The sequence below is a fragment of the Equus caballus genome, chromosome 6 (genome assembly GCF_041296265.1).
Source record: "Equus caballus isolate H_3958 breed thoroughbred chromosome 6, TB-T2T, whole genome shotgun sequence".
Lineage (NCBI taxonomy): Eukaryota > Metazoa > Chordata > Mammalia > Perissodactyla > Equidae > Equus > Equus caballus.
In genome coordinates, this window is record NC_091689.1 from 96976109 (window position 1) to 97119791 (window position 143683).

Genomic DNA, 143683 nt, shown 5'->3' on the forward strand with positions numbered 1-143683 from the left:
GTTAGAATCAGAATGTTTTTATACAGTTCAATAAGAAATTATACAGGAAAAAAAAGGCAAAAATGCTGTGGAGGACACAGTTGGTTTTCTAACCAAACACTCATTCCTACTCTTTGTTCCCCACGACTCAGAGGCTTGAAATGCTAAGTTCTCCTTTTACCATGTTGCCTTGTAGTTAGGGTGGCCATGTGAGGTCTCACCAATGAGATGTAGTTGGAAGTCTGCTGAGCATCTCAGGGAGCTTTTGCTCTCTGGATAAAGGGATGGATGTGGCTGGACTGCCTGTTCCTGCCTTCCTCCTGCCTTGCATGTGGCTGTGGATGTCTAGAGTGGTGCTAATTGGTAAAGGGGAGGAGAAGAGAACCTGACCCAAAATTGCAGACTCGCTAAGACAGTGCCATCAGCTGCATGTCTCCAGCCTTCTTGTTCTAGATGAAAAGTAAACCCCCATTTGTTTGAGCCACTTTTAATTGCTGCTTCAGCTGAAAGCATGCCAGTGAGCATTTGAGGGTAAAGAGGGGCAAGAATGGAAGGCTTGATCTGTCTGATAGACTTTAAAACCCAGGAAGCAACAAGTGAATGTAACTGTTCAAAACAAAAATAGACTAGTGGCTCTGCTCACCCCAGCCATCCTTGCATTCCATAGAGCACCAGACCCCAGAGGGTGAGGTGGATGGAAGAGGGAGTGGTCTGATGGGCATGAGGACTCGCAGACGGAGTCCAAACCTGAAGCTGTTGCTGGCTTGGGGTGAATGAACCAGCTCCAACCAGGAGCAAACTTTCCAGCCGAGTGGGTGACAGCCTGCCTGGCCCTCTGCCATCCTCTTTGTGCTCCCTGACTTTGGTCATCCCCAAGTACCCAATCCACCCCTTCCCTCAGCCACAGTCTTACACCTTATTCAGCCACTACCTCATCCCTAGTACCTCTCCCAGTTCAAGTTGAGCTGGTGGATGAAGAAAGCACTGTCACCAATGCCTGCAAGGTCATGCCCAGGTCTTGGAACTGGGCATCAGTGTGAAGGTTCTGCAGATATTCATTAAGAGGACCTAGGAAAAACTCGCTCCAGTAATGCTCCAGGATCTCCATAAAACCACAGGAGGGTGGGGCTTCACTAGGGGCTTCCCAGTGCCCATACACACAGGGTTGTGGACGTTGGTGAGGACCTGTGTGCTGGAGGAAATGTCTGCTTATTATCATGGAATGACTGGCATGGAGAATTCCGCCAAGCACAGGAGCGTTCTTCGGAAATCAAAGACCATCCTGAAGACATCCAGTGTTTGCACTTAAAGAACATTCCTCATGGGGATGTCGAGCCTGTGACTCTCTTATACCTCCAGAAAGCTTGAATCCTGTTATGAAACTCAGGGATTTTTCCCAGGAAACTATGAGCCACAACTTCTGTCCACTCTTCCCCTGACACAGCCCCGTGTGGCTCTGGAGAAGTGTGGCCACTCATCGTGGATTCTTGCATGTCATCGTGTTTATCTCCATTCTAACCCAACCTTAGTCTCACCTTCTCTCCTGGTGTGAAGATGCACATCCAGGTGGGACAGTCTGAATTTCACTGCCTTAAGGGACTAGAGAAATCTGAAAGTCAAGATGAGCATCTGGAACCTTCTAGAAATGGTATTTACTCAGAATGACCATCACAGGGTTTATGAACTAGCGCTGGATCATGCCCCTGAGAAAAGTCCTCTAGAGCAGCGGGGTCAGGGTGTGGTCTGTGCACCAGCGCCAGGCCACCAACGGTTCCTTACCTGTTCAAACAAAGTCAGTGCAGAAACTGGGAGTAAGTGTTGGGGGACTTTTACAGCAGGGATATTGCTATGGCAACCAGGCGTTGGATTTGGTATTCGACACAAGTACTACTCTGCAGTGGGGGGGAAGTAAAAACCTGGTCTACAAAGAGTTGGAGAAGGGCCGTCACCAGCCCTGTGGGGAGAAAGTGAAGGAGTGGCCAGGGTGAACCACGAGGTGAGTGGATTGTGAGGAACTCTGTGGTTGCCTCAGCCTGGCCTCTTGGTTACTTCGTTCAGGACAGGGTCTTCTGTGAGCCGCTCTGAGTTCGCAGACCTCCCCAGCCCATGAGAGCCTTGGAGCTTAGTGGGGGGACGAAGTGCCTGGGGCAGTAAGATTGGGCGTCTCATGTACACCTCATTAATCCAGTGGTCTGCTCAACGTCTGATAGATACTTCAAACTAAACACACCCAAAACTGAGCTGATCTTCCCCCGGGCCCCAAACCCACTCCTCCCACAACATCATCTTATCGTTTTCTCAGATGGAAATCTTGGAGTCATTACTGACGTTTCTTTTTCTCGCCTATGTGTCCAGTCTGGCAGGCTGGTTGGCTCTACCTTCCAAACATATCCAGAATCCAAACTCGTCGTACCATTTCTCCTGCTATTGCAGAGGCCTCCTTAAGGGTCTCCCCACTTTACCCTTGCTCCCCAAAGTCTGTTCTCAGTGCAGCAGCCACAGTGGTCCCTTCACGTCACCCCTCTGCTCGGAACCCTGCAGTCGCACACCATTTTACTTGAAAAGCCAAACCTCGTGGCAGCCTCAGGGCCACGTAGCATGTGACCTCATCTCGTCTCACCCTTGGCCGCCGCCTCTGCCTCTGCCACTGGCCTTCATGCTGTCGCTCCCGAACATCCCGGTGTGCTCCCACCCCGGGGTGTCTGCTCAGCTCTGCCTGGAAAGCCCTTCCCCCATCGTCTGTGTGGCTCTCTCACTTCCTTCTCGTCTTTCCTCAAAAACCTCACCTTTTCAGGGAGGCCTGGCTGATCTCCCGCCACAGCTGCTCTCACCCTCTTTCCCAGCACTCTAGACTCTCCTCACCCTGCCCTGCTTTTTCTTGTTTGCACAGAACTTGTAACTTCTTGTTGGAACCATTTTAATGCACTCATCTATTGTTCACTGCCCCTGCCCCACTGGAAGGTAAGCGTCACAGGGGTCGGGGGGGGGCGCTGTTTGTTGGTAAATACGGAGCCAGGTGCTGAACAGATACTTGGCAGGTGAGTGAACGCATCTCCCTGCGGCCGTGAGTCCCCTTGGAGAGTCCCCCTGAGCCTCGCTGCTGCCTTAGGAAGGCGGGTGAGGGAGCAGGAGGGGTGAAGAGCGATCAGGAGGGAACGCGGGGCTGGATTACCCACTGAGAACTGCAGGAGCTCCTCATGCTCCGCTCCGGCGGCAGCCTCCCAGCCTCCCTGTCTGTCAGTCCTCCTGTCTGTCATCCTTCCATTCTGGATGGGCCAGAAACAGAGGTGACAGGTGAAGGGTCAGAGCTCACCCGCTCACAACTTCTGGGCTTCACACAGGCGCAGCAGGACGGCGCACGAGTGGCTGGATCTCCTTCTCCCCGTTAAAGTGTGCTTGTGCCGGGGCTGTGGGGTCTCCATCAGAGCAGGTGTGGGAGCACGGGTCCAGACCGTCCCTCGAATCTTCTCAACTGAAAGTTGGAAAGGAGGAAAAAAGAAGCAAAGAAAAGGTTTAGCAGGTGGAAAACAAAATAAGATGTCACAGTTACGTTCAAATATATCAGTACTCACACCGGCATCCATGTTAAGCATGGGTGTTTAAAGATGAGGGCTTTAGATAGACAAACAGAATCTAACTCGGTGCTTTTTGTAAGAAACTTTCCTAAAAAGAAGAAAAATCTAGACTAGTAATATCAGTATCAGACAGATTAGAATTTAAGGGAAAAAGTATTAACAGGCTCAAAGAGGGTTTCTTCCCTTAAAGGACAATCCACCAAGAACATAACCAATCATGAACAACATAAATAGCACTAAGAATTAAAAGGAAATCCGAGGTTTTTAACACACCTCCATCAGAAATTGCTGGAGCAAGCGCCGGAAGGTAGGAAACGTGCCTAGTGGGCTTCCTGAGGCCCTGCCCGCTCCAAGCAGGGGGCACACGCACTTTCCAAGGACTTGTGGGACGTTCACGGCAGTGAAGATGAGCAGAGATGATAGCATAAGTAGTTGGTAGGTTTAACTGAAGAAGTTTTTGCTTTCTGTACATTTCTTAAAACAATAAAAATTTATGTAAACCGTCTTTTCTTAAGATACTTAATGCCGGGAATGTACCATGATATTGAACGGTAAGATTTCAAGGTACAGGTATTGGACCAGGTGACCTTGAGAGGAGGCTTCGGAAGTCACTGCAGGTGAGGTTAGAGGTATGGGGACTGGACTCTGAGCCAGGACAAGGGGCCGGCCCGGGAGAGGGTGCAAGCACAGTCTGAGGAGGACAGCTCAGGAGGAGGGGACTGAAGCCATTTGCAAAACTTCTCCGGGGAGTTAAAAGAGTAAATAAATGGGATTAATAAAGAAATATGGATTCCTGCTAAGCATAGAGGGAGTGACCAGGAGGGACATTTCGGGCCACTTCTCTGGCCCCAATTTTTAGTTTCTAATACTATTCCTAATGCAGGCTATCTGGTTATCCCAGATCAGTTACTCTCTTTATTTAAATTAGTTCTGGAATTTTGTTTTAAAATCTCAATGCATAATTTTTGAAGTCACACTTTTTAGTAAAAATTTAAATATTTCTGTACGCTATTCTGAGAGCCTGCCTGCGTCTCTAATTTGGAGAACTTTCTCCCTCAGACCCAAGGTCGAAGGAATGTGGTTTGCTGCCCTCAGCCTATGAAAAGGACGCTTGTCTTAGACAGAGCCCTGATTCAGAGGAACAGAATCGGACTCTGGGCCAGCCTGGCCTGACCGCGCAGTCGTGACACGGAGCGGGGAAGCAGGGAGGCCTGGCCGAAGCTGTGGCTGCCGCAAATGTGTTTGAGGGAAGAAAAATTCAGGTTGAATTTCTTAAGAGCATTATTTTAAGTATAAGATTTGTGATTGCAATATAAACCTAAGTCACTTTGGGAGTGAATACAAGGAATTTCCCTGAATAATTCCGCTGAAAAATTTCTCTCACCTTGAGCCGCATTGACTTTTTTTTTCCCCCTAAATTGAACACTTTTTTTTTAAAGATCGGCACCTGAGCTAACAACTGTTGCCAATCTTCTTTTTTTTTCTGCTTTTTCTCCCCAAATCCCCCCAGTACATAGTTGTATATTTTAGTTGTGGATCCTTCTAGTTGTGACATGTGGGACACCACCTCAGCATGGCCTGATGAGCGGTGCCATGTCAGCGCCCAGGGTCCGAACCGGCGAAACCCTGGGCCGCCGAAGCGGAGCACGCAAACTTAACCACTCGGCCACGGGGCTGGCCCCTGCATTGATTCTTTATGGAGCTTTTGTCTTGTTCTAAATAAGATATAGACAGAGCAGAGAGCTGTGAAGCTGAACAGTCTGCTCTGACAAGTTCCTCTGTACAGGTTGCTCGTTGAGTGACTTCCCTGACGCCCCTGGTGGTCTGATAAGGAGGTTACAGAAGTACAACGCCCTACTGCCAAGTCCATGCCGACCAGCAGGAAGGTTGTCATTCCCTCTCTAGGAGCGAGTCACCTGAGAGCCCATGGGCACGGGGACCTAACTGTCTGCTTGGGTGGGAAAGGGCAACCTTCCCTCAAACAGAGCAATGAGACCACCCATGTCACATTGAGATGTTCGTGTGGATCCAGCAGCATCTCACCCATCTTCTCTCTGTGGAATCGTCTCTGCTGTGCTCATCTCAGCCCACCCCACCCCTACCCCCGGGCACTGGCTGAAGGATCAGACCCAGCTCAGAAAATCGCCAGCGCTTGAGGTCAGACGTCCTCCCTGATTGGGGGCTCTCTGTCCTCTGGAATGCAGCAGAACCCTCGTCCCCACTAAGAGACTCACCGCGGTCCAGGGGTTCGCCATCTGGTCCTTAGCCCTCATCGTGGACCCTTGCTTCTCACCAGGGAGCCCTGCGCTGAGCTTCTGGAAGTCACGTGGTTCCATCGAGGCATGGGCCTGTGCCCTCTGTCTCCTGACAATAAAGAACATACAGTATCTGCTTGATCGATTTTCTCCTGTGTCTTTTGTAATACCCGATAGACTCTCAGCTCCACCGGGCAGGGGCTTGTCTGTTCTGCCCAGCACTGGCACGGTGCCTGGCACGCCCCACGTGTTCAGCGGTTATCTGTTGAATGATTGAGTGATTAAACGTCCGGTTTAACTGGACACACGGACATACGACCGTAGTGAGGACTGTGTTACTTCACCTGGTCTTTTATTCCCTTTTCCACAAATGTTTATTCAGCACTGACGATGGCAGGCGCTCTGTTAGATGCTGGGAATACAAAATCCCTGGGGGAAGCGGTCTAACCAAGAGGACTTTCCCGACCGGGTAGACTCTCGGAAGCGGTCCTGTGTTCAGTTGGTGGCATGGGTCATGAGTCCTTTGCAGGCAGGCAGCACCCTGTACTAAACCCAGAGAAGCGGGAAGAAATGGGAGGCATTGCCCTCATCGCAGACCCTCGATCTGAAGGGCAGAGGACATGACCATATCCCAAACACTGAACTGTCCTGCGAGAACGCGTCTATGAACAAGGAAATATTAACACACCACCAACTGTGGCAAAGACCTCAGCTCCCTGAGTCACTGAGCAACCGCCACTCACAGCGTCTGTCGGTTCCCGTCCGCCTGCAGGGCCCTTCCCACCCTCTGCGTGGCTCACTGCCCGCACGCACGCAGAGCGCGGCAGTCTGCGTCTGTGTGTCCGGATGCCCTGTTAGTCTCTTTTAAGAGCCCAGTTCTTTTCCTTCCTTTCCTTCCATCCCAATTTGCAATTACATGTTTGTTTCTGGTCTTTCTCCTTCACTGCACTGCCAGCTCCGAAAAGGCGAGGACTTTGTGCATTTTGATCAGGTTCTCTTTCAGATGCCTTGTGCTGTGTCAATAAATATTTGTCAAATGTATGAATTAAGGATCACAGCCAAATCCTGCTTAAGATGTTTTGATACCTGGCTGAGAGGACTGCAGTGGTCATTCGAGAACCCCCGCGCGACTGGCCGCACAGTATTTCTCTCTCCATCCAGCTAAATGACTGTTTTCTCCTGTGCTGGACAAAGTTCTGCTCTAGATCCTGGTTTACTTTTTTTTTTTTTTTTACTTTATTTGTTTATTTTTAATTGTGATAAAGACTCTAGTTTACTTTTTTAAAATTGATATTTAAATTTTAAGTGATTTATTTCCACAATTTAAGTGATATTAGTTTTACTGAAATTTTAGAAATAAATGTTTTTAAACATCCACTGATTCAGAAAACCTATCACAAATCAAGTAAATTGATACTCTTAAATAAACGTCCATTGGTCTGTCTTGTATTTTGTTGGGGTTTTTTTGCTTGCTTTTGTTTTTCATTTTTATTGAGCTATAATTGGCAGATAACGTGTAGGTTTAAGGTGTACAACGTGTTGGTTTGACACACGTATTGCAATATGATCACCACAGCGTTAGCTAACGTCTCCATCGCCTCACGTACTTCTCGTTTCATTTTGTGGGGAGAACAGTTAAGATCTAGTCTCTCGGCAACGCTGAAGTCAATAATCCCGTGTTGTTAACTGTAGTCACGGTGCTCTGCGCTCACGCTCCAGAACTTATTCATCTTCTAACTGCCGGTTTTTACCCTTTGACCAACATTTCCCCGATTCTCCCACCCCCTCAGCCCTACCTTTAAAAATAGACAATGATTTACTTTTAAAAATTATAATTTTTGTTCCTATTTTTATGTGGCGTTTTTGGGTTTATGTCTTCAATGACTGAACAGCGATGAAGACACTTTTAAGTGAGGTGGTGAGAGAGGAAACAGCCTCACCAAGGTCTTTAAATGGGCGACAGCCTCTAAGCTTGAAAACAAAACCACAGTTAGATTGTGGCATTTTCTGGTCGTTAGAGGGAGCCACTGCGACCCTCGGCTTTCTAAATCGTAAACTTACAGAGAAACTTCCTTGTCTGTCATCTTAAAACCACAGCCTCTTGAAAGTATTTAAATTAAATTTTAGCTCAGAGTTTTCCCTTAAATAGGGAAGATCCTAACAGGTAGAGAGGAATGAAACACTAGTCAAGTGGTTTACATTTTGACATGCAGAAATGCTTCTTATCAGAATCTGAATTCATTTTCAGATGTTTCAGAGAGGTTTGAAGGGCCCTGCTGTGTTTATTAACAACACAATGACCAGTTAGAAAACTAGGGAGGGAACCGTCTACAAGGAAGGAAGAATGACGACCGTCTGCGGGTCGGAGCCCTAAGAGTCCGGTGACTAGGCAGGTTGCAACACGTGGATTTTCCTTTTAAAAAAACCATTCTGTGCTGATTTCTCATTTTGGCCCCGGCAATTACTTCTCAGCCTGTAATTGTGCGTGCTCTTTCATTTCCTCCTCTAATGATAGAGGAAGCTGCAGTTGCTAAATGTTTGCGCTGAAAATATCAGACAGGGCAACTACCCCAGGAAGGGGATGAGCACAGGCAGGGCTGGTGCCAGGAGGCTATCTAGCTCCTACACCCTTTGCCTTACTCCAGCTTGTTCCTTTTGTCTTCCTTTCCTATCTTATTTAGTTTTTTCTTAACCTTTTCTGCCGCCCTTTTCCTTCCATCACACCTCGAGCTTAGAGCTGAAGCACTGGAGGGCGCTTCTGCTCCACACAGGAATATTCACACGAACAGACGAGACCCAGTGGTCCCTGAAATGTGATGTGAAGAGAGTTCCTGTTTCTATAAATGTAACATATGTGTTTCTCTAACTGACTAAAACAGTTCTGAAATGAAAAGTTAAATGGAAATTGTTTAACATATACAATTGGCAGACGTTTCGTTTTCATTTTCTTAGAGACCTCTACCTCCGTATCTTTCCCCATTACCCTCTTCCATCGATCGTAGGTTGATCAGAGGTCGTAGGTTGACTGGGGATGGTGAGTCGGCTCATCCTCTCCTGGGCCCAGAGAATCCCCTTGCAGCAGTTGATCCTGAGGAAGTTAAGATGTGCACAAGGATTTTGGTCTAGGGACGTTGATCACAGCTATATTGGTTACAGCAACAAATTGGAAAGCACCTAAATGTTCCTGGTCTGCTCATCTGTGTGATTCCCCAGCCTTACTGGAAAGGCGTGGGGTTTTTACTGCATACTTGACCCCTGACCCTCAGTTGGTTGGAGGGGACCCTGGAAGTCCATGGACCTATCCAGTTAATGACTGCTAGTCCTCTCACTTCTGAGTCCAAGCAGCTTGGTTTCCCCTCGGCTTTCAACCTGCTGGAATTGAACGTCCAACCTCTTGGGATTGCAACCCCCTCTACCTCCCAGTTGCTTAGTTACAAGGACCGTGATCTTTTAAAAAAGAATTATCGTAGTCCCCAGAGCTTAGCATTATAGTTAATAGGTACTTAGCAAATTTTTACTGAATGAGCGATTGAACGAATGAGATGTTTGTGGTCTGCCTTAAACCTGATTAACTCTACTTCAAGCTATAGGCCTGTATCTCTTTGCAGAAAGAAATCCTTTACACAGTAACCCATGGGGAAGAACTGACTGCGATTCACAGCATTTAACTTGTTCACCTGACAGAATAGCAGCGATGGTTCAGCCATCGGTTCATTCAACAGATGTGCTGTGTACCTTCTGTGTACCAGGCACTGGAGGTAAAACCACAGAATTAGAAATTCAGAAACTGTATGGCTTGAGCTATGTAAACGACACAATTAAAGTCTCTTAAAGGACTGATTTGTACACCAGAATAGCAATTTCTCAATTCAGAAAAGTAGATGTGCCTGAAACACTCAGTTCCTCTCTGTGGGCATCCCCTCCGTTTATATCAAGGTACCCGTCAAACTGGATAGGCCAGCAGAAAGTTTCCCAGGGGCGCATAGTCAGAGGTGAGGAAATGGACTAATGTAGAAAGCTGTTCCTTTCAAGCCACGGAAAGGCCTGGAAAATTTTATGTGTTTCTCCAATGAATCAATTATTCCTGTGCCAGGCAGTCACGACCCAGTTCTTGCTATTTAATTCCCCTTTTTGTATACTCCTGTATGTGTGTTCTTCCAGACAGGCTCTGAAATAACTAAGTTACAATCTTCATTTTAAGGACGCATCCTGCTCGCTTAGATAAGTCTGGGGTACTCGCCTCATTTCAGCAGCCTTTTCTTGGTGTGGGTTCTTCCCGCAGAGGGCTGGTTCAGCCCAGTTAGGGCGAGACATACAATAAGGATGGATCCCCTCTTGGTGGGGAAGTACTACGATTCAGTAATGGCATTGGGACAATCAATCATTTGTTTTAATAAAAATAGAGTTAGATTCTCTACCTAACACCATTCACAGAAATAAATTCTGGAGGGATTACAGACCCACACATAAAAGACAGAACCCTAAATGTATCAGAAGAAATATAGGAGAATGTGTTTATGACTTTGGGAAACTAGAAGTCATTCTAAACCAGACTCTAAATGTGAAAGACATAAAGGAGGGGCCAGCCCTGTGGTGCAGCGGTTAAGTTTGCACACTCCACTTCGATGACCTGGGGTTTGCCAGTTTGGATCCTGGGTGCAGACCTACACACCGCTTGTCAAGCCCTGCTGTGGCAGGCATCCCACATATAAAGTAGAGGAAGATGGGCACGGATGTTAGCTCAGGGCCAATCTTCCTCAAAAAGAAAAAAAAAGACGTAAAGGAATATATCGTTGTTTGCCTCAAATTTATCCAGACTGATAAATTTGAAAGCGTGTCAAAGTTCTCTACTGTGAAAGACATCATAAGCAAAGTGACAAGACTGATAGGTTTGAATAACACGTCCAACATGCTTAAATGAAGTTAAAAGGCAAGGGACAGATTAGGAGATAACATTGGCCATACGTGTAACACAGAAGGGAATAGCATTTAGATCTATAAAGCACCCCTACAAAAAAGAAAAACTCAGGGCTGGCCCGGTGGCACAGTGGTTAAGTACGCATGTTCTGCTTTGGTGGCCTGGGGTTTGCCAGTTTGGATCCTGGGTGTGGACATGGCACCGCTTGGCAAGCCATGCTGTGGCAGGCATCCCACATATAAAGTAGACGAAGATGGGCATGGATATTAGCTCAGGGCCAGTCTTCCTCAGCAAAAAGAGGAGGATTGGCAGCAGATGTTAGCTCAGGGCTAATCTTCCTCAAAAAAAAAAAAAACCCAAAAATACTCAAATAAACCAATGGGACCATGGAAAAATAATAGCATAAGTTATTGATAGAAAAATAAATACAGTTAGCCAGTGAACACATGAATAGAAGCTGAAGCTCACCACTTATCGGGGAAAATTGGTTATGTTTAGAATATTAGGATAACAATTTTCAACCATTATATTTGCAAAAATTAAACACATTAATAAAGTATATTGACGTGGGTATGGGAAAACGTACACACACCTGCCAACGGGAATATAAAACTGATACAGCCATGTTTAAGGGCAGTTTGACAGTATTGCGTAAAATAAAATTACGCATATGCTATGAGCCAGCAATTCTACCCATTAGTGTCTACTTTTGAAAACCACTGGCGCTTGTGCACAAGGAAACACGTACAAGCATGTCATTGCAGAGTCCCTCACAGGGAAAGCCTGGAGACACTGAACCACGAAAGAAGAATGGCTCATACAGCGTGCACTCCAGCTACATATGCAGCGGCGTGAGGCCGTTAAGGGAGTGTGGTAGGGCCGTGCCGGCCGGGATGGCTCTCCACAGTGCCCACTTGGGGAAAAAGAAAGTTGGATATATTGCTATGATACCTTTTTAGGTAAAAAGAAAAGAAACCACACCACAGAATGAAATTGTGTGTTTCCTAAAGGACACAGGCCAATGTGTGTAAGTGAGGAAAGGAGAACTGAGAGGACGCTAACTGACTCGTAAGCCAGGTTGCCTCTGGGGTAACGAGGGACAGGGAGGTGGGTGGAGTCTGAAGGGGATTTGGCCTCGACTATAATGTTGCCTCTTTTTTAACAAGGAGAATTTATGTATTATTTACTTAAATTTTATTTTTAAAAATTAAGTCAGTTTTCTGGTTAACTGACATAGACAAATGTGTATACTCCCTTTAAACAGACAGAGATCCTCCATAAAAGATCAAATAAAATTTAAATACATATAAACTTACAAATTCAAAGACAGACACATGTACGTCTATAGCATAACTTGAAATCAAGAAAGACATATTTTCTCTTGTACCAGAAATAAAAAGGCGCCCCCCGAAATGTAAGCGTGAATACTACTGGGAGACCAACTCAGAGAGAGGAGCAGGGTGGAGGGAATCTAGAGGAGACTGAACATCTCTGTTTGTCCGTTCATTCATTCATTCATTCAGCTAGCTATTTCATTTTTAGAACCAGAACATTTATTGCATGACTGACCGTTGAAATCCTGAAGCTGAACTGTTAGGTACCACAGGCACCTATGAACATTTCTGTCTAAAGGACACTGGACACTGTCTCACTTCACTGTTTAAGTGATCAGATCCACTCAGATTGATGTTGGACAGTTAAGTAATGCCCTATTAAACTCCGGGTGGGCTCGGGAAGGCTCGTGGGCAGAGCCGCAGCGTTCCTTTTCACTTGCCTCTCGGAGCTGTGGCGAGGTAAACGTGCAGCCCGCTACTTACACAACAGTCCGCTGCGATGTTGTTTGTGGATCTCTTTCCCGCATGTTTTCAGAGCCGGCTGTGGTCACGGCCACGAGAGCTGGTGAGGCAGTGTCCTGTTTGCTCCAGCGGTGACAGTCAGCGTACTGCGCTGCCAGACTGTGCCAGGGAGGGGACCCCAGCTGGCCGCTGCGGCGCACGTGCTGCGGGCCAGTCATTTGTGCTTCTTTGGCTTAACTTTCTGCTGTTTATCTTGGGTTCTAGAGAAGAGTTTGACCCAAGAATGTCTGACATAATCACATAAGTGATAGTGTTGGCTCACAATAAAGAAACAAAGAATATCATGGCATTTTTTGAAAAGCGAGTGTCACAGGGACCTGAATTAGGGGACCAACCAATAGAAGTTGGCTGTCCCCTTCTAGATCTAGCCGCATTAGAAAAAATCTGAAGATCCCTATGCCTCTGAGGCAGCTCCTCATCGTGGAGAAGGCACCGTGTCTTTTTACCCTCTTTGAAGGTCAGCGTCAGAAACCCCTGGAGCCGGCTGCGGTGGTTGGCCAGTGCCAAACACCCGGAGACCAGCAACAGGTAATCCTAGCAGTCAGGCAGAGGCTGCTGACCTTGAGGGCGGGGATTCTCTGACCCACTCGAGGCATGCACGGAGCACGGCAACATGAGCCGCCTGCCTCGGGAGGAAGGCTTCGGTGCCACCAAGGACTGCCCTCCAGTCCTGCTGGGTGGTGCTACTTTTGTGGGATTTTCATATGAAGCCCGTGCTGACCTGCCCTTCAAAGACACCCATCTCTGCCTGAGCTGTCAGATTTGCCAATGCTGAGTTGTACCATAATTATTCACTCAATGAAAAATCATATCAGTCGGATTCTCAGTGGTAAGTAACAGAAACCAACCATTTTAGCTTGCTAGGGCTGCCTTAACGAAGCGCCATGAACCAGGTGGCTGAGAAGAATAGAAATTTATCGTCTCGCAGTCTGGAGGCCAGACGTCCGAAATCAAGGTGTCAGCAGGGTCGTGCTCTCTCTGAAGGTGCTGGGAAGGCTCCGTTCCAGGCGTCTCTCCCAGCTTCCGAGAGCTCCTTGGATTGTGGCAGCGTAACTCCGGGCGCTCTCCCTGTGGGTCTGTGTGTCCAAATTTCCCCTTTTTATAGGGACCCCAGTCCTAGTGGATTAGCGGCCCAGCCTACTCCAGTATGACTTCCTCTTAACTAATTATGTCTGCAACAACACAAATAAGGTCACATTCTGAGATAAGGGGGTTAGGACTTCAACACATGAATCTTTGGGGACCCAGTTCAACCCATAACACCAACCTTGTGTGATTTACGGGGGGAAGAAAAAGACTATTAACAGGATATTGCCTCACAGAGTCATTGGAAAGGCTGATGAACCAGATGGGAAAGTGGGCAGGTCCAGAGAAGGCTGGGCAGCAGCCAGAACCACAGCCCAAATCATGCCCCAAACCAGCCCGGTGCGGACGTCCTGGCCTCTGCAGGACCCTGGGCACCACCACTTATGCTGCCCCAGAATCTCGGAGCTGCCATGCTGCAGCTTCCAGATACCTTGAGCCGCCCGATCCAAGGATGGGCATTCCGAGATCTTGCCTTTGTATTCCTAGTCCCTAATTCTAAATCTACGTCAGCAGCCCACGTCCCAGCTGCAGGCGGGCTGGGAAAGCAAGCATCTGTAGTTTTGCTTTTAGTAGTGGGAGGAGGGGCTGCCTCACCAACACACACAGTGGAGAATTCGTCAAACACAGGAAGGAGGTTCAGAGGCCCAGGGTCCAGAGAGAACACAGATGTCCACTCCGAGTACGTTTATCCTCTCTGCTGTTGTTCAGGAGTGGAGCCGCTACAATCCCAATGTGCGGGCCATAAGTAATTCGTTATATTGCTGGGCCTAGGCCTGCATTAGGACATGGTGATGAGGGTTTTAATTTGCACTTACTGCAGTTTTTTAGAACACATCCCTAATATTAAATAATATATTATATATTAGGGTTGAAAAGGGCAACATAATTACAGATACAGTAAAGACTCCTATATCAGACGATCATAATATAAACGGTCATACCCCAAAAACGGAAAGCTGTGATGAAATGGATCGTTCTCAAGAAAAAAATATAAATTAACAAAATTGACTTTAGGAGAAACAAGAAATTGAAGCAACAATCATTAAAGAAATTGAAATTTCTTTAGTAGTCAAAAATCTCCAACATCAAAAGACATCTCCAGGCCTGGATTGTTTCCTAGACCAGTTTTATCAAGCTTTTAAAGAACAGGTAATTCCAGTTTTGTACAAACTGTTTCAGAGAATAGAAACAACTACTTGTAAGACCATTAAAACTGTGATCTCAGAACTAGACCAAAGTTTACAAGGAAATAACAGTATAGACCCGTCTCAAAAACCTAGACAAGAAATTCCCAATTAAAAATATCAGTGTAAAGAGTTTCTTATTGGGGTTCTACTGAAATCCAATGTGTTTTGTTGGATGTACCATGTCAGCCCCTTTTTCTCTGGGAATTGGTCTCCCTCAATGACACCTCAATCCAAATCCATCATTTCCCAGTTCTTTTAGTTATTAAAAGTTTCACTTCAGTTATTAACACTGACTCCTCCATTTCGAAACTTAAATTCACGTTTGCTTCAAAGCTTTCCTCCCTCAGCCACCACAGCAGACTGAAGTTGTGGCTCTGGGGACCTGACACTGAGGATGGGGATATGGGATGTGGGGCATGGATCTGCTTGTCACATCCCACTCCCTCTTTCCTGTTCTTGCTTGTGGTACGCAGAGTTCCAAAAATGACCCTCAATGACTGCCCCTGTACAACCCCGTCCCCTTGGTGTGTGCGTAGATCCTGTGACGATGGTGAGATATTATGCCTAGGCTTATGTTACATTACATGGCCAAAAGGGAGATTATCTGGGTTGGCCCACTTTAATCGCAGGAGCCTTTCAACGCAATTTCCTCTGGCCGGTCATAGAGGAGTGAGTCAGAGATCTGAACGATGGGGGAGTTGCAGGCGAAGGGGCCATGCAGCAAGGAATGCAGGCAGCCTCGAGGAGCTTCCGGCAGCCCCGCTGACAGCCAGCAAGGAAGAGGGGCCATAGTTCTACAATCGCCAGGAGCTAAATTTGGGCAACGATCTCGAGAAGCTAGAAAGCAGGCTCTTCCCTAGAGCGTCCAGATCAGAGTCCACGCTGTCCCTCGAGTTTGGCTTCATGAGACCCGGAGCAGAGGAATCCAGCTGGGTTTACTGGACTTCTGACACACACAACTGTGAGCTCTTTCATTTGTGTTGCTTTAAGCCACTACATTTGTGGTACTTTGTTACGCAGAATAGAAACCTACTGCATCCCTCCTTTGGTGTTGGGGTGGGAAGGAGGAAGGAGGGGAAAATGACCTTTCCTTACGTGACTGCCCTTGAAAGTTGGGTGCCCTTTCATCAGCTGGACGTAACCATGGTTCCTCTATATGAACAATCTCAGCTCGGTGATGGAGTCATTTCTGTGCCCTTTCTGTTGGCTGTCCTGGCTTCTCTGTTTAATACCAGTTGGACATCAGTTCCCTGCATGTGGCAGGTGTCCACAAGCTAGTTCTTCAAAGGGTCCTGGGGCATGGTCCTGGCAGGAAGTTGGATAGCAGATGCTGAATGCAGCTCAACTTCTTTTGCCCCAACTCAGCACATTACACCACTAGACATCCAGTAGTCTCTTGCTGCCAGAGTTCCATTACCGAGGCAGTGGCCATCTTCAAGGCTACCAGCAAAACTCCTTACATCCCTGCCATCTTCTTCAGGGACCACAGACCTGTGGGAAACGTCAGCAACTTTCCACACCAAAGTGGGGTAGAGCGCTACTCGACCTCACCGTGTCTCTTCTGCCAGTTGAGTAGCTCAGCGACTTTCAGACAAGCTGTGATCACAAATGTCAGATTTAGTCAGGAGGTATCGGGGGTTATAAACTCTTCATTCATCCAAAAGGTGACCTATGTTTTTTCTGATACTTCCTTAAAACTCACAATAACAAAAGTCATCAGACTGGTTCAGCCTGTATTGCCCCCATGGGAACCAGAGCCTCAGGTCAAGAACTTGGCCTTATTTCAACTTAACCTTGGAGAACTGAGTAACTGTTTTCCACAGGACAATATCCCCAGTGAAACCTCTGAAATATTTGGTAACCTCTAAGAACAGGACAAGATATCAATTATGTTCCATATCATCCTGTTACATTATTCTTGTTACAAATTCATCAGTCTTAAAAAAAAAAAAAGACTCTATAACTAAGTAGAGTTTATCAGAGTAAATACAGGATAGTTCAGTATTAGAAATCTATCACTGTAATCTTCCCATATTAACAGATTAAGGAGAAAAGCCACAAGATCATCCCCAGATGCATAAAGAAGCATTAGATAAAGTTGAACATTCATATTTTTTTTAAAAAACTAGGAATAGAATGAAACTTTTATAATGTAATAAAGGGCATCTACCTAAAATTACAGCAAACATTAAACTTTAAAAGCATTTCAAAAATTATTTTATTGAGGTCATAATAGTTTATAACATTGTGCAATTTCAGGCGTACGTTATTATATCTCAGTTTCTGTATAGACTTTATTGTGCTCACCACAATAGTCTAGTTTTTATCTGTCACCGTACATATGTGTCCCTTTACCCCTTTTGCCCTTCCCCCACCCCCTTCCCCTCTGGTAACCACTGATCTGTTGTCTTTATCCCTGTCTTTATCTTCCACATAAAACATAACACCATCAAGGTCCATCCATGTTGTTGCAAATGGAACGATTTTGTCTTTTTTATGGCTGAGTGCTATTCCATTGTATATATACCACATCTTCTTTATCTACTCATCAGTCTATGGGCACTTGGGTTGTTTCCACATCTTGGCTATTGTGAATAATGCTGCAACGAACATAGGGGTGCATAAATCTCTTTGTATTGTTGATTTCCTGTTTTCTGGATAAATACCCAGTAGTGGGATAGCTGGATCATATGGTATTTCTATTCTTGATTTTTTGAGAAATCTCTATACTGTTTTCCATAGTGGGTGCATCAGTTTGCATTCCCACCAGCAGTGTATGAGGGTTCCCTTTAAAAGCATTTTTAGGGGCTGGCCTGTGGCCGAATGTTTAAGTTTGTGCACTCCACTTCAGCTGCCCAGGGATTCACCGGTTCAGATTCTGGGCATGGACATGGCACTGCTCATCGACCCATGAGGCAGTGTCCCACATAGCATAACCAGAAGGACCTACGACTAGAATATACAACTATGTACTTTGGAGAGAAGTAGGAAAAAAAAAAAAAAGATTGGTAACAGATGTTAGCTCAGGTGCCAATCTTTTAAAACAAAAATTCTTGAAAAAAAATAAAAGCATTTTTATTAAAGTCAGGAATATGGCAAGCATGCCCACATAAAATAATACTTGTTCTAATGGTTATAAGACAAGAAAATGATATGATATTAGAAAGAAAGAGACAAACTGATGACTTTTACAGATGGTATTGTTATTCACATAGAAATTCAAGAGCATCTGCTGAAAAACTAATAAGTATTTATGAAGCAAAATGCAGCTGTATTTCTGGCTATACGATCACAAGATACAAAAATCAATAATTCTCCCTGGTGTCAGAAATAACTAAATAGAAATAAAATAGAAAAAAGATATAATTTACGATAGCAATAAAAATTATCAATTACCTCAGGAAACAAACTAGCCAAAGGGCCAAGCCCCGTGGCACAGCGGTTAAGTTCCCACATTCCACTTTGGCCACCTGGGGTTCGCCAGTTCGGATCCAGGGCGTGGACCTACACACTGCTTGTCAAGCCATGCTGTGGCAGGCATCCCACATATAAAGTAGAGGAAGATTTGCAAGGATGTTAGCTCAGGGCCAGTCTTCCTCAGCAAAAAGAGGAGGATTGGCGGCAGATGTTAGCTCAGGGCTAATCTTCCTCAAAAAACCCCCACAAACAACAACTAGCCAAAGATACAAGAGCCCTATGGAGAACATGATAAAACATTATTAAAGGATGTAATGGGAGACTGAAAACAGTGGAACCATATGTCATGTTCTTGTCTGGGAAGAATCCAGACTGAAAAGATGTCAAATTAATCTATTAACCCAATGCAATTTGAATCCAAATCCCAATAGGATTCTTTTTTATAACTTAGACCAACTGATTCTAAAAGTGACATTGAAGATGAGCCAAAACGATACTGAGAAAGATGAGGAGAGCTTTCTGTGTTAGATATTGAAGCTCATTACTAGCGGCATACCCTGTGGCCCAGTGGTTCCTCTTGTATGTATGTGGCCCACTGTACATACTGTCTGTGGATTCACACACTTATAACTGATGTATAAAAACAGGGGCTCAGTGCACATACATCAGACTGATCATTATGACTGCCTCCAGGAGGGAGGGAATGGGATTAAGAATGACAACAGGGGAATTTAAACTTTTTTTTAATGTTCTATTTTTTTAAACATATCTGGAGCAGAAATGACAATGTGAATTCTAGGCAGTGGTTACATTGGAGATGAATTGTTCTGTGAATGCTTCTGCATACTTTAAACTTGTCAAAATAAACAAAAAATTCGTTAATTCTCAAAATAGAAACAAAAAGCTTGTATTTACATTCACTGTTTGCTGGGATTTTGCTTTTTAAGTAACACTATTCATCTCCAGATGTTTGGAAAGATATATGGAATTTGAACTACTTTTGTAATTTTAGACGGCCTCATAAATATTGTGAAAATTTCAGCATTCTAAATACTGTTTCTGAGATAAATCTTGTTTATTTTTCACCACTCTTTAAAGATTAGTCAGCTGTCACTAGTAAATGCAAGTGTGAAGTGGCCCTTGGACCTGGATAAAAGTCTACTCTGGATGTGTTTGCAGGGTTTAGGTCCCAAGGAATACAAAGATGCTCAAGGGATCTCCATCCCTTGGAAAGGAGGGTGTTGAGAAAATTACTGCTAAAAATTAAGCAGAAGTTTGCCCCCAGGAAAGCCTCAAGAAAGCCCAAGGGCAGAGTGACACAGGAAAACAACAGCTGGTCTGCATTTTTTTCTTGATGATAAAGTCACAAACAACAGGAACTGTTTTTAGAGTGAGCAGGTCCAGTGTGTTTTTCTCATTCCTCATTTTTTTTGACTTTCTGCTGGATTCGGTGTTGTTACTTGAGTCCTCTGTTGTTGTTTTTTTTGCTGAGGAAGATTAGCCCTGAGCTAACACCTGTGCCAACCATCCTCTATTTTTTATGTGGGATGCGGACACAACATGGCTGAGGAATGGTGTAGGTCCACGCCCAGAACCGAACCCACAAACTCAGATGCTGAAGTGGAGCACGCGAACTTAGCTGCTAGGCCACGGGGCAGCCCAAGTCCTCTGGTTTTTGAGACACCATTATGTGGGCCTGTGTTGGTTGGCCTCTGGTCATTCCTCCTTCTTTGCTGTTTCCATCCCTGCTGCCTTATTCCAGACCAGTCCCTTCTCTCCTTCCAGGAAGTCATCAGCTCTCAAGTGGTGAGCCGGTCATCCCCTCAAAAGCCCTGTCTCCAGCCTGAGCTTCAGGTCGGCGTTTCCTACCACCAAACTCTTCCTTCTGTGTTGCCTCATTCAAAGCTCAGCAACCACCCAGCTTTTCACTTCCTCCAAACGTTTTCTCAGCAGTATCATCATTCTCTTTGGGCAGAAGTTCAGAGTCATCCTCCCAGGTTCTATGACAGCAGGATATGACTGTCTTGTTCACTACCTGGGGTCTCGGGCAGTGCTTGGTACACACAGTAAGTTTTCAGTCAAACTAGTTTCCTGAAAGACAGAGTACTCCCTCATCCACCTCTCCCCCAGCACTGCAAAGCCCCTGTGTCAAGCCCACGCCCGCCAGAAACTGCACTATATTTATCTGATAAAGATGGGTTTTTTTTTAAAGCCAAAACAAATCCCTGAAGATAATAATGTTAGCAATTAAATCACTTGAGTGACCACTATGTTTAAGGAAGATTCCTTCCTTTTTTTTTTTTTTAAGATTGGCCCTGACCAGAAGCAATCTTTTTTCTTTCTTCTTCTCCCGAAAGCCCCCCAGTACACAGTCGTATATTCTAGTTGTAGGTTCCTCTGACTGTACCGTGTGGGACGCAGCCTCAGCGTGGCCTCATGAGCCGTGCCACGTCCGCGCCCAGGATCTGAACCAGCGAAACCCTGGGCCGCCCAAGCGGAGCGCGGGAATTTAACCACCCGGCCACGGGGCGGCCTTAGGGAGCCTCCTTTCTAGTAGGCTAGGGAGTGGGAGAACGGGAAGATACAACTTTATAAAAAAGGACAAGAAACTGATCTCTTCCGAGCAAATAAGAACGTGTTCTTTGCAATGATTGTGCTGTTTGGGTTGAGTCAACTCAATTGTCACGTCCTCGTTCATTTTTGAGATCGCCACGCCTATGTGCCAAAAGGGGGAAGTAGGCGAGTGCCTAATACATAAATACATATTTTTAATGGCACTCAATGCCTATGTTATATACACAAACGAACCCAAACACTCTGAAAGCGTACAGCGAAAAGTGGCGGCTCTTCTTCCACCCCCACCCCCCCCCCGCCGCTTCTAACGGTAACCGCCAGAAGACTTCTGTTCCTCCATCTGGAACATCTGTAGGCATGCGTTGTACTATTTTTAATCATACTATTTAAAAAACAAGTCTTGAAATAGCTCATTTTGCGTACAACTCCGACGGCTGGCGGTGCGGGCTTCACAGATCGCACAGCTGTGAATTTTGCTTTCTTTTTCCGCGGCGGCTGAGACGCGCGCTCGCCCGCAGTTCCCACCGCGGTCGGGAGGCGCAGGAACAAGAAGGGCAAACACAGCGCAGCCAGCGAGGAAGGCCCGGCCCCCGGGCGGAGGAGGGGCGGTGCGCGGAGGGGGGATGCGGGGGGCGGTGCGCGGAGGGGGGATGCGGGGGGCGGTGCGCGGACGGGGAGATACGGGTGGCGGTGCGTGGAGGGGGGCTGCGAGGGGCGGTGCGCGGAGGGGGGATGCGGGGGGCGGTGCGCGGAGGGGCGGTGCGCGGAGGGGGCATGCGAGGGGAGATGCGCGGACGGGGGATGCGGAGGGGCGGGATGCGAGGGGCGGTGCGTGGACGGGGGATGCGGAGGGGCGGTGCGCGGCCGGGGGATGAGGGCGGGCCCGGGACCCCTCCCCGAAACCTCCCCGGCCCGGCCCGGCCCGGCCCGCCCCGCGCCCCCATTGGCCGAGGCGGCTTCCGGCGCGCTCCCGGGCGGGGCGGGGCGGGCGCGCGCAGGGCGGAGGCGGCGCACCGGGCGGAGGGCGGGCGCGCGGCCGGCGGAGCGGAGGTGGGGGGCGCGCGCCGCCGAGCCCGGGGCCGCCGAGCGCCCGTGAGCGGGCCGCGTGCGCCGCGGGACCTCCTCCGGGACGAGCGAGCGGCCGGCGGGCCGGGGCGATGGCGGCCGAGGCCCCGCGCGCCGGGGGCCCGCGCGCGCCGTGAGGACGCCCGGCCCGGTGAGGACGCGCGGCCCGTTGGGCCCGCGCCTTTGTGCGGCGCGTGGCGGGGCGCGGGCACGTGGGAGGGTCCGTCCGCAGGAGGCGGTGCCGTCGCGGGGGCGGGGCCTCGGGCCCGGCTGGGGGCTCCGGGCCGGGGGCGCGGGGCGGGGTCCGGGGCGCGGGCGTCCCGCGGGCCCCCGGCGTGACAGGTGCCTGTGGGTGCCCGCGTGGGCGCGCGGGCGGGGCGGGTCCGCGCGGTTGACTCAGCGCTTCCCCGGGCCGGTCAAGTTCGGACACGTTCCGCGGGCGCGGCCGGAGCTAAGCCCCGGCTTGTCTCCAGCGGGGCCATTTAAACGGCGCCCGCCCAGCTGGCCGCGCTGGCCGCCCGAGATAGGTCCCCGCGCTCCGGGGTAGAGCCCTGACCCCGTACCGGCCAGGTAAGGACCCGCCTGCAGGTGGCTTTGGGTGTCATCGAGGCTGTGTCTCCTCGCTGTGTGGTTTGGTCTTTTGACAGATGCTTGATCATTTCGAGTTTTTATCGTGTGGTTTTTTTCCTGCTCTTAGGCAGATGTGCAATACCAACATGTCTGTGTCCACTGATGGTGCAGTAAGCACCGCGCAGATCCCAGCTGCGGAGCAGGAGACCCTGGTTGGTATTTCTGTCTCAAGCGTAACGTTTACGGATAATTTATTTGATGAGCCGATCAACTAAATTCCATAGACCCCAACTCTAGCATGACTCTCAGTGACGTTGTATGTACTAAATTCTCCCACTCTGTGTGGAGTAAAAGTTGACTGTGACAATCAGTGTTTACTTTCTTAGAGCTTTCCCGCACTGGATTTGAAAGTAAGTTCATTACATTCTTACGGTGGATGCTGAAGTTGTGTTTATTATATGACTAATTTGTGTTTCTGTTTTGATCTGTCAGTATTTAACTTTTTAAATAGTTTCTAAAAGTCGCAAAAGTAATTCATGCTTGGAAATATTTTAGACGTTACAGAAATGTGTAAAGTAAAAGCTGAAAATTCCAGGCTTCTTTTTCCACCATGTTTCCTTTTAGATCTCGCTGTGTACATGCCACATATATGCGCGTGTGACCTTTAGTCTGTGTCATCTGTCCTGCTAAAATAGGATTAAAGTAGAGGTGATCAGCAAATAGCATCTATGTCAATATAAAATCAGAATTCTTTTTGATGGCTTCATAGTACTTCATAGCCTTGGTCTACCATTTTTTAAGTTTATGCCTTTACTGATAAATTTTTTTAATTGCCTTTAGTTTTTGAGTCTTACAAATACTGCTCTTTTGTGCATGCATTCTAACACAAGTGTTAAGTGAGCATTTCTGTAAGAAATATTTTATACAAGTGAAACTCCTGGGTCCTAAACTATACACATATTTGATTGCTGCTGCTAACTTGCTCACCAAGAGATTGTACTAACATTGAATCTTCTGTTTTTTAAATTGCCATTTTTTTGGTAAAAGGTACTCTGTCGTTGTTAAAATTTGTATTTCCCTAATCTCTGGTGAGGTTGAGCATCTTGTTTGTTAAATCATTTGTTCTGGGGTTTGCCTGGTCTTTTCTGTCCACTTTTCTGTTGGTTTTAGTGTATTTTTCTGAATAATTTGTAGTAATCTCTGCATTTCTAGCGTATTTAACTTTTATCATTTACACATATTGGGTTTAACTTTCATCATGTTGTCTTTTTCCTGTTGAGAATGTTCTTTTGAAGTCAAATTTGTTGGCTTTTGAATTTTGTAGCATGAAGATCGTGCTTTGGAAGAACTCTCCCATCACAAGATTATGCACACATGTTACTATATTCTCTTCTAGTTTAAAAAATTTTTACATCTAGATCTTTGTTCATCTGCAGTTTCTCTTTTTGTTCTTGAGTGTAAGATTAAGAATGATGCTCTTTTATAGCAGTTTCCTTACTAATGCATGTCTTTTAAGTGTTAATAAAAAACTAATGGCTTTCATTGCTGATTTTTACTTTGTTTCATGTGGTTTGAAGTTAATATAGCATATATAAAATTTTAGGAGAAAAAAGTATCTTTTCTGAGAGAGTTCATTCTTTAGTTTGAAAGTAAAGCGCGTATGTAAGCACATGAAAAATGTGTGATTGGAACAATTAATGATTCCGTACTACACTTATTGTGTATTTTAAATTTGCAGTTATTAAATATTGTTGTGTTGATTAGTTGGAAATAGGTCATTTTTCTTAAATCTAATTTTGAGAGTTAGATCCCAAACTGGGATGCTGTCGGATTTCAGAGTTAGACAAAGGACAGGAGTACCTCGAGAGGCCCAGAGGCACCGTCCTGACGGGCGGCGGGCTGTGAAGATCCTTGAGTGTGAAGAGTCCGATAGAGCAGCAGATAGGAGGAGAGGAGCACATCGTGTCCCTCCCGCTTCCTGGTTATTTCTTAATCCCACTTGCAAAGCCTCTAGATCAGGGTCAGGCACACCACAGCCTGTGGGCCGAATTTGGCCTGCTGCCTGTTTTTGTAAATAAAGTTTTATTCAAATACAGCCAAGCCCATTGGTTTCCATATTACCTATGCCTCTGAGTCAGACCATCTGGCAGGGAAAGCTTAAAATATTTACTCTCTGGCACTTCACAGGAAAAATTGACCCCCTGATCTACTTGGCTGGCTCCTTGAATAGAGGTCATGTTGTACTTGTCATTGTTTTGCAATATCTGGCACTGTCTGGTGCATGGTAGGAGCTCCATAAATGTCAAGTAGATACTTGAAATGCAGACCAACTAAGGCAGCAGTATATCGTAGGAAGAAAATGCTGACCTGTCGCTGACAGATGTGAGTTACACTCTCAGATCTGCTTTTCATTATCCTCGTCAGCTTGGGTTAGTTATTTAAGTTCCCCATCTTCAGGAACCTAATCCGTAGAAAGAAAAGATTGGTAAAAGAACCCACCCTAAAGGTTTATTCTTTTCCCTTGGATTTTGTAACTTAGCTTACAGTAAGTTCATTGGAGTATTCCTCTTATGGCTGACTTTGTAGGGTAGTCAGCAGATGATAGAAATAGCTGGAGGAAGAAGCATTTTCACTGTGTTGGTGTGGGTACTGTTTTTGATTACAGCTGATGATACTTGAGGGTTCTTTGCAGAATAATCAGATCCCAGCATTTTTTCCAAGGCCCCCCGACAGTCGTTGGCATTTGGTTTATATAGTCTGTTACATTTAGGGGAAACATGAGGACTTATTTTGTGAGGTCTGACCTTTGAGCTTGTTAAACATAGTGCCTGCTGCCTTTTTTGGAATTGTTTATGGACGTTTTTGTTAGGGGCCTTGTAGTTCTGGAATAATTTTGGAAGTATAATAGCAACTTCTTGTTCTTTGCAGGTTAGACCAAAGCCATTGCTTCTGAAGTTGTTGAAGTCTGTCGGTGCACAAAAGGACACTTATACTATGAAAGAGGTGAGCTGACCCAAGAGTGAACGAGATAACCGATGTCTTACTAGTTATAATTAGCCCTGGGGAGAAACTGGCCACACAGGATCGTCAGTAAGCAGCTGTATTAAGTATTGTGGTCATTTGGACTATAATTTGAAGCTAAAAATTCTAATGATACTTGAATTGCGTTTCTCAGCTAGGGACTGAGAGGCAGCGGGAAGCTTTGCAGGGTTGTTAGCCATTTTGTGCTGTGGACCCACTTGGCAGACTGGTAATTCCTTCTCAGAACCATGTTTTTAAACTCATGAACTAAAATATATAGAATTACATAGGAAGCAAATTATATTAAAATAGTTATCAAAATAGTAAATGAGATTGGGATATGTGCTTTTTTATTAACACATTAAATGATGAGATTTAGCAGTTGATCTAATAGCTATGATTTTGAAGTAGTGAGGAGTATAATCGATAGTTCGAGATGTTAACTCCAAGCATAGTGTGATATGAAAACAATTGTGATTTTTATTGACAGAATCACAGATATTGCTAATACTTTGTGGTTTGTTGCCTATATTCACAATTGAAGGAAAAGCTAAATTTCAGTTAAAAGTTAGTGAAAATAAAGATAGAAATTTTTTTCCATCCAAATTAATGGACCCCCTGAATTCTATCCAAGGACTTCTTGGGCATCCATGGATCCCAGGTTAAGAGCTTCTGCACTAGAGTGCGTGGGTACAGTGTACTGATCTTTCTGGGCAGAGGTGAGCTGCTTCGTGGAGACGTGTTCTGTTTAATGGATACACTTCAATGTATTGTTCTCTAGCTTTAAATTTGTGCACAGAAGCGTGACTTTCACTGAGAGATTGGGTCATCTTAGGTGAAATTTCAGTGTGATTGAAATGTGCCTCTTTCCCATCTCTCCCACTTAGTTTACGGGGCTCAGGTTGCTTAAAACACTAAAGTCCCTTACCTACATCAGGATAGTGGGGCAGGAAGAGATGCCAGACCCTTTTCCTTTTCAGGCACTCTTTTTTTAAATTTTTAAATTTTTTATTTTTTTGAGGTAAATTACCCCTGAGCTAACATCTGCCGCCAATCCTCCTTTTTTTGGTGAGGAAGACTGGCCCTGAGCTAACATCCATGCCCATCTTCCTCTCCTTTATGCGTGGGACACCTGCCACAGCATGGCTTGACAAGCGGTGCGTAGGTCCACACCCGGGGTCCGAATTGGTGAACCTTGGGCCGCTGAATTGGAGCATGTGAACTTTGCTGTGCCCCTGGGCTGGCCCCTGTTCAGGCACGCTTTTATAAACTTCCCTATGGGCTGTTTGGTAGGAGTCTAGGTTCTCTTCCCGCTTCTGCCAGCCGTCTCCAGTCCATAGTTGTGGAGGAGTATTCGTTTACTCTGCACCCTGCCAGCCTGTCACGTGATTAGACAGTGCTTGCAGGGAGGTGTCAGGGTAAATTATGTTTTTAGGGCTGTTAACCTGGGTTTGACCTTATTATTATAAAAGCAATTAAGGAAACAAACAAGTATGGATTTAGTAGCAGATAGAAACGGATCGAGGCCGTCACAGCGAGCTTGGATGCTTAGCCAAGCCCTGTAACAGCAGTGTGGATGTTGTCTGGTGCAGGTTTCAGTTGTGGGATGTTAGTTCTGAGACGCTGGGAGAGTGATGCCAGCTAGTATGGGGTAGTAGAGAGAACTTTGGACTAGGCGTCAGAAGGCTGAGTCAGTTTCCTTATTCCTAATATGGTGATAATAGTTCAATGAAATAACAGAAGAATGGGACAGCACTTGTAAAAGTGTACCATACGTGTTTAGGTGGTTGTTGGTGGGTGTGTGTGTGGAAGTCTTAGAATGTATTGCTGACATCTTTGTCTCAGTGGGGCATACAGAGTGTAAATTAACTGTAAATACATGATTCGGGGTCATTATTGATTGTTTGTGGTTGTATGATTGTATTGATACTTTTGAGGGCTTATTTCATTCACTGAATTCTCCCAGAATGTTAGGTAGATGTGATTGGTCATTTTCCTGTCTTCCTTGTCTGTGGTGACCTCACAGGCTGTGTGGTGTCCGGGATCTTTACTAAATGACTCCGGTCACTGCTGTATTCTGGTTGATGTTTCTGATTCTGTAACTTTTTATCACTATCAGTGGTTTTGCATTTTTCTGCTTTCTCCCTTCTTTCTAACGTGTCGCACCTAGATAGTATCTGGACAGAGTTAAAGTCTGCCAAAAAAAGAGACGCATTTTAAGGTTTGAGTAAATCTGAGAAGCAGTGTCTCTACGTCCATCACACTGAAAAGATTTCAGAGCAGCTTTTTCTGCGCGCAGGACGGTGGTTATTCTGAGTGCTTGTGGACGCGGTTGCTGTTGAACCCTCTTCCGATAAATGAGATATTACTGAATGTATTTGAAACTAACTTTTTTTCTTCAGCGCTCGGAAATCGTGTCTGTGTTTCAGGTGATCTTCTACCTTGGCCAGTATATCATGACTAAGCGGCTGTACGACGAGAGGCAGCAGCACATGGTGTACTGCTCCAACGATCTGCTGGGGGACCTGTTCGGCGTGCCCAGCTTCTCTGTGAAAGAACACAGGTGCGCTCCTCAGCCTAGTCCACTCTGAAGGCCAGCCGGCACACGCTTCGGTTCACCCCACCCTCACTCCCTGGGGCAGAGAAGAATTGTGACTGTATACGTAAGAGGAGCTGAAATTTAATTTCTTAGCAATATAGCATGTTGCTTGAGACTCTGAGTCCTGGAGTCTTGGAAAGCTGGGTTTGAGACCTAGCTCAGTCATTCACTAGCTGTGTGACGAGGCCAACTGACTTGCCCTCTCTAAACCTCAGTTTCCCCTGTTTGTAAAGTAGGGGTAATATAAATACTTCATGTGGAGGTCATGAAGAGACGTCGTGTGGAAAGCGTAGTGTCTGGCACAGAAAGCACTTGCATGTTAGTTACTGCATATTAAAAATGTTATTGCCGTCACTTGCAAGGACAGTCTGTATACCACCCTGCGGGTGAGGCCTCAGTTACCGTGGAGACCACTCTGTCATATACCTTGATGGCCTCAGTCAGCTGAGTTTTCCTACTGGGAACTGAAGACTGTTTCTCTGTCATTCTTACCTCACATTTGAGTTCCTGTCCCGTTTGGTTTGGTGCGGTCAGTCTGTGTGGAGCCTTAACACGTATCTTAATGAACGGGGTGAGTGCTTTTCACCTGAAGCAGGTAACTAGACTCTACTAGTCTTTAATGCCCAGTAACGTTACAGCTAAAAAGATGGTCGTTAAATGGGGTATTTTTCACTGTCACACAACTGTGTTATTATAAACATAATACATATTCATTATTGAGCATTAGGAAAAGACAGAAAGCTAAGAATAGGAAAAAAAATGACCATAGTTTGTCATTGAAAGGTATTTTTACTCATCCTTTTTATATTATGTCCAGATGTATGTTTTAACCTATTTGTTATCATACTATATTTAATTTCATCTTGCTTCTTAATTTAACATATAAGCATCTTTCCGTTTATAAACCACTTCTGTTTAATATTTAGTTATCGTTTTACACTGACCTTGGGATGTAAGCTCTAATTTTGTAAATTTACCGAATAACTGTCTCTGTGACTTGCGCCGTTTGAGTACTGAATCTTCTGATAGGTTTGGAGGCGTGGGTTCTGGTGCTGAAAGCGCAGTGTTAGGATTACCTTTCACTGCGCTCTGACGTAACTGGGGAAGTTCTGGCGCGGACAGAGCCCCTGCAGAGGAGCGTCGCACAGGGAGCTGCAGCTTCAGCCCCGAGGGTGAAAAGAAATGCTTGGGGTTCGCACTTTCCCCTTAACCTTCAAATCTGTGACCAGTAAACATTCTCTAAAATCATTAGTTTAAAAAAGAAAGAAAGAAAAATGTGCTCTGACGTGAGTGAGCTCCGGAGTGAGAGCTGTCGGCCTGCACGGCTCTCGGCCCCTGAGGGGGAGGTTTGTTTATTTCGTTCTTTGCCTTCCTCGATTTCTAGAACAGTGACAGGTCCATAGTAGGTTCTCAGACTGTATTTATTAAATGAATAGATACTGCTTTATCTGTTAATAAATTTTAAGGTCAAGAAAGAAAACCCATTAGATGATTGGTCCAAGGTCGGTGAAATTCAGAATTATAGTCAAGTTCCTATAGTGGGTCTTGCATAACCCGCTACTATTGTAGGCAATCTGCTTCTAAGCACAGCTAGAAAATTTCTTTTCTGTTTGAAAATAAGTATATTAACCTGCTTCCTGTGTTCACACCCATTTTCTGGGGTCTTTGGTAAAGTCCAAACAAGGCAAGCTTCAGGAAATGGAGATGTGAGGTCTTTCAGCCGGAGACACCTTGATGATTATTAAAAGCAGCTGTCTGTCATCGTCGTGCAACTAACGATGCTGCTTTCTAGGCCTGGAAGCTTGCCAGGGATATAATTTTAATGCAGTGATTTGAAATTTGGTTTGTGTGCGATAGTTCATACTAATAGGCATTTAAAAGTTGGGTTAAGTCCAGTTTAATAGATTTTTATTTTAAAATGTACATCTGTTGTTTTGTTTTTTTCTCCCTCCAAGGAAAATATATACGATGATCTACAGAAACTTGGTGGTCGTCAATCAGCCGGGTGAGTTAACTGTGAAAACCGTGAAAGTAGAAACGCGTTGTAAAGATCTCTGTGCATGCGCAGTCCTTTTATAATTGTGCTTCTCTTTAAAAGTTGCTTTAGTTATGTATTTAATTATAATAAAAGTGTGATAAATTTAACAGGAAGAAATAGGAATGAACTAAAACAATGTCATATTGAGGTTCAAATGCAGATTTGCAATATGTAAAGTTAAGTATCCTCTTACATCAGTTTAAGTCTTGGGATATCAGAGTTGGAATTTGTTTTGGAAGGTAGATGATTTCAGAAGCTCCTGCTTAGTCAAGATGTGCTCGAACCTTGGAACAGGATTGGAAGGCTCTGGGAAGTGATGTGGGTACTAGGTAGGACCAGGTGAAAGGATGGGTCCTCTCTGTTTTTCATAATGGATAGAACTTTGTTACCAAGTTATTTAGGTAAGTGGCATTTTACTTCCCTGCCTTTAGACCTCTGGGTCTTAACTGGTTGTTTTTGGGTCACATGTCCCTTTGATAATCTCATGAAGGCGCTGGGCTCTCATTCCAGAAAGATACGCATGAGTAAGTACAGCGGTGTCCTGGTGAGTGTTTAACAGCCGCTTCTCCGGGGAAAAGCCCCGATGTGTGGTGGTTGCTGATTGCCCTGCTCTGAGTCCGCCCGCCATGGCCTTTTCAGAGCGCAGACGGGGTGTGGGAAGCGCTGCGCACGGGCTGCTGTGCGCGCCGGTGGGAGCCGGCTCCAACACCACAGGCGGCTTTCCTACGCCTGAGAACTGTCCTCAGAAGCGTGTTTACTTCCCAGAACCACCTGACCCCTCCTGTGTGCTCCCCCATTCCGTACTTAGACTGCGTTGCTCTCTTTGTTACACTCACACGTTTACGTTTCTGATCCTGTGTCCTGTTCAGGTTGGCCTTCTGCATCACACAGGACAGAGTTTTGTTCATGTGGTGTTTAGTAAATGTGTTGAACTGAACACTTATTCTTCCAAAGTTAGGATTTAAGACCCAGAAAAGGCCATCACCAACTTATCTCAGAACAGAAGTAATTAGTAGGCTGGTGACTTGATATTTTATTGTTTTACAAAGCTGTTTATGAACCAAATGAAGGCAAGTAAATAGTATCTGTAATAGTATTTTCACTTTTCTGAATATTATACCTGCTGTATTCATTCATTTGTTTAAACCTTGGTAGATTACTAGGACAATGATATTAATGGGATGGTAACCTGTGGGTTACTCACGTTATCTCCATTCTGAGTTTGTTTCAGTTTCAGGCTAGTAGAGTGAACTTCAGAACTCCTGTGTCAGTGTTCTCAGCCTTGTCCCACCTAGCGCTTCCTTTCTGTCACATCTCCTTTATAATACTAAGGCAAAATATAACCTACCCATATGTACAACTTAAAGTTGGTGTAATACCTCACCCATAATACAAAGAAGAAATAAACTGTTAGGAGAATGTGTATAATTGCAGAATGTTAGTGCCCAAGCCTGACTTCACTGTTAAGACGAAGATGTTTTGGGGGGAGTAGTAGAGGGTGTTTGGTGATGACCTTTGGGAGTCGTATACATCCCAGGTCTGAAGCCTTGAGTTTGGAGCTTCAGCTCTCTACATCCAACTACCCACTCTAACTGCCTGCTTATGAGTTTCATCCTCTCCAGTTCATTGTCTTCCCACCCACATCTCTTCGTCTTCTGAATTTCGCTCTTGGTGAATGGTGCCACCCATTTGTCCTCCCCAGGTAGAATCTTGGAGTCCTTCTTGACTCCTTCCTCCACTGCCGTAGATCTCAGACACCAGGTCTCGTTGGTTTCCCCCTTGTCATTTCTCTGGACTGAGCTGTTGTCCACGCCTGCTCTAGGCTTTAGTTCCTCTCGTTTGTCTCTGCGGTCACTGTCGGATACGGGTTTCCCTGGCTCTGCTCTCTTTCCTGTTTTGCCAGAGTGATTTGTCACTCTTCTGCTGAAAATGACCATTTACGAGTTCCTTGTTGTTCTTGGATGAAATACTTGCTGTGAAGCAGCAAGTCCGTTTTATCTCTCGGATGAAACCTTTTCATTGGTGAGTGGCTGCGACAGTGCCGTGCGGAAGATTCTCAATATCGGCTGGGAAGAATGCAGAGAGGCGGGCTTGAGTGCTGCCTGTGGACATGTTTGTGCTGTTCAGCAGCACACACGGGATCCTTGCTGGTCCTGCTTACATTCCAGTGGTAAAGAACTGCCTGCAGTGCACTTCTGGATGCCGTCTTCACACGGCGTCCCTCCTTCTGCAGCGGCCTTTCCTGGGCCTCCTGCTGCACGTTCTCCTGCACACCCTTTCCCGATTCCTCCTTCCTTAGAACTGTCTCTGCCAAATAACCCTTGCTCCATCTCTCCACGAAGTTATCTTATGATAATTCCGTTGTTTATTCTACTTTATAATTACTCTCGTGTATCTTCTATATTAACATGGAACTGTCTTGCACAGGTGGCACCTGGGAGACACGTTTACTGTTGTTGACACGTCCAGTTGTGTAAGGAGTTTCTCCTGGACTGATGTCTGTGGAGCAGCCCTTTCTTTCTTAGTTGGTGATTCTTTGTTTTTATTTTCTATCAGAACCATCAGATTCAGGCACATCTGTGAGTGAAAACAGTTGTCCCCTTGAAGGTGGGAGTGATCAAAAGGTAATCTTGAAATGAACTCAGTCAGCTGTGATGTTTCTTGAAAATTGGAAAAATTATTTCAAACAAAGAATCTTCAGCTTCCTGGTGTTACAGGTTAAGTTGTGTTCTCCCTTTCCTGAATGCTTAGGCCGCTGTGCAGGAGCTGCAGGAAGAGAAGCCGTCGTCTTCGGCTTTGGTGTCTAGGCCGCCCACGTCATCTAGGAGGAGAGCCATCAGTGAGACGGGTATGAGCGCTGGCACTCTGAGTTTGTTTGCTCAGGAAATTGGCGGCTTAATGACCTTGTGCTTTTTTGGTTTAGATGAATGAATTTCTGAGTTTCTGTCATTCTCATTTTTATATGACTTATCTGGTTTAAAAATTGCTTTCTTAGCAGCATTTTTCTGATTGACTGCAGCAGGCACGGTTGACTGTGCCCCCTGGATTTCGTCATTAGCCAACGCCATTGTTCAGGATGGGAGAGGCCAAGGATGTAAACTGTATCTCAGTCGTTATTCTCAGTCATCTTAGCAATTAAAATATTGTGTTGTTTCTCATAAATGGTAAAACATAACAATGAGTTTAAAAACAGAGAAAGTAAATAGTGTCTTAGAAGTGAAGACGAGGAAAAGAAAATAGCTGAGAGCATTTTTGCAGAGAAAAGGCAGCGGGGGAGGCCGTTGCCTGGTCAGAAGTCGTAATCCCCAAGACGGTGTGATCCATGTGAGGACGTGCGCAGCAGGCCCTGAGCCTGGATCCGGAAACCCGGCCAGAGTCTGTGCGTGAGGTCAGAGGGCAGAAGCTGTCTTCGTGGGACTCAACAAATGGTTGATAATTTGGGAAAAAAATCAAGTTATGTTTGTACCCTATACCAAGATGAATTCCCAATGAGTTTAAAAGATAGATGAAAAAAATTACAACAAATTTGAAAGATATTCACTTTAAATTTGACAGTGTTAATATCTTTATTACATAAAAAGTTCCCAAAAGTCACTAAGAAAAATATCAAAAATTTGAAAAGGTAAAAAAACAAAACCCAAAACACCAAGAGGTATTTCATAGTAAATACAAATGACTAATAAGTTTGAGGGTGGATATTAGCGATTTAGCTTTGTGGATAATGAAAAATGCAGAAAAGTGTCTTTTCTGGTCTATAAATTAGCAAAGGTAAGTTTTTGTACTGATCCTTGCTGACGTGTCTTGGCACTGACACACTGATGGTGTGCCACTTAGTTTAAATTGGTTAAACCTTTGGACTTTAGAAAGGCTTGCGTTCTTACCATTGCCCCAGTAGCTCCATTCTTGGAATCTATCCTAGGGGTATGATCAGAAATGCAAAGATTCTATGTAGAGGTATTAATTATGAGATTTAAAAAAAAATTTTTTTTTTTTAAAGATTGGCATCTGAGCTAACATCTGTTGCCAGTATATTTTTTTCCTCCTCCTTCTCCCCAAATCCCCCCAGTACATAGCTGTATATTCTCCTTGTGAGTGCCTCTGGTTGTGCTATGTGGAACACCGCCTCAGCATGGCCTGATGAGTGGTGCCATGTCTGCGCCCAGGATCCGAACCAGCGAAACCCTGGGCTGCTGAAGCCAAGCGGGGAACTTAACCACTCGGCCACAGCGCCGGCCCCTATGACATTGTTGGTAACTGGAAATACCTGTGGTGATGAGGATGTCCTCCGTCTGCTCCAGGCTGTGGCCGTCCCCTGCCTGGACCACGGCAGCAGCTTCTGCCCTTCTGTTCCTTCACACAGTCCCCAGAGAGACGGCGAAAGGGGAATGAGACCCTGTCACTTCCCCACGTAGCTACTTTGGTCACTTACCTTTGACCTTCAGTTAAACTCACTCTTTTTCCTGGGTCTGCGAGGCCCTGACCTGCCTGCAGCCTGCTTTGGGGCCTCTCCTCTACCTGCAGTGTCTCTGCTGCACTGCTTGCTTTGGTTCCTCCCATCTTCCTGCTTTAGGGCCATTTGCACACAGTTTTTTTTTATGCCAGGAGCTCTTCTACCTCCACTTTGCAAGACCAGCTCCTCGTTTTTCTGTTTTTACTTAAATATGACCTTCTTGGAGAAGCTGTTTCTAACCACCCAGAAAAGCAATCCTTTCTTGTTATTTTATTTAATTTTTTTTTGGTGAGAAAGATTCGCCCTGAGCTAATATCCATTGCCAATCTTCCTCTTTTTTTGCTTGAGGAAGATTGTCCCTGAGCTAACATCTGTGCCAGTTTTCCTCTCTTTTATATGTGGGATGCCTCCACAGCATGGCCGATGAGTGGAGTGTGTCTGTGCCTGGGATCCGAACCCGGGAACCCTGAAGTGGGGCACACGGAACTTTAACCACTCAGCCACAGGGTGGCCCCCGTTTTCTTGTTATTCTTTGCCCTAGCACCCTGCTGTTTCCTACACAGCACTTGTAGCTCATAAATGTGTATTTCAGTTGCTTTGACGTTTGAATGTAAACTTCCTCTGGTGGCCAGAATGATGGCTGACTTCACGTTTGTAGTTCCGCGGCCTGGCGCTGTGCCCGACAGGAAGCAGGTGCTCAGATATGTGGACTGAGCGGTTCAATTACGATGGACCATACATGGACCTATGTCATGGACACCATATTCTGCAGCCATTAAAGATAATGTAGAAGAACATTTCAGAGAAAATAATCCAGAAATTGTATATATATGTACGTATATTTGTAGTGTGTGTTTCAAATATTTTTTTAAAAAAGGAAATAAACTGAAAAAGCCACTGGAAAATTACTACACTAAAATGTCTATAGTAGTTTTCTCTCAATGGTAGCATTACAGAAGTTTACATTTTGTTTTTTTTCTATTTTTTTAAGATTTCTACAGTGAGTAATATAATTCTTTAATAATCAGAAAAACCCCAAGTGTTATTTTTAATGGAGGTGAGACATAGCAGTAGCGGGGTGTGGGCTTCTGTCCGATGTCACTCAGCCCAGACCGCCTGTTCCTATGGGGAGTACAAGCCCGGTGAGGGACTTCTCTCGGGGCCTTTGATCATTGATTTTGATTCCTGTTGAAAATACAGGGTAGGTACTGAGGAAATTTGAAAGATTAAGAATACCTTCTAAGTAAATTAAGCATTTTTGGTTATTTTCAGGAGAAAAATCTTATATCCTAAAGTTTGACTTTGACAGACAAATCCTATATTGTTTAGTTAATGAAAGCTCTAGATGAATTAAATTGTGAGTTAAAGGAGATAAAGTTCTGAAAGAAGCTTAAAAAGCTTTTGGAAATAGAGTGTTCTGCTGTAACTCTCAGACAGGCGGATTCCGTACAATAGTGTTGACTTTTGAAACCCTAGGACTTCACTATTTTTCTCTGTTTATTTCATTGAAACTGAATTTCAGTAGAAATAGGTACTCATGACAGTTCAATTTCTAAGTAAATCACAGTATAGCCATTGGACTAACTCGTTTCCTTGCACATCCAGAAGAAAACTCCGACGAGTTGCCTGGTGAGCGGCAGAGGAAGCGCCACAAGTCCGACAGCGTCTCGCTGTCCTTCGACGAGGGCCTCGCGCTGTGTGTCATCCGGGAGATCTGCTGCGACGGTGGCAGCAGCAGCGAGTCAGCCGGGACGCCATCCGATCCGGTAACCTCCTCGTTTTAAGTCAAACGGGACTCCTGGCTTTGCAATCCAGCTCTGCCGTGCTGGGGAGCATTCAGATAGCGAGCGCGTGTGTGGCGTGCGGTTGCTGCTGTACACCGGGGAATTTCTGTCCAGTGAAACTGCTCTCGCTCTCCCCCAACCCCAGGTGTGGGGAGAAGGGTGGAAGGTAGTGGAGTTGCACTGGGGTATGTTGGCAAAATTAGGACCAACATGAATAGTTATTAATGTCACCTTCCGTGTTGGAGAAGCTTGTGGGCCACTGCGCCAGTGGTAAAGTCAGATAAACTGGAGTATAGAGTAGTCTGAGAATTTAGAAGTTTTACTTTTTAAAAAATAAGGAACAAAAATGAAAATTTGGTTCAGTTAGGTGTCTAGGGTCCTAAGGCAAAGCTGTCTTGAATATTTAGAGTAGAAGCATCTTTTTTGTTCCAGCTGTCGGGAGCATGCCAGCGCAGTCTGCGGTTCCCACGTGCCCACGTAGGTCGAGACATCACGGAAGGTCTGTGCGCTCAGGCTGTGACATATGGGTCATTGTCGCACGGATCGCGGGCGAGAGCTGTGGTTCCTGATTGTCGGATACAAAATTCCAAAGTATTAGCCAGGAGTAAAATTCATAAGAGATCTCACTGAAGTTTGGTAAAACAGTGTTTGCTAACAAGAATGCTCGACAAATGGGATATTTTCCTTCTTGTCATTCAGTGTGTCTTTGACACGTCGCTAAATCGGGAACCTTTATTTGAGCTGTGGCCGTGTCTCCTGGTCATTATGGGAGATATTAGTGGTCATTCCTAGTTCTCTAGAAGATGGAAGGACTGAACCCGCTGTGACAGTGACCTGCTCTCACTTTTCCTGTATCCTTGTCCCGTCTTGTGTTTACCGGCTTCTCCAGAGCAGGGACTTGCGGAGGCAGAGGTGCCGCGTCAGCGTTGGTGGAGCTGGTCCCTGGATTGGCCACTAGAGGGCATGACGGGCTCCGAGAACAAGTTCTCCCTTCAGGAGATGCTCTAAGGTCTCCTGGAGGCCCGGCCCCGTTTGCGGTAGAGACAGAGGGGTAGTCGGGGCAGACAGAGTCCCTGCCCGCGTGGAGAGAGATCATCAACAGTCAGACACGCAACTAAAACATTTAATAAATGCTATGAAAAAAATACAGGTTCTTGAGAGCAAATACGTCTGATGTGAGAATTGAATCCAGTTAAAGAAAACTTGACATGTACACAAACTTGACGTGTGGATAATTTTATTTCTTGCAAATGGTTTAAATAGAACTGCTCTGCCCCGTTAGACTCAGTCTTTGACAGAGCTGTTTCAGAATCCTCGCTGAATGGTCTTGGCTGTCCTGGTTCTTGCGTTCTGCCTGGGGCGCTGCTGTGTTATCAAAGCAACGCAGAGGCTATTTCCTTTTTTTTTTTGTTAGTCCTCTCCTACACTCTCTTCTAAAAATCCTATCTAGTAAAAATCTGCTGTTTTTCGGGCTCCGTCCCCAGTCATTAAAGCTTTTGTAGGGCCCATTTTTTTTCTTCGTTTTAGCCTCCCTCATGTCATGTCGTCACTCAGTGTCATCGTTCGCCACTGTGAAGGGAGCTGAAGCCACGTGCTTTCGCCTCCATCTCTTCTTTCTTTTGGGTTCAATAAATTAGGGAACTGAGGCTATTTTCTAGGCCCTAAACTGGGCAGTTTACATGATATATATTACTTTATCATCTCAGCAGCCTCAAACTCTTCAGATGGGAAAACTGAGACTTGAGAGTTTCAAATAACTCAAGATCCTGTAACTAATAATTGTCACAATTGGAATTCAGACAAAACCAGGCATTTCTGACTTCAAAATTTAAGATATTTCCAGATTAAGGCTGTCTGATGCTTTTTAAATATATAATATTTAAAAGTTTCTAGGTTGTTCTTTTTTGAACATTAGCCAAAACTTTTTAAAAGCAACTTTTAATACTTGCTTTCTTCATAGTACCCTAGATGAGGGGTGGGCAAACTTTCTGTAAAGGGCCAGATAGTGACTGTTTTGGGCTTTGCAGGCCATGTGGTCTCTGGTGCAGCTGCTCAGCTCTGTTGTGTTAGGCTGGAGCAGCCCTGGACAGCTGGTGCATGGGTGGGCGTGGCTGTGGCTGTAAACCCATATTCATAAAAATAGATGGGTGGTGGGCCATTGTTTGCCCACCCTGCCATAGAAGATGCTTTTTTTTCTTTCTTTTTTTTTTTGAGGAACATTAGCCCTGAGTTAACGTCTGCCAACAGTCCTCCTCTTTTTTGCTGAGGAAGACTGGCCCTGAGCTAACATCCGTGCCCATCTTCCTCTGCTTTATATGTGGGACACCTGCCCCAGCATGACTTGACAAGTGGCGTGTAGATCTACACCAGGAATCTGAACGGGCAAGCCCCGGGCCACCAAAGCAGAACGTGTGGACGTAACCGCTGCGCCACTGGGCTGGCCCAGAAGATGCTTTCTGAGACTTACCTTTTCTTGTGACTTACCTCTTCATTTTAGACTTAGTGCACTGAAGACTAGTTAATTGAAGTACCCAGTTTGTTGGGTTGCTTTCTTAGAGGTGTTTCCAGCTAGACTTGTGATGTTAACCTGGTTGTTGATAGAGCCCTGTGAGGCCCCAGGGCTGCGGTGTGGCTGCTGCTACTGCTGTGCTGACATTGCTGTAAAAAACAGGTTTTTGATCTCAGTGGTTATAAAATAATACGCTTTGTTGTTGTTTTTATAAATGATGGAACTCTTAGAGTGCATTCAGTCCAGATTCCTGTCATGGGGGAGGGGCTGCGGCCTTCACAGGTGAAAGATGTCCGAGGTGGAACAGCCTCTTAGTGGCAAGTCCAGAGTAAGACGGTATGTGTCCTGACTCCCAGACCACTGTCCTTTCTGTATGCCAGCCTTCTGCTTTGTCACATGTCCCTGCCCCAGCCCCCGACAGCAGTATCGTGGGACTGAAGGTCTTATTAGGTTCTCAGACTGTTAACTAAAGTCCTAAAATGAGGCGTCACAGGAGCAGTTACAGAATTTTAAAAATAAATTTTAGAAAATTATGTCTAAAAGCTCTTCTGAAGAAATTATTCTCAAAGTTTATTTGAAAACATAAAGCTCAGAATTACTGTGCGTGTTGTAGCTTCTGGCATTCTTCTGATCTGAAGATAGAAAGATGACTGAGACATGGTCTTAACTCTTGAAGTGTGTATAGTTCAGATAAGAAACATGCATGCAAAGTAATGTTTTGCATAATTTTTGTGAAAAGATATGCTGTTCAATAATACCGTCTAAGTGGTCAGGATCATTGAAGGGGGAAGAGCTGTTTTCACTATGGGATTGACAGAGACTTCGGCAGAAAAGCGTGAGCAGGACTTAGAAACTGTCCGGTTGTTCCAGTCAGAGAGGGAAAGGGAGGGAATCGAGGTGCCAGGTTTGGTTTGGGGAACCATCTAGATCTGGCTGCTGGTCGATATTTATTGGGGGGAGCGAGTGTCTCCTGGACAGAAGACGAAGGCGCTAACGTCGTCGCACCGTATGAGCCTTGACTGCCAAGGGGCTTCAACCCTTTCCGTTAGTGGTGGCGTTTTGAACAGGGAATGACGTTACCGTGGCAGTGCCCCCGAATCGTGGTCTGGTGTCGGCGGAGGCTGGCTCTGAGGGAGTTGGGGCACACTGGGGAGTTGGGGAGCCCTTACGGAGGCCAGCGGGTCGTGCACGTTAAGTTGCTTTTCCTTCCGGATTTCAGGATCTGGATGCTGGCGTCAGTGAACGCTCAGGTGACTGGTTGGATCAGGATTCCGTTTCAGACCAGTTCAGTGTGGAATTTGAAGTGGAGTCGCTCGATTCGGAAGATTACAGCCTCAGCGAGGAGGGGCAGGAGCCCTCGGATGACGATGACGAGGTAGGCTTTTCCTCTCTGTTCCAAAGTCATTAAATGTTTTTCACGTTCACTGACTGATGAGATTGAAACAATAGTGTATTCGGATTGCGCTGGAAATCTTGGGCTCTTGATTTGTTCAAACTAGAATATTGTTCTGTGGATTTGAGGCTTCTGTGGTTCCTTGTTGTCTGACTTATGTTCTTACGAGCGCTAATGCCAAGAAGTCAGTAGGCCTTAATGAGCATTCTTATAATAGGCTGCTCATTTTTAAAAACATTTAATTCAGTTCCCCTCATTTAATATTAATTTACTTTTTATAAAAGTAAAGTGTGTGCCTGGTTAGAGTCACACAGCACCTCCAGACCTGTTTCTGGAGGTGACACCTTCAGCGTTCCCCGCTGCTTCACTGTCACTCAATACCTCCATATTTATAGAATAAAAATACTCGTACTGAATTTTTTCTTCATTTGTGTACACATCCTGTCTGCTGCCTTTTTACCATGTGCGAGAGGATGTCACTGTCCTCTACACTCACGCGTTCCACTGGACTTCTGTTTCAGAATTTCTCACATGTGGGAACATACGCTGTGGTTTAGGACTTTCCACTAAGAAGCTTTCCTGGTTGAAGAAAAAAGGTGATGAATTGATGCCAATGGGTTTATTTTATTAGGTATATCGAGTGACTGTGTATCAGGCAGAGGAGAGCGATACAGATTCATTTGAAGAAGATCCTGAAATCTCCTTAGCTGTAAGTATACATCTGCTTTTTTAAGGAATCAAAAAATAACATGAGGTCGAGGTTGGAAAAAGAGGCCTAGCCTACTTTCTGACGTGAGGTAATTTTTATAAAGTTAAATCTTTTTAAAGTTTTAATGATTTAAAGCATTCTTGTTCCTTTATTTGCTGCGTTGGCATCTGTTGTTACATGTTTTCGGGTTTTTCTGTGCTGGAATTTGAACTTTTAAAGAACTTTTATGGAACATTTCCGGTATGTATAGCAGAGAGGGTGGTGTCGTGCCTGTCCAGGGTGCTTAGCACCCAGCTCTGACAGCTCCCAACATTTGCCAGCCGCATCAAACAGAAACATTTGTTCCACTGATGTGTATTAGAGAATGTGGTAGGATTTGCCATTAAAGAAATCAGGAATTAAACATTTATATTTCATGCCTTATTGGGTTCCTGAGGTTTTGGAAGTTTTTTTTAACTGAATATTATTGCTTTCACTTTTGTTCTTAATACTGCCTTGTATTATATTTGAATAGGAAATCTCATTTTTCTTTTCCGAGTTGGAAACATTTATTAATTATCCAAATGCAAGAAAAGAAGTTGAAAATGTAAAATTATTTTGCTATATTTGAAAATAATTCAAGTAACTAGTTGACTCATCTGATGTCAGGTTGAGTGAAATGTTTAGGCCTCAGATCTTGAAGTTGTTGGACTCGAGGAAGCACGTCCGCCCCGCCCCCCCCCCCCCCCCCCCCCAAATTTCAAGACCTTTGCCTTTCATTTTATCGGTTAGTAGAAACCTCCCTTGGGAACATGGAATAACCAAGTGGGAGAATGAACTCTCTCCATCCTTACTGCTCACGTCTCACGTCATTTGTCAGACAGTTTAAAAAGAGTTACATTATTTGTGCAAGAGAAGCCCCTTGTGGCAAGTTCTACGTGTCCAGTGTCCTCAGGCAAGACCCGTGCCTCAGTTAAGGCAGGTAGATGAGGACATGTTCAGAAAGGAGGCAGGGCATGGGAGGCTGTCCAGATTGCATGGTGGGAAGGTTGGGGAGTAGGCAGTGGGGTGAGGAAGCAGCAGGGAGCGGTTACAGAGACAGGAACACAAGAAGGATGGACTGTGAAGGGTGTGCATTTTAGAAAGTGACAGAGATGACAGATTTGAGCTGGCAGTGATGGCTGAGAAGAATGTCTTAGCACTTCCTTTGTGGAGGAAGTTAGGGAGCACTGGCTTGAGCCCTGGTTCAGAGCACTTCTTAGGGAGTCTCCGTTGGTGGCAGGTTGGGCGGTAGTTCCGTCTAGACTGATGGGGTGGGCTCTGGGCGCAGTCCTGTGGGACCCCGTCAGGCTGGAGTGGGTACAGGCCTTGTCACCAAGGAGGAGATCCCATAGCACTTGCTTCCATTAAATGAACCAGCACCGTGTGTGTTCTCAAATAGTCACGGCATAGATACGTGACCAAGATCACGGCGAGTACACGTTTGGTTTTAGGGTTCTTCAGCATGGTTTGGCTGAAAAAAAAATGTACTTACAACCTTATACTTGAGGAAAGACTGTTTGAGATAAAACATGAAATGCTGAAAATTGAGCTGTGTGATGCATGGTACCTGAGACGTCGGAGGTGCTAGTGCTGCTGTGACTAGGTCCCCGAGGGCGCGGAGACTCACTGTCTTGTTTCCTTGAAGGACTACTGGAAGTGCACTTCCTGCGGCGAGACGAACCCCCCGCTGCCGTCACACTGCAGCAGGTGCTGGGCCCTTCGTGAGAGCTGGCTTCCTGAAGGCAAAGCAAAGGCCCCTGGGAGCGGGAGCGGGATCGTGGCCCCGGAAGGCTCCGGCCCCGGGGAGGAGGGCGTTGATGTCCCCGACTGCAGGAAGACCGAGGGGGGCCATCCCAGGGAAGCGTGCACTGAGGATGACGACGCTGCTGCCGCCCAGGCATCCCAGTCCCAGGAGAGTGAGGGCTGCTCCCAGCCGCCAGCTTCCACCAGCGGGGCTCACAGCAGCCAGGAAGGCCCCGGCGAGCTGGAGAGGGAAGACGCACCCGACAAGGAGGAAAGCGTGGAGGCCAGCCTGCCCCTCAACGCCACTGAGCCGTGTGTGATTTGCCAAGGTCGACCAAAGAATGGGTGCATCGTCCACGGCAAAACAGGGCACCTCATGGCGTGCTTCACGTGCGCGAAGAAGCTGAAGAGGAGGAACAAGCCGTGCCCCGTGTGCAGGCAGCCCATTCAGATGATCGTGCTGACCTACTTCCCCTAGCGGGGCTGGCCCTGAAAAGTAGACTTACACAGTTCTAACTGTGTAGCCCGAAGCATTTAGACATGAAATTCATTTTTATTTTTTTACATATATCAAAGTGGGGACCTATCTTGGTGCATGTAGATTTCTTCTCTGCAGTGTAATTTACCTGTCTTAGCAGGGGGAATAGAGAATATTTACTTCCTTTTAGGAAAATTTCACTTCTGTTTATATTTTATATTTGGGTTTTAATGTAAGTTGAGTTAGATATATAGCTCATCATTTACCCCACCCCTATTTTAAATAATTTCCACTTTCTCTTAAATGAGCAGGAGCCAATCCTTAGAAAATATAAGTAGGACATTTGAACGTAATTTATTTAGTGCCTCTCATGTAAGGAGAAAAAGTTATTATGAAAGATAATATTTAAATTTTACATGCTCTTAAACCTTCTGATCCTTAGTTACTCTTTCAGAGCCTCTTAAAATACTCTGGCACACGAAGAAGGAATTAGTAGTTATATTTGGTGCTATGTAAGCATGTAAGCAGAGAGGTGCTCCACCCTCTGGGGGATGGTCAGGGCTGGGTGGGGAGGGTGGTGTCAGTTGAGAAGTCTTTGAGAGCAGCCCTCATGTACCTAAGACTGAATTTTTTTAAGCCCCCCCCCCCCCCGGTGCAGCTTGCAATTATGCTCCAGGTCTGACTTTGCCACACCTCTTTGCAGGATTAGTGCAATCTCTTGTTTCCCCTGTGAGGAAAACCATTCTGAGACACTTTGAAGAATGCTCTCGGGCCGGGGCCCAGGGTTCCTGGGAGTTCCCTGGGTTTCAAACCTTTGCTTAAGGCCACTTGTAGAAACCACTGAATTCACGAAGAATAACCCAGAAGTTTAGGAAACAGGAGGACTGCCTGTTTTTAAACTAGCTGGAAGTGTTGTAGCTTTTCTCCAGATGGTGCAGAAACGCTGCACTACTTTGTTTCAAGAATGACGGGATCGCAACACAGGCTTCTAAAATAGCCCTCGAACTCACAGACTAACATCTTCATTTATCTTTAAGTATGAATCTTCAGCAAAAGAGCAAAAATAACCACTTTGACTTAAGGTCCCAGTATCTTCCTCCCATATGTGACATACTCGGGGGAGGACAGTACAATCAGCTGAGCTCTAAGTTTAGAACAGAACTGCACGGTACTGCTGCACAGCACGGTGTGTTAAGCTGTGAAGACAGACTGCACACGCGGGACTTCCCTTGTGCACGTGTGTGGGTTGGGCCTCAGCGGGTGGTCCTCACATACAGGGAAGTGTTATTAATTTGGGACTTACAATACTTCAGCAAGAACTGAAGGATCCTTTCTGAGGAGAGTTGATAGACATGTACATTCAGGGTATGTCATGCAGTCATTATGCTACTCACAAAACATTTGGGCCACCCTGGGGCCGAGTGGTTAAGTTCGCGTGCTCCGCTTTGGCGGCCCAGGGTTTCGCAGGTTTGGATCCTGGGCGCGGACCTGGCACCGCTCATCAGGCCACGCTGAGGTGGCATCCCACATAGGGGCAGAGGCAGGCACAACTAGAATATACAGCTATATACTGGGGGACTTTGGGGAGAAGAAGAAGAAGAAAGAAAACCATGCAAGTGTGTGCGGATAGCATCTCATTCAGCATGTCTATCCATACTAATATAGCTTTGATTGTCTAAATTTTTAGGTTTAGTATACATATATTATTTATTAATTTACAAATAAACAATTTATTAAATGTTTGATTAAGAATTGTTTCAAGAATGTGATTATTGGATCTTACAGTTTTTTCCTAACAGTGAGTTTTGTTAAAATAGAAATTGTATTTGAATATCATCTATTTAGGTAATCAAAGGTATAAGTCTGAATATGCTGCTTTTTTGGGAATGGTCGTGTCTGCCCACTTTGGAGGTCCACGTATCAATGGGCAGTGGGATGCCGTCGGAATCTCCAAGGCACTAAGACCAGCCTGAGAGAATGATGTTAGATGCGGCAGGGCCACGAAATGCTGCTTCCTCCGTGTCCTGTTCACGTGTGTTACCACGTGGCAGGTTGGCTTCAGCGGTTTTTCCACAAGTTTTAGGGAACCTTCTGGAGGGGCTGTAGGTGTGGCAGGAGGAGGAGTCAGGGCTGGGCACCCTGCCGATTGTCAGTGGGGAAAGCCCTGTTGTAATTGCCCGTGACTTCTCTGCGTTGGTGGAGCTAAATGCCATGGGGGGAGAACCTCTCCCTGATGGTGACACACACATCCAGGTGCTGACTAAGTTTATTGTGACTTGAGTCCGGAAGCTGATTTAAAGCAGGAGCCTGGGGGCACCGAGCCAGACCGCGGTGAGCTGCTGGGTCAGTTAGTTTAGATTTTTCTTTTAACAAGAGTTTTAAAGGTACTGATTGGTGTGTAGGTCTGTGGGCTCGTGACACCAGCTGCGGGCCCTCATGCCTGGGGGTGTGAGAAGTCTGTGGCTTTACTGGTTGGTTGGACTCTGAATTGGGTTTTGATTTGGTATTTACAAAAAATACCAATTGTTAAAAAATAATTCCAATTATTTGGTATTAAAAGATAATACCAGCTTAAAAAAAATACCAATTGTTTAAAAGTTTGTGGCCTTTTTGTCCCATAGCCAGCTCTGAATTATATGATACGGAGTTTTTTACATTTGCAAATAACGATTTAAAAACAAAAATATCTGAAAGCACTAGCACATTAGAAGGCACTCAGAAATGTTGAATGTGTTAACAAATTGTAAAATGGACTGTTTACAGGAATAAAAGCAACAGAAAATGGGAGCGCGTGCGCAGCGACCAGCAGCCGGGAGCGCCCCCAGGTGCTGAGTGACATTTGACAGGCGCGTGCCCACGGTCGCCGGGAGGCAGAATGGACTCGATGGCACGGACAACAGTGCCCCCGAAATGGGACATTCAGATATTGCCGGAATAACATCGATTCGGCCTTTCGTGCGCTTGCTGGCTCCTCCCTGCGGGCGCCCTTGAGTCGGGGACCCGCCCCGGGGGAGCGCTGCCGGTTTGGGGTCTCGCCGTCCGCCCGGTGGAGCGCGGGTCCCCGGTCCCCGCAGGCGGGCTCTGCGTCTCACCTGCGCCCCGGGAGGCCCGGGCCCCCTCCGCCGTCCGGTCCCGGGGCGGGAAGCTGGTGGGCCGGGGGCGATCGCGTGCCCCACCTCCACCGTCAGGCGCCCCTGCTGGTGCCCGCCGGCTTCTCGGGGTCGGGGGTCAGGATCCCAGCTCCCCGCTCCCCGCTGTCGGGTCCCCTCTCCGAGCCCCGCCTTCTGTGTACCACGTGCGCATCCCTCCCGCCCCCGGCGGCGGCAGCGTGGCCCTGGTTGGGTTAGGGATGTGCCCCTCACTGGAAGTTGGAGGGGACACAAAGGGACCCGCTCCCGCCGCCCTGATGATGACGTCTTAGAATATTAGTACTCTGGATAAGAGAACCCTAACTGATTGTTTCAGGAGCGCCGGAAACCTCCTGAAGGCCACGGCGCCTTTGAAGCGCTGGGCCTCCTCTGGTCCTTGTTTCAGTCCCCGGACCTGCCTCCAGAATACCATGCGTACGTGCTCTGCCGGCAACGTAAGTTACCAAAATATTCACGTTCCAGATTCCAAAGTTTCAACTCTTCCTATTTTTCACGTTACTGTCATGTTATGTGAATTTCATTTTTTGTCTTGGTTAAATTTTAGCACTTTCGTGCGTGTGTGTTTGGTTCACACCTTCCCAGGCCATACCCTGGATTACCCCCTCTCCAAGATCATGGTACATCTGCCGAAATGGGCTTCACTGCCTTTGGTGTCCCCCAGTTTTGGTGCATTTGTAGATTATTTTATAGATATCTTCATGTCGCTCCCCTGATGTAAATATTGAAAAAAACCTTCAATAATTCTATTGCTTGTTGGATATTAGCTCAAATGTTCTGCCTGACCGTTTTGGACTTCAGAGCTCTCTCTGAAATGGGTGCTTTCTTCTCACCATTCTCTTCTTACCCTTTTTACCTTTTCTTGCCTCCCCTCTCCCATGACTCCTTTTCATGTTCATCCTGGTGGAGTGGGAAGGGCTAACTTCAAAGAGCAGATCTGGAACTTCCTTGCTCCATGATAGAAGCAGAGACAGGAGGTGGCTGGAGTCTCAGATGGGGTCTGGCGGCTAGCAGAACTTCTAACACTGGCAGTTGTTGAATAATACTCCGCCTGCCTCCATTCAACGGCCATCACCACTTCCAACACCCAGCTGAGGTGGCCTTCATTAACCCTGTCTCTGGTTCCACAGGGCCCCAGCCCTGAGATACTGTCCCCTTATGTTCCCTGACATGTCGCTGTGTATCTTCTCTCCTTTTGTATCTCCTTCCCCGGGTGCCTGACAGAACACACTGTGGGCACAGCCGGCTTTTGGAAAAGGCTGTGGATTGAAGGAAAGCAGCTGTGCGTCTTCTCTACAAGAGGAAAAGACAGTTTAAAAACACCTGAGAAAATATCGTCCATGCAATAAATTCCTTAAATGGCAGAAGAGAAACATTCTAAGGAAACAACGGTCTTTAAAAGTTGATGGGGTGTCAGAAATGTAACAGAACTGGGAAAGCTTCCTTAAAAAACAAAGCTTCCCTCTGTATAAAAAAATACTTTTCTCACCATCATTTATTTTGTTTCTTTTTAAAGAGGCATGTCAGAAGACCAGATCTCTTTAGTTAAGCACCGTTTTAACCCAAGGCAGCACCACATCGGGAGTTCTCCACGGCACCCACTAATGTAGGGGGACGCTGAACCGCGGAGGAGAGGTCGCCGGGCTAGACAGCAAAGAAGTGGCAGGAGTTCTGGTCTCAGTTTTTAGAGAAAACACAGACTTCCCATTTCAGTCCTGAAATCCTTCACGGCTCATCCCTCAGAGCCTCGTGAGATGAGCACTGAAGAAAAATACTACGCGTAAGTGTTTGAAGCACAGATGTCCTTGCTCAATTAGGAGGAAAGTGTTATTAACTTTGACCTAAGTTAGTCAACTGTTAGTTAAGTATAAACTCTGGAAATGTTTCATGAATATGTAAGAATAGGTGTAGCAGTTACTTGTGTAAACTGGGGCTTCTAAAACTTGTGGTTCCGTTCTTTAAATCAGTTGCTTTTCTTTCGTTATAAAATTAGTAAGTAGAAAATTTCAAAAATGAAGCAGGAGAAACTAAAACATTCTATTCTCCCAAAATAGGCTGATTACTTGTTTATGCTTTCTTTCGTTCACTTGTTTTTCGTATGCCTAATATTTTAAAATTTCATTCATTCAGGGGCCGGCCCAGTGGCGCAGCAGCTAAGTTCGCACAGTCCCCTTCAGCAGCCCAGGGATCGCCAGCCTGGATCCCGGGCGTGGACCCATGCACCGCATGTCACGCCATGCTGTGGCAGGCATCCCACATATAAAGTAGAGGAAGATGGGCACGGATCTTAGCTCAGGGCCAGTCTTCCTCAGCAAAAAGAGGAGAATTGGCGGCGGATGTTAGCTCAGGGCTAATCTTCCTCAAAAAAAAAAAAAAGTAAAATTTCGTTCATTTAAAAATCATGCCTTGCTTTTAGGGGTGGCAGGTGGGGAGTAATGGATGCTCTAAGGAGCTGCACGTTAAATATTGATGTCTGGCTAAAATACACCAAGGGGTTCCTATATAATAAGTTTTCTTTTGAAAACAGAAAAACTGTTCCCAGTTTATTTTCCAAATTGCAATATTTATCACTTTTTAGAAGTTGGTACCTGTAGGCTAGCCATTTCCTCCGCAGCCTTTCTCATTTCTGTTGCTTCTTTAGTGTGGTTCAGAGGCTGGACGTACCCTTGAGCCTGACCTCTGTCCTATTGGAAACTCTACATTATCAGGGCTGTGTGGGTGAGCGTGAGGGCTGTCACTTTTCCAGTTCCCACAGCAGGCAGATTCTCTGTTTATAACTATGCTCTGTGTTTCAAAGGCACTTTGAAATCAATAACATTTATTATTCAGGACAAAAAATTTCTCCCTATATCAGCATTTCCAAAAATGTGTTTGGAAATCTAGGAATGTAAGTTCAAAGGAATGGTACTAGGCTAAATTATTTAAGAAAATGGTTCCTTGGCTAACTGTTTGGGAAATCCATTTCTTTCTTGCATGGTTTTTTAGATCCTTTACTACAGTAATGTGCATTGCGAATGTTCCAAAGTTTGTTTTGTTTTTCTTTTTACCAGAAGGCGCACATTTCATCCATCGTCTGCTCCATGTACAAATTAACTTGGAATATAACATGCATATTAGGATGGGTTGATACCATAAAAACTGTTCTGGAAGGACTATCTGGGCTTGGAAGAGTTATTATAATATTATTGCCTCATAAAAGGTCATTACATTTGTTCTTTCTCGGGCTTTATTTGGTGGTAATCAGTCCTCTCTAGTCTATGGACTTTGTTGTACTTGCAAAAGTACTTCTTTTCAAGGGAATGTTATGGAGAGAAACAGCATTCTGGGCTGGCCCCGTTGCGTAGTGGTTAAGTTCATGTGCTCTGCTTTGGTGGCCTGGGGTTTGCAGGTTCAGATCCTGGGCATGGACCTAGCACCGCTCCCTTATCAAGCCATGCTGTGGTGGCGTCCCACATAAAATAGAGGAAGATGGGCACAGATGTTAGCTCAGTGACAATCTTCCTCACAAAAAATCCAGCATTCATTATTTACATGAATATTAATTCTTTATTGAGAATCAGAAATATTGTAAATTTAGTGAATTCAGAGGTAGTCATGGCCCCTGCCCAATAAAACTTTACAGTCTTAGACAATTTGTGCATTTTAAGTTAATTGTAGTACAAAAGAAAGTCACTGAGAAAACTTGTAAAATCAGCTTGGAAGCATCCGCGAGGCTGTGGAGTTGTTCTTGTGCTAAAGTCTGACCAGGCAGTTTGTGAGCAGTCCCGCCCAGTCCAGTCCCTGCTGCTTGGTGACGTGAAGAAGTCAGCCCCTTTCCCAAACTTCTCTGTTAGGTGCTTTGACCTTTTTTTTTTTGCTCTTTAACCATCCTCATTCTCTCCTCCTCCCTCCATCTAAAGTCATGAGGAAGATAGAAAGGACCTGTCATAAAACAGACATCAACTGTATCGTCACCGTGTAGAGTAAGAACCATGCTTCTCCGTCAGCAGCTTCTCCTGTTGCAAGGAGACGGTATGCTACGCTCATTTTTCTGGATTCCCTAGGAAAAGCTATTTCCAATCCAATGTCAGATATAAGTAGTTTCTAAAGGTAGAGCTAACTTCCTATACTGACGTTTCTGACGTATCCAACAGCGCAAGTCTGAAGGTGACACAGTAAGCAGCGAAATCAACAGGCACTTACCTGCTCAAGGTTTCTCTAAAACACTCCCCCCATTTAGATGCATTCATGTTAACATTTATCATCACTTGAGTAGGTACATGAAAAAAGCTGTGTTACTTCATGAAAATTTGCTTAAATATTATGCAGTGATCATTCTAGCTAACAAATGTTTTTCAGGCAAATTCTGTTTATATCTGAGGCAAAAAATTTGGTCTTTAATAAGTTATGTTATACTGCCTTCAAAAGACTTATGCCACCTGAGTGTTAATTGTCCTTCCTCCACCTGGGCAAGCACCAAAAACGGCGGCGAAGTGTGGCATCTGACACTGCAGCGTCCAGAGCCACAGTGGAGAGGGCTTCATTTCACAAGTCAGGGAACTGGAAGTAGGGGTCTGAACCCAGGGCTCCTGCCTCCTACTTATCCTTTTACCCCACATGCCGTCGTCTTCTCTCCCATCTTGAAGACCTTTGCTGGGTTGGCGTCTCCACAAAAGGAATTACACCTGAGCCTGGAACGCGAGGCCCACAGGCCCAGCCTGGAAGGGTGCGGACGGTAGGAGAGGCGTTATGCAGGGGCACTGAGGTCTGAGCGGACTACGGTCAGAGCTCCACGTTGGTTTCTCCCCTCTGACGCCTCACTCGATGCGTGGGGGTGGAGCTGGGGTTCTACATACTAAACCCTGGCCACTAACTGGACCTGTGAGCACAGGGCCATCACCACAAAATAGGTACCCCAAACCTGCTCTGAATTAAATTCAGGTTTGCCTTACGTTTGGTTTGGAGATTATTCTAATTGTTTTGCTTGTCTCTAAATGATTTTAGGTTTGCTTCAGGTAAAATTTCTGATTTTAAAAACATTATTTCCTTAAGGAATTTACATTAAGGCTCATGAACCAATTCAGATTTTGGTTCATGTCCCTTCAAAAATTGCTTTCTTGGAAAAGGAAAAGTTAGAACTCAGAACGCCTGATTGGAAAATTGATGAGGCTTTGATAAATCAAGTAGTTTTATATAGTTCTATATGTATTATACCAAAATCACTTTCTGCAATATTATATTAATATTCACTTTCAAGTATATAATAAATTACTGGTTATTTAAATAAAAATGATCAAAGTATTCAGGTTATTACCAAATTTAAAAGATGTGATTAAAAGTCTACAAATTCTGTTTCTGTTAACATGTATGGCTCTGTGCATGTAGCAGAGGCTTGCACAGGAGTAGCTCCCGAATGCCCGTGTGTCTCCCCTCCGTTGTGCTGCTCAAGCATCCACCAGGTACGAGCCCAGCACAGTTTCCTGTTCAGATCCTAGGAACTTTCAGTTTAAAGCAAGCGCCAAGGAAACTCGCCTCCCATGAGCAACACACAGCACTCAGAAACCTGCTCACCAGAATTGCTCTTACGTCTGTCTGATGCTGCCCCTCCTTAATTCTTACATATAATGTTTTAAGAAAGGTTAACTCTCATTCCAGTGGAGAACAGTTGCTTCAAATTGAGTACTAATGGTAAAAATTTTGTTTCCTGATAAAAAAGGGTGCTTGTAGTGTTGTTAACAGGTAATGTAATACCTTTACATTAAATGCGCAGTCCGGTAAAAGCAGGTATTTGAATTAATTTCTCGATACACATGCAAACAGTCCTCTGTCAGTGTTACCAGTGAGCAGGAGACTGCCAAAGCATAGGACCTAGTTTCATAAAATGACTTTCAAAGCTTTGTACAGTTTCTGGAAGAGACGGGAGCAGGCTGCTGGAACCGTTCATTCATTCATTCATTCAGTTCCTACTGACTGCAAGGCTCAGGAGCTAAGATCGAATTTTTCAAACAAATTAAACATAGCCAGGTCTCAAAGAGCTCACCTTTACCAGTGAAAATCACACATGTAGACCATAATACAGTATGTAAATCCAAAAACAGAGGTGACCCATTTAATTTGGGGAGCAAAGAGGAAGGGTCCCCAGATGGACTGGGAGGGTGGAATGGAATGGAACGGGGTGATGCTCAGCAGAGGCTTCCTGGAGGGGTTGGTCAGAGGGCATTCCAGACAAGGGATCCAGACCCACGGTGTGAGCGTGGCAACTACAAGCAGTTGGTTGTTGATTTTTGTTCTAAATAGACCCCCTTCCCCAGTGCTGCGTGGAGGATGGATCTGAAGGGGAGGAACCTGGGGTCAAGAGACCAGGCAAGCGGCTGCAGTGGTGGAGGCGAGCTACGACGGCCCGCACTTGGCCGTGTCAGTAGCCATGGAGAGAGGGGAGAGTCGATCAACATTCGTAATGAGCATGCGTCTTCAGTGGCTGCATCTGTCGGGTGAAGAGGGAGGAGGAAGTGTCAAGGATGACTCCCAGGTTTCTAGTTTGGTGGGGCCAGGAATTGAGACAGAAGATGGGAGGAACAGCCACTCTAGGGAGAAAAGTGTGTTCAATTTTCAACACGATGAGTTTGAGGTACCTGTGGGTCACACCCGGGTGATAGGTCCAGCGGGCAGTCGACGTGAGTCTGCAGCTCAGGCCAGAGGTGAGAGTCACGCCTTGGGGTGGTCAGCATTACAGGACTGTGGCATCAGGTGCAGAAAGGCGGGGACACTTACTTAACCGACCTGTTGCTTTGGGGCTCTGCAGACACAACCTTGTCATCCCGTCAGGCCTGTATCTTCTTGGCCACTGAGACACGGTTGACCTGTTTTCTCTCATATTTCCTTATTTTGTTCCTTATTAGTGAAACCAAATATTCCCGGCCCATCACCATTTCTCCCCGTGCTGAGAACTGATTACACATGGCACCATCTCTTCACAGGTGGCACTCGTGGCAAGGTCTTGCATGTAGGAGGCGATCGATAAATGTTCATCTTCATTGCCCATATTCATCTGGCTCCCTGTCTACAAAAGGAGCTCCTTTTTTTCTTGCAGGAACTTCTTTTTTGCTTCTCAAGTTTAACTTCTTACAAGTCTCTGAGACAACTTCCAGGTGAGGTGTAAGGGGGCAGTGCTCGCCAGGTAGGCGTCTTCCCTTCACCATCACCGCCACACACTTCTTGTCGCAGGGTTTGGAAACAACCGCTTCTCTCCTTAGGGAGGGACCATGGCGGTTACCTGGTCGAGGTCCCCCAGGAGTGAGAGGGGCAGTGAGCAGTCCCCGATGCCAGGTGGTAATGGCGGCTGAGTCTCAGATTTTGCTTTACTTGAACAACAGGTGAAAAAGAGTCACCAAAAACAAGAACAGACCGGGCTTTGTTGCAGCCGAGTGGCTTGGCAAGTCACTGTACAGAGGAGTCATGGGGCATGAAGGATTTGATTCTGGGATAGAATCCAGTTGTCCTCTGAATGGAAGTAAAATGTCCATTTTAAGAGCACTGAAGTTCTGGGATTTTCCCGGAATAATCACCTTTGTGAGGTGCGGACTGTGTCCAGGGACTGTAACCTGAGGGGAAACAAGGAACAATTATCTGAGTGACTGCAGATGTTTGGTGCTGCCAGCACTGAAGACACCGATATCCACACCACAGTGCGGCCTCTCTGAGACGTGTAACCATCGGCCAGGCCTCACGGCTAGTAACGCTTCAGGCCCGCTGGCTGAAGGAGTTAGCCAGTGCCTGTTGGGATGGACCACAGCGGTTGATGTTGTCGCTAAGAATTACAACGTGAAATGAAGACAGGTCCCTTCTCTGGAGAGACAAGTCAGGAGAAGGAAGCAATAGACCGATTCTGCCCTCTCATTTCATGGAGAGCAGAGGTAAAGAGAGGGCTGCGGCCCCAGGCTGTCCCTAATATTCTTTTCTCAATTTATTCCATTTTCCTTGCAGCTCATCTAAGTGTCCAAGTTTCTTGCTTCCTTAAAAAGCTTGGATTTTACCTGGTTTTGTTCATGAGTCTGAATCTTCAGCTAGATTTGTCTTTTTGGTGGAGGAAATGATCAGGAAAAATGGGACAAATGCTAAACTAACCATAGGTCACGTGCACTGAAAAATGCTTTTATTACATATGTGGGAGAGGGAATGACGTTTACATAACCACTCACTGGTCTTCAGCCATTCATTTCAGCTTCCAGAGTCTTGTCTCCCAGTCTTGTCCTAGAACTAGCAGCCAGAGCCAACGTGGACTGTGTTAGTCTACCTACTTGGAAATGAACAATTCATAACTTTATAAAAGGTGTGGCCTATATGGAGTTGCATAAAAATAACTTAGATTCACTACAAAGAAAACCCTTTTTTTCAATAGATTAGGAATGTCCCAGTAAATAATAAGAAAATAAAGGGTCTTTTTAGGTAGATTCACATTGAGTTGAGGTCTTTCCCACTCTCTCCGTCTTCTCAGGAGGAGGAGAGAGTCTCGAGAGGAGGCTGTGGGGGTGACCTGTGAGCAGGGAGACCCTGCATCCCAGTTTATACACTGAAAACCATGCCTTTTATTATGTCCTAATGATGCAGTAGTGAAATACGAAGCCAGTTTTGACTACAGAATGATGATGACCTTCTCCCAGGAGTAGCTCTGTACAGACAGTCGCTGTGCTTGGCATCAGACCCACTTAAGCAAAGTAGAAGAGTCTTGAGTTTCTTAGAGAAATCCTATCAAAGAGGAGAGGCACAATCTGCCCAACTAAATCAGGTACTTATTCATTTAGTTCATGGACGTAAATCTACTCGGGCTAGACCAGTCCATGCCTCCTCCTAGGAAGGAATGACTCAGAAACACACAGCTTACCTGGAATTTTACACGCACGATTGGAAAACTCACCATCATTTGCTTATGAAAGGGCTGCAAAATATGTCTATCACTTGCTTAATAGAATGGTAGCATTTGTGGATCAAGTTTTACTTGTGTCCCAATCTATTTTTTAATAGCAGAAATTATGTTTCATGGACTGGGCATTAAAATGGTATTCCATGAAGCTTGGAAGTACTTCGACCTTCTTGTTTAATTACTATTAATAAGGTTTGTCCCCTTTTTTTAAAAAAAGGTATCACAAGGGGCTGGCCCCGTGGCCGAGTGGTTAAGTTCGCGCGCTCTGCAGCAGGCGGCCCAGTGTTTCGTTAGTTCGAATCCTGGGCGCGGACATGGCACTGCTCATCAGACCACGCTGAGGCAGCGTCCCACATGCCACAACTAGAAGAACCCACAACGAAGAATACACAACTATGTACCGGGGGGCTTTGGGGAGAAAAAGGAAAAAATAAAATCTTTAAAAAAAAAAAAAAAAGGTATCACAAGAAATAGGATTTGGCTTCTATTAAAAAAAAATTAATTGCCAGTTGGGAAAAAACCTGACTTTTTTGTTTGTTACCATCATTCCAACCTCTCCCACTCCCGCCAAATGCAGGTCTGACGTCCTTTCCTTCTGTCCTCATGAATCTACTTCGGGACTTTCCAGACTTATTTAGATTCCTACTGGGTGAGTAAGTATTGTGAGTTCTTTAATACTTTAATAATAATAACTAGGATGTATACTCACATTTATTATATAGGACCCAGGCAAGAGAAGGAGATAATATTCTCCAAATTTGTTGGTTCTATAGGGGCAGATATGTTTTCTGTCTTGGACTTCTACAATTGCATTGGGTAATGGATTTCCATTCTGATCAAAAACTTGACCCTTTACACCTGCAAGACAAAAAGAGAATTAAATGTTAATACCATGTTTCATGGCATATGAAAAATGATTTTTGTAATTATTTAATAAAAATATGCTCAATATTTATTAGCTAAGTTAATAAAGTGTTTGAGAAGGGAAAGTAAACTTCTTTAAAAAATTGAGAGATAACTGACATATAACATTGTATTAGTTTCAGATGTACAATATAATGATTTGATATATGTATATACTGTGAAATGATCACAATATATCATTAACATACTTACAGATTTTTTCTTGTGATGAAAACTTTTAAGATTTACTCACTTAAACTTCAAATATGCAGTATAGTATTGTTAACTATAGTCACCATGCAGTACATTACATCCCCAGGATTTATTTATTTTATAACTGGAAATTTGTACCTTTTGCCCACCTTCATCCATTTTACCCACTCCCCACCCCCCACCTCTGGTAACCACCAATCTGTTCTCTGTATTTATGAGGTTTTTTTTCTTTTAGATTCCATATATAAGTGAGATCATATAGTGTTTGTCTCTCTCTATCTGACTTATTTTACTCAGCAAAATGCCCTCAAGGTCCATCCATGTTGTTGCAAATGGCAGGATTTCCTTCTTTTTTTAACGGCTGAATAGTATTCCATTGTGGGTGTGTATCACATTTTCTTTATTCATTTATCCATCAGTGGGCACTTAGGTTGCTTCCATGTCTTGGCTATTGCAGATAATGCTGCAATGAACACAGGGGTGCAGATATCTTTTCAAGGTAGTGTTTTTGTTTCTTTTGGATAAGTACCCAGAAGTAGAATTGCGAGATCATATGGTGGTTCTATTTTTGACTTTTTGAGAAACTTCCATACTGTTTTCCATAGTGGCTGCACCAATTTACATTCTCACCAGTAGTGCACAAGGGTTCCCTTTTCTCCACGTCCTCACCAACACTTGATTCTTGTCTTTTTGATAATAACCATCCTGTCCTGGGTGAGGTAATAACTGATTGTGGTTTTGATTTGCATTTCCTTGATGATTAGTGATGTTGAGCATCTTTTCACATACCTGTTGGCTATCTGTATGTCTTCTTTAGAAAAATGTCTAATCAGATCCTCTAGCCACTTTTTAATTGGATTGTTTTTTGTTGTTGAGTTGTATGAGTTCTTTATATATTTTGGATATTAATCCCTTTTCAGATATATGATTTGCAAATATTTTCTTTCATTGGTGGGCTGCCTTTTCATTTTGTTGATTTCCTCTGCTGCAGAGGCTTTTTAGTTTGATGTAGTCCCACTTGGGATTTTTTTGCTTTTATTGCCTTTGCTTTTGGTGTTAAATCCAAAAAATCATTACCACGACTGAAGTCAGGGAGCTTACCGCCTATGTTTTCTTCCAGGAATATTATGGTTTCAGGTTTTACATTCAAGTCTTTAATCCATTTTGAGTTAATTTTTGTGTGTGGTGTAAGAGAGTGGTCCAGTTTCATTCTTTTGCATGTGGCTATCCAGCTTTCCCAACTCATTTATTAAAGAGATTGTCCTTTTCCCATTGTAGATTCTTGGCCCCTTGTCCTAAATTAATGGACCATATATGCATGGGTTTATTTCTGGGCTCTCTATTCTGTTCCATTGATCTGTGTGTCTTTTTTTATGCCAATACCATACTGTTTTGACTCCTATAGCTTTGTAGTATAGTTTGAAGTCAGGAAGCATGATACCTCCAGCTTTGTTCTTTTTTCTCAGATTGCTTTGGCTATTCAGGGTTTTTTGTGGTTCCATACAAATTTTAGGATTTTTGTCCTATTTCCATGAAAAATACTGTGGGAATTTTGACAGGGATTGCATTGAATCTGTAGATTGCCTTGGGTACTATGAACATTTTAACAATATTAATTCTTCTAATTCATGAACACAAAATAACTTTCCATTCATTTGTGTTCACTTTCTTTCGTCAGTGTCTTATAGTTTTCAGTGTACAGGTCTTTCACCACTTTGATGTTTTATTCTTTTTGATGTAACTGTAAATGCGATTGTTTTCTGAATTTTTCTTTCTAATAGTTTGTTATTAGTGTACGGAAATGCAAAAGATTTTTTAATATTGATTTTGTATCCTACAACTTTACTAAATTTGTTTATTAGTTCTAACAGTTTTTGTTGGAGTCTTTAGGGTTTTCTATATATAATATTTCAACTGCAAATAGTGATAGTTTTACTTCCTCCTTTCTGATTTGTATGCCTTTTATTTCTTTTTCTTGCCTAATTGCTCTGGCTGGGACTTCCAATACTAATAAAAGTGGTGAGAGTGGGGATCTTCATTTTGTTCCTGATCTTAGAGAAAAAGCTTTCAGTTTTTCGCCACTGAGTATGATGTTAGCTGTGGGCTTGTCATATATGGCCTTTATTATGTTGAGGTATGTTCCCTCTATTCCCACTTTGAGAGTTTTTTAAATCATAAATATATATTGACATTTGCCAAATGCTTTCTCTGCACCTCTTGGGATAATAGGACTGCTTGGAACTCTGCTCTCAGAACTGCTTTTGCTGTATCCCTAAGTTTTGGTATGTAGTGTTTCCATTTTCATTTGTTTCAAGGTATTTTTTGATTTTTTTCTTTGATCCATTGGTTGTTTGGTAGCATGTTCTTTCACTTCTACTTTTTTGGGTTTTTTCAAGTTTTCTTCCTATAAGTGATTTTTAGTTTTATACCATTGTGGTCAGAAAAGATGCTTGATGATTTCAATCTTAAATTTATTAAGACTTGATTTGCAGCCTACCATATGATTTACCCTGGGGAATGGTCCATGTGTGCTTGAGAAGAATGTGTACTCTGTTCTTTGGATGGAATGTTCTCTATATGTCTGTTCAGTCCATCTGGTCTAATATATCATTTAAGGCCATGTTTCCTTACTGATTTTCTGTCTGATCTATCCATTGATGAAAGTGGAGTATTGAAGTCCCCTATTATTACATTGCTGTGTATTTCTCCCTTTAGGTCTGTTAATATTTGCTTTATATGCTTAAGTGCTCCTATTTTGGGTGTGTAAATATTTAAAATATATCTTCTTGTTGGATTGACCCCTTTATCATTATATAATGATCTTTTTTACAGTGTTTGTCTTAAAGTCTATTTTGTCTGACATAAGTATAGCTACCCCAGTTTTCTTTTGGTTTCCATTTGCATGGAATATATTTTTCCAACCCTTCACTTTTGGTCTGTGTCTGTCCTTACATCTGAAGTGAGTCTCTTGTAGGCAGCATATAGAAGGGCCTTGTTTTTTAATCCATTCAGCCACTCTCTGTCTTTTGATTGGAGAATTTAGTCCATTTACATTTAAAGTAATTATTGATAGGTAATGTACTTGTTGCCATTTTGGTAATTGTCTTCTGGCTGTCTTCTAGTTCCTCTGTTCCTTTCTTCTTGCTTTCTTTGTGATCTGATGATTTTCTATAGTAGTATGCTTAGATTCCTTTCTCTTTCTCTTTTGTAAAAACCTGCTCTAGGTTTTTGCTTTGTGGTTACCATGAGACTTCCATAAAACTACTTATATTTATAACAGTCTATTTTATGTTGATAACAGCTTAAGTTTGAATGTATTCTAAAGCTCTACAATTTTACTTCCCTGCCCATGTGTTATGATTTGATGTCACAATTTATATCTTTTTATCTGTTGTCCCATTAAAAAATTATTGTACCAATAGTTATTTTTCTACTCTTTTATCTTTTAACCTTCATAGTAGCTTTATAAGTGATTAATCCACTACCTTTACAACATTAATTATTATGAATTTTACTATATATTATACCTTTACCAGTGAGATTTATACCTTCCTATGTTTTCCTAATTATTGCCCTTTCATGTAAGCTTAAAGAAGTCCCTTTAACATTTCTTCTAAGGCTGGGTTAGTGGTAATGAACTCCTTTAGCTTTTGCTTGTCTGGAAAACTCTCTCTGCTTCAATGCTGAAAGACAACTTTCCCAGTATTCTTGGCTGGAACTTTTTTCTTTCATCATTTTGAATATATTACACGACTCCTTGCAGGCCTGCCAAGTTTCTGCTGAAAAATCAGCTGATAGTCTTATGGGAGTTTCCTGTATGTAAGTAGTTGTTTTTCTCTTTCTGCTTTTAAGATTCTCTCCTTGTCTTTAACTTTTAACACTTACATTATAATGTGTCTTGGTGTGGGTCTCTTTGGGTTCATCTTGTTTGGCACTCTCTGGGCTTCCTGGATCTGGATGTTTTTTTCCTTTCCCAGGTTAGGGAAGTTGTCAGCCATTAATTCTTCAAATAAGATTTCTGCCTCTTTCTCTCTTCTCCTTATGGGACCCTATAATGTGAATACTGGTCCACTTGATGCTGTCTCATAAGTCTCTTAAGCTATCTCATTCTTTTTCATTCTTTTTGCTGCTCTGACTGGGTGAGTTCCACTGCCCTGTCTTTGAGTTCACTGATCCCTTCTTCTGCTTCATCTAGTCTGCTGTTGAGCCCCTGTAGTGTATCTTTCAATTCAGTTATTGTATTCTTCAGCTCTGTGGCTTCTATTTGGTGCTGGCTTACAGTTTCTATCTCTGTTGAAATTCTCATTTTGTTCATGCATTCTTCTCCTGAACTCAGTATCTTTATGACCTTTATTTTGAACTCTTTATCAGGTAAATCACTTACCTCTGTTTCATTAAAGTCTTTCTGAGGTTTTACTTTATTCTTTTGTTTGGAACATATTCCTGTTTCTTCATTTTCTTTGACTGTATTGGTTTTAATGCATTAGATAAAATAGCCTCCTCTCCCGTCTTGAAGGCATGGACTCGTGTAGGAGATGAACCTTATCCTTCAACCTTTTCCTATCTCTTGGTTGCCTCTCATATCTTTGTGCTTGGCCAAGCAGCCGGCTTTATTTTTAGTGGTTTCCAGTAGTTGAGGGTGTGCCAAGACCTGTCACCGTCCCAAAGGGGAGGATCTTAGTCAACATCTAGATTCAGGCTGATGGGAAGCCAGGCCCTCAGGCAGCAGCTATTAAGGTATGCAATATACCTCTTTCAGGGGAAGACTGGGAGATGAGCACTTTCTGTCTGTTCCCTCTGCACTGAGCCCTGGGGTGATAGCTAGTTAAGAACTATTTATTTGTTTGCCTGTGAACACAAGCCCTGCTGGCCAACAGTACCAGGTGATCAAGAGATGTGTACACAAGATCCTTTCTTGGAGACACTGGGGACCTGGGGTGGAGCAGAGGGAGAGCGTGAAGATGGCACCTGCCACCCTCCCTTGTCTTAAGAGCATTGTAGTTGGTCCCTCGATGTGTGTTTAATTAAAAGCCTACCCCTCAGGCCACCACTATGAAGACATGGGAATAGGCCTTTTTCACAGGAAGACGGGTCACTTTTCAGTTGGCTGCCTTGCTGGTGGTAGCCAGGTGAGACCGTGGGCACAAGCGGTTCTCAGTTTGCTGCAGCCTGCGGGTCTCATGGATGTAAACCCCGTGGCTTTCAAAGCTAGATGTTTTGGGGGCTCGTCTTGGGTGTAGGTCTTCACAGTTGGGGTGCTAGCTGAGGGGTGCACACCCTTTGCTCCTCAGGGAGAAGCGTGGAGTTGTAAGTCCCCTCCTGATGGTGGGCACCATGCCAGGGATGGAGTTTATGGTGAGACTGTGTCTTGGCCTCTCCTACCTATTTTGATGAGTTTTTTCTCATTTGCCTAAGGTGTAGGAGTTGCTCAGGTAGTTTTTGGGTTTCTTTCAGAGGAAATTCTTCCCTATGTAGCTGTAGACATGGAGTGTCCACAGGAGGAGGCGAGTTCAGGATCCTCCTACATCATCATCTTGACCTGGGACTCAGTAAACTTGTTTCTGATGTAACTTAAAATACAGTCAGTTTAAATGTGATTTACAGCTTAAATTGGTTTGTTGCTGAATATTCCATTTGTAGCACATATGATCAAAACGAGAGCGCATAGATGACAGTCTGAACCCATTCCTTCCTTCCCAAGTTGTTCACCCAGTCTGCAGCTGTACTGCAAGAGTGCCATGGGTGGATTCCATGAAATCTGAAACACAACTCAGAAATGCCCACGTCTTCATTTACAATAAGATACTTATCTATGCAAGGAAATCAATAGTTCTGTCACATGGTTGGGCAAACTGCCTGGGAAACAAAATTATAATCACAAGGTTGCTTGGAAGCAGGGACTCGATTGTTGGGGTCCTGTTGCTAATAACAGGAGCAAATATTTACTGAGCAGTGAGTATATTTCAGGCTCTATGCTCAGTGCCTAATGTGCGCTTTCTCACGGATCCACACATCAACTCCACGAGGCAGGCAGCGTCACCACCACAGTTTTACAGGTGCAGAAGCTAAGGCTCTGGATTATTAAAAACCTTCTCAAGCTCATGCAACCAACTGGTTCAACACAACCCTGTGAGCTCACTAATAATCTCGTGTTCAGGGTCGGGGGCACTGGGGGTTGGGGACGTGGGTATGGAGGGGGAGGGGTGGCCAAGGGAAGCCCCTAATTGTCCTTGTACTCAGCCCTGGACCCCTGTGCTTCTGACTTTTCCCTCTCTCAGCTCCCTCCATCTCTTTTTAGCAGGTGGAAAGCTTTGGTGTGAAGCATGCAGAAAATTCCAGGAATTATGCAATTGTGCAGCAGACCCATGATGTAAACCTCTTCAACACAAACACCCTCCACTTTGGCTTGATGTGGTAGCACGACTACTGTGCCACTTCCTGATATGTTTCTTCCCTCAAGTCATTTTAACAGAGAAAAATATCTTTAACTCTGGCAAAACAGAAGAGCTGTCCACACCCTGCCCGAAGAGGCCCAGACCGGTTCAATAAACTTGGACTGTGCCTGACTCCATCCTCATCACAAGCAGTGTGTTTCTCTAGTGCAGTGGTTCTCAAGTGTGGTCCCTGGACCAGCAGCATCAGCATCCCCTGGGCAGATGTTCACCATTTGAGACCCACTCACGCAGGGACACACAGATGGGGCATGGCCACATGTGTTTAAAAAACCCTCCTGGTGGGTCCACCACACATGTCTGAGAACTATGCTCTGCCACATTTAGTCTGTCCATCGTGAGAAAGGCCAGCCAGCCGTCAAAAGACCGGCTGGGGAGATTTCCACTGCCAGGTCATTTGGCAGAGTTGAGGGCTGGGACAGGTTGAAGCTAATGCCGCTAGGTCACCCCCTCAGTTCCAGAAAAAATGTAAAATCCACGTCCAGTGTTCTCTGGGTCTTGACAGCGTGTGGCGAGTGACGAGCAAACTTGGCTTTTTCTAAATGGGTGATGATGCAACAGAGTAACAACCTGTTTTCCTGCTCTTTTGCCAGATTTCCGGGTCATTCAACATGTAAAATCAGAAGTGTTCTGGATTTTACAGCCTGCATTAAGGTAACATACGTCTCACTTCCTCTGATAGGAGCCGCATTTCCCACACACTGCAGGCATTCATGCAGACAGAATTCTTAACTATTGGTTCTGGTGCTGAAAATGAGGCTACAAGCTAGAAAACATAATAGGGGCTTGCGTTTTCTCAACCCAAAGGTTTTGCCAGATGCTATATTTTGTGTCGACAGGAATTAATGAGAAATCTTACAAACCTAGGTGCACCTGTTTTATATATTCAATCAGCGAGGCTTTGTTAAAATTCCAGAAGAATGGAAGCTTCTCCTCGGGAGGATATTTACAGCATGACAGCTCCAGTGTAATTTCAAAACACTGGGCCCAGATGTAGTTGTAATCTTGCATTCCACCTAAAACACAAGCATATTTAACTTTTTTTAAGGTCTAAAATTGGAATGTACCCAATATCCCGTACCTTGGAGACAAGCAAATCAGACAGATGCAAGGAAAGTGCATATTAACAGGAAGAAATGAGTTTGCCATATTAGCATGTAAAGGCAGGGCTCGACATTTCCTTCCCAGGCTTGACCAGGCCCTCCAGAGTATTCCTACCTGGGTAGCTGGACCGGAGCAGACTCAAGTTCAATTGTGCATCAAAATTAAGGGGGATGGGGAAGGGTCATTTTTTTAAACCATACATTACAAAAAAGAATCTTCAAATTACATTTCTTCCCCAAATTACATTTTAAACAGATATGGAATGAGATTTCTTTAAAAATATTTCCACAAACCATGTATAAATACATCTATTACGTAAGGCTAAGTACGTTAATTTGAAGGATAATAATGGCCGTTGACCGAGTGTTCCTGTTGCCGGGTACTGTTTGAGGGGCTCCGTATCAACACTTCCATCTTCACAGTAGTCATTCCCTGTATTTCCAGGTGAGGAGCCTTAATCACAGATGGGGAGCCCCGTGCCCAGGACTCCAGCCTGTGCGCGGCGGGGCGTGGGTCCCGAGCTCTCACCCGTTACACGGGGCCGCTTCTGAGGACGGAGGGGGGCACTGGGCTGACTCGGGACGGAGTGGCCGCTGCCCAAGCCCACTCTGCAGACCTCACCTCCGGAGACAGGATTTCAAAGGGTTATAATCACACTTCGTATTTTCTAAGATGCAAAACTTTTCATATTTTAAAATCTCTGAATTGGGGTTGTCTTAAATTTGATGGCTGAAAAACTTCATTGTGTCATTGGTTTGGCTGGAAATAGTTTTTCTTTCTTGGCAGTACAGTGTACTTTACAATCAATGGCATCTTGGATTTGATGAAATATACACTTTGAAGGCGGTAGTTTTTGCCAGATTTTAATTTGTTATACTTGATTACCTGCCCAATAAGATGCATATTCTCAATTCCATTAGGGTATTTGGGAAGTACTGAAGGAGAGAAAAATCTTATGCTAAGAAAATAGTCAAAATATTATATCAAAATACTATTTAAATATTTTGTAGGTCCAGATTTCAGCCAGGAAGAACTTCTCCATCCTTTTATTTCCTTTACTTATAAGTTTTGTCTTTCTCTCTGACCTAGTTTTCACTAAGAAATAGAAGAGGGGAAAAAGGAAGAGAGAAACAACATGGAAAAAAAGCCCTTGGCTGGATGGCTGTGTCCCACGTGGAAAGAATTAAACGGCATGGCCGCTGTGCAAGGCTGCGGGCCGAGGCTGCCAGGCATGGAGAGCATGTGTGGCTCTGGATGAGGCCGTCAGGCCTGGCTGTGTGACCTCCAGGCTGAGCCAGACGCTTTGTCCTCAGCTCCTCAAATCGCTGGCCTGGCCCGCATTTTTTCTCAGAAGGATACACAGCCTACACACAGGTACACTTGGGAACAATGCCCGACAGCAAAATTAGGTTCCTCGCTAATTTCCCACACATCTGGATCTGTCTGGAAAGTTACAGACAGTGCACACGGAGGACAGCTCTGCCATAGGGCAGGAGGGGTCCTTTCCTCCCCAGGCAGAGTGACGAGCAGGGGCTGGCTGGAGGCCTGGCGTGGGGTAGGGAGGCTGCATCTTGGACAGCAAAGAGAGGTTTGGGATGCTGTGGTGTCCAGCTGGCCCTGCTGCCTATCAGTCATGGTCTCTGTTTGTTTATATTACCTAGAAAGCTGGCAGAGAGCCACCCAGACATGAATGTATCAGCTTGTGCAAGAATACCCAACAGCCTGTGCTGTCAAAGAGGCAACTGGGGGAGGGCCTGGATGCAGAGGGGCGGCCTGCAGCTTGCCGCTGGTAGGGGCAGGCTGGCCAGGCTCGAGGGGGCACTTCCACTGAGGCAATGGAAACCGTCTCCCCGCTCGCCCCTCCATCCTAGGTCCCTCCTATTATCTCTTGGCTCCCAGACTAGGATGAGTTCTGACACCCCTGGGGTTCTGCTCATATCTTTCCTCCTGAGAAGAACATCTCCCTCCCATGTTCCCACAGCCAGTCTCCTCCCCCACTCTTTCACCTGGCCATCCTGTTGCAAGGGGGGAAAACTGGGGGCCCCCTCGCGCTGAATCAGCCTGAAGAGTTCTTTTGTTCAGCCTGCAAAGTGGCTTGAAAATCATGAAACTTCACAGACAAATCCAGCTTGTTTTACAAACAGGAAGATGTAGCAGTATTGGGATTGCACTGCCACATGGCAATAATTAACTGGCTCTAACTAGCAGCTGTCCCCATCGGATGAGACATAAACAGTACATTTCTCCAAGGTCTTCACTACTCCCTATTGCATTTTGGCTGTATACCCTTGTGGTACACTGTACCTGTTCTAAATCTCTGTTTTTCTTCTAATTACACTGCCACTACAATGATTTCTTTCCATGTCGCTCTTCCCTATTAAACTGGAGGGGAAGACCTGTGTCCTGTTCATCTTTCCTGGCACTGTTCCTGGCGCGTAGCAGGTAAATGCTGAAGGAGCATCTGAACGGATGAAGGAGGCGTGGCAGAGAGGGACGTGTCTGAGCATCTCTCAAACCGTCAGTCACCTCCACTGCTCTTGTGGTGTTAGCCGACAGAGATGCTGGAAGGGACTGCACCGTGCCTAACGCATTCTGACAACTGCCAGGGTCAACGAAAACCAGCCAGCACCTCTGGGTGACAGCAACAGGAGAACGGTAGCATGAAGAGAAACTCACCTTTGAGTGGATACCAAGAGTATCCATTTGTAATCCCGTTAGGAAAGTTCATTTTGTTTTTACAGTGATCTCCTTTCTTCATGTTGGCATTTTTCGAAGCGTAGGTGTGAGCGAGGTATTGAAAAACGTCATCATCGGGGGTCAGGCTCCGGGAGTGTAATGTCCCGGTTGCTGTACATGAAGGACAGACCAAGACCTGTCAGCTGACGTTTGGGACAGAGGAGGCTCTCATGACACTAATGGGCAAGTACATCACCACATCAAACACAAAGCCGCCAATTTCCTAGAGAAATCCTCCGCCCATTTCCACGAGTGTCCACTCTACTCTTCTTCCTATGAACGTACACATGGCGGCATCACGCAAAATAAGCCATCTACGCATCCAGACTCCTCCTACATCAGCCCGGAGGTTAAATGTCCTCAAACACTCATGCGAATTTCTGGAGGGCAGTAACCTTTCCTCGGGGACCGTCGGCCTTAGATGAAGCCACTGTGATATTTTAAGTCCTTGGTACACATCTCGTCCCACAGAGTTTTAAGGGGAGTCAGCAATTATTACTCATATAATTAACAAAGAAAGCAAGGTTGTTCTGGTTTTATTTTCTTTCATTTCTTTTTATTTTCTTTGTCTCTCCTGTGAGAGAATCTAAATGCCCGATTTTACTATTTCACGACGAGTGTCACGTAACCCTGTTGTTGGCTGTCAGATCAGCCACATTGTCATCTACCGTTTACAGGTTGTAGCAGGGATGGCTCAGGGTTGGGAAAATAAGGCTTTCTAGCCCTGCCCGAGAAGCTACGTGGGGAGAGGAGGAGGGTACCCCACTCCGAGGCTGAGTACACAGTTGCAGTCCAGCCCGAGGACGCCCGAGCCGCCCCGTGTGCTTACCTGGAACCCCGTTATCAAACGGGTAGCTGGCCACCAGGGCCCCGCCGTGCAGGTTTGCAGAGAGGACAAAGGTCTCTGTTTTCAGCCACTCCATGACCGCCACCGTTTCAGGCTGCCTTGACACGTTATTAGATTCAAACGCATCGGGGAAATTTCTGTTCAGGTCATAGTAGTTGTTATTTTCCCTTTAAAAGAAAGAGTTTTTAGGGTTTACTGATGGCACGTGAGGGAGCGGATTCGTTCAGTGTGCAGCCCTCTGGCGTGGGCTCCCAGTGTCTTTACAAAGATAAACATAGGGTGGTGGGTGCTCGCCTGGGCAGCCTCTCACGATCCACCCCTGGCATCCATGCAGTGTGTGGTCCCCTCCCACGTGACGTGCCCTCGCCAGTGGGACAGCAGCTATCGTCATGTGAGCAGAGGGTTGGTAAGTGTGTGCATTCTGGGTTCTTGCTCTTGAAACACTCCCTTTTGGAACTCTTTGAGACCCCACGGTCAGGCACATGGAGAGTCCACACGGGAAAAGGAGGAGTCCAGGCGACAGCCGAAACAGAGACTCCAGACACCTGGGCCGGGCTCGTTGGCTCGGCCAGCCCCAGCCGGGCCCAGACCTCACGGTGCAGGGACCAGCCGTGCCGGCCTGCCCTGCGCAAGCGCCGAACTTGCAGAATCGAGGGTGGTTGCTTTAAGTACCTAAAATTTGGGGGTAGTTTGCTACATAGCAATTGATAACAGAAACAACAGGAACGTGCCACTTCATACAAACGTATTTTTGAAAAGTGGACTGGCCGTGTTTCAATATGCTAGAAAAACTTGAAGGGAATCAAGTGGTGAGATTTTATTTATTTTTGGTAAAAGCCAATAACTGCACAAATATAAATGTATATTAGACATAGGCGTTCCAAACTTCCTGAGGCAGCTTGAAACAAAACGAGCTGCTTAAATCAGAAATCCGACAAGACTCACTCTTCTTTGTGGTTAGTTCTTGTACTGGCTTAAAAAAATCAACCAGTAACGACCGAGGGCCTCAGGGCCGGGCCCTGGGGATTTCTCCACAATGCACAGGGCAGGATTCCCACCCTCGGGGAGCTTACTGTAGCCAGGAGAGAGACATCAAACAGGAAATCAGACCTTAAAACTGTGCTATGAAGATAAGGCGCCAGGAGGCAGGCCAGCGTGACTGGGACCTAACATACGACAGGTTCGGGGAGGAGTCTGAGGAGATGCTGTGTGAGCAGAGGTGGGCTGAGGAGTGGGCGAGGCGTGTGCAAAAGGGCTGAGGGGAGAAAGAAGCGGGCAGCTCCAGGAGGGGGAGGTGGGGCAGCGGGAGCAGAGGGGCGAGGGGGTGAGGGGGGCAGCTGGCGGGCTCAGGGGTCACTGAAGCCTGAAGCCTCAGTGAGGGTCTCACTTTTCATCTGATGGCAACAGGCAGCCCTGAGGAGGTTTCAGCCCAGCAGTGACCTGACGCGGGCTCTGACACGGCTCCCCGGCTCCTCCACCAGCACCAAGGGGGACAAGCTGACGGGGGCCTTTCTGTTTTCTGTTTTCACATAAAGACAGATGAGCCCCCCCGTACCTGCCATTGCTGTAAAAACAGTCGGGCTTTTTGACAGCTTCAAACCCGTCCGGGTTCATGGAGGGCATGATGTGGATGCGGGTGCTGTTGATCAGACGTGTGATCTCGGGGGCTTTTCCATCATTGGTTACGAGATAGTCGATCAAGTGGAGCAGCAGTTCCCGCCCCACAGTCTGCGCGTGTTGAGAGATAATGGGGTGCTATTAGGCCAGAGGAACACAGTCCCCAAAGCACAAATTCCCCAACGAGCGATCTGCACATGATGTTTCAGACCAAAACCAGTTGAGACCACTGTTTCTCACGCATATTGATACTCTGGCAAGTGGCGATCAACTCTGGAGTGCTGAAAATTGTTAGTAAAAGTTATAAGAAAAATCTAAAACAGTTGCGGGCCAGCCTGGTGGCACAGCGGTTAAGTTTGCACACTCTACTTCGCTGGCCCGGTGTTTGCTGGTTCGGATCCTGGGTGTGGACCTACACACTGCTTATCAAGCCACACTGTGGCAGCATCCCACATAGACAAAATAGAGGAAGACTGTCACCGATGTTAGCTCGGGGCCAATCTTCTTCACCAAAAAAAGAATTAGAGTGGAGTAAAGGTTATTCTTATAATTTACTTGCTTTCTAAATTTTAGAGTCTCAGAAGGCGTGGGGTTCTGTGCCCACGAGCATGCATGGTGTGTATGAAAGCTGTCACGTATGTCTTGCTGGATAACAGACTGAGAACCACTGCATTCAATGTACGTAGATTTTAATACAGAAAAATCCAAGTTTGTAGCAAGCATAATTTAACTAGGTTTCAGATTTCCAAATTCCCCTACTTCCAAATTTCCCTCTTGCACATCTGTGCAATTTCTGCCGTATCTGTGGGTTTCTGATCTTCACATCCTCATGTTTCTGAAACTCCAGTCATCTGCACATCATTCTCACAATTTTTTGCCGTATCTGCATATTATCTGTGCTATTGTTTAGTTTATATTTTCTTTAAATTGGCTCAATTTTTACTTACATTAAACATGAAAACCTTTGTGTCTTTACCGTTTTGTTAGATATATGTTTCTGATGTACATTAAAGTGAAAGCATGACCATGAAAATAAAAATGGTCACATCCACCTAAAATTATCTTATGTACCACCACCGACTGGGAAACTGAGGACCTGTGAGAAAGACTGATTGCTATACAATTCCCAAGGGAGAGATTTACTATTTTTCTTACTTAAAAAAAGTATTTCACATTTCAGCCTTATTTTAGAAAGGGTTGACTAGGCTACGTCAAGCTCTCCCTATAGTCCTGGGTTCGAGGAATCTGCTTCTGAGTGTGGAACGTTTACCTCCGACGTGAGATGAGGGGCTGTGGAGGGTTAGTCAGTGGGGACCCAGGGCCAGCGGGGATGGCACGAGGACGGAGCTGCAGAGGCGTTAATGTGGCAGAGGGCAGGAAGAGGGTTTCAGTCCCAGCTCCACGGTAGGAATTCACTGTCGTGACAAAAGGTGAGCAATCCCTCACTTTGTGCCCCTCACTGGCAAGCAAAGAGGCCGCATTTGATGCATTCGTTATCCTGACAAACTCAGAATAATTGAAACTGGGACTAAGAAAACTTAGAATATGTGAATTACAGATTCAAAGGTAGCCTGAAAATTCAGAGTGGAAATATACTCGATTCTGACTTCTGTTTTTTTCCTACTCATTTCTATCTCCTTCCACTACCTTGATTTTTATTTTTATGGTTAAAAATCTCACTTGAAAAAGTCCTGTCAGACTAATAATCAAAAAAGTCAAGCAACCCACATGCTGGGTTTCCAATTCCGTGTTTTAAAAGCTCCAGCTCTTTGGAATCACCCTCCACGAGCTGCTCACTGGCTCCCTAGAAACAGTGGAGAAGGGGCCGTGGACGTTAATTTGTGCAAGGCGACTTTACGTGTGGAAAGTGGTTGATTCAAGGAGCTGTTCTGCCAAGGGGCTGGGGAAGAGCGGAAGCTATGGAGAGGGATGGCCAGGAACCACTTTAGCTCCTGAGATTTCCAAGTGCTGGTTGGAGACTGTAGGATGGTTCGATCAGAGGGAGAATGGATGGCTCAGACAGTTGGGAGGGAAAGTCGCGTGGAACCACATGGGGATTCTGATGGGCCTCCTCCGGGCTGCACTCGGGACTCAGATCATCCTCCAGTTCTTCCTGGAACTCAAGACACGAGTTGGCAATGAAATTCACCCAACCAAAAGCAAATGAAAACAGAGAGTAAAGGAGCTGTGGTTAAGGTATAGAACTGGATTAAGCCATGGTGACAGCCTGGGTACGGAACAGAACGTGAGGTTAAGGTTTATAATTAACAGAGAGGGTGGGGCCGGGCGAGAGGAGAGAGGTTTTTTCAAAGGGCTAATTTCTTCACTTCTCATGGCAAAGGGTCATAAGATACAACAAAAGTTAAAAGTACATCTTTGAAATGACTACAATTTCAAAGTTATTCCTACTTTTTTCCTTAGAAGAATCTTCTAATAAATTTTTTTGAGAAAATATTTATTAAGTTGACCAATTATTTTAGTTTCACTTCAGTTTGGTTCTGTTAAATTCAAGTAAAATTAAGTCTCATACTTCTTAAAAATAACATATATAATATGACACACATTTTATTTTATACCCTTTTACTTCCTCTCATCCTCTTACTACAGAAATAAGTATAGAAAGGTTTAGGAGGATGTCTGGCTAGTATTAGTCATGGTTATTTTGGAGTGACAGTACTCTAAATGATTTTTATTTTCTCTTATTTTTCTATTGTCTAATTTCTTCTAAATTAAACATGTTATTTTAAAAAACCAATAAAATCATGATAATTTCAAGGAAACAAATGTGTAACCAAGGTATTTTCTGTGTGCCTCCATATTCCAAAATGAATCCTAAGTTCTTCACTACAGAGGGTAAATAAAAATCTTGGAGATGTGATAAAAAACCAACTAAGAGTCAGATAATTTAAAAAATGCTGAAGTAAACAGATGAAATTTCAGAAGAAGTGAAACAAAGTCCTCTTTTTTTGTCAGGCCGTATTTTGCTGCCTCTAACAGCAGATTTATGCCAAATATTATTCAAATTAATTCTTCCCAAACTTAATATAAATGTGTCAAGCACTCATTCATGTTTTATATATAAACCTTCCTTCATTTAAAATTAAGTCTTTGAATTTGAAAGCTTAGAGAATCCCAATTTTAAAAAAGAATGTGGTCAAAACAGGTGCTATGAGCTGAAGGAGCCTTTCAGATGGCGCACTGCCTTCCGCCCCTGGAGAGTGCAGGCTGAACGAAGGGACCCCACCCACGCAGGGGCTTCGAGGCCAGACCAGCACAGCAGCTCCCGCGTATTTTGCTGACAATTCATCCAGCAGTTAAAATGGTGATAACCCAGAAAGCAGAGAACAAATTCTCTATCAGTTTTAGCTCAATTCACATTGAACTAAATCATGTTGGAATTTGCTAGATAGATAAAAATGAGTGTTCTAGCTCTTCACAGAATGCTTCCAAAAAATGGAAGAAATTTTTTGAAGAAACAGTCCCCAACATAGTAGTGTGTTGTCTGAGAGAGCACGAGGTGCGCAGAAACTTCAGCTATTCTGACGGTGGACTCTGTTTCTGGAACGCTACCCTGTAATGCAGCTTCTGGGGCACAAAGGAGCCTGTCACTTCTGGGGCTCCACAATAGCGTGCTAAAGATTTAATCCATTTATTGGATTGCCTGGCTAAATCCTTCTTCAAATATCAGCCTAAATACTACCTTATCTAGCACACTTTTCCTGGCCTCCCGAAGTCGGGGTTCCCTGACCTGCCTATGTGGTCCCTCACCCCACACCACGCCGTCCTAATGCTGCTCACACACCTTACACAGCCAGCTGACCTGGACTGACCAGCTCCCCCTGTAGCCCTGAGTCCCACCCAGCGCCTGGCATATCACATACTCAATGAGCGACTATTGATTACTGTTGACAAACCCACTACAACGTCAAGACCATGCTGAGGAGGAGCTTTCTGAAAACGTGAGAACTTAAGGTTCTCAGCGGGGGGGGGGGGGGGGGGGGGGAAGTACAAATGATCAAGGGACTTCGTCTGAAGGATTTTCCACACTGAGGGAATTTTACAGGGCTGGGGGCTAACAATTCAGATCACGGCAAGGACTCAGGGTATCTGGTGACCATGGCCCAGCCTCACAAAAAGAGAGACGAAGAGAAAGAGGACGATTATATGAGGAATTTAATACATGCTTAAAGGCAATTAGATGCTTCACCTGGAATAAAGATCAGTCCTGTCTAAATCCAAAAACAAAGAATTCAGTGTGCAAGCCCCACTGTGTAACTGAGGACATTTTCCTCTCAGCTGGGGCACTGGTGGACAAATTGCTCGGGAAGCGGCATTGGGAAGGACAGGCTTTGATGTTTTGTTGTTTTGTTTTAGTGAGTTCAGAACCTCTGCTGCACGCTGACTACACATCCCGGATTTTCCAGGAGGGACACAATTTCAGATGTTATGTCCTACTGTTCAGGTTAACCATGAAAATACTCTCTAAATACAAACATTTACACGCTACATCTCCGCAACTCTCTCTCCTACCTAGAAGGTGTGTGAAAATCATTTATCCTTTATCCTTTGTTTTCAGACTGAAAAATATGGTCACTGTCATCCAGGGACTGTTTTTCCTTTCAACCTATCTATCTGCAATGCAATAAACTATAAATTAATGCCACCAAGTGTGAAATTCTGAGTGTGATGTGGATACTTGAAAAGTGTATACATGAAAAAACCATCATAGTAAAAATAATTCATTGATATTTAAGAAACAGAGCTTAAAAGAAACTCTATGGGGAAAAAAGAACCCGAATTGGCAATTCAGTTAAACTTAACAAACACACATCAAATCCCGGCTCCTATCTACTTGAGACCGTGGGCCCTGAGGTCAGGGAACCCAGGCAACCTGGCTCTGACCGCACTTCATCTGGCACCGGGTTAGCTTCAAACTGAGCACCCAACCTTTTAAGCACATAGTCAAGTCTCGCTTCAATATTTCCATGAGAGAGGAATTAGGAAAGTCTTAACAATCTAGAGATTACCAAGGTTAAGAATTTTTTTTTCTACAGAGTTTAAAAAACATGGGATACAAGATAGGCACAAAACAAGCTTCCCCACTCAGTAGGCTGGCATTACCCCTTCTAATTAAAACGATTAGACTTCAGGGGTCTCCGCACTGCCAACCAGGAACCTAGAAGCCTACACAGATTGCACCTAGAACTGGGGTTTCTACAGCGAAACATGCCAGTGCGTGTGCAAACAAGGGCCTGGGTGACCCAGAAGAACACCTGCTAGTCTTATTAAAATGAGAAAGGTGGAAGCACAGAAATCTCTCTCCCTTGTTCTGAAACAGCGTGACCATCAGGGGACAAAGGCTTATCAAAGGCCGGCGGTGCTCTTAGCAGCCGGGTGTGGTTCTGCAGCTGTGCAGGAGGGGGCAGCAGAGAGAGGGCAGAAGGAAGGGCCAGCGAGGCGACTTGGAAGGCTAACCCCAGTAAGAGCCGGCACTCCTCTACGCCGTGAATGAGCCCAGATCTTCTCATCAGATGGCACTGGCACAACTAGATATCCACCCAAACAAAATCACTTTGAGACAGATCACAGGTCTACATGTAAAAATGTTAGCAATGAAAACAACATTTCAAAGGCAGCAGAGAGTGGAGGAGGCAGACCCACAGCTGGGGAAGGCTCGGTGTCCAGGCTCCGAATTCTGACAGCTTAAGACCAAACACAAGCCTGGACCCCCTCTCAGTAAATGGGACGGGACTGACAAACTCGCCTTCTGCAAAGGGATCAAAAGAAGCGATGCCCATGAAGCACTCAGCGTGGTCCCTCCAGTAGAGGGTGACTGTCGTTATTCTGCTGTAAAGCACCATATAGAAGGTAACCTGCCAGCCTGTTCAACGTGGCAGAGTGAGCCAGTGTGACAACCAGAACATCCAGCACGTGGCCCTACCCCTCGTAGGATGACACTGATCTTCGTAAAAATGAAAGAATAAGGGAAATTCATACAGAACAAGAGTAGGATTACCTGCACCTCTTTTGTAACAATACTTATCTGCAAGTGGGCCATTTTAAGCTGATTTTGCTACCCGTTTGCTTTTGGCATTCCTGAGTCAGCTACGCTAATTAATTAGCCCAAACCCTTAGCATCGGCCAGACTAACCCATCTTCACAATTGCTAAGCTGTATATCAGCCAAAAATGTTTCACCTAAATCCAATAAGCCTTTAGATCTAACATGCAGTTTTAAGTCAACAAAGGGACAAGAGGCCCAAGTTCAATGATGGACACACAAAAGCCAGGATGTGTGACACACTGGAGGTCGGACAACTGAGCAAGTCTCTTTCTTAAGTCTGGTGTCATGAAAAGATGCTTTAAAAGCTAGGTTAAAAGAGGTTCCGGAATATATCAACCAAATGTGATGCGTGGTCCTGTACTGGATCCCGATTTGGACAATCTGGGGGACACTTTGAGGACAAGTGGGGAAACTAGACAGTGGGGTATAAGATGAAAACAGAATAAATATTTATTGACATGAAAAGAGTAGCTAATATTTAAAAAATGTTACAAATAGCAAATTAGCACAGCTCATTGGTAAAAAGTGCACACACACATAGAAATATCTGGAAGGATAAATAAGAGAATTAATAGTCCTAAATTTTGGAAGGTCAGTATACAATGTTTTTTTTGTTGTTGTTGATCTGTATTTTTTCTAAGATGCACATATGTTGATTTTGTAATAATAACATTGTAATAATAACATTATTTTTAATTTTAAAAAGGCAATTCTAAAACAAGGCAAAATGAGGTAAAAATTCATGGGGGAAAACAGCAGGTATCACCAACAGAACTGGGTCCTTCTGCTGCCACTGCTTACTGTGATCCAGCCAGGGTATTAAGTGTGACACGCACGCGTGCATACACACACTCTGCGGTGGGGTTCAGGGACAAGAAGAAACATTTTTAACACAGTGTGGTCAGTTCTGTCCACCGTGCGACCAGCCCCCTGCTGGGATCCTGCACACGAGGTCCACAAACTCCTAGAGGATCCGTGGACCCCGAGGTCAGCATTCAAAGTTTGTGCCAGAAGAGCCAAAAATCCATCCAAAGAAGGTTAAGAACCACTGCCCTAAAATGCTGGCTATGTTGCTTTTTAATAGCGGGTTCTTGAAAATGCTCTTTCAGTTCCAAAAGATCTGAGAGAAAAAAGATGAGTCAGGTGGCTAGACCCTCTGCTCCTGGGTTAAGCCATCACCTTCCCCAGCAGCTAGTGGCACTGGGGGCAGAATATATAAGATCTCAGATTCAGGATAATAAGTTTCTCAATGGCCCAGGGAGCTCCAGACACTGCTATCAGTGGGACACACAGAGGTAATGGGACTTCAGGTCCCTACCCCAAAATACACTGGGACCTTTCCCCCTGCCTCATCTCATTGTTTAGTGCTCCTCCCAGAAGCAGGTGAACGAGAGCCCTGACTGACGGGATACAGGAATGAACGGGAGAGCAAGATGCCAGAACTCTGGAGAGGACGTGGAAGGAATACGCAAACTCAGGGGTGAGTGAGGGAAAGACTCCTGCTTCTCTTTGCAAATGTCAGTTCAGAGGATTAATTTCTGAGCAGCAAGCTGCAACCTCTGAAATGCCAGGAATTCAGTAAATAAACTACTCATGTCAATGAGGGCCATATGTCTCTTATTAAAAATGGATTCCACGGCACCTTAATCAATAAACTAGGACATCTGGACTGCTGTCTGTAATGAACAGTTGTTTTATTAAAAACAGCTCTGGTCAGACTCCCAGTAAGATTAAGTGTCTTAAAGCTCAGCCTGTTATGCTCCAAAAAGTCACAGGGGGATTGAACTTCACCCACCCACAAATCAGGCTGAAGGACCAAGCCCTTTCTTAGAGGCAGGTGTTTGCATCTTAGCTCCAGCTGCAGGAAGCCCCCTCTCCAGGCAGGGTGGGTGGGGCGGTATGCCTGGAAAAGGCAGGCTGTGAGCGGTATGAGGGGTGGATCCAGTTCCTACAGAGCCTGGGTTTGGGAAGGGTTAGGCCAGAACCGGAAGCTCAGCATTTGATAGACACGCCCCCCACACTGCTGCAAATTCAGGAGTGTTTTAACAAGCCAGCAGGTGGTACTCTGGAATACGCATTGACTCTGCCACTCCCCGAAGCTGAGCACGTCCTGTCAGGTGCTACGCATGTCCCCACGTACATCTCCTTTACTGTGATGACGGAACTGTCTTCCTTTCCACTTGATTGCCCAGCTGTACAGGGTCCTCGCTAACAGGAAGTACTGCAGTTGTCATGTTCTTTAAACACTCTGAGGAAGTCAGGTGAGAAACAGAGGTGAGCATCTTCCAATGCCTGGCCAGAAGGACCATGCAGGCAGGAGAGGTAAAACAGTATTTTGCAAAGTATAAAATAAATAACACAAAACAGAATTTATCCCTGCTAAGTTGGAAAAGAGGCAAGACATTATTGCAGATTTTTTTTTTTTTTGAGGAAGATTAGCCCTGAGCTAACATCTGCTGGCAATCCTCCTCTTTTTGCTGAGGAAGACTGGCCCTGAGCTAACATCCGTGCCCATCTTCCTCTACTTTATATGTGGGACGCCTGCCACAGCATGCTTGACAAGCGGCATGTAGGTCCGCACCCGGGATCCGAACTGGAGAACCCTGGGATGCCGAAGGGGACTATGTGCACTTAACTGCTGCGCCACCGGGCCGGCTCCTGTTGTGGAACGTAAGTGTTGGTTGAATGGTGGGTATGAGAGAACTTTCTCTAAGTCTACACTTGAGCATTGAAAACATTGAGGATTAGATTAAGAGAAAGCAATGAAAGCATTTAAAAAGCCAAATAATAGGAGTTTGGTCAGCTATTGGAGATCCATTGATTGTTTTGAGTTGAAATATAAGACAGCTGCTCTGCTGGGTTCACCTTGCTGCGGACCAGGAGGTGGAAGGATCAACCAGGAGGAGGTGAGGGACGCGGCCACAGTGCGGAGCTGGGGCCTGGCTGTTCTTCCGGCCCAGCACAGAGAAGCTCCAGGTAACCCCCCCAGGGCACCGGGCAAACAACCAAACGGCTGTGAGGGGTGCCGGACCCCGGTTCCTTGCTTCTCTCAGAAGGCCTAACACGATGGCCTTTCCAGATTCGTTGCTACGATTTATGCTGCTTCCTCAGCATGTACACAGAGCTCCAGAGACCTGAGGGGAAGTTCCTCTGGTGACATTTCAGATATTCAAGCCGCGTACATACCTCATCTCCATGCATGTTTGCCACGTACTTGAACTCCGGAATCCCAACTCTGTGTTCCTTTGGGAAGCGCCCCACAACAAGAACCCACAGGTTTCTGCCTTTACAGGAGAGAAAAAGGGAGAAAAATAAGCTGTCTTTTAAAATGATAAACGAACTCTGGGAGAATAAGAACAGGAAGCAAAGGGCGCAGCTTCTCCCCCGAGTGACGTTTCACGGAGACCTAAAAAATTCTGTGCTTAAAATGCAGTTGGCTCACTGCTGGCCAAAACCCTTTCAATTTAGCACAAATATTTAACTATTTTAGAATGTGATTTAAAAAATTTTTAAGCTAGGTAGATCTTATTTTTCCAAAATATGTATATACTTTGCTCTGAGTTCTTAGCGCATTATAGAAATGATCTTGCCAGTTCACACAATTATATAAACTTACGTTATAGTGGCTGTTGACTGAGAGGGTGCCATAACTCTCCCTGCAAGGAAAGTGAAGAGAGCAACAGCAATAAAACCTGTGACTCAGAAGAGAGATTGCTTTTAAAGTGAGAAATCCCGGATCTTGTATTCAGATGCTGGTGTAACGCAGCTCTTTGCAGTGGGTGTCCCTGACATCCGTGAGTCCTGTCAGGTGACCTGGGAACCACAGTCCACCCTAATAACGCCTCGGGGCAACGCCTCCCTGCGCCACAGATGCTGTGATCCAGGCAAGGATGGGCAGAGACATCTGGTCTGTGCGACATCACAGCTGGTCCTCGTTCACCCTTGTCACAACCCTTGGAGATGGATTTTCAACCAAACTTTACAAATGAGAAAACTGATCACCAAAAAATACTAAATATAAACTGCTTATGATCACACGGCCTGGAAGAGGCTGTGATTTGAGCCCCAAAGCCAAGATCTGAGTCCTGGCCCCTGTCACTTCAATTCTGGCGCTCCTTCCACAGACGAAAGCTGCCCGTCTCAAGAGGCTCGGTGTCCTAATCAGTGAGGTGAAGAGATCTCTTTCAAATCTAAAATCATCTGGCCCTTCTAATACAAACGCTTTAAAATGAGAGACTGGGGAATGTATGCTTCACATCTGTCACATGTTACAAAGTTCAAACCTCTGTGATACCTGAGCCCTTGGTGGAATTCCATAGCCCAGGAACAGAATCAACGGCAGCCAACGGGCTACCTCGGAGCAGGTTTCTGCAGAATTCAGATCCAGTTCCTTAAGTCAGGGTCCCACAGGCTGGGGAACACTCAGCTGCCATGAGGAATCCAGGAAGAAGCAGATACTGGACTTGTCTTTTTCACTATTTATTCTTAATTTATTATAAGAATATTTTAGGGAAATTTGTCATGGCAGGGTGACGCTTTAAATTTAGTAACTGCAGGAATTCTCAGAAAACACCCATAAAATGCAGTTTATCTGATTGATGCCACCTGTTCAGTGCAGAATCCTCATTCATTCATTCACCTGTCCATTTATTTAGTATCACTGAATCCAGGCATTCAACCCGTGATTACGCTGGACAGGTGGGTCACAGTCTCTACGCCCAGTGAGGTGTTGATCTAGAGGAGAACAGCAACGCGCAAACAGATCATTCCACCGGACCGTGACATGTAGGATCACAGAGGTGTGTGTAAGGTACTGCTGTGGATGTGGAATAAAAGAAGAAATGGTTAACAGTTTCCAAGGACGGGGATCACGTACAGCTTTGCAGACGTAGAGTTTTAAGCTGACTTCTGAACAAGGTTCGAAGGAGGATTCTGAGTGTGCCATGTGTACAAGTACAGTCCCTCCTGTGGTTTCCCACCAGCACGATTCCATTAACCAGAACCTTCCATTCCCCAGTAGCACCAATTCTCAGGCACCTGGAGCTTCAATTCCACAAGGTTAACGTGCTCATGTGAAGCAAGGCAGAGCTTTTTCTGAGCGAGCGACTGAACCCGGGTCTTCAGGTTTCCTTCTGGGCATTTTTTTTTTTTTTTTTTTTTTGAGGAAGATCAGCCCTGAGCTAACTACTGCCAATCCTCCTCTTTTTGCTGAGGAAGACTGGCCCTGAGCTAACATCCATGCCCATCTTCCTCTACTTTATATGTGGGATGCCTACCACAGCATGACGTGCCAAGGGGTGCCGTGTCTGCATCCGGGATCCAAACTGGTGAACCCCGGGCCGCCGAGAAGTGGAACGTGCACACTTAACCGCTGTGCCACTGGGCCGGCCCCTGGGGAATTCTTTTCTGTAGCTATTAATGCTCTTAAAGCTGGAATAATCACAGATTTGTACAGAATCTGGTCTAGTCCTGCACAACCAAGGGAAAACATTCCATGTCATCTCAGCAGAACCTTTACAATCGTTATATGTACAGCTCTCCACCTGCCACAGCCGGCCTGTCACATAAAGGACAGTGAGAGACAACAGGAACCTCACTCACCATGGACACCCAGTACGATCAGGTTGAAGGAAGGAGGGAAATCAAACCAATAAACCCTGAGTGAAGAAGTACTCTGGTGAGTAACTCAATCTCAAGTTTAGCACCAATGGCCCCCAAGTGAACTGCAAGATGGGAAACTCACCTTGAATAACCCCAATGGCACAAAGTCTAGGAATGAAAACCAAACAATGAATCTGGAAGACACTCACGCAATGCTTCTGGAACGACAGGCCTCCTGAAGCATTTTAATCACCCTCTCCAACAAACACGGGCTATCTCTGGCTTAGACCAGAGTAGATGCACAAAGGACAAGGTGTTTACTTTTCACAGCCCACCTGCCAAGATGAGGGTAATTTAAACAAGAGTTTTGTTTTTCTATCAAGGTTGGAAAGGTTACCCTTTATTCCCAAAGTTCTTGGTAACAGCAGGTGTGCTAAAGAGCTCTGACATGCTTGGCCTCTTTCTCCTCACGACAAAGTAAGTGGAACTTGGATTCCAAATGCTTCAGTATCTATATTCAGGAACTCACTCGGGGCTTGACACAAGTCCCGGCGGTGTGACGTGCGTGCCCAAATGGGTTTGCTTGGAGGATGGAGAAAAGTCTTACGCTCCAGAAGGATTCACAAAAACCCACAAGACAAGAAAGCACTGGGGGAGCTCAGGAGAAAGCGGGAGCTGGGAGAATTAAGTACAGCTTCAAAGGTGGAAACGGGGGGAGTGCCATTCCCACGTCAGAGTCACCCGGACGCTCGCAAAAACGCCAATGCCTGAGCCCCGGCTCCTAACCACACTCCAGGGGTGAAGCCGGACCCACAGGCTCCCTGGGCGGCTGTGAGGCCCACTGAAGGGTGAGCGCTGCTGAGCCCGGGGCAGTGACCGTCCAGAGAGAGCTGGGAGGGAAATCGTCTCATTTTACACACAATCATGAACGTGCAGCAGAAGTATACTTATCAATATGGAAGCACCTTTTTAAACGGCATCTTGTCATAGGAATGCATTACCACTTAGTCAACCAACGCTCTACTGCTAGGCGTCCGACAATAAGTAATTTTACGTAAATTATAGCGCGTCTGCCAAAATTACGTACAGAACTTACAATAAAAATATTTTACCATGTGAAAGAAATCTGAACGCAAAATTATACAACTACAACCACATAAAACAGACTGTTCATTAAAAAAAAAAAACCATGGACGGAAATAGCCCCACAGCACATAAAGCTTCAAATTAAACAACGGACGAGTCCCCACGAGAACGGAAAACAGCACAGTCAGTGTTTAGGGCTAAGTGTCAGGGTGATAGAACCAACTCATTTTTTTTTCACTTTTCCATCTTTCCAGCTTTTTTTAGATAAAAGACCAAGTCCTATTATTCATCAAGTCCAGACACTGTGTGCCAGGCATGATGCTAGCACTGTTACTGGTCTTTATAAGCCCTCTGTGTGGTGGGCGACAGCCACAATTTATTGTTGAGGATCTGACTTAAGTGGCAGAACCAGGCTCAGCCCCAGGTCTGTCTGAGTCCAAACTGTGTGCTCCTCCGAGGACCCAGCTGCCTCAGTCACCTCGAACAGACAGACAGGCAGGAGCCACCCCACGCTGGGGCAAGGCTCCCAGGCAGCTCTCTCAGCATCGTGTTGCTACAGTCTGCACCTGGAGCAGGGTCCAGGCTGACACCTGGCTGTGACTGACTGAGCCAGGGCCAGACAGCTGAGAGGCACCCTGCAGGACCACGCCATGCTGAGTGCTGCCATAGCAACCCTGGTCAGACTGTCTACTCTGAGAGCTTCAGGAGGACACACCCAGAGAGAAGCAGAGACCTGCCCGTGTGGCCGGGTCCAGGGAGCACAGCTGCAGTGATGATGGGCACGTGGCCATAGTTCACGAGGCTTGTTGCATGTATGGTCTTGTCCACGAGGCTCTGGTACCCAGAGTGATGGAGCAGCTGCTGGTGTCCCAGACTTGCACATCTCTCCATGTATCCTCACAGCTACCCTTTGACCTAAGTCACAGCTTGAGAGAGCTTGCCCACTGTGCCGAGTTTCAACGTCCTCATACGTAAGTGGGAACAGCAGCTCTACTGGTGGGACTGTTGTAAGGCTGGCAAGTTCCTTCTGCCTTCCCTAAGAAGGAGCCACAGCGCTGACACCAAACCTTCAATTTCATGTGTGCACATTCCCATTTGCACACACACGGAGCTCATCACATGAGAGTGTACGAGGGCCCACATCAGATAGTGGAGGTGTCTCCAGAAGAGGCGAAAAGAGCACGTCACCTAGGTCAGGGCAAACACAGCCTCCAAAGTCACAGGTCCTCTGGCTTTGAAATGGGGGCAGAGGTTCCTGCTAAGTGGCTCATTACAAAAACAAAACACAAGCAGCACACAAAACAGGGAGAAAAGGCATGGGCCATGTTTCCAGGTCGGCTATGCCTGCATAGCAGAATCACTCACAGCTCGGAGCATTGGACCCATCTTCATTTAACCCTGACAACTGTCCTCTCACACAGGTGGACACGATCTGCAGTGACCTCACGAAGCAGCGGGTCTCCAAGTATGGTCCCAGGACCAGTAACACCAGCGTCACCTGGAACTAGTTAGAAGTGCATACTCTCAGGCTCCCCCTACAGTCCTGAGCCAGAAACTCCGGAGTCAGGATGCACAGTCTGCTTGAATGAGCTCTCCGGGGATGCTCACACACACCAAAGAACCAGTCACCAGGGGTGGAGCTGGTCGTCTGTCTACAGAGCCTGCTCTGTTCTTAACCTTACGTCGCACTGCTCTAGTCACCTAAGAGATGGAAAATATCAAAGACAGAATCAAAGAAAAATCAAAGAAAAGTGGACCGTGCCCCAAGCTTACTATGCACCATCTCCGGCGTAGAGATTTCTTTTGCTCTCTGCTCTGCAGAATCGGGAATGGCAGGAGGAGATTGACAGGACGCTCTGAGGACGGTTTGGGAAGTCAAAGCTGTTATCTCCTCCCTCTGATGTGCAAATCCAAAGCTGGTTTGCAAACGGGTGCACAGTTTTGTCCCCAGACTGGTCATCACTGGAGGACGACGGGCAGGCCTCGAGACCTGGTCCCAGGTCGTGGAATCTGGAGAGGCTTCAGGGACCTGGCGCATCAGGGTTTTCCCTGAGATAAGTTTGGTGACTAGTCAACAAAGACTCGGCAGCAAAAGTAGGAGGAGGAAGTAGCAGCCAGAGCAGGAAAGATGTGGACAGACCGCCTGCTCTGTACACGTCCCGCCTCTGGGACACGACATTCGCGCAGACGCCCTCTCTCGGGCAAAGCCCCAGAGTTCACCGTGGCTTCTGTACTGAGTTGAGGGGTTCTGGCAGACACCGTGAACACCCATTCTGCCCGTTTCTGTACTTGCAAAGCCAAGAACCCAAACTCGGACAGATGCGATGCACCCCCAAGTCAGCCGCCTGAGCCCCACGCAGCTTACCTGCCATTTTCCATGTGGTGGCTGGGATTCCTGACCTTGTGTAGGAACAGAGGAGCTTGTCAGGGGTTCAGAGGAATTGGGTGTCCCAGGTCCGGCTGTTCCTGTGGGAAGAGCAGGTGCTCCACGGCCTGGAAGCCAACAATGGGCTGACTATTTCTTTTGCACGGGGCAATTCTAAATTCTACTTCACACCACGAGTTTTGTGGCTCAGTTTAATATGGGGATGAGGTGGGCACAGGAGGCATCCTGGAACTCAGAGGCAGGTGTTGAACCCCAATGTCTGCTGCACTGGCATGTCCTCTGCACAGAGACCTTGCGCAGGGTCCAGGGCGGACACCTGCCATGTGAGTGTGGCCTGGGCCCAGGGGAGGCTATGGGACCTAGTGGTCACCAGGGCTCTTGCATGGGTGTCAAGCCTGCTTTCCCAACTGGTCCTCCAGCTGTAGATGCCCACGGCCACCTTCTGCAGACTCAGCGTTCCCGTCATCTCGCACACTGACGGGCCAGGCCTGGACGAGGAGGCTTCGAGCAGCTGAGGGTGCCAGCCCTGCTCCCACACCGCTACGCAAACGCTCCCCCGCATCGGGCCCCTTTCCGTACCACAGGCCCAGCCTCATCTTCGCCGTGTTGTCCTCAATTGCACCAATAAATGCATCACTGGATTTTCAAACCCTAGGATCCCATAAGACCTAACCCCATAAGTGTCCGCAGGCTACTCTGACGTGCCCTGAGTTCTCCTTTTTTAGACTATTTCTATAAAATGACATCACAAGCTTTGCCATTGAAAACTTTCTGGTCAAGAAAATAATCAAACACCATCCTGCCTTTCAGTTGGTTTTCTAAGGGTTTCACATGGACAAGTCTTACTTTCTTAACGATCCCGTCAGCACCGCCCGGGCCGTCCCAGCCTTCTCCTCCCTACTGTGTGGGTGTGTCTGCTCAGTAAATCAGGGTCCTCCACAGGGCTCAGGTCCCCTCTCAGCAGGGGCCTCTGTATCACTGGTGGTCCAACACTCAGCGCCCTGCTGAACTCAGGTGCGGTCACCTGTTCTCGCCGATAAACTGTGGGTAGAAATGACTCCTTTCACTTCTGGAAAGGAACTTTAAGAGCCAATGTGCGCTTTCTATCTCATTTCCCTCAGTCATAAGACAGGCATTTCAGGAGAGGCTGCTCTGTTGGCGTGGGTCCTGAAGGAGAGGTGACAGAGACCAGAGTTGCCACTGACCCACGAAGGACGTGTAATGAGAGTAGACAGAAACCTTTATCTTGCTGTTATAAACCACTGAGATTGGGGGGCTTTTCTTTCTGCAGTATAGTCAGCCTGCCCTGTCTGATGCACCCTCTGCACTGACCCCAACCCCAAATTATCTTTCCCTCCACCGCGTGTTCATTATTCTTACTGCTGATACGAGTGTTTCTTCAGGCAGGGACGCCCAGAACCCTAAGATTTTGGGGAGGTGACCCAGAAGTGAGGAAAGTTTAGAAACTAGGCTTTAAAACTACTCATGTGGCACGGATCCTACAAAAGCCTCCGTTAATAACGTTCTCATGTGTAGCTGCTGCTTCTCTGTCCAAACAATTGGCTGCTAACCATGTCGTACAGTTTTGTTTTTATAGCACCAGAAGGTGTCGTGCGCATTCACGGGATCTACTGATTGACAGTGACAGATAATAAATCAGTATTAAAATGCACTGGAGACACTGTATTAAAAAGGAATACCATGGTGAGACCTCACTGGCGAAGCCCATGGCTTGGAATTGTTTCCTGGGTGACTCATGACACCTGCACGCACCAGCAAACAGCACTTGCATGTGGACAGATGTGACTCCAGAGCTGAAGGACTGCCCTGAATTCTAGGACGCGAAGCTGGGCATGAACAGAGAAGAAAGAACAACAAAAGGGCCTAAGTTGCCACGTGGTACGTAAAGAGGGGCAACCCCAGGCGGGGTGAGCAGAGGAGGCCGCTTCAGGACGCGCTGAAACACTGTGGACAAACGGTCATCCAGTGACCTGCTGGAACCTGGCCCACCTGAGGCCAGGAACCAGAAACTGGACGGCAAGACCTTGGCTAAACACAGCAATGGGGCCAAGCCGGGAGCAGCAGCCAGCACTGCAGCCAGCAACTGCAGCCCCGTGGGTCAGATGCGGCTTCCCCAGGCGACCAGACCCGTCTGCAAACCCTGGTACGAACTCCAAAAACTTCAGGTACCTCTTCACTGTATAAGCCACCATGCTGTACAAAGGCTTAACTATTCACTCTCTCACTTATTCGTTCAACAAACATGCATTGAATGCCTCTCCTGAGCCTGGCCTTCCGTCAGCTGAAAGAGATGTAAATCACTAACTGATTATATTGCCCTGAAAAACACTAATTTTGTACTTCTGACATTACTTTCATCATTTGAAAAAACGAACTCCAAAGGAAGTACAGCGCTGGTAAACTTTCTGTTACTTGGGGTTAATCGAACGTGAGTCGGGTCACCTGGCTCTGTTGCTTGTCCTGCAGTGGCTCCCAAGACATCGAGGACAAGCCCAGGCCCTCTGTGTGGCACCCAGGCCTCCACGGTCTGTCCCCTAGCTGCCTCGAGCCTCCCACCACAACCCCGCACACCAGGCTCTGGCCATTCTTAATTACGTGCAGTCCCACGTGTGCCGACCACCCGCCGCTACACCGCTAAGGCATGCTTTCTCTTCCTTGTGGACAGTCCTCTGTGCACCTGGCCACAGGCCACTTCCACCCGCCTTTTCAAGGCTCAACCAAAAGCCCCCTCACACCAACACCTTTCTTACCCTTCTCCTTCCTCGGTCCTGTCCCGTACCAGCCTGAGTCACTCTCCCTTTTGAGCTCCCAGAGTACGTCTGCAACCCTCTCCCAACACTCGGAAACCACAGGCTTTCCTGCAGGCGAGGGACCATGTGCCCCTGTGCCTGCAGCACGTGGTGCAGTGCCTGGCACACACAGTGGGTGACTGGTAAATGACAACTAAATTAACAGCTAGGGACGTCCGGTTGGAGCCGGGGTCAGCCCTGGTCCAGAGATTCAGTGGAGCTGTTTTCCAGGATTGATGGAAAAGTCTGCAGCTGGTCTACGAAGTGTGTCTTGGGTGGGCTCTGAGAAGCATCCAAACTTCTAGGTGAGCTGCAGAGTCGATGGCCCCCCTCAGAGTATCCGTAGAAGAGCGTGCCGAAGCCCCAACCAAACGCGGGCTTCGAGTCGGACTCTTCCGACATCACGGGAGATGGGGTTTCATTTGCTTACAGTTGCCCCCACGGCACCAATGCTGGGAAATGACACCTGGGAAACGCACAGGTTAGGGTCCACTGATCTCTTCCCGACCAGGCGAAGGGGGAGCTTTGGGGATTTCAATTTCTAAATCCGGATTCTTCTGATTGCTCAGGGACATTTCATTTTTCTTTCGTTTTTTTAAGATTAGCACATGAGCTAACAACTGTTGCCAATCTTCTTTTTTCTTCTTCTTCTTCTCCCTAAAGCCCCCCAGGACATAGTAGTATATTTTCAGTTGTGGGTCCTTCTAGTTGTGGCATGTGGGACGCCACCTCAACGTGGCCTGATGAGTGCTGCCATGTCTGCACCCAGGATCCGAACTGGCAAAACCCTGGGCTGCCAAAGCAGAGCATGCGAACTTAACCATTCGGCCACGGGGCAGGGCCCACTTTTTCAACTGATAAAAGGAAAGGAAAAATATGAAGATGCATTGAGTTGGGATAAATTTTTTCTTCTTCTTCTTTTCTGATTTCAGTAGTCAAGACTCCCAGAGAAGCGGAGCGGCTTGTCTCCGTAATCACCCCCATCACCCCAACAGGAAGGTGGCAGGAAGTGCCTCCGCCCTCCTCCTCTCGCAACCCCACCCTCTCGATTCCTCCCACTCGACTCCCAGGCCCGAGGCTGACAACTCTGTTCCCCTTCCTCTCAAATTTTTAAATTTTCAGCTATAAAATTGTAAGAAATTTTTAAAAACTTGAGTTTTAATAATGAGCCATAATTCTTACGTCCCAACCATGCTAATTTCTCTATGTTTCATCCAGCGACAGGAAACTTGCTTTTATAAGTCCCTGAAGTAAAATTCTCTAGAGGCCTCATACTATAAAAAGCTGAGAACCTCCCTTCTTGGTCCCTGGGGAGAGAAGTCAAACGAAACCAGATCGACCTTCTGAAGAAAGTTCAGCAATAATAGCCAAGTTGAACGTCATCTTAAAGTACAAACAAGGACCTGAGAGTGTTAAACGTTCTCTTCGGAGATGCACGCATTACAGCCGGCGCTATCCGCTTCCTGTCCGTTTGAGGGCTCTCTTTTATGGCTTGTCAGGGGCATTCTGGCTCAGCGCTGATGTTTTGTTTTTCTCCCCAGTGGTGTTTTTATTTCTTGTGAGTTTCTGTGGGTGTCACACAGCTGTAATTTATGAGGTCAATTCAGATCCATTTGCCCCAAAAAACCCGGTCTGTTAGAGGCCTGCTCATCCTCATTGCCTCTTTATTGCTACCATAAGAGAGCTCAGCTTTCAGTGGCAGGAACAATGGCAATTACTTTGGTAGTTTCCTCATAAGCCACTTTGGAGAATGAAGACTTTCTCTTTGACATCTAGACTTCTTAAAAGAGATGCCATATCCCCTTAGGGCGCCGGATGTAACGACACGTGCAGGGTCGAGAGTCAGACTGCCAGGGTTTAACCCCAGCTCTGCCACTTACGAGCCAGGTGGAATTGGGTGAGTTGCTTCATCTCTCAGTGGATCGGTTTTCTTATCTGTATTGTGGGATTAATGGTACCCACACCTCATGGGGCTGCTATCTCATTTAATCCTCACAAGCCTTACAAACTGTGCCAGGAACAGGGTGAGCACAGGTTGCCTTGAGGGCTGAGTGCGCAGAATCGGGTGATGAGAGACCACAGACCCCAGCAGACGATGCAGCATCAGAGCAGTCAAAGAAAAGTTTCAAAGATAAAGTGTCCATAAGACGTGGATAGAGACTTATGCCAGCAGTCAGCAGAAACGTACGCTCCAGAAGATCTCACACTCTCCACTGTCCGAGGGCGACCCGAGAGCTCGCAGATAAGGGAATGGGTCAGTGACGCAAAACTGGCTCAGAGTGAACTGGTCAATGTCCACAAGGGCAGGAGGACCGGCCTTGGTTACGTGACTCAAGAGACACAAGGCTGCACGCAGTGTGTGAGCCTTGGTTGGATTCTCAGAGAAAATAAGTGAGAAAGGGCATTCTTGGGGAACCGTAAAAACGGAGTCTGCCGTTCACTGAGTGGTTATTATTTTTCTTTGTTTGACAGTGTGTGCTGTGGTTGGGTAGGAAGAGGTCATTTTTAGATAATGTGCGCTCAAGCGCTTAGTAAAGAAGCACGCTACTCACCATTTCCAAGAGTTCAGCAAAATCTGCAGACAGAGCTCAGCAGAGGGAGAAAGCAGATGTGGCCGAATATTCACAACAGGTGGATCTACACGAAGACTCCTTGAGTATTTATTTTATTATTTTTGCAATTTCTCTATAGGTTTGAAAATTTTCAGAATAAAAAGCTGGGGGAAAGCTTTAAAAAAGGTCAAGTTAAAAAGTCCTGGCCTGATCCCTCAGCCTCTGCCGCTTGTACAGGTGAGATGCGGGGCCTGGGGGCCAGGGCTGCTCACCTGAAAGGTGAAGTCGTGAGGACGGGAGTGGGGCCGACGGCGGCAATCCACAGGCTGCCTCTTCCAAGGGAAACACAGCACCGTAACCGGAAAAGGGTTAAGGATGACCGCGTAAACCATCCAAACCCACGGCCAGGAGCTTACTAAAGCTCTGTATCCATCGAGAAAGAAAAATCACCTCGATGCAAATGTGAAGGTTAACCAAAGGACAGCCACTTTTTATTTTTATTACAACTGGGAAAAAAAACTACAGAAATATTTTTAAATAATACAACTTTTGTGACCATTGACCTGCTGGTCAAAGAGTCATTAATCTAGCAAAGGCCAAGTGGTTAATGCAGGCTAAGAATAAGGGATGCTGGGCAGTTTTAGTAATGACTTCCATGTCTTCCTCAGGATTGGGCTTTGGATGGGGAAAGAAAGGAATGTAAGTGGTTGCGATTGTTCCCTCTGCCTGACCCGATCCCCACTCCCCTTGGGGCTCTGGGCAGAACAGAGCAGCAAGACTGTTACAGGAGAGGAAGTGATGGGCGGGGCAGGCGGGCTGCCGAGGAGGAGAGTGGGGAAAGAAAGGCCTGAAGGTCACCCCGCCTGGAACAGGGGAAGCCCAGCGCCACCCAGCAGACACCAATGCAGGACTGCGCATGTGTGACTTTCAAGGATCCTCCCAATTTATCCTTTAACAAAATCCCAGCAAATACTTGTTGTCAACAGACTTAAGAAGGCACGTGATAAGCACTCATCGTCTTTAAAAGGAGTGTGAACATGAGATTTATTTACATTCTGTTTCTGTGCATTTTTTTTGCTGAGGAAGATTCGCCCTGAGCTAACATCTGCTGCCAATCTTCCTCTTTTTGTATGTGGGCCACCACAGCGTGGCCACTACAGACGAGTGGTGTAGGCCTGTGCCCAGGAGCCAAACCCAGGCCGCCGAAGTGGAGGGAGCCAAACTTAACCACTAGGCCACTGGGGCTGGCCCCCTCGTTTTTAATGTGGTCAAGACTGTGAGCATACTTTTAACACTGTGGTTCTAGATCATTTAAACCATGAGCTGGTGCTAGCTAATTTCCGTCACAAAGTAGCATGTTAAATTTGCCATACCTACTGTTGCAAAGTCAATACGAATATAAACATTCACTTTAAAAAGAAACAGAACAAGAACCAGCGCCCAGGCATTCCCATCACGGCCACGCCTGCTGCAGCCACGCCTGCTGCAGCCACGATCGGCAGATCTCTCGAGCTGACACAGCAGATCCATCAGCAACGACCACTCACGGAGGGGCGTCTGGGGTGAGCTGCCTCAGTAGGGATTTCTAGTGATTTGGGGCTTTTCTAGTGCCTCCCTGAGAATCTGATGGCTAGGGTTACAGAGGGGCCAGAAAATCTAAATGAGGCCATAGTCATGGAATCTGAGGAAGAACTCAAGGGTTTCAGAAAATCATCTCTCTTAAAATACTGATATTTTACACAATTTCCCCAGTGTTTCACACACTCCATCTTATCATTTGATCCTCACAGAAACCCCAGGAGATAGATGAGGCGGGTGTTCCATTCTCATTGTACAGATGAGGGAAGGTGCTCAGACAGCCGGGGCTTTGAACTGGTTTTCTGTTCGTTTTACTCTGAGATCAGCGTTTGTTCTGCACCTCGCCCCCACCGTGGAGGAGGACTGCCTCTGCTGCCACCCAGATGCAACAGATATTCACCTGTCTGCGAACAAAGAAGCTGAGGCTTCTCACAACTCCCAGACAAAGCAAGAACCGCACCTCCCACGTCCCTCTCCCCACCCAACCAACGCAGCCATTAGGAAGTCTCTCCTCCAGTGGTGGCCGTAGACTCATCGATGAGAAGATGCTTTCTGGAACACTGTGTGTTTGTTTTCTTCTGTGTCTGTAAGAGCTTTGAGACACTAGGTGCTTATCGTTCAAAGCCAACGTTATCTGCAATGCAGGCCTGTGCACACAGACACAAAGAAACCGGCATCTATTTTGGAAGCAGCGAAGGCTCCCCACAGTTTCTCTGGCTGTGCATTTACAACTGACTGATCCCAAGTCTTTCCTAAGCTGGAGACCAGAACTTTAACAATGCCATCTTGTATCCACAGCTGCAGCTTTTGTTCAACATGTCCAAAGGGGCAACACTGAATGCTCAGCCTCTGAACTGTCTGCCAGAGCAAACCCAAGACCACACGGACCACCTCCACTGAATACTTCAAGGTCGGAAAATGTCCCAGGCCTGACTTCTCAGCTTCACCAAACTGCGTAATTAGCTTGATCTCAGATCAGCTCCATCTGAAAATGTGGGTTAAGAAACGCCCATTTCTGAAGCAGCATGAGGAAATGCAGCTGTTAATAAGCCACCTGGGTTTGCTCAACCATTACAGCACATCTTATCTGGATCTTTGTTAGCTTGCATGTATTCAATTAACAACTTATGCCCTGCCAATTTCACAAGGATGGGCAGCTTGGTCACACAGCACACTGCTCACTGGCAAACTATTTGCGAGAAAGAGTAGGCCCAGATGCCATGTCCGAAGGTTGAGAATGGATTTCATGCCCATAAATGCAGGATGAAGCTCAGGCCTCCTGAAAGGCACCAACTTTTCCATGGGCTGTGACACAGTAACCTTGGTGAAAAGTCCAAATAATTATAAAGAGCCATTCCAGAAACACTTTCTCACAACAGGTCAAGGCAGCCCTGGTTCACGTCCCATCTGCTGGGACAGTCACAGCTCAGCACCCGTCAGGTGCAGCACACGGTGGCCAGCCTTTATGCTGACAGTGTGCCCCTATTCATGTCGGCTAGGTTTAAGAAATCTGTAGACAGGGACCTTATCCAAGCTGTGCCCTACTTCACTCTACCACGCTCAGGCAAATGGTTGGGCTGAAACAATGAGGCAGATTCTTAAGAGGGGATGGGCCACACACAAGATTTGCTAGGGTATTCTCATTGCTCAAGAAGTCAGCAATGCTCAGCCACAGAATTACTAAGACGGCAACACGTCAGACATACCCAACCATCAGCCAGACTTAGACAAGCTCTTAAAGACCAGGGGTAATGTCTGTTCAAGGCGCCCTCTCCGCTCACCACACGTGAGGGGGCCTGACACGGCGTGACAGAGGCGCATGGGGAGGGCCGGGAGGAGCGGTCTTCACACAGCTCTTGCAATTGGTGGAAGGAGAAGAGAGGGAGCGGAGGATGTGGGTGGTGACACTGTCGTATATGGATGACTGCTATCTAAGGGGGTGAACTTTGGCAGAATAGAGCCAGGCCTGGAATTTATCCTCTTTCCATTAAAATGCAGGAAATTTTTTTTTAATTTAGCGAATTCTTTTTTTTAAAGATTGGCACCTGAGCTAACATCTGCTCCCAATCTTTTTTTTTTTCCCTTCTTCTCCCCAAAGCCCCCAAGTACTTAGTTGTATATTCTAGTTGTAGGTCCCTCTGGCTCTGCTATGTGCGACGCCTCCTCAATGTGGCCTGATGAGCGGTGCCATGTCCGCGCCCAGGATCCAAACTGTTGGAACCCTGGGCTGCAGAAGCAGAGCATGCGAACTCAACCACTCAGCCCCGGGGCCGGCCCCTACAGGAAGATTCTTATATGTCTCTTCTGTGGGCATGGGACGGATTCAGAGAAATCTTGTTGAAGGCATTTTATACAGTGTTTCTGCATTTTTGTGGATTTTTTAAAATCCTGTAAGATAAATCCCACAGTGTGAGTTCAGTCATTCCCAAATGACCCTTTTGCTCGGCTCATACAGTCCTGCTGATGGCCAGCCAGAGTTAAGCAGAACAGCAGCAGACTCGGTCGGTAGCATCACTGCGTTTCTTATAAGTATCTCTTTGGACCACCTGCAGCAGAATTATCCAGAGTCATTGTTAAAACTGCAAACTCTTGGGCCCTGCCCAGAAAGGGTATCTCCAGACGTGAGTTCAGGAGTTTGCATTTTCCGCAATACCTCAGCTGACTGAGCCACCCCATGAAACACGAAACCTCTTTAGGGAAGTAGGACGCACCTCGAGAAAAGTGTACCTCGTACAGCTCCCTGGATTTTAGAGACTGAACACGCAGCTGCGCGGCCAGCCCTGAGAGCAGCCTCGTGCCCACTCCACGCACTCTCCGCTACGGCCGATTCCCTCACACTGTAGTGTGTAAACGCAAATCATTCACGCTCAGGGCACAGGATTCCATCGTGTGATGCAAGCCAGACTGAGAGCCACTGGCTTCCAGAATGAAGCATAAACAGAACTTACCCTGCATGGATAAGCCATGTGTTACATCTGAAGGCACTTTTTCCCAGGAGGCTAAGCTTTGCCAGGAACCACAGACTCACACTGTGGCTGAAGTCAGAAGGCCGGCCTGGAGTGAAAATGGGCACGCGCGGGAGCCGTGCTGTCAGCTTTAGAGAGGCCCCTCCAGGGCAGTCTGATGACAGAGAGGCCTTGCGAGCATCTTCCTGATGCAGGTTTTTCAGCTCCTTCTCATTAGGGCTTATCAGAGTCTAGTCCTTTCCTGATGGCTGCACTTGCCGAGAGACCATTTGGAGGTGGCGTTAGCACAGAGGTTATGTAAAGCTGGAGCCAGATTACCGAGGTCCAAACTTGTTCTGCCACTTCCGGTGAGACCCTGGGCACCCTACTTAACTATTTGGAGCTCGTGGAAACGTGGAGTTTCCTCACGTGTAAAATAAGGCTTTAACTGTAACTCAGGGGTTGTTATAAGGAGTGTATGAGCCAACATTCGTGGGCACTTAGAACAGGGTCAGCACACAGCAAGCAAACATACATGCGTGAAGGATGAACAGGTGTTTCTAAACTCATCAGTGTCACCAGACACCAAGGGACCGTCTGGGTCTAATGCCAAAGGAAGAAAGGAACTCGGGATTCTGGGTGGATTCACCCCAACTGGTTCCCACTCTGCCTGCTTTAAAGAATGGCCTACTGAGCCTCGCTCATTTGTTATCCACGTTTCTGCCACACAACATTCTCTCTCAAGTGACAAGGATGGAGACCTGCGTCATTAGGAAGCTGGGGAGAACATTTACCAACATGGCGACCGTCAGGGGATGCTCTTATTTTGGTTTTGGCTATGACAAGCCCCAGAGCAGCCAGGCGAGGCCCTCTGGTTTCATGACAGTCACGGAGGGCGTCTCAGGAAGACTCTTCAAGCGTTAACAGGGATTTTATCGGCTTATTTGGGTTGCAGTTTGCAATTTTTAAAAATGTCTAGGCAATCTTCTCCACCTTCCCCTGATCCTAATTCCCGTGGACTCCTCGGTGTTGGACCAGCGCTTCCTCACGTCTCAGTTCTTTGTGTCTGCGTTCTTTTCAGATGTACTAAACAAACAAAAAATCCTTCCAAAAAAAAGAAAAAGAAATTCTCTGAAGAAACTCTTTCTTAAACCTAAAAGACATTAATTAACGAGGCTGCACACTTCGATCCTCTGCTTTTACTAACCTCTGGTAGCCAGAATTAGTGGTGGCAAAGCCAATCACTAGTCTAGGCTAGGATTATTTTAAAATAGGGTATCACCTCCAGCTCCTTTTTGTCCCAGATGATGGATTAACAATTCTATTCCATGACAACTAGAAACACCAAAGAACCCAGTCTCTGACTCATTCTGGCTTATTCTCTGGTTCTCGTATTCTGAAGCTGAGCCATGTCTCATATTTGAGCTGGAGCACCCAGGACACCAGGGGCTCACTCTGTGCTCCTGTCCCCATCCAGGCCCACTAAGACCAAAGTTGCCCCCCAGACCACAGGCTTCTGTCCCCACTGCTTCATCTTTCTCCTCTGGGCATCCACTCCCTCAGCGTCTTTTCAAAATCTTCATGGCTCTTTCTGCTTCCAAAAGCATACACACTTTTAAAAAATTTGAACATTCAAAAATATATGCTGTAGGATGTGGACTCTATCCACACACCACTTCATTCACAAAAATAGATTCCAGATGGATTCAGGTGCTACATGTTAAAACTAAAGCTATAAAAATATTGAAAAAAGTATAGGCTATATTTATGACCTTGGGGTAAAGAAGGCCTTTTTAAATGAGACATAAAACAAAAAAGCATTAAAAAAAAGATTGATGAATATGACCTCATAAAAATTAAAAACTTCTGTAAGGCAAAAGATATCGAAAACAAAGTTTAAAAGACAAGCCACAGCATGGGTGAAAATAATTGCCACGTATATAACAAAGATTATCTAAGAAGACCTAAGAATAAGCAGAAAAATAGGCAAAAGGCATGAGGAAATATAAATGGCCAATAACGTCTGAACGTCAGTTCCACAGGGCGGGATTCACGTCCGCTCACCACTGTCTCCAGCATCTGGAGGAGTGCCTCGGTGCTCAGCGTTAAATAGATGTGAAAACATGCTCATTCTGATTTTCAATCATGAAAATTCAGTTTAAAATGGAGACTTTTTTACCCATTGGATTGGAAAAAATTTAAAGTGTTGGTTAGGAAGTGGGGAAATGTGCACACTCATGTGGTGTTGGGAGCATAAATAATACATCTTATTGTAGGGCAATGAGTCAGCCTCCACCAGGCAAAAAAAATTCTCGTTCCTTGAGACTGAGCAATGCCTCTCCCAGGCAGTTACTGAGCTCCTGTGCTGGTTCACGGGTATCGATCGCAGCACTGTTTGAAATATGCTAAGTTGTAAACGACCAAAATACTCATCAATATGGAAAGGATTAAATAAACTGTGATAAAATCAAACCAGGAATCGTACGAAGCAGTTTACAACAATGAGGTCTGTCTACATGCACCAGCAACCCCCGACACACACAAGTGAAAAGGGCAACTTGCATAACAATGCTCAGAGCGAGACCCATAAAACAAGACATGGACATGTACGTAAATGCATAGAAAAGTTTGATACCAACTTTTTTTCCTTCACAATATATCCTGGACATCTTCCCACGTCAAAACATAAAAATCTACCTCATTCTTTTATAAAGTTTGTATAATATTCCATTGACTAGGCATAGCACAGTATAATCAATTCCATATTGATGAATGTTTGGGGTTTTTTTTTTGAATAGCTTTAATGAGATATAATTCACATATACAATTCACCCATTTAAAGTGTACAATTCATTGGTTTTGGTATATTACATTATCAATTTTTAAAAGTTCTGTTAAAACATATAATACAAAATTTGTCATTTTAAATATACCATTCAATGGCATTAATTAGATGACTGTGCCATTTTCATTTTTTACTATTGTAAATCATGCTATAAATCTATACCCTCATACACACTTTGTGAAAATGTGTTTCTCTAAAGGATAGAAAGCTCTCACAGGCTGAGGGCCAGTAATGAAGAGCGATAAAGACGAATATGGGTTGGTCTTTTCCTAAGATTACTACATTATTGTTAAACATAATTTTAAACCTCAAAGAGATACGGGATTTTCCAAAGCAAATGCAACAGTGGAAAAATTAAAAAACCCTTATTTTTCTATGTTCATTCATGCTGTCAAGTATATAAACACAAGCCAATTAAAGCAAAGGAGAATTTGTTACCCAGTACTTGAGCGTACATACGCTTGATCCCAATGGAATCAGTTATCTGGCAGCTGACAGCCTATCCTGACGCTTTTTTGCCAAACACACCATAAGCAATTGTACCCTACAGAGAGAGACACAGCCTGCATATTAGATAAGTTCCTAATCTGGACTTCACAGTCTAATCAGAGGGCGCCTTGGGCAACTCACTTAATCCCATGGCCTCATGATCCTCTTCCGTGCAATGGGGGGCCTGGCCTGGATGCTGGAACTCGTATGGCCAGGTCACAAGGTGTGCTGCAGGAACAAGGTGAGCTGAAACCTGCAGGGGTGGGGGCCCCGCTCTGCAGACTGGGCGCTCTGGTGGGGACCCACCAGCTAAGTGCTTTGTGGCCTTGGGCACGTTACTTCCCCACAGGAGAGTCGGTCTCTAAAGCCGTCCATGGTATTTACCTCACAGGGCACTGTGAGGATGCAACGAGATAAAGTACAAACACTGCCTCTCCTGGGCCTGACACCAAAGACACCCTCAAGAAAAGGCAGCGTCGAGCGTTTTAAACCCCAGAGCGTGTAGCAGTGCCAAGCTTCAAAGCTGCCAAATATCCCAAAGAGTTTAACAGCAGTAACAGTGGCATAGACTCCTAGCGTGTTACACGTGCCAATCACATTCGGAGCACTTAACATCTGTTAACTTATTTAACCCTCTCGACAGTCTCTGAGGTCGATATTATTTTCCATTTTACCAAAGAGAAACTCGGCCCACAGAGGCTAAGAAACATGTTCAAGACCACAATTACTGAAGAGCATAACCAGGATTTGAACAGGCAATCTGCACTCTTCAGGGTGTGTTCTTAACCACTATCCGAGGGGCTTATTATTGTTACAAATGTCTGTGTAGGTATGAGCGTGGGTCTAAATATCGTATCTTCCCCTATTCAGATAGCTCCCCACTTACAATATCCAGTACCAACATCTCTTTCTTATCAAATTTTAAAAATTAAGATTATTTTGCTAAACACTCAATTTTCACCCATCACCTAATTAAAAAACCTGTTATTTAAATGATGCCAGATGATAACTTGTTTTAAAGGCAGCTATATAAAGAGTGAACATAAGAAGAGGCATTATTAAACTTCTCATTTGGTCACATATGACCTCTAAGATCACACCATGATGGCTATGAGTCCAAGACGTTCTGGAACTCAAATGCTTGGCGTTACCTTCCCATCCTGGGCAGTACTCACCCCACTAGCTTCCTCTATTTCCCTAGAGCTGCCACCTCAAAACTAAACGGTTTCTCACTGACCACAGCTCATAATATTTCCCTTCGAGAAATACAGTTTGGACTGCTCACGAAGCCAGCCTCAGTGTTTGGCAGCCTGGGATTCTGCTAATGTACCCAATGTAAAATGTCATTTCGTTTTCCTTCCTGAATTCACTTCTATCTCCATCTCTAGCACACAGGGAAAAGCTTTCCCCCTCTAGCAAGTGGGACCTGAGTGGCAACGAATGACAGTCACCTGTCTGACCCGACCGTCTCGTTCCAGGATGCACAGGAGGAGTTGAGGCTGGTCAGGGCACCTCAAGTGTTCCTACACTGCACCACCACCTCCCCTCTCAGGCACGAAGGATGCTGAGTGGGCTCTGCCCCACCCATCCAGTGGCTTGACGTCTTGTGCACAGTCTTCCTCAGGGGTCCTGCAGCCTGCGCATCTAAGGCATCTCAGTGTGTGCTCATTGGAAAACCCAAAGCTCCTGAGAGCCAGACTCTGCCCCTATACTCCCCACTCTCCCGTTCCACCTTGTCCACCGCTGGAGTCTAAGTCTGAATCTCAGTTGTGAGGACGGACCTCCTGAGCCCAGGCAAGTCATTTGAGGTGGGTAAGTGTTTCTGAGTGTTTTGAGACATTTACAGAGACTGATCTGCCCAGAGCACAGCAAGGATGCAGGCGTGAGGGGGGTCAAGAGCTCTTTTGCTAACCCACCACATAGGTGGTCAGCAAAGACACAGTTATTTAGACAAGAGCCTAGCATTTGGCTTGATATACAGAATATATTCACTATTTCCTAGCAGATATAATCTTGTTTTGATCCATTTCAGAGGGCTCTGGACCTTTGCAAAGTGTCATGTATACATGTCCCAATAGAATACCACGTTCCAAAGGGCAGGAACTGATAACCCAGGGCACTCGCGTGCCTGTGGCACGTCCCCGGTCTCTTCTTGCAAAGGTACCTCGCTGTCCATCCCCCGTTGCGGAACCTTTGTTCCGATAAAATCTTCTGTGAAAATCCAATGTAAAAGGTTAGAGCCAAGCTACTCTGGTTTAAGGGAGAGGACCCCGAGCTGTCTTCTGTATCCTTACCCACCGAAGTGTCCCAGGTCACCTCGCCAGAAGCCTCCAAGCTCCACAGCCCGTTTGGAAAGTGGAGGAACTGGGTTTGAATCCCCAGCTCTGCCACCGACCAGCTGGGTTGTCTTGGGCAAGTCACATTTTCCCCAAGTCTCGGTTTCCCATCTGTGACACAGAGAGGACACCACCTCGTTCCCAGACCGATGTCAGGACTTAAAATAACTCATGAGAGCAGCCAGGACAGAGGATGCATTCGTAAAGTATACACTTCATTACTAATCTTCAAATACCCCTCTTTATTTCCTTTCTTAAACATATTTTCCCAAGGATAGAGAACAGAATGTCCTAAGGACACACAGTTCCCTCGGGACTATGAATATTGCAATTTTAGTGAAGAGTTACGTGAGTCAAAATATTTTCCCTATTTATCACTGTTCTTTGAACAATCTCTTTCCCAAAAAAAAAACCCAAACGAACCCCATAATGACAAAATACTTCTAAAACTTTATCTTTTCCAGTGAGTACAAACTAAGATGCTCAGAGACATGGAAATCACCGTCATTATCCTTGGCCACATGGACAAGGTGGGCCGTGTCCTGAGCACAGGGCTCCCTGCTTCCACACCACGACCCCACCACGCCCCTCAGGCTCCAGCTGTCTTCTACTCACTTTACCTGCATTCCCACCTCACTGTCTGCCTGGTAACGTTCGAGCTTTGTTCAGTACTGGCTCCCTAATCAGCCTTCCTCCACTGTATGGAGCACCTGGGGCCAGGCCTTTAGAAGTTCACAGCCCTTCGTGCTTTCCCATGAAGGCGATTAGGTGCAAGGCTCCCAGGCCCAGCCCCTAGAGAGAAGGGCCCAGGTCTTTTTTTTTTTTTAATTGCTTTCTCCCCAAATCCCCCCACCCCGTACATAGTTGTATATTTTAGTTGTGGGTCCTTCCAGTTGTGGCATGTGGGATGCCACCTCAGCATCGCCTGACGAGCAGTGCCATGTCTGTGGCCAGGATCCGAAGCAGCGAAACCCTGGGCCACCAAAGTGGAGTGCGTGAACTTAACCACTCGGCCACGGGGCCGGCCCCAGGGCCCAGATCTCGTTCTTCCTCGTATCCTCCCACACAGGTTCTGGTCAACAACAGGAGTTCAATAACTATTCAGCAAATGAATATATAAGTGAATTACCAAAAGACAAGTCTGGGTTAATGACCCAAACATGTCAGTCCAAGATAAAATTTTGGACCATCAATTTCCTCATCTTTGAAATCTGTTTGTTCTCAGATCTAAAACAAAATGTAAATAACTCATCATGGAGTTTCTACACTGCTCAGGTGAGGGACACGTGGGAAGGGCCCAGCACAGAACAGGTTCTCAACAGATTGCAGTCCCACTTCCTTCCCGCTCCGGTCCCCGCTGCTCCTGGTGAACAGCCTACTAGAAAATGAGACCAGGATTGAGCTCCCACTCGTTCCACCTGAAAATACAAATGGTTGTTTTTCATAACAACAATATCCCAAAATTATTTTAAAATAGAAAGTATCTGTTTCCATCTTGCGCACTGTTGGTGGGAATGTAAACTGGTGCAGACACTATGGAAAAGAGCATGGAGGTTCCTCAGAAAGATTAAAAACAGAACCACCATATGATCCAGCAATCCCTCTTCTGGGTATTTATCTGTGGAAAATGAAATCACTATTTCCAAGAGACATCTGCACCCCACGTTCATTGCAGCATCATTCACATTAGCAAAGACACAGAAACAGCCTGAGTGTCCATCGATGGATGAACGGGGAAAGAAGACGTGAGATACACACATCCAGACACACGCACGCAGCACGCATCAATGGATGAACGGGGAAAGAAGACGTGAGATATACACATACGGACACACGCACAGTCAGGCGTCACTTAATGACAGGGACACGTTCTGAGAAACGCATTCTTAGGCAATGCTGTCGTTGTGTGAACATCACAGAGCACTTACACAAACCTAGATCGTTCACCTACTACACACCGAGGCTACGTGCTACTAGTCTTATGGGACCACTGTTGTGTATGCGGTTTGTCGTTGACTGAAGCATTGTCATGTGGCACATGACCGTATATATAATGGAATATTATTATTCAGCCATAAAAAGGAAGGACATCACGCCATTTGCAAAAACATGATGAAACTTGAGGGAATTATGCTAAGTGAAATAAGTCAGACAGAGAAAGACAAATACTCTATGATCTCACATGCAGAGTCTAAAAAAGCCAAACTCACAGAAACAGAGAGTAGATGGTGGTCGCCAGGGGCTGGGGATGAGAGAAGCGGGGAAAGGTTGGTCAAAGGGGACAAACTTCCAGCTGTAAGAGGAATAAGGTCTGAGGGTCTAATGCACAGCATGATGACTACAGTTAATGACACTATATTATACACTTGAAAACCGCTAAGAGAGCAGCTCTTAAGTGTTCTCACCACCACAACAAAACAGTAAGTACGTGAGGTGAAGGACTTGATAATCAACTTTATTACAGCAATCATGTACAAGAAACATGTGCATGAATTCACCACGTTGCACACTTGAAACATATACAATGTTATATGCCAATTACATCTCAACACAGCTGGAAAAAAATATTTGTTCCTAAATATTCTGGCATTTCTCTATGAATTCCAGATTTAATTAATATTTACCAGTTTCAGCATAACTTTGGCATACACAGAATTTGTCTCCAAAATTGCTGATTAAAAAATCATTTCTTCTTATGAGATCTGTGCTCCGTAAGGGCAAAAAGAAAAGGCACTACGTGTAATACGCTATTGAAATGTTTCTAATAAGTTCTATTGGTAAGAATAAATTATCTTTAAGGTTTAAGTGAATAATTTGATCCAATTATGATATTTAAATCAGAACTCTTCACACTGGTAGTTCTTAGGAACTGTTATTATTTTTATAGATTTAATACTTCATTTTCTTGGTGCTCTGGTTTACTCGCCCTGGTGTTTGTATTTTCTGGTTTTTTTTCACCCCCAAAATGGCTGTTCCACCATATTTCTTAAAGGGAACCTTTATTGTAGCACAAATGAATTGTAAAACCATCAGAAATTCTCCAATCAAGAAACCACTCTGTTGTTTTCCCATGAGGCGTGAATCCCTAGGATGGTTATGACTCCCCTGGGATGAAGGAAAAGGTCTCTAAGTGTACAGGTCTTCCACCATCTGCCCACCTTGCCTCCTCTCTCCCCTTCTCTCTCTCCTCTCCAGCCACAACGAACTTCTTTTCTTTCTCCAGGTCAATATGCTCCTTCGCCACCAGGCCTCTGAATGTGCTGTTTATTGCCTCCCTTCCCCCGGCCACCTGGCTGACATCTCTTGATCCTTCAGGTCTCGGCCACGGCGAGTCCCCTGCCGTATGCTCCCATAGGGCTGATCACATCTGTATTTACTGACGTCTCTTCCCTCCCACCTGCCTCTCGGACTGTCACCTCCATCAGGGCAGGGACCACGTCTAAGTTCTTTACCTCTATATTCCTACGTTAGCACAGGCCATAAACTATCCAATAAACGTTTGCTGAGTAAATTGAATGAACCTGCCTACAGAACAACAGGATTTAACTAACCAGACTTTAGGACATGTCACTTAACTTTTTGGCTCTCAGTTTTCACTTACAGCAGTATTCAGCATGGTCAACCATGACCTCAGCCAAGAAAGAGTTAACACAGCTGGTCTGTTTTACGCACTTCTTGCTTATCTCTGAGAACACCTGCAGTCACGGTAATGACCCTGAACCAAACTCTGAGCACTAAACTTCTGAAATGTTCACTCACTGATGGTGTTATTCTGTACCCCCAGTCAGTGGGTCAGGACATACCAAGGAGAAAGCAACGTTTCCAGTAAACATGAAGATTCTTGACGTGCACCTGGTACCCAGTGTGGGTCTGCACTTTACATGGAGCCTGAGTGCTGCCAGCAATTAATTCCCTAGTCGGTGGTCATGGGAGCCGGAAACAGCTCCCTTCTGGAACTGCTGCCCTTCCTTGATGTCTGCGACACCATTCTTCATTTTCCTCCTAGCTCATTGTTGATTTTCTCTCCATCTCTTTTCTTGGCTTCTATGTCTACCAGACTCTAGATGCTGGAGTGCCCTACAGCTCTATTCAGGCCTCCTTTTCTTGATCTCTACTCTTGTTAGATTCTTTTATGAGTCTCATGGGTTTCAATACCATCTACATGTTGCCGACTCTCAAGTTTCTTTCTACAGTCAGACACATCCCCAGCTGTCTACTGGACACCCCCACTGGCTGTCTCCTAAGGATTTCAAAATTACTCAAAATTGTCTAACCCAGAGCTCTTGATTTCACTCCAAACTTGTCCTCTTCTAGTTTTTCCCATCTTGGTGAATAACACCTCATACACTCAGTTGCCCAAGCATTAAACCTAAAGGTCATCCTGGATTTTAAATTTTTTCCCAGTCTCTGTCCACTCCCCTTCCAATCCATTAGCAAGTGTTGTTGGTTTTATTTCTAAAAAAATCTCTGATCCTTCCACGTCTCTCCATGTCTAAAAGAGTCCTGCATGGCACAATGACGTATCAGTCCACAATGGACCGCATACACGATGGTGGTCCCATCAGGTTAGCACCATGTAGCCGAGGTGTGTTGTAGGCTGTACCATCTGGGTCTGTGTAAGTAACTCTACGATGTTCGCACAACGACAAAACCATCTAACGACGCATTTCTCAGAATGGTCCCCATCGCTAAGCAATATAGGACTGTATAGCATCTTAATCCAAATCACCATCATCAACATCTGCCTGGATTATTATAGTTGGGTAATTCTCCCTGCCTCTATTCTTGCCCCCTTTGAATTAATTCACTATTCAGCAGCCAAAGTTATCTTTTTTCAAACCTACATCATATTACATCATTCTGCTTAACACCCTTCAACGGGTTCCCATTATTCTTAGAGGAGAATTCAAACTCTCCATGTTTGAATTGGCTTGTGAGGCCTCTGTGCACTGTCCCCTGCACACATCTCCACCTTCATCCAATACCACTCTCCCCTCGTCCCTACGCTTCTGCTTCACCAGTCTTATTTCCATTCTTAGAATACGGCAGAACCCTTTCTGCCTCAGGGCCTTTGCACCTGCATTCTGCCTCTGCACTTTGAACTAATGTATGGTGTTGAGTCTGAAAACACATTTTGTACATTTAGAAGTACATGTTCTTGAAACTCAAAAGACAACCAAGCCCAATTAACTGTTTGTTAAGGCTAGAATGTGGTATTCCCACATTGAGAAAGGAACTCTCCAGTAACCAATGATAGACCAGGTGGGCCTAACTCTAGATTCTGTCTCGTATAGTGAGACTGTTCCTCTGAGTGCCCAAGAGGAGTAGAAATAAACAAAGTGTGTTCCCTAGTTGAGCAACCTTGATCTGAAATTTAACTCCACGTGCACCGCGTCTTACTGTCAAGGTGTAAATCAATCGTTCTTATTAAAAAACAATGGGAAAACTCCTGTGGAATTGCCACATGTTAAATGATCTGTGCTCCCCACTTTGTCCCCAGGTGTCCATAGTTTCACAAGAGTGACTACCCGTCTTTAAAAGAATTTCAATGGGTGAGCTCAACTGAGTTATGAATGGGCAAAGGAATGACTATTTAACAGGGACTAAAAATTGAAGTTAAGGATGCCTTTAAGAGTCTATCCACCTGGGTAGTCCCAAACCCGTGCCTTTCTGAACTGCTCACAGCGAGCATAATTACATACGTCCGTGCCTTCATCGCAAATCTGTGCAACATTCCTGAGTACAGAAGGGGAAAAAAGACACAAAATTGAGGGGTTTCAAATCTCTGCTTACCTTTTTCTGGGGGGCAGGAGAAGGCTTCATCACATGATCCTTTTCTCTCTCTTTTCACAGTCTCTGATAGACACTTGAATTATTCCTGCGCTGTTCAAATAAAACCAGGGCTATTTCTTAAACTCTTAATGGAGGCGTATGTATCGCCTATATTTACTCTCTCTTCTCTTTCTATGTTTGGGGGCCAGAGGAGGGGGGACAGAACCACCTTAGGCGCGTCAGTGAGTAATTCAACTAGCCCTCCACCGCCTGAAAGCCACGGCCTTCCCTGCTGCCTCCTCTGAGGCTCAGCAACGCGCCCTGAGCTGGGGCATTGGGAGGCCTGCAACTCTGCCTCTCCGGGTTATCAGCGTACTTACCGTAAAACAGTTCTGGCAAAAAAATGGTTATACTGCAAGAAAACAATTTCCTTTTCTTGAGACGAAGTACTCACCACATACAGCATAAATAACTATATAAAGTTACATAAAGTCACATATATGTAACTACATAAAAGTTTACATAAAAATATACACACTGGATACTTACACAACAGAACAACACACTGAATAACACACACTGCCCTGTATGAAGTGCATTTACATTCACGTTGCATTCACTGTGCACAGAAAAGCTCTTCAGCTTTGACCCCAGGCGCGCCTGTCACAGAAAATAAGCACACGTTCCAGCCCAGGAGACAAAGGGGAGCAAAGCCTGGGCCTGCCTCCAGGTGCAACAGAGACGGCGCTCCTGGAGGACGCTCAGGAAGAGGCCAAGGAGACTCCAGCTCGCCCAGGGGACTAGGAAAGGCTTCCAGGAGGAGGCAACCCTTTGAACTCAGCCTTGATTAACTGATAAACGATTAACTGATAAACGATCAGCTGGTCCCTAACATCCATTCCTGCTCTAAAGCTGTGATGCGCTAAGTTTTAGCTGACTGTATTCGTAACACACCTGCACACTCTGCGCGACAGGAGAGTTAGGTACGGACGTGGAGAACGGTTCGCTCATGTGACTTCGGTTGTGCTCCTTAAGTATGGCTCCAGTTTCCTCAGAGAGAGTCCCATCAGAGAAATTTAAAAACTGGGAAAGCGACTAATTGAAAGCTCTTTATTTAAACCAATGGAGGCTTTACTTAGCTGGTTCCTGGCACCGAACCTGTGTGTGGGCAAACCCTCTGAATACACGTGCATTGTCGTTAGTGCCTGAACACCCCCCAGGAAGGCCGCGTCGTCAGTTCTGGGCAAGGGCACAATGAGTCTGTACGGCCAGTGTGAAGGTGACTCGTGTGAAGTTGGTGGCGTTTTCTGATGCAGAGGAGACTGAGCTGTCCAGGTGAGCTTGACAGAACTATGTATGTGAAGGGTCACAGATCAGAAAGTCTGTACTTTAACTTGAACCTCTGACATGCAGGAATGCTCACAAAACAGACATGAGAAACTTTAAAAAAAAATTTTTTTTGAGGAAGATTAGACCTGAGCTAGCATCTGCTGCCAATCCTCTTCCTGGGTTAACATCTGTGCCCATCCTCCTCTACTTTATATATGGGACGCCTGCCACAGCATGGCCAGAGGAGCGGTGCCTAGGTCCGTGCCAGGGATCCGAACCAGCAAACCTGGGCCACTGAAGCAGAGCGTGCGAACTTAACCACTACGCCACCAGCCGGCTCAGAGAAAGATTTTTAATGTGCAACTCATGTCTGTCTTATTTTAACACGAACTCAAATTAGGACTTCCTGACCTCTCAGCAAACTACTAGACCATATTACACTGACCCGTGATGGAGCTGGGAGGACACCCGTCGTTTTCAGTCACTAGACAGGAAGATTTGATTTAATCTCCTTCCACTAACCCACATGCATGCTGGTATTCAACATAATCTTTTTAAAACCCTTTACTTTTTATCTTCCTTCCCTCCTCTGTGCTCTTAGAGAGGGATTCTAGATAAACTGAAAGGAGGAAACGGGGCTAATGGCAGTTACCACGTCTCAACCCCAGACGCTGCTGTCACCAATGTCACCTCCAGACACACTTGTTCACTGATTAAGAACAGAAACCAAGCCCCCTTGGATGCTGGCTACATAAACTTGAAGCGGGTCCTTGTCAGCCGTGCCTGTGATATTAGAGCAGTCGTTCCTAACCTCTCAGTCGATGCCTCTTTTCTCCTGTCCTGTATTTTGCAACTCCTTTCCCATGCTGTCATAAAATTCATAGAAAATACATGTTTACATACATGATTTCAAAAAGATCAAGACAACGTTTAAACTGCATATAAAGAAGAAATAAAAGGAAAGCAAGTTATAAGAAAATCTACTATTGGTACGTAAATACTCGGGCACCATCCTGTAGAGGACACACTGACAGTCAGATGCTTCTCTCGGTTCTTGAGAGGCACGGGGCAGGCGTCCCTACAAAGGCAGCCTCACTGAGCTGTGTGGGAACGGGGTCAGGGCTTTCTGAATGTTAAATATCTCTCAATCAAGTTCAGGGAAAAACAAAACAGACTTTTCCCTCAATTTATGTACAGTTACATTCCTGGAAAGGTCAGTGCATATTAAAGTTGTGGGAGAAAGCATGTTGTGTTTGTACATAAAACAGTTCGGTTTTAGGTTCAGATCACTGTAAGCTGTCTTTCACCCACAGAGGGCATTGGGAAAGGCGGGGACCAATTCTCCCTACGTGTGACCATTCCACACACTGCTGACAGGATCAGGAGGCGTCAGGACAGTCCCCCTCCAGGATAACAACTTAAATCTCCCAATTTCCAAAACTCCCCCTAGGGGGCGGCACTGCTCTGAGCGAGAACCACTGTTCTCGACTCGAGATGGCAGGTGGTGGGGTGAGCGTCCCCTAAGTGCTCAAACCAGCATCTCAGCCTTCTCCTTCTGCCTCAAAATCAGAGTTTTGGCATACAGAAAAAATTTTAAGATTACAGCGAAAGATGGAATTCAAACTGCTTTGGATATAATTGTGAATACCAAAAAGGGGTCAAGGACTTCCACAGCCCACTCAGCACATTAAAAACACTTAATCCAGGCCTTCTCTTGGATGATAGAGGAGGCCTGCCAACCGGTTCAGAATCACAGGAGAGGTGACAAGGTGAGGGGGCAGGGGGGTGGGGAGGGGAGAAGGGACAAGAACAGAAAGGTAAGTGGGGAAACTTCTCCACAGCAAAGAGGTGTGCGGGTCCACCATTCTGCTCAAGGCAGACTGGTCCCATTCACCCCTCTGTCTTTAACTAACCATGGACAGTTCACTCAATCTCAACCCTTCACACGTGCATTGGGGGATGATAATGGTATTTCACACCATTGTTAGAACAATTAAGTGAAACATATACATAAAGTGCCAGGCAAACAGTAGTAAAACTCACATGATGTTGCCTGTCATTATTATTTTTTTTTTTTAAGTTTCAAATGCTACTTGCCCCTAGAGATTGTTGTTTATATATATTTGAAATTTGGAATAAAAATGGTTACTAGATATAAGAAGCAGAGTAAAATTCTGTATTACTTTTTGGATATTCTCTGTCTCAATTTCCTCTTTTAAAATATTATACTACAAACATAGGGGAAACCCAAACTATTTCCTTATAATAAAAAAAGGCAGTGTCTTTAAGAAACCCTGAATGGTTATAAAGCAAGGCTGAAATCTATAAGATGTTCCAGAAAAGGACTTTGCATTTCAAGTTCAAGAAGGGGAAAGTCTTGCTAAACCGATGTACTAACTTTAAATCACAAATGTGTATTACAGCCGAAATTCCTAGATTTTAGTGGCTTTCTTGATATTTAGTCCTCAACATGTCAATATTTACATCACAAAGAGCATTTTATACAGGCAAACTGGCTTAACGATCACACCTGAGAAATGAACAGAGGGTGACAGAAAACCAAATGTCGTGGTAAAATTTTATATACAATGTTTCTTCCGAGGGCAAATCTCAGTCAAAATTTACCCAGTCAAGGGCAGTAGACAATGAGAGATCTGTGTGAACACAGTACCTGCCTCTTTGGGGGCAGGAATCGAAGCCAATTGTAGGGAGATTTTTGAGCTTCTGAAATGATATGAAGACTCCTGGCAGAAGAATTCAATAAATCTGTTGAATGAATATGTGAAGGTGAGAGTTCTTGGGGAAAAATCATGAGAAATAAACTCTCCCTTATACTTTAAACACAACAATGAAAAATTGATACTACAGCAATCTTTCACCATCATTATTATTATAACATTTAACACAAGATCTACCCTCCTAGAAAAATTTTAACTATACAATCTTAACTGTAGGCAATGCTGTACAGCCCATCTCGAGGACATCTTCATCCGGTATATCTGAACCTTTGTACCTACTGACAAATACTACAGTAATCTTTCAAACCACTAATGCCAGTACTGATTTACGAGTCGTATAAGATTTGGAAGACTTGTTTTTTTCTCAGCATACATCTCTCATGCAACTATAAATTAATACAATCTTTCTGCAAGGCAATTTGGTTATGTGTATCAAATATGTAAAACTGCTTAAGACCCAGTAATTTCCTTTCGGGAAATGTATCCCTACCAACAGCTCTTATGTAGCACACTGCTACAAAGTACAGGATCTAGAGTGTAAACTTGGGCGCTGTGGTTCCAAAGCCTGTGCCTTGACAACTTTTGATGTCTTAGCTACGAAGATGTTCACTACAGCATTGTTTATAATGAGAAAAGTTCAGAAACTAAATGTCCAACAACAAGGTGTAAGTTAAATAAACAATAGTATGTCCACTGACAACAGAAAGCAGTCATTAAAAATCAAGTTTCAGAAATAACATGTTTGCATGGACAAACAAGATATGTGGCTCAGTGAGAGGTGGGAAAGACACAAAACAGTGTACACAGTGATTCCAGTCTACTAAATGTTTCCTTTGGATGGTGAGATTCTAATTTTCTTCTTGGTGCTTTTTTGTATCTTCCAAATGTTCTAAATGTACTTGGATTCCTTTTGCACTCAGAAAAAAATTACTAATAAATTTCTCTCCAGATCAGCACAGCCCAAACAAAATATAACGCAAGTCACATATGTCATTTAAAATGTTTTAGTAACCATAACCACATTAATGAAAAAGGAAACAAGTGAAATTAATTTTTAAGTATTTTTATTTAATCTATATTTCTAAAATATTACCATTTCATGTGTAATCAATATAAAAATACTATTAATGGAGTATTTTACTTTTTTTGTATTGTCTTCAAAGTCACTTTTAGCACATCTCAGCTTGATCTAGTCGCATTTCAACTGCCCCACACCAGGTGGCTCATGGCTACTGTAGTGGACAACACAGCTCCAGATCCTTGGAAGAAGCCACACTCTTAGGTCAAAGGTGCCCAAACCATGACTCGGAAACTCTCCACTAACAACCTCCCTCTCCATGCAGTCATCCACATCGGCGTCAAGCCGCTTCTTTAAAGAGAAGAGATGTGCTTGGGAGACACATGGATCTGGGTTTGAATCCTCCCTCTAACGCTTATCAGCTGTGTGATCTTCAGCAAGTTAATTAACTTCTCCATGCCTCATTTGACCTGTTGCATAAATAAGGATAATGCCTACTTTGAATTGCTGAGATGGAAATAATGTATTAAAACACCTAATACATGGAATGCACTTGATAAGAGATTTTTTGTTTTTAAAGATTGGCACCTGAGTTAACATCTGTTCAATCTTCTTTTTTTTTCTTTTCTTTTTTCTTCTCCCCAAAGCACCCCCCTCCCTCCACCCCCACCCAGTACATAGTTGTATATCCTAGTTGTAGGTCCTAGCTGCGGCATGTGGGACGCTGCCTCAGCATGGCCTGATGAGCGGTGCTAGGTCTGCACCCAGGATCCAAACTGGCGAAACCCTGGGCCGCTGCAGTACAGCGCAAGAACTTAACCACTCGACCACGGGGTGGCCCTGATCACAGAGGTTTTTATTATCCTCTCCTCCCCTTTGCAACCTTCCTTATTCAGGTAAATAAAAGTCAGACTTAGCAGGAGGCAAGACAAGATTCTTAAAACAGAGATGGTAGGAAATCTCATTTAAAATGGTCCTATAACTAATTTTTGGGGGTGTGGAGAGCCTAGCTGGAGAAATCTACAATAAATACATTTGTATTTTAAAGGGGGCGACCTGATGGCAGGGGACAAATGGCACACAGCTTTGCTTGCTTCACACGGCTTTCGCTCAGCACATATTCAATCCATTAAACAAACAGAAATAGAGACTGAACGTGGGCCAGGCATCCTGCTGGACAAAGGAGGTGGGGAGTAAAAAAGAAAAGGGAGGTGCTGCCTTAATGGAATGGAGGAATGAACGCATGAGCCAGTGAACACTGTATCTTTTCTCATTTCTCTCAACTCCCTGGTCAGTTCTTTTTTGGAGTTCTTTTTTGCTTCTCTCTTCACCTAAGATTTTCTTTACTATGTCATTAGGTAATGGGGTTTCCTTCAAAAGGCTCAACTGTATACGGTCAGTCCACACGGGCCAAATCCACGTGAAGAGCATACATGTGCTCAACTTTTGTGTGAGTTTCAAACATTTCAAAATTAAAAATTAAAAAAATCACCAACTGTAATAGAAGGTAATTATCATGACATGTATCAATGGGTCTACAGCATCACTGTTTATAACAGAGATCATCAGAAACTGCACAGACGCCCCAAAGAGGTGAATGACTGAGGAAATTCACACCATGAAGAGGGGGAAATACCATACAGCAACCAATTTACATCTGCGGACTTTGTCAATTCATGGAAATGTGGAATGAAATCATGTGAATTGGGGAAAAAAGTGGAATAGAATCTATGATTACAGCAATGTAAATATATGCGAGATAGGCATTTACAAAAACTGAAAATGTATTTGGCGAGGTAGATTATTACTTTCCCATCTGGGTAGGCTGCCCACATTTATTAAAAAAAAAAAAGAAAAAGAAATAACATATGGTAAACCCCGTTCACGAAGCAAACTTGCCTTACGCCAGAGGGCAGGACGTCGGGGAGAAGTGCCTGTCTGGCGGGAAGAGCACCGGCTTCAGGGCTCAGGCTAACATGCAGGGACGCTGCAGTAAGTGACACCCAGTCACTACGGCACACTTTAACCTACCACTTGGAGCCCAACAGCAGATTTGGGATTTTTCTTGATTTGAGTAATTATTCAGAACATACTCCACACAAACATTTGACCCCTAGTGTCAGATTTTATTTTTACACGATAACTCCTTAGTCCTTTAACTAACCACAAGAGTGCATACAAGGTAAAAAAATTAAGCCTGCTGGCTTCCACTCTTATTGTGGTCTGATACCAAGCAGGAGAGACCAAAATAGCTGGTGCACATTAAGAGAGTGCCCTACTTTCTTTCACAAGCACTTTGTGCTTGAAAAAAATAAAAACTTACCATATCATTTAGTACTTACAATTAACAACATCCTCGTCATCTTGTGGTTTAAATGATGACTGAACAATAACTCAAGCTAGTTGTGTCCTGTTTCCTTTATCAACATAATTAGTATTCTTAGATCTTTTTCAATTGCTCTTCTCTAGCCTTACGGGAAAATAATTTCAAAAGGTTGAATCCATACGTTGATTCAAGATATGATTTCTCACACTCCGACCTCTACAATTTTGGCTTATAGAACGATATAGAGTAATTCTGGCATCGACTCTTCGGCAATGTTGCCTAAACATGAAAGTATCATTACACACATCGCCCAGGATTTTTATTTTGCATTGCATGTAAGTAAATTCATCGAATACTACTTCTTTCATATAAAAACCTTGACCTTACTTTTTTTTGGAAAATGATTAATTAAGAATACAGTAGGGGGCCGGCCCACTGGTGCAGCAGTTAAGTGCGCACATTCCACTTTGGCGGCCCAGGGTTCACTGATTTGGATCCCGGGTGCAGACATGGCAGTGCTTGGCAAGCCATGCTGTGGTAGGCGTCCCACGTATAAAGTGGAGGAAGATGGGCACGGATGTTAGCTCAGGGCCAGTCTTCCTCAGCAAAAAGAGGAGGATTGGCAGCAGATATTAGCTCAGGGCTAATCTTCCTCAAAAACAAAAGAGAAAAGAATATGGTAATTAAGAGACTCCCAATTGTCTCAAAAGCTCAGAGCTAAAATCTAGGTAGAGTCTGAACACACCTTATAAAGAGTTGAGATCCAAATTGCACAGACTTGACAAAACTTTTCATTTAAGCATTAAATTGTCTGGTAAGCTCTTTCAGAGTACCAAGGCAATAAAGGAAGATGAAGAAATAATAAAATATCTGATAAAGTTATCTGCCTCGTCCCCAAAATGTCTAAGCCTTGAAGCAGAGTGATCTCAGTGCCAATCCTGGGGATAAAGCTCCCTGTCTGGGTGATCCTGGGCAAAATACTTAATTTCTCTAGGATTCAAATTCCCCATCTATAAAAATAAGAATTACTCAATATATAATTGTATATTTATATTTAATATATAATTTCTCAATTAAAACAATAAAGCAATTAAATGATAAACGTGAAAAGGCTAGGAGCAGTAGCAATCACTGGCAACGACTATGTATTACCCAGCAATCGTCTTATTCAAACGGATAATTTTAAAACCCGCCTTTAATCAGTACCAGAGCAATTTTTCGCCTAACTTTAAGCTGTAGGGTTAATTACACATGACACAAATCTTACCACTAGAACTGTACTATTTAAGATTAAAAGAAACTTGTAGAAATGACAGTTTTGCATAACTTTAAGCCCTAAAGCTAATTATACATAACATAGAAATCTCACCAACAGAACCGCACTGTTTTAGTTTAAGAGAGACTGGAAATGATACTAACATTCCGAGCTGTATTTGAAGAAGCCGACAGAAAGGGAAACCTGAGACGGACAGACGGACTTTCTTGGCAGAAGTTTTATCCAGAAAAGGAACTAAAACGCACATCCCCGGCAACTCATGTCTGCAAGGTCCAAAAAGACAGGACGGCGCTAACACGCAGGACTCAGCGACCCCCAAGCCCCGCGGGGACGACAGGAAAACTCAGGTCTCCGACTGCCCCGCGACCAGACCAGCCAGCAGGACGCGCGGACGGCCCCGCCCGGAGCGCGCGGCGCACGGAGCCCGGGGCGCGAAGGCGCGCTGACCAGCGACACGGCCGGGGGCGGGACGCGCGGCAGGGCCCTACCTCTCACGGACTTGCCGATGCTGTGCAGGCGGGTGATGGAACTGTAGTTCTGGGCGACAGCCTTCAGAAACGCTTCCATCTCTGCCTGGTGGTGGTACCTGAAGTCCAGCGCGGCCGCCAAGGGCAGCAGCAGCCCCAGCCAGAGGCGGGCGCAGTCCATGTTCTAGGGCCGGGCAGGAGAGGAGAAGGCGGGGAGCAGGTAAGGAGGGGCGTCCCGGCTGCGGCCCCGCGCCCCGGCCCCAGGTCCCCGGGACTAACCTCCCCGCCTCCCGGAGAGGGGAAGGTGGCAGCGACACCTTCGAGCCGCGGCTCCCCAACCCCACCGTCCGGCAGCTGCACCCCGTCCGCACACCCCGCGCCCCACGCGCCCCGTGTGCCCGCAACCTCACCCTGCAGGCCCGGTACACCTCGCCGTCTGCAGCGCCCGCGGGCCCGACTTTATATCCCGGCCAGGGGAGGCCCCGCCCCCGGCGCCTGACTGACGTCCCACCGGCCCACTCAGGCGCCGGGCCCCCTGGGCGGGGCGGGCCGGGCGCCTCCACCTCCCTCGCACCTGGGCGGGCGGGCGCGGCGCCGGGCAGGTGCGCGCGGGGTGAGGGCCGGGACCGGGCGCCCGCGGTGGAAGTGTGTCCTCGCTGGGCCGGGGCTCCGGGCACCGCCCGTCCAGGCGCTCCGCCAGGGGCACTCGCGCGTCCGGCTGCGGCAGCTGCGGGGATCTCGGGGGTCTCCGTCCGCAGCGCCCAGCCCTGCTCTGGGTCGCGAGGGACTTAGGAAAGAGGCACATGTGTCTATACGTTTTAAATGTCCACAAGTGAGGAGTCCGGGAGAATTTTCGACAAAGTTATATGGTGCATGAGATTTGACTAAATCAGAGTTACGTTTAAAACTGGAAATCACACGGAAGAAAGCAGAGCCGCTAGCGTAAACCAACGCTCCCCGACCAATACTCCCCAGGTCATTTCGGTTCTCTCTTCCTAATGTGCTTCTTTCTGGAAGGTTGGGGTGGTCTGTGTTTGCACCGGGGATAACAAGGGCGTCACTGAAACCCAGAGACGGTTCCTGGTGGGACAAAGACGGCACACACCTGTCGCACATTACCTGTCAGAGTAACTGGGGCCTCGTGCCAAGGGTCCAGTGACTATCAAAATATTGAAAACCACTGATTTGGGATAACTTTTCTTGTTAACAGATTAAAAACAGTGGTGCCAGGGCCCCACCCCAGACTAATTGAACAAAATTTCCCTCGATGAGGCTCAAGAAAGAAAATTTCCAAAAAAGTACCTTAAGGGAGGGCCCCCCTGGTGGCCTAGTGGATAATTTGCTTAGGTTCCACTCGCCCGCTTTGGGAGCTGGTGTTTGTTCCAGGCGTGGACCTACACCACTCGTCTGTCAGTGGCCACGCTGTGGCAGGGGCTCACATACAAAAAGAGGAAGATTGGCAGCAGATGTTAGCTCAGGATCAATCTTCCTCAGCAAAAAAAAGTACCTTAAGTGAATTGAATGTGCCTCCAAGAGTTGAGAACCATTAGTGATTACTGGCCCTTCTCTATCACAGAAACAGATGCCACTGTAGAACTGAGCTCTTAGGAGCCCTGAGGCCTGCTGTGCTCCCCAGGCAGCAGAGTGGGCGGTTTGAGACCTAAGACTATAGTGTCACACGATCGGGATCCAAATCCTTGCTCTGACTCTGTGCTTATGCCAACTCACTGTGCCTCAGTTTCCTGGTCTGCAAGTGGAAATCATTGAACCTACCAGAATAATGTTGGCAGGCGCCTTGTCAGAACGGTGTAATATGTTTGTTACCCAGTCTAGGCTAATTCATAAATCTTTAAGCAGAATTTTCTGAGTTGGGAAATCTTAACATGATGCTGGGTTTTTGAGTGGATTCTTTAAAAAGTTCCGCAGCAGTTCCTTTGCTAAATGTGACTGCCGCTAGATGGGTTGAAGAGGTTCTCCTTTCCTTGTTGTTCACTGAACAAGAGGCCTGAAAGGAGGGGGAATAGGGCTTGGGGGGATTAGTCAAATTCAGGCAAAGTAGCTATAAGGAATGGGAAAGGGAACTGACTAGGAACAAAGTGAGGGAGGGCTGATCTGACTTTAGCAGTCACACCCTTGTTATGGAAGCATGGCAGTTAGACGGTTTCCTTGTGGCGCCGTGGCTGGAGACTGGAGGCCGTGGTGGCTTTATCAACGCTGGGATGGAGAATGTCAAGGTTGTTGTTTCAGGAAAACAAAGGGGACTGCCCTTGGGGTTCACACTAGGTGGAAGGGAAGCAAATTCAAGGGAGAACCAATCAGAGATGGAGGTGGGAAGGACAGAGAATTGAGGGCTGAAGGTGTCGAATCTGGTGACTCAAAGTGCAGTCCAGGAACAGCATTGACATCATCTGGGAGCCTGCTGGAAATGCAGACTCCCTTGTCTGGTTCCAAACATACTGAGTCAGCACATGCATTATAATAAGATTTCCAGGTGATTTCTATGTACATTCAAATTTAATACACACTAGTGTAGAGGTCAGAAAGGTTTAGTGTTAGAGTATGAAAGATGCAGAAGAATAAAAGGTTGGTCCAATGGAGGAAAACACTAAATGAAGTTGCAGACTTCAGAGGTGATCTTCCTAAGCATGACACCACTGAGGGTAAACCCCGATGAGAAGGCTGGTCATTCACAACATAAAAATGTACACCTTCTGTGCAGGGAAACTCAGCATCAGAGTTACCAGAAAAATTGCAAACTGGAAGGAAGAATTAATAGCTCCTACAAAACCAAGAAGGCGCAAAGGACGTTAAAAGGCAGTTCACAAAAGCAGTAACGCAAATGGCCATAAACACAGTAGAAGTGACCAACCCAGTTAGCAATCAAAGGATTACAAATTAAAAGGGTGAAGGAATATTTTGTTTATCTTATCACTAAGAAATATTAAAAAGATTGGCAATACCTGGAAATGGACAGGATCTGGGGAAATGACATTTCTGCTGTTTTAATGGTATTTTAAATTAATACAAGCTTTCTGGAGGACAGTCTGGGAATACACATCAAAAGTTAAAATACACTCTTCCTTGCTAGGAATTTAAGCTGTAGAAGTAATCTGAAGAAGTGCTGAGTTTATATGTGTTAGGATCTTTCTAAACTCTACTGTTTTTAACTGTGACAAAGTAGATAAAGGCAAATGTCACACAATAGCAGATTGATCTTATCAGTGGTTCTCAACTGGGACAATGTTGCCCACAGGAGACAGCTGGAAATAGCTGGAAGCGGTTTCAATTGTCATGATGGGGAGATGGTGATATTGGCACCCAGTGGGTAGAGGTGTACGGATGCTGCTAAACATCCTACAGTGCATGACACAGCCCCACAACCGGGAATTATCCAGCCTCAAATGTCAATGGAGACACCCTGGGTTAGATAAAGAATATTGCAGCCAGACAATAAAGTATTTTTCAGCCATAATAATGATGATGTAGAGCTGTATTTACTGGCTTGGAAAGATAAATCATTGAGTGGCGAAAAGCAAATTATAAAAGTAAAATGAATAGTAAGATCCCATTTTGCAAAGCAAGCAAAAAACTATTTCTAGCAAAAAGTTTAAAAGGTACAAAAACACTGAGTGTAAGCTCTGGGTTTCGTTGTTTGATTTTCTTGTTTGAATCTTTCTGTATTTCCTGAAAAAATTTTCCAGTAAATGTGTGTTACTTCTTTTAATTAGAAAAACAAGGCATTTTTCATCTAAAAGCAAAACAGAGCAAAAATCACAGAAGTGTCAGAAAGGAACAGTTCCGAATGAAGCCTGGATCTAAAATTTCTGTGGAGTGAATTACAGAAGTGAAGAAGGTCACTGGAAATGGGATATAAGGAATTGAAAAGCTAGGGTTGGGGTGTTTCTGCCCACGGACCCTGACCTTTCTTGAGATAGTGGCAGGAATTGGAGCAGAGAGGACAACAGCCAGGGCCCGAATACCTCAGCAGACATCAACAAGGAGGGAAGAGCAGCACAGCTGGACTTTGTGACCTTCGAGCTTTCTTTTATCTTCTTCCACAAGTGTCACAAGAAAATATGAACAAGATAAAAGAAATTTTTAAAATCTAAAAATTCCACTTACCCAGAAACAACCATTCTCGAAACAAATTTCGGTATTAATGGGTCCCCTCATGTTGCACGTTTCTGATATTTCACTATTATACTCAGCACATCCACAAACATTCTTAGAGCTAAATCTTTGAGAACATCCTTATCTCCTTAGAATCAAGTCTTTGACATGAAATTTGAAATATTTGGCCAAATTACTCCTATAAAATGTCAAAAACATAATTTCAAAATTTTTAAAAATATAGAGTAAACATGGGTCAAGTTTTTATTTTAACTCCTTACTGAGGAGCTTCCCAGACAAGTAAAAACTAAAGGAGTTTATCACCAAGAAATCAGCTTTACGAGAAATGCTAAAGGGACTTAGTTAAGTGGAAATAAGAAAATCCAGGATTCCTTTCCCTGTAGAATTCTGCATTGCTTTGGCCACAAGAGAGGTTTTGCCCAAGGCTTGGAAGGTGGGAGTGAAGCATCTATTCTTTCACGCCCAGAAGGTCAGGGTAGAGCCCCAGAGCCCTTGCGGCTCAGGCACACTGTCGCTTCTCCGCTGGCTCCCTGGTGGGTGTGGAGCAGCAATAGCCTTATGTAGACCATTTAACGAGCTCCAACAATTGCTCGTTCAAGGTCCAATCCTTAAAACAAATCTGTCACTCTATATCACATATATATAGTGGTTCTGCTTCTCTGATTGACTTCTGACTGGCACAGGGAGTTAAACATATAGACCTTAAACTGAACCTGATGGCACCACTTCCAACTCTGTGACCTTGGGCAACTTACTCAATCTCTCTGAGCCTTACTTTCCCCATCTGTTAAATGGGAACACTAATCCTTTCCTTCTTGGATCCTTGTGAGAAGATAAATGAAAATCACTTAACACTGTCTATAATTCAGTGATGTTTCAGGGAGTGGGGTGCCAGGTTTGGGACATACAATGGAGAACAAGGCAGGCAAGTCCCTGTCCGATTATGCTTGGGGTTGAGTGGGAGATACAGGCAAGTTAGCAAGAATTAGTAAGTATAGGATACTTAGTATCCCTACCAGGGGAGGAGAGAGTAGGATGGGAGGACCGGCTTAGTGTTGGTGTTAGTGGGGTTGGGGTTGGGGGTGGGACATGTCAAGGAAGGATTCCCATCTACATTGAGACCCAAGGACAAGTAGGAGTCCCTGATCATCTTAAGAGGGTGCTGCGTGTGTAAACCTGAGGGGTAAGCGGGAGCCGATGACTGCCACTGTTGTTAGCGTTCATCTCACCACTGAGGGATCTTGTGTCTGGGGCAGGGCAGAGGGAGGAGACTGGGTGGTGGGTGGAGCCCAGGAGAGCAGAGCCTGCCAGGACCCAGGAGGCCTCATCAGGAGCCCGCTAGCCTGGCTATGAGGGCGCATCTGTTCTGGGAGTGAAAATACAAAGCAATTTTAGGGCTGAAGTCCTCACTGTGACTTTTTAAAAAGAAGACAAGGAAGAACGGCCCGTGAAGGCCGTGGGGAGCCACATGAGGAGAGAGGAAGCTGGAAGCGCCTGAGTGGGCGTCTGCCGGCTAGGGCCTTTGCCTCTCCCAGACCTGTGTGCGCCCTACTACTACAGCATGGAGGTTATCTGGGGGCCAGGAGGCTTTCATATCCAGGCGATAAAGAAGGCTTATCTTCTTGAAGTGTCACTCTTACTTAAACATTATTTTTGGGGGTGAAACTTATCTTATTTAAAAAATGTATCCAACAGATTTATTAAGGAACAGAATGCAAATATCACATTTTTGGGGATAAAATATGAGCCTTCCAAGAAAGGTCACAATTGAGGAGAGCAGTCTCCTGTTCTTCCCTGAGACCCTGGTGAGTGAGTCCTAGGTCCCTCTGTTCTGGTATTGGGAGCACTTGGGAGGAGAAAGAACTTGACCAGAAACTGGTCAAGAAGCACCAGTTGAAGGCCCAGAGGAGAGTCCGGCCTGAGCGTGCTTGTCTCTGAAGGCTGCTTCTTGCCGGCTCCCACCTCCAGGACTGGCTGGATGATTTGTGGAGCCTAGTGCAAAAAGAAGTTGTGAGGTCTCGTGTTCAAAAATTAAGAATTTCAAGACAATGAAGCCATGGCATTAAACCAATGGCCTTGAATGACCATGCAGGTCCCACACCCTTGAGGCTGGCTCTGCCGACTTGTCTCCTGCTTCCAAACTCTCATCTGGGACGTTTCTGGGGCAGAGCACCAGCTGAGGAGAGGGGACAGAAAGACCTTCCCCCAGTTTGTCCTATTTATGATCTTTTCACACTCCCAGAGACTCTGCCTTCTCCAAATTGTTGGGAAGAGGGCAGACGGGGCAACATTCCATGGAGGTTCCACCTTGTCACTTGGTCAGACAGGCAGGTGTCTTCAGTGCCTGGCTATCTCCCCATGAAAGGAAGCAGGGGAAAACTGTGCTTACCCGGGCACACCTCCTCTGTGCTTACAGGTGGGTCGGAAGAACATGAGGCTTGTGCTCTGCTCTCCTCGTGGTATCTTGGCTGAGGTTGGATGGCTGCTTATCTTCATCTAAAATGTAGAGGATGGGCGCCAGCCTCGTGGCTGAGTAGTTAGGTTCGTGTGCTCTGCTTTGGTGGCCCAGGGGTTCACAAGTTCGGATCCTGGGCACGGACGTGGCACCACTCATCAAGCTGTGCTGAGGCGGCGTCCCATACAGCACAACCAGAGGCACTCACAACTGGAATATACAGCTATGTATTGTGGGGCTTTGGGGAAAAGAGAAAAAAAAAAGAAGACTGGCAACAGATGTTAGCTCAGGTGCCAATCTTTAAAACAAAAAAATGTACAGGTGACCTAACCAAAACTGCTATTTCTCAGAAAGATAAGGTCAGGCTGGGGAGGTAGGTACCACCAGTTCATGGAAAAGAGCTTTCTCTGCAGGTTATTGTTGTGGGCCCAGCCCAGGACATTGAGCCACATTGCTCCTACAGAATATTTGGCTCAATATTAGGCAACAAACTCAAAACAACACATTTCCTGTGATTGGGTAATGAAGAGTCTTCTCTCCTTAAAGGATCTCCTTCTGTGGTCCTTTTGTGGTTTTCTGACAGTCCTAGTCTATAGCCCTTTGCTTATATTTTTCCTACTTATTTTGTAAGGTATCCTGGGATGTTAGTTCAATAAGTATTTATTGAACACCTTCTATGTACCAGATATACTTATCTTTCTCTGTTTTGAATTCACTCATTTATTCACAAATACTGACTTGGGCGCTGCTCTGCTCTGAATGTCTGTGTCCCTCCAAAGTTCATATGTCGAAAAACTAATGCCCAACGTGATGGTATTACGAAGTGGGCCTTTGGGAGGTGATTAGGTCACGAGGGAGGAGCCCCCCTGAATGGGATTAACACCTTATAAAACAGGCCCCAGAGAGCTCCCTGGCCTCTTCTGCCACGTGAGGACACAGCAAGAAGATGGCTACCTGGACGTTTTTCCAAAGAAGATACACAGATGGCCAACAGGCACGTGAAAAGATGTTCATTGTCACTAAATATTAAGGAAATGCAAATCAAAACTACAATGGGATATCACCTCACACCTGTCAGAATGGCTATAATTAACAAGATAAGAAATAACAAGCGTTGGAGAGGATGTGGAAAAAAGGGAACCTTCATACACTGCTGGTGGGAATGTAAATTGGTGCAGCCACTATGAAAAACAGTATAGAGATTTCTCAAAAAATTAAAAATAGAAATGCCATATAACCCAGCTATTCCACTACTGAGTATTTATCCAAAGACCATGAAATCTATCATTCAAAAAGATATGTGCACCCTTATAGTCATCACAGCATTATTGGCAATAGCCAAGATGCAGAAGCAACCCAAGTGTCCATCAACAGATGAATGGATAAAGAAGATGTGGTATATGCATACAATGGAATACTACTCAGCCATAAAAGAAGATAAAATTATGCCATTTGCAACAACATGGATGGATGCTGAGGGTAGTGTGCTGAGCGAAATAAGTCAAAGACAAATACCATGTGATTTCTCTTATACGTGGAAGATAAACACATAGATAAGGAGAATAGATTAGTGGTTACCAGAAGAGAAGGGGTCGGGGGAGGGCAAAAAGGGGTACAGGGGCACATGTGTATGTGACAGATAAAAACCGGACTGTTCTTGGTGAACACGACACAGTCTATACAGAAACTGAAATATAGTGATATACAGCTGACATTTATACAATGTTGTAAGCCAATAAGACCCCAATAAAATAATAAAAAAAAAAAAAGAAAAAGAAGAAGAAGATGTCTGTCTATGAACCAGGAAGCCCTCGCTAAACGCCAATCTGCTGACACCATGATCCGGGACTGCCAGCCTCCAGAGCTGTGAGGAATAAACTTCTGTTGTTTATAAGCCACCCAGTCTATGGTGTTTTGTTATAGCAGCCTGAACAGACTCAGATAAGAGCCTTCTAGGTCCAGGTGTTGGTTACAGAGGTAACGCCGACAGACTCAGTCCCTGCCCCCGTGGGGGTGGCAGCTGGGCGGTGGGAGCGTTCTTGTTAGCTTCTTGAAGGTGGGGACTCCTTCTGACTCATCTTTGTGTCTCCTCAGCAGCAAGTACAGCTCCTTCCTTTTGCTATCTGCTCAATAAAAATACTTGTTGAATTAAATGGAATACGATACGATTTCAGTAGCACTTTGCGACAAGTGAAGTAAGTCCGTCCCAATTCTAGAAAAATGTTTTGCTAGTTGTGGGATTTGTTGTGGTACAAGCACCTTAGTCACAGAAGTCAATAGCATGTGTTTATGGCAGCTTTGTTAGCATTACGACATGGAAATTCATCAGGCATGCGTTAGTCCCAGTCCGGTTTTCTATTTTTGTTATACTTTTTACAATTGCTTTTATTAGTTATTCTTTCATGATGTCTTGGAGAGCTACCTCATAAAATTATGAATGCTGGTTATTTAGAAGCTCTTTCATGGCATTTCAAAATTTATGAGCTACGTAGGAGGCAATGAAAACTTCACAACATTTTTTGTTGTGTATTTTCTGTGTGCCACATAGTTTAGAAAAAATAAAACACCTTTGAGAACATCGTATGCTTGTTGATCAGCACAACTCTGGGGGTATTCCCAGCCTGGAAGAGTACAGCATATATTTCTTCAACCCCCTCACTCTATTCCCATCACTCTGAAACTGCCCCGTCAAGGTTGCCAAAGACCTCCAAGGGCCACACATCCGTCTGCATCTTATGCAGCCTCTCATCAACATCTGGCACAGTTTACACTCTCTCTCCTTAAAGAGTTACCCTCTCTTGGCTTCTGAGACACGCACAGTCCAGATTCTTATCCTGTTCAAGGGCTCCTTTCCTGACTTCTCTGCTTATCCTCCAAGTGATGGCGTTCTTGCCTCCTCACCTTCTCCATTTACCCTCTCTTTAGATAAATGCATCCAACCCCATGGCTTTAACTTCCAGCTATACGCCAATGACTCCCAAATTTAAATTTTTATCCCTGACCTCTCCTCTGTGCTCCCGACTTACATATGTAACTGCTTACTTGACAATTCCACCAGGATATCTAATGAGCATCTCACACTCACTCTGCCGTATGTAATACGTCAGTAGTTTCTATTGACTCCATCTCCTGGAGAGATCCTGACTCTGTGTGCTGCTGGCACCTCCCCTGGTGCCATCCTGGCCCGAGCCACCATGGTCTCTGCCCTAATTGCCCTCCTGGCTTCCTTTCTGGCGTCTGTAGTCTAGTTACAACTCAAATGCCAGAGTGTCATTTAAAACAGAAGCAGAACACGTCATCCCCGGCTTCACTCCAGAGGCTCCTAGTCACGCACGGAATCAAACCCAAAGATTCTTCCTGGCCTCTGAGACCACGCGAACTGGCGCCTGCCCACCTCTCCCCCTGCATCTCTCTTGGTCATCCTACATTCTAGCCACAAGACCCATGAACACACAGAGTGCCTCTCACCTTAGGATCTTTGCACTAGCTCTGCCCATGTGCCAGACATGTTCTTTTTCCAGACTGTTCCATGGCTGGTTCCTTCTTATCGTTTCAGATCTCTACTTCAGTGTGATCTCCTCAGAGAGGCCTTCTTTGGCCATCAGCTGCAGGCCCCAGCACATGCCCTGGTAGTCACTTCTTTTCAAATCACCATGTCTTATTTTCATCATAGTACTTATTATTACTAGGTATTTTCTTATTATTTGTTTATAGATCCCTGTCCACAGGCCTAGAATCTAAGCTCCATGAGGACAAGGAGCTGGTCATCTTGTTCAACGGTGTCCTGGTACAGGCCAAGTCCTCAGCAGATGTTTGATGATTGAATAAGGAAATGAATAAATATCTTTTAGAAAGATCCAGTCCTGTCCATAGGTTGCCATCTAAATTATGAAACTCAGAGCTAGCCCTAATGGCTTAGTGGTTAAATCTTGGCACACTCCACTTTGGTGGCCCAGGTTTGTCTGGTGTCTGTCAGTTGCAGTGCTGGGGTGGCAGCTCACATAGAAGAAGTGGAAGGACTTAAATTAGAATATAAAACTATGCATTGGGGCTTGGAGAGGAAAAAATATTTAAAAAGAGGAAGATTGGCAACAGATGTTAGCTCAGGGTGAATCTTTCACAACAAAAAAAAAAAAAAAAGAAAAGAAACTCTAAAAAAAAAATTAAGAGACTCAGAAGTCTTTTAAAATGCTAACTGCCTCTCTAGAAAGCTCAATTTTTAATAGCCACCCCACGGGCCACTGTCTTGGAATATCCTTGTTACTGTAAAAAATATTACCTAAAGGAGGATGGAAGTCTCGTGCTATCTTAAATATACTAATTCATCGAAACACGAGCCTGAGTTAGTAATCAGATTATTTTCATTTTTGGGAATCAGAAGGAGTGGGACCAAGGACGAATAAATTATAGTGAAAGTGTGAAAGAGAGAACACGAAAAGCTGTATACCTGGGGGCACTGCCCAGTCCAGACAGGCATGCGTGACAAATTAGCAGAGGGGAGGAGGTTGTCCCCCCAGAGGCCAGAATTGAGAGAGGGTCTGTGAGCGCTTCCCTGTGCCCGCCCTGTGCGGGGGCCTGAGCCATAAGGGAGAAGCAGAGCACAGACCTCAGACCGCAGTGCCTTCTGGGAAAGCGGCTCTGTGGCGATGTCTGGAGGGGAAGGATGACCACGTGTAATAAATAAGGCACACACACGTCACTTCTGCCCATTTTCCCAGTCTTCTCCCCAATGGCAGTTTCTATCTCTACTTTACAAGCAAAAGTCAGTTAGCTTCCGGGTTTATAAAATTCACTAAAACATACAAATGTGAAAATAAATGTTACTCTGCTGATTTGGAACGGATTCTGGCGGGAATTCTCAGATACAGATACAAATACGTTCTTTGTTCTTTTCCATGAACAGCCTTTTTATGGCTTTCGAGACCTAGTCTAAATCGGTAACCATAAGAATTAGTGTTTCCGATAGGTGTTGGCCTTGTGAAACTGGAAAAAAGGAATCGCATTTTCTATAACCGATGAATGCACAAGTGATTCATTCTTTGGCTTGGGATGGAAACATTTATTTTTGGCGTTCTTGATTCTTCCTTCTGCATTAGCTTCACAGATTTTTCTCAATAAGATGTAGACACTGGATGGACTTCATTCACTTCATTCACAAGGAAACACCAAGATAAATGGGGTGACTAATATCTAACAATTTGAAACTTGTAAATATTTATGAGAAAAATTACATCTGTTTTTGTGAGGATTTCTGTTGAAACTTGGACGTAACTCTTACGTGCTCCAGCTTCTCTTAAACTGTGGATTCCAGTGTTAGTACTGCAATGCTACTATGTATGAAACCAGTATGAAAATGTATAAAGTAGCAACATTGAATCTTGAGTAAAAAGGACAATGCTGTTTCTTTCTTCATGTGCCCTTCCCTGGTTGAGCCTAGCGCATCACATTGGGGTTCAGTGACCTACATCCTGGATCAGCTAGATAATTTGCAGGGCCCGGTGCAAAATGAAAATAGGGGCCCCTTGTTAAAAAATTATTAAGAATTTCACGATGGCAATGGCAGAGCATTAAACCCCGCACGGGCTCTAAGTGTGGGGCCCTCTGTGACTACACAGGTCTTGAGCTCAGGAAGCTGGCCCTGCCCAAGTCTTTATTTCAGATCCTCCTAGCTTGACTCATCTGGCGGAACTGACCATTCTGAACCTGCCTTTCCCTACCTGCACAGCAGGTAAGAATACACTTTCAGTGAGGCTTACTGATTACCTATAACAACTGTGGGAGGAAATCGGATTATTTGCGTAATTATGATCTTCAAGGAGGAGAAAATAAAATTTTAACACCATTTTGTAGTGTAAGGGTTTCTCCTAGCAAGCGTCTTCTAATTTAAACTTGGAACTCTCGTAAGAGCTTCAGAATCTCTCAGAATATGAGTCCTGAACATGAGTCCATGCAAATATTTCAGCGCTTCCCTCTAGTCTCTTGGTCCTCAGGCCCAGCTGATTATCAAAAATACTTGGGGACCATCTTAAAAATGCAGACTCCTGGGCCCACTACAGACCTAGGCAACAGGATCTCCTGGGCCAGGGTTCCCAGTGACAAAGTATATAGAAAAAACAAACAAAGCCTCCTTTTTGGCCTACTTATCTTGACTTTTTACTCTACCCAGTCAGTAAGTTTAAGGCTGCTCGAGAGGCTCTGCAATCAGGATTGGGGATATCATCCTTGGTAACATTAGGGAAGTTTGTTCATTTCAGCCTACTGGGTTGATACAGCCATTCCCAAAGAATGCTCTGGTACAGCAGTCAGGAGGGAAAAGCTTCTGACACAAAGGTGTCAGAAGGACAGGAAGAGTCACAAGAAAAAAATGCAAATTTATATGGTCTTTTAAAAAATTTCATATATTTTGGAGATTAACCTCTTGTCTGATATATGATTTGCAAATATTTTCTCCCAGTTGGTGGGTTGTCTTTTCAGTTTGTTCATGGTTTCCTTTGCTGTGCAGAAGCCCTTTAGTTTGATATAGTCCCGTTTGCCTTTTTTTTTGTTTCTTTCCCTTGCCTGAGGAGATGTGATATTCAAAAAGATACTAAAACTGATGTCAAAGAGCATACTGCCTATGTTTTCTTCTAGGAGTTTTATGGTTTCAGATCTTACATTCAAGTCTTTTAAATCCATTTTGAGTTAATTTTTGTGTATGGTGTAAGATAATAGTCTACTTTCATTATTTGGCTTGTGGCTGTCCAGTTTCCCAACACCATTTCTTGAAGAGACTTTCCTTTCTCTGTTGTACGTTCTTGGTTCCTTTGTCAAAAATTATTTGTCCATACATGTGTAGGTTTATTTCTGGGCTCTTTATTCGGTTCCATTGATCTGTGTGTCTGTTTTTCTGCCAGTGCCATGCTGTTTTGATTACTGTAGCTTTGCAGTATATTTTGAAGTCAGGGATTGTGATACCTCCAGCTTTGTTCTTTTTTCTCAGTCTTCCTTTGGCTATTTGGGGTCTTTTGTCATTTCATATAAGTTTTAGCATTCTTTGTTCTATTTCTGTGAAAAATGTTTTTGGGATTCTGAGTGAGATTGCACTGAATCTGTAGGTTGTTTTAGGTAATAGGGATATTTTAACTATGTTAATTCTTCCAATCCATGAGCACAGAATAGCTTTCCATTTCTTTATGGCTTCCTTAATCTCTTTCAATAACGTCTATAGTTTTCACTGTATGGGTCTTTCACTTCCTCAGTTAAATTTGTTCCTAGGTATTTTATTCTTTTTGTTGTGATTGTAAATGGGATTGTATTCTTGATTTCTCTTTCTGCTAGTTCATTGTTAGTATAGAAATGCAACTGATCTTTGTATGTTGATTTTGTACCCTGCAACTTTACTGTATTTGTTAATTATTTCTAATAGTTTTCTGGTGGATTCTTTAGGGAATCATGTCATCTGCAAATATTGAGAATTTCACTTCTTCCTTTCCAATTTGGATATCATTCATTTCTTTTTCTTGCCTAATTTCTCTGCCTGGGACTTCCAATAATACGTTGAATAAGAGTGGCAAGAGTGGGCATCCTCATACAATTCAACAACAAAAAAATGAGCAACTCGATCAAAAAATGGGCAAAGGGTATGAACAGACATTTTTCCAAAGAAGATATACAGATGGCCAACAGGCATGTGAAAAGACTTTCAACATCACTAACTATTAGGGAAATGCAAATCAAAACTACAATAAGATATCATCTCACACATGTCATATTGGCTACTATTGAAAAGACAAGAAAAAACATGTGTTGGAGAGGATGTAGAGAAAAAGGAACCCTCATACACTACTGGTAGGAATGTAAATTGGTGCAGCCACTATGGAAAACAGATTTCTCAAAAATTAAAAATAGAAATGCCATATGATCCAGCTATTCCATTTCTGGCTATTTATCCAAAGAACATAAAAACACTGATTCAAAAAGATATATGCACCCCTATGTTCATTGCAGCATCATTCACAATAGCCAGGACTTGGAAGCAACCTAAGTGCCCATCAGCAGAGGAATGGATAAAGAAGATGTGGTGTATATATACAATGGAATACTACTCAGCCATAAAAAAGATGAAATCATGCCACTTGCAACAACATGGATGGCCCTTGAGAGTATTATGCTAAGCAAAATAAGTCAGATGGAGAAAGACAATTACCATATGACTTCACTCATATGTGGAAGATAAACAAGCAAACATATAGATAAGGAGAACAGATTGGTGGTTACCCCTCCCCTCCACCTGTAACAACACACCTCGGAACAGCACAGGGACACTGCCTTGCCAGGAAACAGAGAGAAACACACCTTTAGGACTACACGATAAAGAATCATTATGGATTCAAATTTAATGGAAACAGGAATGTGAACATTCTTTTTAAAGGGAGGGTAGGGGGCCGGCCCGGTGGTGCAGCGGTTAAGTTCACACGTCCAGCTCCTCGGCAGCCTGGGGTTCCCCAGTTCCAATCCTGGGTACGGACATGGCACCACTAAGCCAAAGCCATGCTGTGGTAGGCATCCCACGTATAAAGCAGAGAAAGAAGGTCATGGATATTAGCTCAGGGCCAGTCTTCCTCAGAAAAAAGAGGATTGGTAGTAGTTAGCTCAGGGCTAATCTTCCTCAAAAAAAAAAAAAAAAAAAAGAGAGAGAGAGAGAGAGAAAGGGAGGGTAGGATGAGTCCAGTACTCTGTGAAGTTAAAGGCACTTCTGTCACAACTCACTTTCTCACGAAGCATCACTGAAATGCCTGTGGTCTCGACTACCATCTTGAATGAGGATGAGTCTAAAAATTTGCAAGTGACAACAAATTTATTTCACCCTCCAAATCCTAGGCTAGTCACCCTTCCTCCAGGGAGCTGTCCCTGATCCCCAAGATGGGAACTGCTACCTGTGCCCCAGATACACTTCTCGCATTGTGATCGCCTTTGGCTGTTTCCTCTTTTGAGCACCTGGTGGCCTGGACCCTTCCCGCAACGGCAACTCTCAGACTTCTTCTTTTTCTCAGTTCGACCCCCAGGCCCAGCACAGCGGCTCACCCTTTGCAGGCACAAAATAAACATTTGTTGAAAAAAATGGCGAAATATATAAATGAACAGAAAGTTAAACATCATAATAGGGGATTAAAGAGTTCATATATTTTAAATCTCAACAGCTGTTCACTCTTATTTATCAAGATGTTCATTTAAATTTAAAATAACATTGAAAAATATTAGATTAAAAATTAAATGCCAAACCCTGCTGAAATGTCCCCCACTCGGTGGTGCCTTCTCCGACCTCCTATCTAAGACTGCACCTGGGCCACCTACCTCCTGCTTCCTCTTTCGGTGCTCATGGAACACCTGCAGATGCCCATGCCCTGTGTTCCCGCTCTGCGGGTGCTCCATGAGAGCGGGGTCGCAGCTTGCGACCACTGTATCTTCAGTGCCCAGAATAACGCCCAGCCTATGGGAGCGGCAAATGAATAATCCTCTTTAAAACAAATTTATTAAAGGCTAATGTTAATGGAGAGTCATTGTTGGGGTGAAGATAGAGCTAACTGAGGATTTTTTTTAGATGAGAAGAACACTGGCTATTATTTAAAGTCCTGTGCTTTTAAACGTATTTGATCACAGCCCATAGTAGGGACGCACTTGACGTAGCACCTTGGTTCATCATAGGAAGTGATACTCACCTTTATTACATGCCATACTCCTTTCTTGTGTTTTCCTTTCATTCTATTTCATTAAAAAAAAAACAAAACCAGTCTGACCCACTTCACTGATTTCATGACCTACTCACAGTGTGAAAAACAGTGATCTAAAGTGTGTTTCCTTGATAAAACACCCAACTCATGAAAATAAGGTTGTGACTGCCTTCCCTTTGGCACTACGTGTCCGCCCTGAGAGCTCCATGGTCGCCCTGGGTGCTGCTGGAAAGAGACCGACAGTCAGTTCCAGCTCAGTAAGCTGAGGTTATTTTTTTAGGTCAGTTGAACACAACACAATTTTTTTCTAAACAATTTTATTTATTCAGTGTTGTTCATAAAGGAATTTTATGCTGTGTAAATAAAATTCCTTGAACTAATGGCCCAACATATTAGTTAAAATTACTTTTTTGGGGTACATTTAGAGGGGAAAAAGGAAGTTTAAAAGTCATTATATTTGAAGTACCAAGTATAGATGAGAAATGCGATGAATGATTATAATAAATCTGTAGGGCATATAGTTCCTTAGATATCTGAAAACTTTTCTTCACTTTATGATAAGGTAGGACTTTAGATGGGAGAAGATTTTAGACCCTGAGTTTTGACATGAGAGTACATAATAATATACTCTCCAGGAGTGAGAAAAGCTGTGTCATATGAATCGTCTTGGTGTCAATGTCCATTATTACTCAGAAGGAAGTGGTTCGGGAAGACAGCATTTGCAACAATACACAAAAGAGGAAATACAAGCAACTAACATAAGGAAAAGAGTTTAACCTCACTGGAAATAAAGAAATACAAATTAAAACAACAGTGAAAAAATTTTAGCCTATTGAAATAGTAAATATTTTTAAAAAATTTTGTAGCTATTCATTTTTTAAATGAGATGCCTAATATGAGTAAGGGTATGAAGAAGCAGCCATTCATACATTGCTGGTAGGAATGAAAATTGCTACAACCCTTTGAGAAAATAATTTTGTGATGTAGCCTTAAAAATGTTTATTATGGTAATTCTAAGAATCTATCCTAAGGGCATCATCTGAAATTTGGAAATTTTCTTTTTTTTTTTTAAGATTGGAACCTGAGCTAACAACTGTTGCCAATCTTCTTTTTTTTTTTATACTTTTTCTCCCCAAATCTCCCCAGTATATCGTTGTATATTTTAGTTGAGGGTCTTTCTAGTTGTGGCACGTGGGACGCCACCTCAACATGGCCTGACAAGCGGTGCCATGTCTGTGCCCAGGATCCGAACCAGTGAAACCCTGGGTTGCCGAAGCAGAGTGCGTGAACCTAACCACTCGGCCACGGGGCCAGCCCCAGGAAAATTTTTTTTTCATGTTAGTCATCATAATATTATTTATAATAGCAAAAAAAATGGAAATAGGGGCCGGCCAGATGGCGAAGTGGTTAAGTGTGCACGTTCCACGTTGGTGGCCTGGGGTTCGCTGGTTTGGATCCCAGGTGTGGACACGGCACCGCTTGTCAAGCCATGCTGTGGTAGGCGTCCCACGTATAAAGTAGAGGAAGATGGGCATGGATGTTAGCTCAGGGCCAGTCTTCCTCAGCAAAAAGAGAGGATTGGCAGCAGTTAGCTCAGGGCTAATCTTCCTCAACAACAACAACAACGACAAAATTGAAAATAAAGTTTAAGCTAAAGACAAATGGCCTATAACCTTTGTTAATATGTTGGCACTTATCTGTCCATGTGTTTTCTCTGCATGTATACATGTACTGTTTTTGTTCTTTCAAAATGGGGCAATTCTAGTGAATTTTTTAGATATCAATAAATTGTCAACACCTCACCATGCCAATAAATATAGTTCTACAAATTATTTTTAATAGTTGCCTGTACTCTGGACTATAACTATACATACTGAAATATGTTTAACCAAATTGCCCATTTTTGGCATTTTAATGTCTATAAAATACTGTTTCTCAAATTGCAGTTCATGACCCTTAGTAGGCCATGGAATAAATAGTAGTCTTATTTCTTATACTTTAAGTATTATACCTTTGTAATATGTTTTGCTAAATAATTGAGAGGACAAGTCTTTTCTTAATCATATTTTCCTGTTTTTCTAAATTATGTTGGTTATTTTTATAAGTTTAGTCTAAAAAGTTGATGCTTAAAATTATTTTGAAAGGTCCAGGAAAAATACTGTGAAAGGGGCCAGCCCCGCGGCCGAGCGGTTAAGTCTGTGCGCTCTGCTTCAGCGGCCCAGGGTTTCGCCAGTTTGGATCCTGGGTGCGGACATGGCACTGCTCATCAGGCCATGCTGAGGCGGCGTCCCGGACGGTATAGCCAGGAGGACCCACAACCAGAACTATGTACTGGGGGGCTTTGGGGAGAAGAAGAAGAAGAGAAAGATTAGCAACAGATGTTAGCTCAGGTGCCAATCTTTAAAAAAAGAATACTGTGCAAAACTTCACAATAAACTTATGAATTAATGCCTTTATAATAACGAATGTTCTCATCCGTAAATAAAGTGTGTCTCTTCATTTAATTGTTTTCTTTTATGTATCCAAGTAATGTTGTAGAGGATTCTTCTTATAGGCCTCATATTTCTTAAGTTTATTCATTGATGTTTAATATTTAGTTTTCTTTTGCAAAAATATTTCCATTATTTTTTCCAACTGAACACAGCCATCTGTAGGAAAGACACCAATGTTTATACTTTCCTTGTAACTGACCATACTGGGTTCTAAAAATATTTTCCCACCCAAGTTGTGGAAATCAAATGAGAGCGAGAACTGCGACATGTGACCGAAAAGTTCGCTCCCAGCCCTCTTCCTTCCTCAATCACATCTTGAGTCATTTTGATTTCATTACCTCTAAGAGGCTGGCCCGTGAAAACGAAAAAAAGAGCATAGGGACATCTGTAGGACCAGATTCACTCAGAGTGACTTTCCGAGCTCCATCCGTCCCCTTTGTCACCAGCTGCACGTGCTGAAACCATGTCCTCCTGGAGCAGGAAGAACACTCAGGACCCCTTGGATAGGGCAATGCTGTTCGTGCATTTTGACACTGGTGCTGCCTGTGTGTATGTGTCATATTGAGTGTTATTACTACCCTCATTTTACAAACGAGAAAACCAGGCCCGGAGAGGTGCAATACTTCATCTGCTCATTCAGTTAATGAATATTGAGCAGCTACTGCGCTCGAGGCCCTCTTCTTATGGCCATGAACTAAAGTCCTCACTCTCAGGAAAGTTACATTTTAACGGGGTGGACGTGCAGAAACAAAAATGCACCTCGTCCAAGGTCGTGTAGCTGAATGGTGAGTCCGGCTGCAGCGCCTGGGGCACATCCGCCACGCGGAGGGCGGAGAGAACACGGGCCTAGGAGCAGGTTATCTACATCTCCTGGAGAGCCCTTGAGGATGGCAGGCCCTGGGCTCCTTGACCACAGCCCAGGGGTGACCTCAGTCTACAGGTTCTGCCCAGGAAGAGGATTTCTGTCTCCTAGGAACAGTTGCTTTTTTGCGAACTTTTGTGTTCACCTTTCTTGACCCTGCAGCCCACCTACTCACCCAGCGTTCTCGCCTCCATATCTTTGCCAGTGCGAATGCCAATTCAGACTAGGGCATTAATGACTGATAAAAGCTAACTTATTTTAGCAGACCCCAGTGATGAGGCTGAGGCCAGATTTTTACATACATAGTAGACAAGCCCTCAGAGAAATAGAGGAGTGGGGTTAGGCAAAAACTTTCAACACCATTCCAGTTACCCTTAGAAATAGGACCGTTGGTTAGCGGGCTGTCATCTGAAGCGACATGGATTGACTTTTTTTTTAAAGATTGGCACCTGGGCTAACATCTGTTGCCAATCTTCCTTTTTTTTTCCTTCTTCTCCCCCAACCCCCCCAGTACCTAGTTGTATATTCTAGTTGTAGGTCCTTCTGGCTGTGTTATGTGGGGTGCTGCCTCAGCATGGCCTGACGAATGGTGCTTAACCACTCAGCCACGGGGCTGGCCCCAACTTATTATTATTTTTAACATACTTTTTACTTAATAAAATTCCATTCACCAGTCCCTGTTATTCCTTTGTCAATTAAACGAAGGCTCTTCCTGCCTTACAAACATAGATATTTGATAGATATACATCTTTTCGAAAGATCCAGAGTTAATCTTCATTTTCTAGTTTCAGGATTCACCTAGATTTTAATTTTTTATAAAAATATTTATATTGTTTAACTCCTTTGAAATCTTCAGAGTCAAGTAGGCTTTTATCTTAATCCAGGGTTTATTTGAGAACCCTAGAAAGTTTAGGAAGGATTTAAGCTGCTTTTCTATTAAACACGGTTGGTAGTTTGAATACAGGAAAAAGAATATTTTCTCTGCTCTTAATTTAGCTTCATGTGAGATATTGTTAGTCGCTTGAAAATGAGCTTCAAATTTTCAACTTTAAATTAAAAAATAATTTGTGATTTGTTGTTGTTGCTTCCATTGTTCTTGGATGGGGGAAAGCCAGAGAGGAAAGAGGAAACCCAAAGGAAAAAGCGCCAGGACATCCTGCAGCCCTTCCGTGGGCTGCACGGGAGTGTGGCGTGGCCCTCGGGTCCGTGGTCATTCGGTGGTTTGTACAAGTTTGGTGAGCACACTTGCTATGGAAAACTTTACATGCCTTTTTCCTTTCTTTTTTCAGTGCGTCATGTGAAATCCTTGCAGACACAAAGATCTTTTATTTGTCGACAAAGGGAAAGCGATTCTAGACAAGCAGCTCTGTTGTTCTCCAAAACAAGAAAGAGAATCTGTTCCATATCTTGGTGCAGAGTAACCAGAATGAAAACTGCATATTGTGTGTTATTTCTCCTTTATTTTGTGAATGCTTTCTATGCAACAGTGAAAATTATTTATGTAAAGTAACTCATGCTTTCTGCAAATGACCTGAAAACCAGAAATATTCTTCTTATGTCGTTCAGGGTCAAGAATTACATTACTGACCAAACTGAACCAAGTATTAACTTACCTGTCCTTGGGAATTTGAGATAAAATAAAGAAATTAGTGGCATGACGTTCTTTCTTTCATACATTCCTGGATGGGCGGTGATGCATTCATCTCGCCACATGGATCAAATGCCTTCTGTGCTGGAGGCACAGAAGTGAGATGGCGCCCTGCCCTGGCACAGCTCTTTTCTGTAAGGGAGCAGGCGTGTCCTCATCAGCAACATCTGGCAGTACAGGGACCCCCTCATCCAGGGACCTGGCAGAGAAAGAGAAGATGCAAATCACAGCCAAACCATGCACCAACTTAAGTCTTTCCTGCTTCCAACATCACCACGCAGACACTTAGACAGGTACCATTCACTGTATGCCTGCATGGCCAATGACCACAAATGGGGTACTCTAGGGAGGGTCTCTGATGCAGGTGACTTCTATTTTAAAAGAGGCCTTCCTGGGGAATGTTCTGTCCCTGATTTGTGATCACGTGGTCTGAGTCTCAGGACAGAGCCAAGGATTTCTGCCTTCAAAGACCACAGTGAATTCACCATGAGTCTCCAATCCATAATAATTTATTGAGTGTCAACTAAGTGTTTTCGGTTCCATGTCACCTCCTCAGATAGTCCTCACGGGCAGAGGTGGATTTAAGGTGATGCTAACGATGCATACATATCAGAGCCCCTCACTCGTGTGCCCCTGTCTGAGTCCTGGTGGGGACCCTAGCCATCTATTCACAGGTTTGTGTGTTTTTGTAAATGTTGCAAAAGTAAAATATTTTAACACCAATCATCACAACATAAGGCTACTCACTCGTTTTACCCCAACTGTCCTTCCCTCATTCTTCCCCTTGTTGGTGGACCTTGAGTGGCTGTGGGCATTTTTAGGACCTGGCTAAGAGCAAGTTGATTTAGGGGTCTGTTTCGTTTGAGTGTAGGGGAAATTTAAGGGGTTTGCAGTCACTTCCTTGCGCGGGTACATTATTGCTAGAGGTCCTGGCACAGTAAGGACTTCCTGGATCACTCGCCACCGACCGCCTGTCGTCATCATAAGCAGGCAGCCCCCTATGAACATGGCCCATGACACCCAAAACCAAGAGGTGAGGAGAGCATGGGAGGGGAGTGAGCTTGGGATGTGGAGAGTCGGAAGCTAGTCTGGGGGACATCTTTCCAAATAGCGCATCCACGAGAAAAACTTCACAGAGGCTTCCCCAGACTTGACCACCTTCCTGAAAAGTCACATGATTTTACCGAGGAACAAGTTATGAAGCTGAAAGAAACTTTAAAAAAATATCAGTAACCAAAAAAAAAAAATGGTTTTGGTCTACTGTTTTAGGGGAAAGATCAGAATATTTCATTATCTCAATAGAGTCTATTACCAAACCATGACCACATGAGAAGGTAATCAAAAAATAGACAGCCAGAATATGTAGGAAAAGGTATTGTAGAGGTGTGTCAGGGAGTTAATATAAATATCATGTTGGGTTTTTTCCTGGATTTTGTGGTGTTTGAGGTATTTATTAGCTTTTATTATTTGTAATTTGTTGGGATTTCTCGTTTTCAATAAATCCTCATGTTTGTACCAGTTTTGTATTTGCTGTGTTTTTTACCTTAGACGGGCCCCCCAAGTTGTAAGCTTCAGGTTCTACAAACTCTGAATCTACCCCCCATTTCAAGGCCACCAAACCTACAGTAATTCCCGTCCCTCCCATGTCACTGATGTTCGGTCTCTCCCAGCCTCGCTGGCATGTGACTTTTTCCCTTGGGAATGGATGTCAGTGGTGCCATGTTCCGCCCAGAGCCCAGGTCCCGTGAGGACCGCAGCTGACACTTGCACCTGTGTCAGTATCAGAGGGACTGACAGAGACCGGGTGCAGAAGCTTCATCCTCTTGCCTCAAAGTACATCCCTGAAGGTGCGGTTTGCGCGCCACCAACCCTAGTCATCAGCCAAGGTGAGATTTCACCTGAGCACGCCCTTGCTCGGCTTCTTTCCCTTCCCCATCCTGTGCCCCTCACCCTTCACAGGTTTTTCCTGAATAAGTCATGCACCCAAATCCTCGGCTCAGGCCCTGCCTGTGTATTTATCTGCTGCCGGTCTGTCTCCCTCCTTACTAGAATATACGTCCAGGGAGCAGAAACTCGGGCTGACTAGCTCACTGCCATGTTCCTGTTGTCTGATGCCTGGCGGGGTGTAATTACAATAACGTGGGATGAGAGGAATAACTGTTGAAGAATACGTAGATTCCAGTCACTCTGTATGTATTTCTCTAATCCTCCTGACACCCCTGTGAGGTAGCTATTGTTTCTTCTCATATTACAAACAGGGAATTGAGACAGCGCTTGGTTAAGTGGCTTCCTCAAGGTAACACCCCTACAGTCGGTGGCTACTGAACCTAGTTGTTCTCTGCGGGCACCATCCTCTGACCTCAGGGAGGATCCGGCATTTCCCTGTGTCACCTTGACCCAGGTGTGGGTGTGGACACCTCCTTGATCCAGTGCAGGACAGACTGTACGGATGATGAAAGGACATGTGACACAGAGAATGATTCAGAGATGCTACGGGCAGGACCGTGCCTGAGGCCCTGTCCTCTGCACACACCCTGCCTCCCTCCCAGGTTATCACCCCGTGACAAGGAGCAGCCACCTCCCATCAATAGGAGTGCTCCAGGCAACTCCATAACCTGAGACTGGGCCAAGTGTTGGCCAGGCGCAGAACAAAGAGGATGTCCTTCCTGCCCCACCACGTGCTCCGTCCCCAGAGTCTGTGCCCTCCTCTCAAACTGACCTCTTCCCAGGGTAGCTGACCAGGCTCGTTCCGTGCGGGGACACCCTCACCTCCATGGGACCAACAAGATCAATTCAGAAGAGCTGGCAATATATTTCTAAAATCGATGTTGCTTACTCTTTATTATTCTTGAATTTTTGTTGACACATAATTGACATATAACAGTATGTAAGTTTAAGGTGTACAACGTGTTGATTTGATGCATTTATCTATTGCAATATGATGATCACCATGGCGTTAGCCAACACCTCTATCATGTCACCTAACTATCATTTCTTGCTTGTGGTGAGAACAATTAAGATCTAGTCTCTCAGCAACTTCGAAGTTTATAATACAACGTCGTTGACTATAATCACTATGCTGTGCATTAGGTCTCCAGAACCTACTTACCTAGTAGTTGCAAGTTTGTCCCCTTGAACCACCTCTCCTCAATTCCCCTTCCCCCAGCCCCTGGTAACCATCATTCTATTCTCTGTTTTTATGAGTTCAGCTTTTTTAGATTCCACATATAACTGATATCATATAGTATTTGTCTTTCTCTGTCTGACTTATTTCACTTAGCATAATGCCTTCAAGGTCCATCCTTGTTGCAAATGTTGTTGCAAATGACAGGATTTCTTCCTTCTCATGGCTGAATAATATTCCATATATATATATGTGTGTGTGTGTGTATACCCCACATCTTCTTTATCCATTCATCCATTGACGGATCCTTAGGTTGTTTCCATATCTTGGCTATTGTGAATGAGGCTGCAGTGAACAAGGAGGTGCATATATCTCTTCAAGACACTGATTTCAATTCCTTTGGATAGATACCCAGAAGTGGGATTGCTGGATCCTACAGTAGTTCTATTTTTAATTTTTTGAGGAACCACCATACTGTTTTCCACAATGGCTGTACAATTTTACATTCCCACCAACAGTGCACAAGAGTTCTCTTTTCTCCACATCCTCACAACACTTTCCATTTCTTGTCTTTTTGATAATAGCCATTCTAACAGGTGTGAGGTGATATCTCATTGTGGTTTTGATTTGTATTTCCTTGATGATTAGTGATGTTGAGGACTTTTTCATATACCTATTGGCCATTTGTATGTCTTCTTTGGGAAAATGTCTATTCAGGTCCGTTGCCCATTTTTTAATTGGATTATTTGCTTTTTTTGATATTGAGTTGTATGAGTTCTTTATATGTATTTTGGATATTAATTCCCTGTCAGATATATGGTTTGCAAATATTTTCTCCCTTCTGTAAGTTGCCTTTTCAATTATTGATGTTTTCCTTTTCTGTGCAGAAGCTCTTTAGTTTAATGTTGTTCTGACTTGTTTATTTTAATTTTTGTTGCCTGGGCTTTTGATGTTGTATCCATGAAATCATTACCAAGATGAGTGTCAGACATCTTTTCCCCTATGTTTTCTTCTAGGAGTTTTACAGTTTCAGGTCTTACGTTTAAGTCTTTGATCTATTTCAAATTAATATTTGTGAGTGGTGTAAGGTAGGGGTCCAGTTTCATTCTTTTGTGTATATCCAGTTTTCCCAACACCATTTACTGTAGAGACTGTTTTTTGCCCATTGTGTGTTCTTGGCACACTTGTCAAAAATTACTTGACCATACATGTGTAGGTTTATGTCTGGGCTATCTGTTCTGTTCTGTGTTATTTGCTCTTAAAATAACTCTCTCTACTCCAAGTTCTGTCTAGTCTTTTTCAGATCCTTGTTAGAAAGCTCTCATGAAATTTAGAAGTGTTTCTCATCCATGACCACCTTCTTACAGAAGAGTAAACCAAGTACATGCACTGAGTTTTTTATAGTCTGGTTACGGCGATGAGATGAACCCATATGAAACAATTATTGGGTTGTACAAAATTAAGTTATAAATAAGACAGCGAATTAAATTGTACATGGAGGGCTAAAGTACTTCTGTCTGAGCCTCTCCAAGGACAGGGCCAGATAATTTGTTGCTAGCTGCACTTGCTGGTAAACTGCAGAAGTGACGCCTTTCAGCCAGTGCTAGTTCACGCATCACCGAAGACGACCCGGCGAGTTCCAGTGCTGGCTCTCAACCTGCCCGTTGTGGATGGGGCCGGAGGCGTCCCCCACCCCGGCTTCCTCTCACTGCTCTCTTACCCCTCCTTCAGCATCTGATTCTCTTTCCTGTCTTCCCTTCCTATCTTTCTCTCTTTCTTCTCCCTTTTCTATTCATCTACCCCCTGCCTTCTCTCCTTTCCTTTAGAATTTAAGGTTTGATCATATATTCTACTTGTTAGGCACTGCAGTTTATAAAAGAAAAAGGGCTCCTGAGCCACACAGACCTGGATGCAAATTCAGATCTGTGCCTTTTGGACAAGTTATACCTCTCAGAGCTCTGTCTGCTGATCCGTAGAAGTAGGGGCACTAATCTTTCTTGCCACATCATTTGCAGGACTAAATGAGATGATAGATGTGACGTGCCTGGCATGTAGATGGCTCTCAGAGATGTTTATTCCCTACTTCCTTTTTCCTCCTTTTGTTTTTGCAATAGTAGGCACACAGTAGTCACTAAATAGATGCTCATTGAGTGAGTATTTAGGGTTTCGTTTGGTAGACCCTCATAAGCATGGAATAAGTGAGACTGGGAGTAATTCAATAATTATAACCCATTTATTATTTTGTGCTGGGCACTGGGATCAGGGAAGTCCTTTTCATATAATATCTGACTGACTCTCCCCCAAAGCGTAAGATAAGCGTTATTTTTGTTATCCAAGATACAGCCCTTATTGCTCAGGGCCTACACTTTATTTACATGTTAAAAAGGCGAGGCTTAGAGGGGCTGAGTAATTTACATGAGCAGAATCTCAACTCCAGAACCCAAACCTTGACCCACGAGGTTAGACTGCAGGTCATTTGTTCCTCAAAGAAAGATAGGGGACAGGGCCACATTGTTCTCACAGGAAAGGATGAATATTAAGGGGCAGGGGAGATGGAAAAGTTAGGGGTAGAGGAGGGAAATGTACCGAGAGTGACTGTGTAGGGCAGCCGAGAGCTGGTGGGTAGCAGAAGGTCGATGGGGAATCTTATGAGGGCGTTTGCATTTGAGACGTAGTCTAAGCCTTCTCTTTGTCCTTCACGAAATCCTACCAAGACTGGCGCTGCTCTCTGAAGCTTTGGGAGGAGCCTGTGCTCAGTGCAGCTGTGATGTGGACTGAGCCTGTGTCCACAGCTGGAGAAGAGACTGCTCACAGGACCCATGACACCTGGGCTACAGACAGATGAAATCCAGACCATCTTTTCCCACCATTTCCTTCTCTTTTACAGCTACGGTCTTGTCTTCCAGGCTTGTGCCCTGATTTATTCAGCTTCTGCTAGAAAACACTTTCACAGGCCTAGAGGGCTCTAGATGTGAAGATGACAAGTTTCCTTGGGAGCTCCTCGGATATCCCTCGGATGAGGCCAAGAGTGAGCTATGTTCATGCTCTACTATATACTATAACCACTAAGGAATCCACATTTTGGTCATTGTGACACCACCAAATTGGTGTTGGACTGAAACTGAGTGAGTCCAAATCAGTTCCTAATTGAACTGGTTTCTAACAAATAAGTCATAAGTTCAACCTTTAAAAAACAAGCTGGCAAAATTTTAATAATGTGCTCTCTTGTCTTACATAGAAACTGCTAATAGATCAGATTGCATATTGCTGTCGGCAAAGTGAAATAGCAGTCAGTGTAATGATTTTGGATCATGTTTAAAACGCCAGGGGCAGGAGGTGGGGGAAATGGGTGAGGTGGTCAAAGGGTAGAGACGTCCAGTCATAAGATGAACGAGTTCTGCAGGTCTAATGTACAGCATGGGGCCTCTAGTCAACTAAACTGTATTGTATACTTAAAAGTTGGGAAGAGAGTAGATCTTAAAAGTTCTCACCACACACACACAAAATTGTAAGTATGTGGTCGATGTGTTGACTAATCTTATTGTGGTGGTCATTTTGCAATATATACGTATATCAAATCATTACATTGTACACCTTAAACTTACACAATGATATGTCAATTATATCTCAATAAAGCTGGAAATAAATAAATAAACACAAATAAAATCACAATGACAACAAAAAATAATGAAACGCCAGTAATTCCTGTAAAATAGGGACCCATTGATAAAGGCTGGATATCCCGAGCTGTTTGGTGAGAGCTGAGGAACATTGCTCTGGAAAGGCTAATGTTCTCACATGCACATTAAACATTAAAATGCAGATTCTTACTCAACAGGTCTGAGGTGCAGCCCAAGAGCCTACCTTATAACAAGCTCTCTGGTGCTGCCAATGTGCTGGTCCACAGACCACCCTGAGTAGCCAGGGTTTGGTGGGTTGTAATTTCTTCTGTTGCATTTTCTGCTTGATATCAGAAAAACCAATTACTGAAGGAGGATAAGAGCAAAGCCTATAGGTATGACGTTAGACATTTCCTACATTTAGAAAGAGTGCAGGGAAATTGCACTGCATTTACTTTACAGATATTTGCTTTTTTGATCCCAAGATTGCTCCATGTAGCTGTATAGTCCGCCCTTCCAGCAATCCTAGGGTTCACGTGATGATATTAAAATAGAGTTGTTTGTTTGTTTAGGTGAACCATGATCCTAATATACCAAACTCAAAGAAATTAGAAGACATTTGGGTTCACTCAGTAGTCATGATGCCATTGTCATCCTGCTTGTCAGTAAGAGAAGCCAGACATCTATTCCAGGGACCTGTCAGTTCACTAAGGGCAAGTGTGAGGAAGGTATTTTCCACCTGAGATTTGAAGAAAGCAGAAATAAGGTGCTGGAGACAAAGGCTGTGTCAGAAGCTGTGCTGGAATGATTTCTTTCAAGAAGTTAGGTGGCAATAACATCCTGCAGCTGTTTAACGATTTACAATTACTGAGCATCTTCA

At 45.1% G+C, this 143683-nt stretch overlaps 2 protein-coding genes and 2 long non-coding RNA genes across 10 annotated transcripts; 3 read left to right on the forward strand and 1 right to left on the reverse strand.

Moving 5' to 3' along the window:
* The first annotated feature begins 21255 nt into the window (after positions 1-21255).
* On the forward strand, positions 21256-44979 carry MDM2 (MDM2 proto-oncogene). 4 transcript variants are annotated; one of them, XM_023643976.2, is made up of 11 exons: positions 21256-21455; positions 22610-22694; positions 25411-25485; positions 27933-28066; positions 30058-30107; positions 32697-32764; positions 32892-32988; positions 36196-36356; positions 40103-40258; positions 40908-40985; positions 42652-44979. In XM_023643976.2, exons 2-11 carry the CDS (start codon positions 22614-22616, stop codon positions 43225-43227), a joined length of 1476 nt encoding a protein of 491 aa, XP_023499744.1. In that variant the 5' UTR covers positions 21256-21455; positions 22610-22613; the 3' UTR covers positions 43228-44979.
* Positions 44980-46534: 1555 nt separating this feature from the next.
* On the forward strand, positions 46535-67199 carry LOC138924857 (uncharacterized). 3 transcript variants are annotated; one of them, XR_011440184.1, is made up of 6 exons: positions 46535-46810; positions 47890-48153; positions 55850-55921; positions 63434-63494; positions 65034-65318; positions 65926-66337. It is a non-coding gene; the product is annotated as an uncharacterized lncRNA (long non-coding RNA). The 3 variants fall into 3 exon arrangements; XR_011440183.1 differs by lacking the exon at positions 55850-55921 and having other exon boundaries at positions 46633-46810; positions 65926-67199; XR_011440182.1 differs by lacking the exon at positions 55850-55921 and having other exon boundaries at positions 46670-46810; positions 65606-67199.
* On the reverse strand, positions 52380-115298 carry CPM (carboxypeptidase M). 2 transcript variants are annotated; one of them, XM_070271902.1, is made up of 10 exons: positions 115172-115198; positions 114783-114945; positions 105629-105718; positions 78394-78491; positions 69083-69255; positions 67510-67694; positions 66621-66791; positions 63704-63856; positions 55982-56130; positions 52380-53953 (listed from the first exon to the last, which is right to left on the reverse strand). In XM_070271902.1, the coding sequence occupies exons 4-10, from the start codon at positions 78406-78408 to the stop codon at positions 53711-53713; spliced, it is 1089 nt and encodes a 362-aa protein (XP_070128003.1). In that variant the 5' UTR covers positions 78409-78491; positions 105629-105718; positions 114783-114945; positions 115172-115198; the 3' UTR covers positions 52380-53710. The 2 variants fall into 2 exon arrangements, with proteins under 2 accessions (XP_070128003.1, XP_001917091.2); XM_001917056.5 differs by lacking the exon at positions 105629-105718 and having other exon boundaries at positions 115172-115298.
* Positions 62409-62954, forward strand: LOC138924859 (uncharacterized). Its single transcript, XR_011440186.1, has 2 exons — positions 62409-62517; positions 62687-62954. It is a non-coding gene; the product is annotated as an uncharacterized lncRNA (long non-coding RNA).
* Positions 115299-143683: the final 28385 nt, after the last annotated feature.

What these genes read in the sequence shown, in the direction of transcription:
- MDM2 (XM_023643976.2), top strand. Translation starts at nt 22,614, where the DNA reads ATGTGCAATACCAACATGTCTGTGTCCACTGATGGTGCAGTAAGCACC. An exon ending in AAGGTGGGAGTGATCAAAAG is followed by an intron (nt 32,765 to 32,891) that starts GTAATCTTGAAA and finishes CTGAATGCTTAG; the next exon opens with GCCGCTGTGCAGGAGCTGCA. An exon ending in CCTCGGATGACGATGACGAG is followed by an intron (nt 40,259 to 40,907) that starts GTAGGCTTTTCC and finishes TTATTTTATTAG; the next exon opens with GTATATCGAGTGACTGTGTA.
- CPM (XM_001917056.5), bottom strand. Translation starts at nt 114,942, where the DNA reads ATGGACTGCGCCCGCCTCTGGCTGGGGCTGCTGCTGCCCTTGGCGGCC. An exon ending in TGTTTTTACAGCAATGGCAG is followed by an intron (nt 67,695 to 69,082) that starts GTACGGGGGGGC and finishes TTTCTTTTAAAG; the next exon opens with GGAAAATAACAACTACTATG. An exon ending in TATAAAACAGGTGCACCTAG is followed by an intron (nt 56,131 to 63,703) that starts GTTTGTAAGATT and finishes TTTGTCTTGCAG; the next exon opens with GTGTAAAGGGTCAAGTTTTT.